This window comes from Carex rostrata, chromosome 6 (assembly GCF_964058835.1).
Source record: "Carex rostrata chromosome 6, lpCarRost1.2, whole genome shotgun sequence".
NCBI lineage: Eukaryota > Viridiplantae > Streptophyta > Magnoliopsida > Poales > Cyperaceae > Carex > Carex rostrata.
Genome location: NC_135923.1, coordinates 12,122,061 through 12,266,239, shown reverse-complemented (window position 1 = coordinate 12,266,239; position 144,179 = coordinate 12,122,061). Strand labels below are relative to the sequence as shown.

General features: G+C 32.6%; 14 protein-coding genes across 21 annotated transcripts in view; 9 read left to right on the top strand and 5 right to left on the bottom strand.

Annotated features, from left to right (window-relative positions):
- Positions 1–8,400: 8,400 nt before the first annotated feature.
- On the bottom strand, positions 8,401–10,024 carry LOC144555884 (ARM repeat superfamily protein). The gene has a single exon (XM_078304320.1). It carries the CDS (start codon positions 9,891–9,893, stop codon positions 8,574–8,576), a length of 1,320 nt encoding a protein of 439 aa, XP_078160446.1. The 5' UTR covers positions 9,894–10,024; the 3' UTR covers positions 8,401–8,573.
- A 9,423-nt stretch (positions 10,025–19,447) lies between these two features.
- Positions 19,448–21,107, bottom strand: LOC144555638 (anthranilate synthase beta subunit 1, chloroplastic-like). The gene is made up of 4 exons (XM_078304036.1): positions 21,074–21,107; positions 20,862–20,961; positions 19,716–19,812; positions 19,448–19,561 (listed from the first exon to the last, which is right to left on the bottom strand). Exons 1-4 carry the CDS (start codon positions 21,105–21,107, stop codon positions 19,448–19,450), a joined length of 345 nt encoding a protein of 114 aa, XP_078160162.1.
- LOC144555876 (anthranilate synthase beta subunit 2, chloroplastic-like) lies at positions 21,092–23,321 on the bottom strand. The gene is made up of 4 exons (XM_078304315.1): positions 23,125–23,321; positions 22,859–23,022; positions 21,412–21,482; positions 21,092–21,305 (listed from the first exon to the last, which is right to left on the bottom strand). The coding sequence occupies exons 1-4, from the start codon at positions 23,207–23,209 to the stop codon at positions 21,236–21,238; spliced, it is 390 nt and encodes a 129-aa protein (XP_078160441.1). The 5' UTR covers positions 23,210–23,321; the 3' UTR covers positions 21,092–21,235.
- A 5,258-nt stretch (positions 23,322–28,579) lies between these two features.
- On the bottom strand, positions 28,580–31,119 carry LOC144555637 (argininosuccinate lyase, chloroplastic-like). Its single transcript, XM_078304035.1, is given in 7 exon segments — positions 28,580–28,836; positions 29,345–29,509; positions 29,829–29,935; positions 29,938–30,119; positions 30,321–30,469; positions 30,571–30,687; positions 31,108–31,119. Coding segments are annotated over 7 exon segments (960 nt in total). The 3' UTR covers positions 28,580–28,608.
- Positions 31,120–37,460: 6,341 nt separating this feature from the next.
- On the top strand, positions 37,461–41,222 carry LOC144555925 (actin-1). 3 transcript variants are annotated; one of them, XM_078304367.1, is made up of 6 exons: positions 37,461–37,565; positions 38,478–38,547; positions 38,949–39,342; positions 39,685–39,974; positions 40,080–40,403; positions 40,852–41,222. In XM_078304367.1, the coding sequence occupies exons 2-6, from the start codon at positions 38,488–38,490 to the stop codon at positions 40,915–40,917; spliced, it is 1,134 nt and encodes a 377-aa protein (XP_078160493.1). In that variant the 5' UTR covers positions 37,461–37,565; positions 38,478–38,487; the 3' UTR covers positions 40,918–41,222. The 3 variants fall into 3 exon arrangements, with proteins under 3 accessions (XP_078160493.1, XP_078160492.1, XP_078160494.1); XM_078304366.1 differs by having other exon boundaries at positions 37,479–37,710; XM_078304368.1 differs by lacking the exon at positions 37,461–37,565 and adding an exon at positions 37,667–37,710 and having other exon boundaries at positions 38,426–38,547.
- A 1,672-nt stretch (positions 41,223–42,894) lies between these two features.
- Positions 42,895–44,699, top strand: LOC144555926 (uncharacterized). Its single transcript, XM_078304369.1, has 3 exons — positions 42,895–43,253; positions 43,754–43,991; positions 44,408–44,699. The coding sequence occupies exons 1-3, from the start codon at positions 42,948–42,950 to the stop codon at positions 44,551–44,553; spliced, it is 690 nt and encodes a 229-aa protein (XP_078160495.1). The 5' UTR covers positions 42,895–42,947; the 3' UTR covers positions 44,554–44,699.
- Positions 44,700–44,931: 232 nt separating this feature from the next.
- On the bottom strand, positions 44,932–50,303 carry LOC144555924 (inactive poly [ADP-ribose] polymerase RCD1-like). 2 transcript variants are annotated; one of them, XM_078304365.1, is made up of 9 exons: positions 49,972–50,303; positions 47,573–48,590; positions 47,278–47,462; positions 47,104–47,186; positions 46,707–46,832; positions 46,514–46,609; positions 45,934–46,165; positions 45,346–45,474; positions 44,932–45,177 (listed from the first exon to the last, which is right to left on the bottom strand). In XM_078304365.1, exons 2-8 carry the CDS (start codon positions 48,475–48,477, stop codon positions 45,362–45,364), a joined length of 1,740 nt encoding a protein of 579 aa, XP_078160491.1. In that variant the 5' UTR covers positions 48,478–48,590; positions 49,972–50,303; the 3' UTR covers positions 44,932–45,177; positions 45,346–45,361. The 2 variants fall into 2 exon arrangements, with proteins under 2 accessions (XP_078160491.1, XP_078160490.1); XM_078304364.1 differs by having other exon boundaries at positions 45,353–45,474.
- Positions 50,304–66,238: 15,935 nt separating this feature from the next.
- On the top strand, positions 66,239–67,670 carry LOC144555441 (putative E3 ubiquitin-protein ligase RHC2A). The gene has a single exon (XM_078303769.1). It carries the CDS (start codon positions 66,385–66,387, stop codon positions 67,351–67,353), a length of 969 nt encoding a protein of 322 aa, XP_078159895.1. The 5' UTR covers positions 66,239–66,384; the 3' UTR covers positions 67,354–67,670.
- Positions 67,671–72,425: 4,755 nt separating this feature from the next.
- SDIR1 (RING/U-box superfamily protein) lies at positions 72,426–74,653 on the top strand. Of its 2 annotated transcripts, none has more exons than XM_078304559.1 (9): positions 72,426–72,586; positions 72,944–73,064; positions 73,170–73,224; positions 73,331–73,383; positions 73,474–73,696; positions 73,802–73,934; positions 74,047–74,098; positions 74,186–74,311; positions 74,421–74,653. In XM_078304559.1, the coding sequence occupies exons 2-9, from the start codon at positions 72,987–72,989 to the stop codon at positions 74,520–74,522; spliced, it is 822 nt and encodes a 273-aa protein (XP_078160685.1). In that variant the 5' UTR covers positions 72,426–72,586; positions 72,944–72,986; the 3' UTR covers positions 74,523–74,653. The 2 variants fall into 2 exon arrangements, with proteins under 2 accessions (XP_078160685.1, XP_078160686.1); XM_078304560.1 differs by having other exon boundaries at positions 72,468–72,586; positions 72,911–73,064.
- A 2,462-nt stretch (positions 74,654–77,115) lies between these two features.
- Positions 77,116–79,302, top strand: LOC144555919 (uncharacterized). The gene is made up of 3 exons (XM_078304359.1): positions 77,116–77,430; positions 78,428–78,936; positions 79,031–79,302. The coding sequence occupies exons 1-3, from the start codon at positions 77,390–77,392 to the stop codon at positions 79,102–79,104; spliced, it is 624 nt and encodes a 207-aa protein (XP_078160485.1). The 5' UTR covers positions 77,116–77,389; the 3' UTR covers positions 79,105–79,302.
- A 22,363-nt stretch (positions 79,303–101,665) lies between these two features.
- LOC144555696 (uncharacterized protein C24B11.05-like) lies at positions 101,666–128,064 on the top strand. Of its 2 annotated transcripts, none has more exons than XM_078304100.1 (9): positions 101,666–101,670; positions 126,136–126,204; positions 126,304–126,369; positions 126,505–126,602; positions 126,719–126,756; positions 126,880–126,967; positions 127,064–127,336; positions 127,425–127,490; positions 127,753–128,064. In XM_078304100.1, the coding sequence occupies exons 2-9, from the start codon at positions 126,144–126,146 to the stop codon at positions 127,909–127,911; spliced, it is 849 nt and encodes a 282-aa protein (XP_078160226.1). In that variant the 5' UTR covers positions 101,666–101,670; positions 126,136–126,143; the 3' UTR covers positions 127,912–128,064. The 2 variants fall into 2 exon arrangements, with proteins under 2 accessions (XP_078160226.1, XP_078160225.1); XM_078304099.1 differs by lacking the exon at positions 101,666–101,670 and adding an exon at positions 125,651–125,807.
- A 2,048-nt stretch (positions 128,065–130,112) lies between these two features.
- Positions 130,113–133,671, top strand: LOC144555073 (ATP-dependent RNA helicase SUV3L, mitochondrial-like). Of its 3 annotated transcripts, none has more exons than XM_078303283.1 (7): positions 130,113–130,155; positions 130,598–131,164; positions 131,504–131,554; positions 131,825–131,889; positions 132,330–132,387; positions 132,974–133,009; positions 133,333–133,671. In XM_078303283.1, the coding sequence occupies exons 2-7, from the start codon at positions 130,622–130,624 to the stop codon at positions 133,354–133,356; spliced, it is 777 nt and encodes a 258-aa protein (XP_078159409.1). In that variant the 5' UTR covers positions 130,113–130,155; positions 130,598–130,621; the 3' UTR covers positions 133,357–133,671. The 3 variants fall into 3 exon arrangements, with proteins under 3 accessions (XP_078159409.1, XP_078159408.1, XP_078159410.1); XM_078303282.1 differs by having other exon boundaries at positions 130,114–130,155; positions 132,971–133,009; XM_078303284.1 differs by lacking the exon at positions 131,504–131,554 and having other exon boundaries at positions 130,117–130,155; positions 132,971–133,009.
- Positions 133,672–137,842: 4,171 nt separating this feature from the next.
- Positions 137,843–140,828, top strand: LOC144555777 (DExH-box ATP-dependent RNA helicase DExH18, mitochondrial-like). Its single transcript, XM_078304207.1, has 5 exons — positions 137,843–138,461; positions 138,793–138,912; positions 139,338–139,388; positions 140,276–140,314; positions 140,619–140,828. The coding sequence occupies exons 1-5, from the start codon at positions 138,099–138,101 to the stop codon at positions 140,688–140,690; spliced, it is 645 nt and encodes a 214-aa protein (XP_078160333.1). The 5' UTR covers positions 137,843–138,098; the 3' UTR covers positions 140,691–140,828.
- A 2,819-nt stretch (positions 140,829–143,647) lies between these two features.
- The window catches only part of LOC144555695 (uncharacterized), a 3,140-nt gene continuing 2,608 nt past the window's right edge, over positions 143,648–144,179 (top strand). The window contains exon 1 of the mRNA XM_078304097.1: positions 143,648–143,877. The gene's annotated coding sequence lies outside the window, so the exon portion shown is untranslated. The remainder of the gene's footprint in view (positions 143,878–144,179) is intronic.

The window sequence follows — 144,179 nt, the reverse complement described above, 5'->3', positions numbered from 1 at the left end:
GCAAACATGGATGATCAAGCATGCAGGTGCAAAAGATGAAATTAAAGATCTGATAGAAAAGGATATATATCATCCACATTGATATAGATATTATGATTATTTTTTGTTAATTTCATATTTTAATCGGAACTTCAAGAGTTCCTGTTTTTTTATTGGTGATTGTAAACTTAATTTATAAACATTATTCTTTCTGAATGCATATTTGTATAATGCATGTACGTACGTATATGTATTCCGTACAGCTCAATGATGATAAATCAATTAATTATAATCATTGTTAATATGTTGTTGTGTTAATTATTGATGTTGTTGCTGCCGATAGTATTTGTATGTTGCGCAGCTATTAATTAAATATTGTAAGTTCAATTATGATCAAGACAAATCAAACTAATCTCCTGCTTAATCACGACAAGGAGAAACAAAACAACCGGTGCAATAGTAATAAATCAGCATGCAATTAATTAATGCAATTATAAGTGTTAATGTTTGGTTGCTATCTAAATTTAAGAGGATTAAGTTGCTTACTTTATTTTACTTCTCATATTTTATATTTTGTTTGACAACTTAAATTAGGACTTATATAAATTAATCTGTTTGGAGAAGTAAAATGTTGAAAATGAACTTTTATCTATAATAGTGGGACTTACAGATAGAGTAAGCTATGAATAAGTTAATTTATCTGCAGAGATGGAATAACTTATTCCGAATTAACTCACTTCTTATTTCATTTTACTTATTTTATTTTATTCTTCGTTTGACAGCTTATGTGGAGCAAGGGATTTACTCCACAACCAAATGTACACTATATAGGATGGAAGGCTTTAGAGGAAGAGAATTTAAGTCTCGTTCAATTGTTTTCTCACATATGAGTACGGAGGAGATCAAGAAAAGAAAATGTGATATTTCTCTTTCTCCGTATTTTTTCAATTAAACATACATATCATCCACGAATTCGCTAACTACCACCAAGATACTCTTCAAAAAAAAAAAAAAATTTCAAATAGATATTCATTTTGCTGAGTTCCGTTACTAGCTAGATATATATATTTGATGTTTTGCCGGCACAAAAAAAAAATCAAATAATTTGAACTATAGCATCTACATCCCTGAAACTATTAGAGTTTCTAATCTGACGTGGCAGTTTCTAATCCAGTTTCAGGGATGTGGGAGTTTCTTATTTAGAAACTATGGAAGAAAGTTTCTTATTAAGTAATTGTTTATAAACTCTATGTTGGCCAAATGATTGGCTCAAATTGTTTCTCCTTTTTAATTTGTGGCTGACGTGGCTTAATAGAAACTCTAAAATGAGTTTCAGGGATGTGAGAGTTAGAAACTTTAAAGAGTATGGCTAATATAACATCAGTGTCATTTCAGTCTATATAACATCAACTCCAAAACCTATCAAATCGAGTTCAAATGGTGAATCCAAACCGTTCAAACCAATTTACTTTATGAGTGATGCGTTTACATGCAAACTTTTTATATTTTTGAGTTATTTTAGTATCAAATCAAGCGGCAAAAAAAATTAAAAAATGAATGTATTAAAATTAACTTAAAAACTCAAATATTTGACCGCTTGACTTGATACCAAATAAACTCAAAAATTTATAAATTTTACATGTAAACGCACAACTAATGAAGTAGATTGGTTTGAACGGTTTGGATTTACCATTTGAACTCGATTTAATAGGTTTTGGAGTTGTTGTTATATAGACTAAAATGACATTGATGTTATATTAGCCATACTCAACTTATACCATAATTTCTAAAAAATGCGTTTACAGTTATTTAGAAATCCTTTTGAGTTTTAGGGATGTAAATGCTCTAAGAACGAGCCTTTTCTAATGACTAAAGGTAATATCTCTACACGAGAGGTTGCAGATTTTAAATTTAGATTAAAAAATTCTTTATAAATATTTAAAGATAGAATATGCACTCTTCATCACTTGTATCTTAAAAATAATTAATTAATTATGTACAGAAATGCCACAAAGATGGAGGCTGGATTTCTAACAATCCTAAAAAAAAAAAAAATAGACCATCTGAGAGTAGATTGGTACTTGTCACCAATATTAGCGCATTTTTCTAATTGTGTGATTTCATAGATAATTTACTTCAAGTTGCTACCGCTTTTTATCACTGTTTGCTTCTTTCAATATTCCATTGTAACTGAATTTTTGTTCGGTTTTATTTAATTTGTAATTGTTTTGTCTTATAGTTTATAATTGAATTGCGCCTTTCAAATTAGATTTATCAATTAAAACAATCTAGATATGCTGTGAAAAAATCAAATTAAGAACATAACATTCTAGTCAGTTGCAAATGTGTTTACTTTTTGTCAAAAAAAATTATTTCCACGAGAGAGTTAAAATATAAACTGTTCTTTCAAGTTTCAACTGATCTGCAACTGGAATAAAGTGAAATATTTGTTTATGACTCTAATTCTCTATTCTAAAATTATCCTATTCCAGTATCTGCCAAACAAACAGCCGGCCCTAATAAAACTTGATGGAGAATCTGCTGCTCTTTTTCAAAAAGAAAAATAAAATTCATCCAACTGTTCAAATAGTTTCAACAGTTCAGATTTTAAAGTAAATAGAAAAAACACCATATATCTCAACTCTAAATTTGAATTGTTAAAAACGAAGATTAAATAGACTCTATTTACAATTAGACAACTAAGATGCATTAACTCAAAAACTACTCTTTTGAGTTAATATAGACGATGCGGACTCTGTTAATGGTCCATCTCCTAGACCACAGCTGTTCAGCCAACTGTGCCCTCACATATTCAGCATTAATTGCTTGTCATTTTATACCAGGCTGCATGGTGAACATATAATAATCGACTATATTTTATCTTACAAAATTTATGCATTTAGTAGTTTTGATTTATTTAGACAGCTTTAAAATGTTTAAAAAAATGAATTATCAATGCACGTGTTTACGATTAAAATTAATTAGGACTTCATGCATTCAGTTTGCTTTCTATACTTCGAAAAAATAATTGCGTAACGCATAAGTCCAGTATAATATTGTGAACATGTACATGTTTAAAAAGTATGTACGTAGTTGTTAAATATTTAAAAGCAAGAATATTGATGTTAATTAAACATCTGGATAAAAAAATACGAGAATGGTAAAAATAAAATAAAATTTCCAGGATATTTAGAAATAAATAGCAAAAACGTCATTTCTAAAATCTAAAAAGAGGCAACTACCCCCCCCCCCCCCCCCCCCCACACACACACACACACACACTAGGACTGACAAAAAAGCTCGTGGCCTGGTTGGTATTCACCCGTGACTTGATCGGTAACAGCTCGTTCGTTAGTTGATCGAGTTAAAATTAGCTCGTTCGCTACATACTCGAGCAAGAATTAATGAGTTTGAGTTTGGCCTGGCTCGGCACGAGCCAGCTCGGTAGTTAACAAGCTATTTAATATACATAGTTTAATAGTTTAATCGGATCCGTTCACTTCAGATTGGGGATATTATGGTCTATGAATGTTATAGCCAGTGTTATGGTAATTGCACTTTGGACTGTGTTTAAGTTGATTGGTAATTTTGTACGGAATATGTGTGAATTAATTATAAGCAATTAAGTTAATTTGTATGAATTTGTTTGATTTGGTATGCATGAATTTATTATGTTAACATATTTGTATGAATTTAGAATTTTGATATATTTGTATGTATGAATTTACCTGTAAACTTAATTTATAGTAGTTGATTTGCTTAATTATAATTGAATTAAGAGTATTTCTCAGTAATTAGTTATATAAATATTATTTTATTTTAGCCATAATTGATAAAATGTGTTATGAAAATTTAAGATATAGCAGGAAAATAAATATACAAATTTATAAATCTGCCAAGCTAGTAACAAGTTAGCTCGGCTCGCTCAGACAAGTCACGAGTCAGTCTTGAGCAATAGTTTTAGCTCATGACCTAAAATCCATACTCGCTCGCTCAGCTTGATACACCAACAAGCTGAGTACGAGTGTGGCCTAGCTCGCTCTTTAACAGCTCGTTGCCACCTCTACCCCACACACACACGAGATTCAACTCATCTCCAATCCTGTAGAGGATAGGCCTTTACGGTTTGAGATTAAATATCATCGCTTTGAGATTTGGGCTAGCGCAGGGCAGCATTATTGGATTTTGAGATTCGTGCCAAGTTAAAAAGAACGGTCCAGATCTATTAATTATAAAAGATTGCCTTGTGCAGTATTGGAGAGGATGTGAATTGCCCACCCCCACTCCGAACTCGGATCCTGCTGGTACTAGATAAGAGAATCTTTTAGAATTAGTAGATCGATATTGTTCTTTTAACTTTGTATAAATCTTAAAGGTGACCATCTACGGTCAAAGAAGCGCCGAATTGAGTTAGCCTCAGCTGAGAGTTAATCTGAACCCCATTGTCAATCTCAAGTAGAAGTTAGCGAAAGTTAACTTTAACTGTAAACTTGTAGATCTCATTGTCTAATACTTAAGAACTAAATACTGTTTTTTTTGGATCTAAATAAAACAGGTGACAAAATAACGCGGACTGTGGTTTACCATAAGAAATGGTTGGCAAATTGACAAGTAAAAACTAAATTATCATAAATATGGAATTTGTGCCGAAACATTTTGCTTGTGCTGTCTGTCTCAGATAGTGAAGTTTGTTTTGTTAATATGAATGGTACGGCAGAAATTTCAATAGTAAAAGTACTGAATTTGAATATAATTTTTTCCGGTCTAATTTCATATATGGAGTATGAAATTCAATACATTTGCATTTCGGCCCCGCTATAATATTTTATAGCAATATAATTGGACTCTGGAGCTAAGCTAGCGCAGTGGATAACCATGTCATCTGCTATAATTAATAACAGTAAAATAACGACGACGACGATAATAATAATAATAATAATAATAATAATAATAATAATAATAATAATAATAATAATAATAATAATAATAATAATAATAAAAATCAATAAATAAAAAATAAATAATTATTGTTGTTGTTGGTACTATTAACTATCGGTCATCATGTTTTTTTTTAATGTTTTATCTGTCCATATTTTAGATTAATATACCGTTTGGTCCGCTTCCTTGAAATGAAATAAGACCATAACTAGCATAAATATTATAAAAAGAAAAAGAAAAAAGAGAGTTGTGCTTTACATTTTGGCATATTTGCATCAGCCCATAACTTTTCTGATTCGCTTTTTATCTAACCAGAGGGAGGATCTGTTCGGCCACTTCCCATGTCTTTTCTGACTTGTAAAGCAAGTTCCTTTTAACCCAAACAGAATTATACATCATTCTCCACGTGCCCATAACGCCATAACATGTAAAATTCACGAACCCAAAAAGGTAAAATAGATTTTGGTTGAAATTCATTCGTACAAATTGACCCAAGTTTTTCATTCGTCGTTGACTTGGCTAGAGGCTGGTCGTATGTTTCGAGGAAAGGAGATATCCAGTACTTATAAAATGGAGAGGATAAGATCTCAGTAGTCTTTGCATGCGACCAAGTCTAATTCTAAGGTCGTCACCGCCTGACTGGAGACCCGTCTTTGTTCATATTTATTACTTAATTTGGCCTTTGAACGTAGGAGAGAAGATTAATCAAAGTTACATACTTTTACGCTGACCTGGCCTTGTACCTGTTATTTTCATTCAGCTTTTCCTCTTTGAAAAAAGAAGACCCGGTATTGTAGCCTCAATCAATTCCATGTGGCACAGGTACAGACACGCCAGAATCTGTGAACAACAAGAAATTTGAATTCTATAGAAATCACGATAAATCGTTTATTTGAAAACTCATGCGCCAGACAGTTATATATATGGAAAATCTGTCAGAAAAAAACACAAGCAATGGTCTTATATTTTACTGATTCAAAAGAAGAAATTTTACTGAGTCTCTAAATATCACAAAAGATTAAGATGTCCTTGTCTTTTGTATATGCAGATTATTTCGTACGTTGATGTTCAGTAACATCTCACGCAAGTTGATGCAATAATGATGGAAAGTAGTGTATAATTTCTAATGAACTAAAAATTATTCTTTATACTTCTGGTGGCTAATGTAAATATCTTTTATTTGGAAGGTTGATTTACAGATTTTTTTTTATAAATATATAAAGTTGAAAAGTTTAATCTTATATATTTTGTTTCAGAAACAAATAACTAATGAACATTTTCTGATATATTTTTATTATTTTAAATAGAGAAGTATCACACTCTTCGATCGGTATGACTCAAATTCCTAAATCTAAACTCTTTTATTATCATTAATTTATCTAAACTACTATCATCATCTAATCATACTTATTTACATTCTTAAACACTCTAATACATCATTCTCTAACCTTCTCCGCGATTGAATTTGTTTTCGTTCTATAGCCGCCACACTCCAACGGTCCGATCTACTCACCGTCACGCTTTGACACTCACCACTGCACTCCGACGGTTCGATCTACTCACCGCGGCACTTCGACGGCCGGATCTACTCACCGTCGCTCTCCGATGATCAAATCTACTCACTGCCGCACTCTAACGGCCGGATCTACTCACTCCGGCACTCCGACAGTCGAATCTACTCACCCCGACACTCTAACGGTCGGATCTACTCACTGCGATGCTTCGATAATCGGATCAACTTACCGCCTCGCTTTGATAGAAATGAGTAAAGACTATACACTCCAAGCTCCGACGATAACGCACTCTCGGCTCCGGTTGGCTCCACTTGGCTCGGCTCTCTTCCCTCTCTCTTATTCTCTTCTCCACTCAAGGAGATAGAGATGGGAGAAGAGAGTATACTAGTGTATTGGATTGAGATCTAGAAGAAATTAATAGAAATGAAATAGAGTAGAAAAATGAGGCGGCTAGGTTAAATCTCCTTTTTTTTCTTCCTTTTTTGCAATGAAATGGAGTATCAAGTAGTGACAAAGTTCCAGCCAATACTCTTAAACTTGTTGCAAAACTCCTATTCCAAAGAAAAGACGAGATGAGATCTATTGCCAACTATGTTGAGTGCGTATCCTCTGAGATATCTCACATTTTGCGTGACCGACGTGTCCTGGTGCCTATTGGGGATAGCGCAGGGGGACAGTACTATTTGAGCTTTGAAATTTCGTACAACGTATTTGAACGGTCCAAAAAAGTCACGCAAACTATGAGATATCTGATCAGAGGATGCTAATTCAACTATGTTAGGTTAATTACTTGAATTTTTTTTCTAGTTAATCATATAATCACTACTAGAGAAAAATACTTCACTATCGGTTGAATTGTATTTTGTCATCGGGTTTCGAACCATTGCTTATCACCCCGATGGAAAATGTACACACATATACCATTGGCTCAAACCGATGGCGTTCAGTTCCAACGCAATCAGTTGAAAATTAGAGACCGATGGGAGTAATAATTTTCGGTTGTTAAATAAGCCGGATAATGTAGAAACATCATCAGATCTACTTTGGTAATGAACCAATAACGATCCTACATACGGTGTTTGATATTTGACACCATTGATCCTTTGATGCCATCTCCTGTGTTGTTCAACTGATGGTAGAAGTCACTTGCACCATCTATTTTATGCATTGGCATTTGATAGATCTCTTGATTATTTTAATTATGTCATCTATTGCTAATTAATTTTGAGCCGTTGAATTTGTCTTTCTTTTCTTGTCAATTTCTTTACCAATTTGGTGTCAGTCTCGAACAATTCGTTTTCTTTCAAAGTTGGAATTAAGGTAATTTTCTAACTGACAAAAGAAATATAATATTTTTGAAGTCAAACATATATGTCTAGTAGGTCTTGTTGTTAAAATGTGGATCTTATGATCTTCATGCATGAATAATGTAGCTACGCTCCAATTAAGTAAATTACAATCAATATTGTTCTGTGAAGTAAAATGAAAATTTTGAAGTATCTAATGGATCTATTTAACAAGAACGAAAAAAAGTATACTTGCATTTATGAAACATCTATATAATATTTTTAAAAATATTAATCGTACTAGCAAAAAGAATTAAGATTGTAAATGCCTTCTTAATCTTTTAGATATGATGTGCATTAAATTAATATCGTATCCTCATACATTAACTCAGAATTTTAGTTAAGATCTGAATTGTCCGATCTAAATCTGCACTAATATTAAAGATTTCCTTGCGTTAGGCGTGAACCGGATTGGACCGAATTCTAATCGGACAGTCGGCAAATTAACTCAAATGGTACGTTAATGTACAGGATATGGATTCCATCAAATTTCAGTCAATTTGAATTCAACCCATCGTTAATTCACAAAGTAATTAAAAATTTACCTTTAAAAATTCTAAATTATTTAATACAATGCTGAACGAATTTTAAATTAGTCCAAAAATAATAATAGAGAAAACTCCTATGATATAATTTTTTATTTGAAAAAAAAAATTGAAGTATCGAATGGATATACTAAGTAATTTGTTAAATTAACACTAAAACTACCCTTTAATTTACTTTGTACAAACTTAGTTCAACACATTGATCCAAAAAAGAAATTCAAAATTTTAAATTTTCTGTATAATTCTCTCCACTAATCAAAAGATCTCTTCAACCCCTTAAAATCTACCGTTTCAATGCACTCAGCGCTTCCTCTTGACCCATTTAACATCTTGAGCAACTCGCTTGCTCTCTCCTTTGTAACTCCATTGCAGCCGACTTGCAACAAAAGCAGCAATTTCTGGAATGCACCTACTTGAACTGCCTCTATGATGCAATTCATCATCTTGCATCCTTTGCAAATCCTCCAAAGAGCCGAGACCGAGAACTCAGTCGCCATGTCAGATATTCTCAGCATCTTTTTCACAAGCACCGGCACCGTAAGAGCATGCTCGCATCCCCTCTCACTTCCCTTCTCGCATTGAAATAACCCCTCTAGCACTGCTAATGCCTTCTCGCACACACTTCTGTCACAATCGACTAAGGTGTCAAGTAACAATGAAACCAGACCCAAACTGACAAACCGTGATGCGGCCCGTTCATTTGACAAAATGAGGTAAAAGATTGTGACAAGGGAAGCTTTTGTTGCCAGAGGAGAGAGAGGCTTCTCCACAAGCATTGTTAGAGCCTCGGCTAACCCATTTGTTTTTGACATAGATTCTAGGTTTGCACTATCCAAAGTAGATGCAACTTCTCTCAACACTAGAATTGTACTGAGCCTCCCCGATAAATCGCCATATTTTAAAATCAACACCATCGATTTTAAGGAACCAGTAGATATTAGCCACCTTTTGGCTTCAATGTTTAGAGGGAAGAAAACAACCAGTGAAGATAAAATCTTCTCCAAATCTCCCAATGCGTTTGAGCTCTCAGAAGATTCACCTGCCAATTGGCTAAACGCCCCCGATAGCGTACACGCTGCACCAGCAGCTGCTAAACATCTCCTGTCGCGCTCACTCTCTTTTCCAATTTCCTTCAGCTTCATCGCCAAATTGCCGCACCTGTAGCTGTCGCCTCTTCGGCTAGCCAAAGAAACCTGTGACAAGATCTCTGAGACTTCTAATGGGGAAATTGGGATACGAGGAGTCGAGATTCTCTCTACTCCTAGAGAACGGTTCTCGACGCACCACAGTTGGATCAGTTTCCTTGTTGAGTGGTTGGGTATGAGTTCATGGATGTCGATTGGCTGACCGGTTACTGGACAGTTGAGATTCCCTCGCTCGAGCCATGCCTCGATGCTCTTTCTATCATAGGTGATGCCTGTTGAGGCCGTCACTGGGTCGTGCATTAAATCAAGCGAAATTGGACACCGGAAATGATCCGGTACCAACGGTTCTACACCAGGGTCCTCGAGTTGGATTCTCTTGATTGCCGGAATCGGACCGGGTCTCTTGCCTCTAGATAGAGATGCCATCTTGTAAGCGTTTAAATGTTTAGTTTAACTAATGCTTTTCTTGTTCTATTTGCAGGAATATTGGAGTTTCTGTTGGGGATGTGATGAGAGGAAGTGAGAGGTAAATTGATTTATATAGATTGTGGTGTTTAGAAAAAGAGAGTAAGAGAGAGGAATGGTGTGTTGAATGGGGCGGTGGGGAGCAAAGCGTTTGTAGGCGGGGGAGAAGAGTGGTTCAGAGGGAAGACTTGGGAGATTTGAATGTTGACCGTTGAAAGTTTGAATGTTAAGCCGCGGAAGTAAACCGGTATTAGGTTTTAAGGTATTTAATCTTGACTTGACATGTTCAGCGTTTTGACCCTCTAGTATATGTTATATCTGTACGTAGCAGAGTTACCTACGAAATATTTTAATATAATATTAGGTGCATGGTCTTTGACAACAATTAAAAAGTGCTGTTATTGTGATATTAAAAATATACTGGCTGCATTTTTTTTTAAATTGATTTTTATGATAATTATGAACTGACATTAAATAAATAATTAATGTAGTATCTCAATTCAGACACACAGATATATATATGAGGAGGGATTAAGTTACAACAATTTTTGAGTTATAACAAATTTCTATAACTATTTTCTACATTTTCAAAATTTAAATTTTCGATCCAAACCGTTCAACATGATCTCCACAATAAAATGTGCTTCCAAATCAAATTTTACATTTTTTGGAATTTTTTTACTATTTATTAAGATGGGTACAAAATTCAATGGTCTGAATTTGACTAGTTTTTGTACCCATCTTAATAAATAGTAAAAAAATTTCAAAAAATGTAAAATTTGGTCTCCAAGCACATTTTATTGTAGAGATCACATCTAACGGTTTAGATCGACGATTTGGAGTTTGAAAATATAGAAAATGATTGTGGTATATATATATATATATAGAGTATGGCTAAATTGCTACTAGTAGCACTTTGACCTAAGTGCTTACGAGATCAAATTTTAGTATTTGATGCTCAAACAACAAATCCAAACCGTTAGATGTTCAATCTATATTAAAATGTGCTTGGAGACCAAATTTTACATTTTTTAGAATTTCTTTACTATTTATTAAGTTGGTTTGAAAACCGTTGTTTTTATTAAATTTCTAAAGCATTGAAAAACAACGGTTTTCAAACAAACTTAATAAATAGTAAAAAAAAATTTAAAAATGTAAAATTTGGTCTCCAAGCAAATTTTAATATAGATTGAAATCTAACGATTCGAATTTGTTGTTTGAATATCAAATACTAAAATTTGACTCTGTAAGCACTAGAAGTGTTCGTATCCATATTACATCAATTCGTAGTTTGACTAAAACTTAATGTAAGAACTAGAAGTGTTCGTATCCATATTACATCAATTTAGTAATGTCGCTTTACCTCCATATACGGCAACGGTAATCAGTTACAAGAGTATTTGTACGAAATTACAAATTGAAGGGATTTAAATGCAAAGTATTATAATCAGTTATTAACGAACGGGGAGAAAGGATCCCCGACCGAACTGGCCGTGCTGACGACTTTTTAGTTCCAAACGCGTCGGTGCGGGTTTCTGATCTTATATTTGACCCTTCTCCAGTTATTAGAGCACTAATTATGTCCATTTCAAAACGTGGAGCGGCGTTTACGTCGAGATGGAAGCGTCAGATAGTTCTGCCGACGCGTCTGCATATTTCTTTACACTGGAGATAAAGAGTCGCCGTTGGATTCAAGTTTGATGCAGGTCCTTCCGTTCTCATGGGATACCTGCGCAACGTCTACAACAAGGCAGTTCCATGTTTTATTATAAAAATAATAATAATAAATTAGTAGGCGACAAAATAAGATCTGATTAAGGCTACGGTGCTACGGTTCAATATTCGAATTTTTAAAATTCTAATAATCGATCCGAACTGTTCATCTTATTCTCCATATTAATATGTGTTTGGATACCAAATTTTACTTTTTTTTTAGATAGGTAGAAAATCACTTGATCTAAAAAATTATGTACCATTCAAATATTTAATTTTCTACCTATCTAAAAAAGTAGTAAAAAAATTTCAAAAAATATAAAATTTGGTCTCCAAACACATATTAATATGGAGAACAAGATGAACGGTTCGGATCGACCGTTAGAATTTTGAAAACTCGAATATTGAACCGTAGCACCGTAGCTCTCTATATAACCCATAGCACCGTAGCCTTACTCATAACATCTAGTTTTGTCAATTTTGAGCGAATGACAGGAACGTTATATAATTATATATTGCCGTCTCAAGAAAAATATTTGACTTCAAGCGAGAATATATATAATATGAACATGTTGAAGCTAGAGCAATAAATATTGGTAAAGAACGTACGGGAACATTGCTAAAATATATATATATATATATATATTCCTAAAGAAGTGAACATTGCTCTTCAAGTAGCTAGCACCATATCTTAATTCTTTTGATTAACGTGGAATGTTGATTAGATTATAATAGTTTGATCATTTTTGAGTTGCTAAATTTATTCCATGCATTTCCAAATTCAAACGATTTGACAAGTAATTTTGAAAAGTAGATATAGAGAATTATTCTGTTAGGACTGTTGATTTTTCTCCTTGAAGTTTTTTTTTTTATTGATTCCAATCAGGTGAGTAAAAGTGGAGATTTATTTTTAATTTTTGGATACAGATACGGACCAGATATCAGCCGGATACGAATACAGATACAAATCAAATTAAATATTTATTAAAATAATATAAAAAAAATATTGAAGTTCATAATATTTATCTAATTACACTGGTAAATAACATATTTTTTTCATAATATATATTAATATACACACACATATACATATACATATACATATACATATACATATACATATACATATACATATACATATACATACATATACCTACATACATATATGTATATGTATATACAAACATCTATGTATATACAAATATGTATATGCATATACAAGCATCTATGTATATACATATGTGTGTGTGTGTTTATATATAGAGGAAGGCTACGGTGTCATTCAGATATTTGTTTTTCTACCTATCTAAAATATAGTAAAAAAATTCTAAAAAATATAAAATTTGGTTTGCAAGTACATATTCATATGGAGATCATGTTGAACGGTTCGGATCGACCGTTAGGATTTTGAAAACTCGAATATTGAGCCGTTGCATAGAGGCCCTCTATGCAACCCATAGCACCGTAGCCTTACTCTTATATATATATATATATATATATATATATATATATATATATATATAGAGAGAGAGAGAGAGAGAGAGAGAGAGAGAGAGAGAGAGTAAGGCTCTGATCGGAACAATAATGAATAAAAATTGAGTTCAATTCAAAAGAAATGAGATGAAAAGAGAAGATTATGAATTGAAGTTTCGTGATCGAAAACTTTAAAGTGAAGAAGAGAATTCAGTGTTGATCTTCTTAAAACTAACCTTCAAATTCATCTAATTTACTGATTATGCCATTATACAGTAAAAATTAGGGCTGGAAAAAAAAGAACGGAGAAAGAAGAAATCAACACTTCTATTGAATAAACTCAACTCTCGCTAAGAAAACGAAGAAGAAGATAACTTGATCGGCACTTTGATTGATCGTTGAATTTGTTGGGTCACTGTCTCGACATCTGACGGCAACACAAAGGGAAGAAAGGGGCAGAGAGGAGCTTTCACCAGCGACAATCTATTTCTCGCCAAATCTCTTGCTTTGGGGTCGGATTTCAGCTTGCGATTTCAACCCTCTCAAATCGCGTAGAATGAACTCAACTCTCATTCATTGCCCTCTTCCGATCAGCGAATTTCTTTCAAATCCGATTCCGAATCGCGTTTCGTGAAAGAATAGAGGTTTCCGATCAGAGGGTAAGGCTACCATACATTGCAATGCGTAGACATTTTTGTAAATTGGACTATAAATCATCGGATTCAAAGCCCAAATAACCGATACAAACCATTCATCTTGTTCTTCATATTAATATGTGTTTGGAGACCAAATTTTATATTTTTTGGAAAGTTTTTACTATATTTTTATATTTATTGAAAATCGCTGTTTTTTATGGTCCAGATTTGTCTGAAAAACATTGATTTTCAATAAATCAAAAAATAGTAAAAAAATTCCAAAAAAATGTAAAATTTGGTCTCCAAACACATATTAATATGGAGAACAAGATGAATGGTTTGGATCAATTATTTGGACTTTGAATTTGATGATTTATAGTCCAATGTACAAAAATGTCTATGCATTGCAATGTATGGTAGCCTTACTCGACATACACATGTATGACATATAATGTATGACATATAATGTATATGTATATGTATATGTATATGTATATGTATATGTATATGTATATGTATATGTATATGTATATGTATATGTATATGTATATGTATATGTATATGTATATGTATATGTATATGTATATGTATATGTATATGTATATGTATATGTATATGTATATGTATATGTATATGTATATGTATATGTATATGTATATGTATATGTATATGTATATGTATATGTATATGTATATGTATATGTATATGTATATGTATATGTATATGTATATGTATATGTATATGTATATGTATATGTATATGTATATGTATATGTATATGTATATGTATATGTATATGTATATGTATATGTATATGTATATGTATATGTATATGTATATGTATATGTATATGTATATGTATATGTATATGTATATGTATATGTATATGTATATGTATATGTATATGTATATGTATATGTATATGTATATGTATATGTATATGTATATGTATATGTATATGTATATGTATATGTATATGTATATGTATATGTATATGTATATGTATATGTATATGTATATGTATATGTATATGTATATGTATATGTATATGTATATGTATATGTATATGTATATGTATATGTATATGTATATGTATATGTATATGTATATGTATATGTATATGTATATGTATATGTATATGTATATGTATATGTATATGTATATGTATATGTATATGTATATGTATATGTATATGTATATGTATATGTATATGTATATGTATATGCATATGCATATGCATATGGATGTATATGGAGTAAGGCTACCATACATTGCAATGTATGGGCATCTTTGTGCATTGGATTATAAATCACCGAATTCAAAGTTCAAACAGCCAATCCAAGCCGTTCAACTTGTTCTCCATATTAATATGTGCTTGGAGACCAAATTTTATATTTTTTTGGAATTTTTTACTATTTATTAAGCCACTTTGAAAATTGTTGATCCAACTGTAACAGTAAAATCAAAAGGCACCGTTGGATCAGCGATTTTCAAAGTGGCTTAATAAATAGTAAAAAAAATTAAAAAAAATGTAAAATTTGGTCTCCAAGCACATATTAATATGGAGAACAAGATGAATGGTTTGAATCGGTTATTTGAACTTTGAATCCGATGATTTATAGTCCAATTTACAAAAATACCTATGCATTACAATGTATGGTAGCTTTACTCCATGTGTATGTATCTGTGTGTGTGTGTGCGCGCGCGTGCGCGTGTGTATACATACATACATACATACATACATACACACCTTATCAAATACGATACGGGTCAATTAAACAGTTACAATGGTATCATTGACACCTCTAATGTGGACCCTCAGCCTCTTATCTCGTTAGGACGAACCTGGTTTAAACTACTATGATTGTCGAGATCAGAAAATATATTATGGAAATGCTAATCATTGTCGATTTTGCCTAAAGTTTCACTAATGTTGACAAAGACGTTTACAAATGTATTATGTACAAATTTAAAATTATTGTAAAGTTACTGTGTGCTATGCTCACTAAGAGGTGTATGAATTTAAAATTAGTGTAAAGCTAGTGTGTGAAACTCACAGGGTGGGTTGGTGAGCACTACTTTAAAATCTATTATATTGACTTCAAATGACGAATTCAAACTGTTGAATTGATCTACTTCATGAATAATGTGTTATATGCATATGGATATGTATATGTAAGCATATGTATGTATCTTCATATGTGTATGTATGTATATGCATATGTGTATGTGTATGCATATGTGTATGTGTATGTGTATGTGTATGTATGTGTATGTGTGTGTAGTATGGTTAAATTGCTACCGGTAGCACTTCGACCTAAGTGCTTACAGGGTCATATTTTTGTATTTGATGTTCAAACAACAAATTTAAACCGTTAGATGTTCAATCTATATTAAAATGTGCTTGGAGACCAAATTTTACATTTTTTTAAATTTTTTTATTATTAAGATGGTTTGAAAATCACTGTTTTTATTAAAATTCTGCACCATTAAAAAACAGCGATTCAAACCATCTTAATAAATAGTAAAAAAAATTCCAAAAATTATAAAATTTGGTCTCCAAGCACATTTTAATATAGATTGAACATCTAACGGTTTGGATTTGTTGTTTGAACATCAAATACAAAGATATGACCCCGTAAGCACTTAGATCGAAGTGCTACCGGTAGCAATTTAGCCATACTTTATGTACATGTACATATACATGTACATGTACATGTACATATACATGTACATGTATATGTATATATGTATATATATGTAATTATGTATACATGTTTATTTGGATACGAATAATTGAAACGTAAAACAAGATCAGTATCCATATCCAACAGATATTTAAGTATCGGATATTCACATCTTATTTTTCGAATATTATCCATACCGTTTTCACCCCTTGGTCATTGCGTTGTCTTTTTAATTATATATCAAAAAAAATAATAATGCGGTACGTATTGAATATTAGTATCACATTTAATCAAAACAGATTTTCTTGAAAACAAGAAAAAAAATCTACGTGGATAATATTTTCGTCATTAAGAGCTAATTCTTAGAAGAAGAAAAAGGCAATAAAAAGTGACATACGAAGATAAAATTATAAATCCGCCGATTTTACAATCAATTTTCCTCTTTTTTCAGAAAATTAGGGTCAAGAATTTGATTCATTGATGCAGTTGCAATGAGTTTTTGTAACATGGGATTAATCATTTTTTATTTATTTTCCAATTAGGGAGAAAACAAATATATACAAATATGTTAGCGATGAATTTAATAGGGCTAAAGCTGGTGAGAGGGTTTAGAGAAACTCAACTTATATATTATGTACGGAGTAAATATAAAAATGAGTGAGACAATATGTATATTATGGATCAATCTGTACAATAAATTTATATTTTTATTTACAAAGTTTAAACAGTCGATCCAATTGTACGTTAAACATTATTTATATGTGAAAACGTAATTGAAGATCAAATTTTATTTTATTTTAAGATCTTTTTACTATTTTTTAAATGAGTAGAAAATCACTGTGATTTTCAAATCAAGTGATTTTCTACCTATTTAAAAAATAGTAATTTTTTTAAAATATAAAACGTTTATGCAAATACATTTTCATAAGAGATCATGTTAAAAAGTATACATCGATTATTTAGATTTTTAAAATAAATATATAAATTCATAACACATGCTGCTTTATAATATACATGTTATCATAGCCTCAATTTATAAAAATTATAATATTTGAAAAGTTGGCATAGTTTGTCTTCATGTTGGAAGAAAGAAAGGAATAACCTAACTGCGTGTCTTGGTGTACCAACCGATGCATGGGATCTCATATAAAATTCTCTGGATTTGTCAAGCAACTCCGAATATACTCCCTCATTTTAATATTTTTAATCCAACGATACCTACGAGGCTACGATACCATAGTTTCGAACAGGTATGGTGACATTTTATTTTTAAAATCGTATGCACTACCCGTTCCTTTTTACAATTAAAAATCCTATGGAAAATCCATTGCATTACCTAACAATTTCAAGCTTATATTTGAACTAGGATAACTCCTTAGACTTTACACCTAAGTAAATAATATTTATTTTAAAATAAATTAATTTTTATAATAATATTGTTTATAATAAAATTACACAGTCAAATATATTTAAAATACTTAATCTATAAAATAAAAAATAATATAATTAGCCGCATGGAAGCTACTACAGAAAAATACAAATATATGTTGAGAATGTGGCCCAAAAGTTTTGAAATTTTATTATCTTTTTTTTAAGTATATGATTTGTTGCAATTGAAATCATTTGATTTGAAATGTTGTACATGCATAATAATATGTCCAACAAAATATTTACTATTTGTTGTTTCTTTTAAATAAAAATAAGGCATCTTTAAACTTAAATATCTATTAAAAATATTTCAATAAAATTTTAAGCATACAACTTATCAGAGACATTGCCTAAAATAAATAAAAAAATGGCTCTCTATTTTTATTTTTTATTTTTAGTTACTATTAAATTTAGAAACATATTCAGAGCATTTTGGAAGCCACTCAATCCGAACTCCTACACTAGGAACCATTGAAGGTTTTTTCACCATGATGATAGGTTATCAGATAATAAAACCGTGCTTGAAGTCAGAATATCGATTATGGTCCTCGGTGTTGTAGAGAAGGACCCATAACAGACATGAGAGAGGGGGAGAGGGACCAACACAGATGCTACTGTATTTTATTACAAGGGGTAGTTGATAGTTAGTTACAAAGCTTCAGCGTTTAAATTTTGTTTTTTGGTTTTGCTTTTAGAATACTTGATTGAGACTCTGTCCTTGCAGGATGTAAGGTTGTAATTATTTTTTCTTATATTAATACAAATTGTTGGTGAGCAATTGCTCACTGACCCTCAAAAAAAAGAGGTCAGACTATCGATACAACCAATCAAAGGATGAACTGTTCCTTTCTTGTGCCAAGACCCCTTCCCGACTCAACTGTTCCGATGGCCTCTAGCGCCACTGTTCCACCACCATACCCTCCTCTCACGACTGCTACCGCCACCTCTGACAACAGCCCCGCCTCCTCTTACGGTCCCCGTTTAGCCTATTGCGCACATTAATTTGAATATGGAGAGGTTCTTTAATTCTTCAAATCGGGCTGGGCAAGGTGCAGACCAGGAATGCCCATTAGCTGATTTTAATTTCTTGCAAGGCCTTAATGTTATAGCCCAAAACCCCCATAACTCGTCCCAGCCCAATACTAATACCCTTGCTGAAAACCACCACCGGGGAAAAGGAGGGGGGGGGGGGGGGGGGGGGGCGGGTTTGGTTTTGAGATTCAAATTGTTAGTCCGGCTAAGTCCTAAAGCCGAAGATGGCCCAGTACCAATCTCACAAGACATGGATTTGGTTGTGGATCAGCCCGGTACAACCAAGAAATAAAGAATAGCTCAATAGTACAAAAAGAAAAGGATTAGTTCATATGGTTTCTCTAAATTCAAGCAAGTTCTAATTAAAAAGGTAACACTTTCAATTAATTCTGTCTTTTTTTAAACAAAAAAGAGAAAGAAACCCAGACCTATAAAAAATCACCAACACCCAGATAAGAAAAAAAAAAAAACATATGTTAAGAAAGGTAACTTTTCTGGACCCCCAAAGACTTGAGCTGTTCAACTACCTCTGACCCCCAAGGCAAAACTTAATTTTCATTTTCCGGAGGTTTCAACTGGAGCTGTTTCACAAAATTCATGAAATTAAGAACAATCTTCTTGCCTTCTTCTGTGATAATGCTCTCTGGGTGGAACTGAACTCCCTGAACCAATTGAGTTTATAAACATTACTATTACGTTTCAAAAACAAAACAAAAAAAATCAAGAGCGTCCCAGCAATGTTCTAATGGATCATAAACAAAAGTTCTACATGCATATCAGGATATGTTTGTATTTCCGGTGCTGTGCCGCCATTACCAGTCCATCTTCACTCCATGCTGTTATCTCCAGAGCATCATGAGGAAAAGTCTCATATTCTATTACAAGGCTGTGATATCTCCCAGCTTTGAAAGGACTACACAAAACCAAATTAGTATGTCAATTTTAGTGTAATTGGCAACCAAGTTTTATTCCATGGTTCCAATACCAATTGATCTTGTCTGATACTAAATCAGTACTGGGCCTCAATCAATAGTATGGATAATCTGTATATACATTTTTTTTTCATTGGTTGGATTAGGATTATTCAGAGATCTTGTGGATCATTGGAGCTTAACTAATAGTCTACAATTACCATAGGATAGCTTACATAATTGCACCAGAACATGTAGCATGAATCAGCCAGTACTGCAATCCAAGGTTAACACTTAGAAATAACCAAGGAAAAAACACTTTCTAATATTTCAGATAATCTTCAACGGATATATAGCAATTTAAAAATTTATAACATAAATAATACTTCAACTTGATACTAATGTCAGTTGACCGGTCCAAAGAAAAATCTGCTTATCCAGTCAATTAAATGTGAGTTGACCAAAAAGTCAATTTAGATACCGAAATTATTATTATATTTTTAAATATATTCCAAATTGGAAGTAGCCAGTGCTATCTGTACTTTTAAAATTGGTAAGGATGTCAATATTGCGAACGTCCCAGTTCCTTCAGTGCCAGGCCTCTCCAATAGCAACATTCCTTTTACTCTTTTTATGATTATTTTGGGTAACGAGATATAACACATGCAATACTATAAACTAAATGAATATATTATTTCCTATTAGTTTCATTAGCACAGGACAAACAATAAATTAGGTTAGGTTGACAAAAATATAAAAGTAAATACATGTGGCTCTAAGGGCTACTATAAAAACAAAAAATAAATGCATGCAGTCTCTCATTTCAGTTCTGTTTCTGGAATGCTTTCATTTAAAAAACATTCAAAAGGTTTGGAGGAAGGGCTGGGACGTATCTTCGGGATCTGATGCGGTTAAATACTGGGACCCTCATGGTGTTGACAGCATAACCCATTTTCTAAACTTCAGACACCTATTGGTTACTCTTAAAAATCAGAAATTTGAATTATCTCAAAGGGAGCTTAAGAGTAATATCAGAAAGCTATTGGCTCACTTTGTTAACCCTTGAAACAAGCTATGTTCCATCTTCTCGTCATAAGTTACAAGTGAACCTTTACCATGTACCACTCCAGTAGGAGCACGCACAATTTTTCCTGTAATTCACAAAGAAGGCAATGCCATACATAATATAAACTTTTCCTTATGGAAACAATACAAGCCTGACGGTACTCATGTTATAGTATATTCTAAGAAAGAAACAATTACCTCCAAAGGCTTCTCCTATACACTGCAAACCCATGCAAACCCCAAATATGGGTATTGTGGGCCCAAGTTCCAAAATTGTCTGGAGTGAAATACCTGAATCTCTAGGTGACCTGAATTTTAAAAGAGTACTAATAACTACAAACCTACCATATATAATTATATTCAATGATCAACATCGCTGGAAGAACATTTACCAGGCCCGGGTGAGATCAGTATCCCCATGGGCTCCATTCTAAAATTGATTGTTAAAAAAAAAAAAATTGAGGTCAGATTTTCCATACAGCAAATCAATATTTTTTGGAAATTTTACATGTGAAAATTAGGTCATATCATTATACCTTCTTATATCTTCCACGGTCAATTCGTCGTTTCGGTAAACCTCAAAATTTGTTCCTAACTCTCCCATGTACTTTGGACATGCCAAAAGATATCATGAATAAAAATAATACTCAGATTTAATTAATGCTGAGGTACTACCCAGTACCTGATGCTGGGTGCAGTAAGGGAAAAGGCTCGTGTGTGAACTTGTATTTCTAAGCCTGATAATTAAATACTTTACTTGCTTGCATTTAACTAAAATAACTCAATTAAGGTAGAGCAGTTACTAATTCTGTATGGGTATACACAAAAAGTTACCATATCAGTAAAACGTAGAAACTACCACACTAAAACGAGCTATATTCATGAGTTCCAAAGTTTTGGGCCTTTTGATCTTTCTGATCGGACGGACAAAATTCCAATACCTCGAATCGGTCAGTAGCTGAGGTAGCAACAGGTCACCAAAAATTTGCAAAGGGTAGTTTTGTCCTTTTACATTTAAAATATCATTCCGAATCGTGGACATTTTGAAATAGATTCAGTCTCCTTCCGCGCGCTCAAATATAGAAGGGGTTGTGTTTCTAACATGGTCAAGTGGTCATATCTGGTGCGCCTCGAGACATCGCATCTCTTTTCTTTGTTCTAACCTTTTGAAACAAAGCTCTAAACTGATTCAGTCAAAGGTCTTCAGTCACAATTACACAATTGCAGCTTCCTTTCGGCGGCAGCAGAGACTTAAGTATCATTTTCCCACCATCAAAACTCTAACCGCAATCACCTGCGATGTAGCTATGGACGAGCGAGTAGAGGGTATTTCAGGTGAATGCAAGGAGAGATGAAAAACTGGAGCTAAATTTAATTATGGATTTCACGGTGCTCGTTTAATTTTTTTTGTTGAGCATGAGATGAGAGTCAAAGCACTCCAACTCATCCCCAGTGTGAGCAGTGGATTTTTAACCCGCAACCTCTCATACTTAGGGCAATGTAAATGTTTAATTAGTTAATTTATTTCTTAATTTTTTTTTCCTTTGTTTTAGTTTATTTTTATTTGATATTTTGTTTTGTCAAGATGAGAGAGGGAATGACAAAAATGAAACTATTCCTATTAATTATTCAACCTCCTCTTATTCTAAGAATCTGCAAAGAGAAAAAAATGATGCCATGCATGTTAATTGAGAGTTTGAGACCGTGTTCCAATATCTTCTACAAAAGTCCGACTGGCTGGCAGTAAGATGGAGTTCTAATTGTACCCTTTAATTTAAAAAACATAATAGACATGAGATCTCAAGCAAGCGTTTATCTACCAAAACAACTTTCTTCAGATGTAAATATATTAGCATAAGCATATGTCATATGCTGACATGCTGACATGCACAGAATTATCAAATCAATCATCCAAAAACTTGAGCATATCAACAGTACAAACCAGTCAGCGGGCTATAATTAGACCTAGACTAATAAATGTACCTGGCACAGATTGTAGGTGAAGCTATCATAGTTATCAATAACAATTATGGGCTTCTCATCGTTTTTGACCTCTGTCCGCACTCTTCCATTTGGAAGAGCGGTTGACAGAGAAGCTGTCACATGATGGATTCGCTGAATAGCAACAATTCGACTCTTCAAAGATCCTTAATCGACGCAAAAATTCAAATATAAATAAACAAATTAAGAAACAAAAATAAACAAGAAATTCCATCAAAAAACAAGGAACCGAATAATAAGATTCTTACTCGAATTAGGAAAAGGCGAGGTGGTGGTGACAGAGAGAGCACTGGCTTTGAGTTGCGACGCAGCATAGGAGAGAGAGGCCGCCATTTCTGAGCTTGATGGAGATTCTTCTGGGCCCTAGTGCTCCAGTGAATTTATACAACGAGGGCCAAGGTGGTTTACGCTATGATTTTCTAAATTATTTTAGATTTATCTGAATTATGTATTGAAACTTGAAATCTTGTGTAACGGGTCAAGTCGTGATAGTAGATAGCCCGCTAGACGGAATTTTGTATTTAAAATTTAATAGCAGTTCATGATCAGGACAGAAATGCAACCATCAAGAATCCGAATTCATCAGAATTCACTACACTCTATTTCCACCTTAAACCGGATTAATCTAAATTCTGATTTAATGGTCTGGATCTAAACAGAAATATTCTGTCACCTTAGAGAATATGGACTCCCAGATAGAGAAAGAAATACATGACACATCATAATTTGATCATGTGACGTGATTAATATTTTTTCACATGACGTGACATGACATGATCAAAATAATGACGAATAGTCACATCACGCGAATGATCACGCCGTGATGACACGTTACGTGCATGATATGACTTGGATGTAAATTAGTCACGTGATTTTTCTTTTATATATTTTAATTGAAATCGTTGAAAATTTTAAAAAATATATCAAAAAATTATAAAAATGGTAAAATAAGTAAATAATGTTGCAATTTTTTTTAAGAAAGGTTATTAGATATTTGACATTACTTTAAAAAATTCAAATTACAAATATTTATTAGACTAAACTAGAGAAAATAAAAAGAAGCATTACATGAGTACCGGTATCACTAAACCTACATAAAAAAGAAACATGAATACTCTCTGTGTATCAAAAGAAGTTGAAAATTAATTAGAAAAAACTGAATACTCTATGTTTTATATCATGACATGACTGGTTTGCGTAACCTGACATAACGTGTAATATTCGCTCGAATGCAGTCACATCACGCGAATCACGTTACGTAATCGATACACATGACGTGATGTGACGTGATGTGACGTAGCGTGACATAACTGATCACGCGCAAATTTCCTTCTCTACTCTCAAGCATCACGAGTAAGTTCTCATGATTGAGTCGGATGTTGTTTGTTTGAACTAATTTCCTATTTAATATCTACTTTTTTTTATTTTCTTTCTTATTAACCTACAGGATTAATTATATATATATATTTAACGAGTCATTTTATTCCCTTATTATTTATAGCGGTAGTACTCTGCCCTAGCAATAGGCTAGCTGCTAGCATGCCTCGAGGACTTTCTCCTGGGCCAGTAGAGCGGATTTTTTTCATAAATCATAATTAATAAAACGTTTTTTACGGAACTAATATGATTGATTTTTTTTTTTTATTTAAATATATTTATTTTCCAGACCGTGGGGTTCCCACGGTATCATTTTTTTTTTTTTATAAAACATAATTTTTTTTAATTTTTTGTATTAAAATATTAGAAATGTTGAATATATTTCTTTGAAAATAGATGAAATATAATATAATTTGATTTATTAGAAAGACTACAATAAATAACCCGGATCGATATTTTTCAGGTCGGATTTTTCGCGGCTGTAAGAAAAATTAATATATTTGTTTATGTGTTATTAGAAAAAAATAAAAATGCTTAGATTCTGAGTCATTGATACCGGTTCAAAAGTCACTTCTAGGTAATCCAGAAAATATTGTGATCCTTCTAGGATATTTAATTTATAAAAAGTTATATCTATTTTGAGAATTCTTTTTTAATAACAATCATTAAATAACTTAAAAGTTTTTGTTTTTTTCAAAAATAGATACAACTTTTCATAAATTAAATGTACTAGAAGGATCACAATATTTTCTGAATTACCTAGAAGTGACTTTTGAACCGGGATCAATAACTCAGAATCTAAGCATTTTTATTTTTTTCTAATAACACATAAACAAATATATTAATTTTTTTTACAGCCGCGAAAAATCCGACCTGAAAAATATTGATCCGGGTTATTTATTGCAGTCTTTCTAATAAATCAAATTATATTATATTTCATCTATTTTCAAAGAAATATATTCAACATTTCTAATATTTTAATACAAAAAATTAAAAAAAATTCTGTTTTATAAAAAAAAAAAAATGAGACCGTGGAACCCCACGGTCTGGAAAAAAAATATATTTAAAAAAAAATAAAAAAATAAAAAGTTGGTTCTTATAGTTTTTAAAAAAAAAAAATTAATCATATTGGTTCCTAAAAAACGTTTTATTAATTATGATTTATGAAAAAAAAACCCAGTAGAGCTCAGCTAACGTCGGACTGATGAGCCTAATTAATGCCCATCAGTTGCACCTAGTCAACGTCACCTGATGAGTCTGACTCACATTTAAACTAAATATTTAATGAGTCATTTTTTTCCCTTATTATTTATAGCGGTAGCACTCTGCCCCTAGCAATAGACTAGCATGCCTCGAGGAATTTCTCCCGAGCCAGTAGAGCTCAGCTAACGTCGGACTGATGAGCCTAATTAACGCCCATCAGTTGCACCTAGTCAACGTCAACCTGATGAGTCTGACTCACATTTAAACTAAATATTTTGAGGTGCTAGGTGATATAGATAGAGCGAAAAAAAATAAAGAAGACGGAGAAGAAAATAAGAGTATTATTGAGAATAATAAATTTAAATTATACATTCACTACGGATAACTATTTTTCTTGTAGGCAAATGAGAAAAAAAAAAAAGATTAGATATAATAAAGAATAAAAGTGTAAATAAGAAATTAAAAAGTTCTTAGATACATGAAAATTTTATTTTATTTGCTTAGGCCAGAATCGTTCCAACTTCCAACTACCTGAATCTATTGGATTTTGAATCATTGGACAGCTAATAATACATGCAATCAGCAAATGGACATTTATGAGCGTCAGGATTAATGCATGAGGGAGCTACTGACTTTCTTTAAAATGGGTAACGAGGCAATGTTTTGTAGTCAACAAAATAAAAACGAGGCATTATTTCCATCTTTGTTGTGAATTACTAATAATTATTCAAGGGCAATTGTCAAAAATCGCTCAAGCGCTCACGTAAAATTTTGATGTCTCACATACACAAATTTGTACATAATTTTTCGTTACCTATGGATTTTTCTCAAAAAAAAAAAATATCACTAAAATTTTATTAATAGTTAATTCTTTACAGCACAATAAAAATCATGTGCACAAATTTTACAGAGTACGTCAAACATGAAAGGTACGATTATAATTAGGAGTGTTTATCGAATCCAGTTTAATTAGTTTTAATCCCCTTCTGCCGAAAAGAGAATGCATCATTCTTGAAATTAACGATGTTGCTGCTAGGTTTTCCCTTCTTCACAGATCCAAAAAAAATGTTTTAAACTAAATTGAGAGAGTTTAATTAGATCAAAAGATTTGGTTTTTTTTTGTTAATAGATTGGTTTTGTTCATTTTTATAACTGAATTAATTAATTGTTTGATTCAGTTTAAAAACTTTAAAATCGATTAGACCAAACCGAAACAAAAAGAGGAGCATATTTTTTTTTAAAACCTAACTAATTATGAACATATTCTTTCTTCTTGAGTATGAAAATCACTAATTCTAAATTCAATTTTATAAATAATCTTTGAGCCTATAAAATATTCAAAAATTAACAAAAATTGTTTAATCTTTTTATTAATTTTCTTATTTCGATTCAACCGAACGTATCGAAATTTAGTTCAGTTTTATTTCGGTTGTTAAATTTATTTCTATCAGTTCGGTTGTATTTTTAAAAAACGGATAAAATTTTGATTTGCATATTTTATTTCGGTTGGAACCGAATCAATGAACACCTCTAATTTAATTATACACTGGTAATTACTACTGAGCGCAGCGCAGAAAACGCAAATTGCAGAGATAGAAAAGTAAAGATAACCCTGATTTAGGGCCTGTTCGGCTGCACCGTGAAAATCACTGTTCATGTGGAAAAATGAAAATTCACTCAGATTGAATTTTTTTTTCCCACGTGAACAGTAATTTTCAGTTCAAAATTTTTCATTCCCGTACTCATTCCTATTCCCACTGGTGCAACTGAACAGGCCTTAATATCTATAAATCAGGGTTATAAAATATATATAGGTTGTGTTGTTTGTTAGTGATGATAGCGTTGTCTATTCGCTACTTTTTTCTTCTGGTGCCTCTCCTCTCCTCTATTCTGTGATTCTTGTCTTTTCCTCCCTCACTAACTCCTCTCTCCTATCCTCTAATGCTCCCTCTGCTTATCTCCCCAATATGCTCCCTATCTTCCCCTCCCTTAACCATTTTCTTTACTACCACCTTTGCTTACTGCTATTTCTAATCACTCAACCCTTCTCCTTTGCTTACTGCTATTTTTAATCACTCAGCCCCTCTCCCTCTAATGTCTCCCACCTAGCTACCACACTTCTCCCAACAAGGACAGACCTAACTCCCCTGTGGTAAAACCAGTGTTCTAAATAGTTAACTATAGCAGTTGTGAACCTATAAAGCTAAGCTACGAGGTAAAATTGCGCTAATCGAGCTACAGCCGTTATAGCGCGTAGCGGCAATAGCGGTCCGCTATGCTACATGGGCTTATGATTTTGCAATTTTAATGAGCCTTAATATCCAGATGAGCTTTTTTTACTTTATCAAGCTATATCAATATAATGGAACATGTACGGGCTATACCACTATATCAATTAAATTTTGTATTATGCATTATTGTTGGGTTTTTTAAAAATGAAAAATTAAAACAATGCTTAGATTCGTTTCGTCTTCTTGTTTTTGAGCTGTTGGCTAGAAAAAATAGCGTAAAAAACATTAGAGGTAAGACCGGCATTGTGAGTTTCTGTCTTGTCCGTGAGAAATTAAACTTCAATATGAATATTATAACTTCTTAATTAATTTGGTTTTTTTTCGATGAGACATGTTTACTATTAGTAGAAATATAAAATATAAATTTTAAAATAAAAAACACTATTTATAATAGCTTTTGCTATAGCTGCGCTATTCACTAAAGCTTTTTTTTTTGTCTCTCCACTACGTTGCTATAAACGCTATTTAGAACCTTGGGTAAAACCAGAGCTACCTAAACAAGATCCAGACCGGTATCAAACGGTATTAGGTTACAGAGGAGACAATATAATAAAAGATAGACTGAGAAGCCAGGATATTTTCGCACAATAGATGTATAAGAATTCCCCCTTTAGGGGCATATATTAGCACAAAATTGTTATATCTTCTTCAATTGTCACACACAAAATATTGTGCGAGCGTTCAATATTCGCCTTCAGTAAAATCTGTCTTTTTCTGTGATGGCAAGACATGAAGTATAATCCCAGTGCACGACCCAGAGACGAGAAACATATCTTTGCTCATTCCCTTTCCAAAGCCAAATTTTACACACAAAGGAAAATAGAGATAAAAATATTCTTTGGAAACCGGTTTATGACTTACTCAAGAGTTGGTGATTTCCAACTTGGAGCACCAAAACTGGAGCTGCTTCTACACCTCAGCTGAACCAGTAGAGCCATAAGAAGTGAACTTATTTACGGCATTTTCTACTTCTAAGAAATCATAAACATCCTTCTCAAAAATTGAATTAATGCCCCATAAATCATCAAGCGACAAATCTGAGAGCTGGCATTTCTTTGCTACCTCATGAGAAGTCCTAAACGGCATTCCCTGGCAAAATGAAAATTGCAAGAAAAAATGTTCAGAGCAAAAGAAAATCAATTAAAACATGCAATGGAAGTAGAAAAGACAGCACTGAATTGCCTTTCAAATATCAGACATTATTAGTCGGTTAAAAAGGAATTTTTGCGCAGGAGAGCAGCATGTTATTGAATTTATAAACACCAAGCATTCCTCACCTTCGCAACCATCATCCAAATACTTTCAAATTACTTGAAAATAATATGCAAAACTATATAAGCTTAGTGGAAAGATTCAACAGCTTAAAATTGGCAACTCCGTGGCTAACCTTGTAAGTGTCGTTTAAACTAAATTAAGGTCAGTATGAACAAATTTAGTTGACTTCACAAGAGTAGTTAAAAAGCTTAGATTTTTCCCTTTTTTATTATAAATTGTTACTTGTGAATATGTCTAGTGGGCACAATTAGCAAGATCATAATTAATTACAGCTGTGCACTAAACTACAAAATGAATCATAAAAAAAAGGCAAGAGATTTACTTTCTTTACAAGATAATCGGCAAGTGTAGTTGCATCCAGATAACCAGCCGGTAGAGAAGAGCGAATTCTCTCATGGTTAAAAGTAATATTAGCAGCAAACACACTTGTCACCTCAAGCATTCTTATTATTGCCTTAACACTGTCGAATAACGGCTCCTTATCTTCCTGTAGAGAAAATAAAAAAAATTATACAGATAAAGGAACAGCAAACCAAACAAACTCGGGGCACTTGATCTCTTTCTTTGAGCACAAAAACTGGCCCATTAGCTTCCAATTCAGTTCATTTAGTGTTACATTAGCTCCATAAATAATGGTCCGAACTTAGACGTAAGAGCTTGACGAGATTGTATCAAAACACTACTGCTGACTTGTCTCCATCCAATGGGGTCAACATTATTTCCCTTCCTACTAGATAAAACATAAAGTTTAAGAGTCACTAGAATTATCACATTGCTCTTTAACAACTCTTATGACAGAGAATTACCTGAAGATCGCGATTATAGGCACTAGGAAGCCCTTTGCAGAGAACCAAAAGGCTAACAAGGTCACCTATAGCCCTAGCTGATTTGCCTCTAACAAGCTCCATTGGTCTGGGTTTTTCTTCTGGGGCATTATACTACTACCAGTTGAAACCGAGTCACTAGGTGCTATAAAACTGAATTCCTCTGATGCCCACAAAACCCACTCTTCACCAAGACGGGACAGATGGACAGCTGTGATAGAATTGGCTGATAGAAGCTCCAAGATAAAATCACGATCGGAAACTGCATCAATACTACAATGCAAATAGATTTCCAAATTAAGCTTCAATTCTAAGAACATTATTTTAAGCTGGAATTTTACTCAGAAGGCAAACTTAACATTTCTAAAATTTTGGTAAACCTAACATAATGCCCCTGAAATAAGATCATTATGGTGGCTTCATATGAAATTGACTACATTCAAAAGAGGTACAATTATAGAGAAATGTGTGTACCTGTTTTTGAGAGGAGCGGTGAAGGCTAACTCTTGGGACGTCATAAGACGGTCAATAGGAAGGCCAGTCCCACCCAAAGCACAAGCACCCAAAGGACAAAAATTTAGCGTCTCCTTGCAATCGATTAACCTCCCAGCATCCCGTTGTAGCTACAAACATGAGTTTGCAATTTCTCAATTCAAGTGTTATTTTGCAAACTTTTTGAAAGAAAAAACATGAAATATAAGGGAAAATATGAAAAATTATTAACCTGTTCAACATAGGATAGGAGAAGATATTGCAAGAGAATGGGCTGAGCTCTTTGCAAATGTGTATAGCCCGGAATAATTAATCCATCATTTCTCAGAGCCAATAACACCAATTGTACCTATTAAAAATCATTGAAACCTTGTCAGAACAAAATTCAGGATAAACAAATTGTTGAAGATTTTCAAAATAAATAGGTGTATTTTGTTTTTGAAATCAATATTAGTGATGAGCATTTGAGACTTGTGTGGCTGTCACAAACATAGCACATGAATGATTGCAAAGTTTTGTATAAATATTATGTCACATTTGACTTAGCTTGGTTATCCTTGATTTGTGACATAAATGGAGAAGAGAAACTTTTAACAAGTAATGGAACTCTCCATTTGCATTTCAAATGGAGATGAGAATTAAGCTGTTAATGAGCAAAATCGGCTGTCAGTATGGCAAAGATAAGCAGGTAAGTGGCATTGGCTCATTTGTTCCTTGGATTGCAAGGATGATTACCGGCCTATTAATGGCGGTATAAAAGGCTACTAACATGCAGCCTCATGGTCCGTAATACACGCAATTCATTCAGGATTTCGTAGTTTCTTAAATCAAACTATACAAGTCTCTCTTGTTTCTTGTTAATTTTCTACCATATCCACTTGTTACAAGTTGCTGCAGAAATTTGTGCAGCAAGTATCTAAAATTTGTGCAGAAATTTGTGCACCAAGAACTTTCATTTTAAATTATTTTTTAATACAATTTACTGTTTTTGAAAACTCTTCAGGAGTTCTAATGATATTTGGATCATCATCATAAACTGCAATAATAACAAATTGATTTTCATATCTTTTTCTGAAAAATATATATACAAATTGTATCATTTTTACATTCATGTTTGAAAAAATATTCACTGGAATTTGGCCCAACTTTGCACCTCTGGTTAACATATCAAAACACCTTCAAAAATCATGAAAATTTACCGACATGCATTCTTGACTTCATAGAACAAGACTGTGAAGTTTCATATAAAATCTCAAAACAGATCGTGAGATATCTGCTCTCAACAATTGCCCGAACTGCTGAAGGAGTGCTTCTGAGCCCAACTTTGCACCTCTGATTAACATATCAAAGCACCTTCAAAAATCATAAAAATTTACCGACATGCATTTTTTACTTCATAAAACAAGACTGTGAAGTTTCATACAAAATCTCAAAGTAGATCGTGAAATATCTCAGAGGTGTAAAGTTGGGCTCAGAAGCACTCCTTCAGCAGTTCGGACAATTGTTGAGAGCCGATATCTCACGATCTGTTCTGAGATTTTGTATGAAACTTCACAGTCTTATTCTATAAAGTCAAGAATGCATGTCGGTAAAATTTCATGATTTTTGAAGGTTTTTTGATATGTTAATCAGAGGTGCAAAGTTGGGCTCAGAAACACTCCTTCAGCAGTTCGGGCAATTGTTGAGAGCCGATATCTCACGATCTGTTTTGAGATTTTGTATGAAACTTCACAGTCTTGTTCTATGAAGTTGCATGTCGGTAAATTTTTATGATTTTTGAAGGTGTTTTGATATGTTAATCAGAGGTGCAAAGTTGGGCTCAGAAGCACTCCTTCAGCAGTTCGGGCAATTGTTGAGAGCAGATATCTCACGATCTGTTTTGAGATTTTATATGAAACTTCACAGTCTTGTTCTATGAAGTCAAGAATGCATGTCGGTAAATTTTCATGATTTTTGAAGGTGTTTTGATATGTTAACCAGAGGTGCAAAGTTGGGCCAAAAAAACGATATTTTATTTCTCCAAACTCTAAAAAAATAAAAAAAATCCGAGCCGCGGAAAATATCCGCGCCCGGAATAAAAAATTCTTTTGGAGCGCGAATTTTTTCCGCGGCCTGGAATAAAAATTCTGGGTCGCGGAAAAAATCCACAATTTGAGTATTTTTAAAATTTCATTTCAAATCTGGTTATTTTTATTAAATTAATTTTTTTAATGGGTATTTTAAAAAAAATCGGCCAGAAAGGCAGGAACAAAAACTTTGGAGTTTAGATTGGTAATTTTCTTCCCGATCAAACTTTGGCCGATTTTTTTATAAATATTCAAAGAAATAATTAAATTTTAAAAAATAACCAAAGTTGGGCAGGATTTCGAAATCTATCCAAACCGGAAAAAAAATTCCTGTAATTCAGTCTAAAACCAGAAAAAAATTTCCAGTAGAATTCCAAAACTATCGACTTAAAAAAAAAGAAACCGTAAAAAAAATTTCCGGTTTCAATATTTTTTTTCTTTTTTCAGATTTTTTTTATTTAAATAGAAATATTTATAATTTATTTATTTTTTGTATTGAAATATTAGAAATATTTAATATATTTCTTTGAAAATAGATGTAATACTATATAATTTGATTTATTAGAAAGAATGCTACAAATAACCCAGATCAACATTTTTCATGTCAAATATTTTGCGGCTGTAAGAAAAATTAATATATTTATTTATGTGTTATTGGAAAAAAAATTGTTTGGATTCTCAGTTATTCATCCCGGTTCAAAAGTCATTGTTGATCCGGGTTATTTGTAGCAGTCTTTCTAATAAATCAAATTATATAGTATTCCATCTATTTTCAAAGAAATATATTAAATATTTCTAATATTTTAATACAAAAAATAAATAAATTATAAATATTTCTATTTAAATAAAAATATCTGAAAAAAGAAAGAAAAATATTGAAACCGGAAGAAAAATTTACGGTTTTTTTTCTTTTTAGAAACTGGTTTTGAAATTCTAAAACTAGAAAATAAATTTCCGGTTTTAGACTGAATTACCGGAAAAAAAAATTCCGGTTTGAATAGATTTCGAAAACATGCTCAACTTTGGTTATTTTTTAAAATTTAATTATTTTTTTATATTTATAAAAAAAAAATCATGTTTCATATGATTCATGCCGGATCTCCTAGAATTTATTAGGTTTATCCATAAAAAAAAACTATTAATGCTCGATAATTAAATATGTCGAATCGCATTGAAAGGTCGACCACATTAAAATTGATCCAAAATTAATTGATACATGCATAATTTAACTATGAAGAATGCATCTACATATTTTTAATTTTTACTTGCACAATATAATCAAAGATATGATTGGGTGTATCTTTTAATGCAAAATTAGATTTCTCTCAAAGAAAAACGGACAAAAAAGGAATGTCAAATTAGATTTTACGTTTCTGAACATATGTAACATTTGAATTCTTATTCGAATCAAAATTGTCTGGTTGGTGATGCTCGACAAAAGATATTCTAAATTGAAAAGAGCAAAATACTTACCAGCTGATGAAGCTATACGCACGGGTTTTGGTACCATTTTGGCTATCTTCTAACGAAACCCGAGTATCGATATGACTAGAAATATGATTCCCTCGATGGCATGTGTACAAAGGAACGAAACCGCATGATTTTTGTGCAAGGACGGAGTATATTTTTTTTTTTTTAAGTAAAGGTCAGAGGTTAAACTATTTAATATATTTGTAATATAATAACAAATTTTTTTATCTGAGTTTCAAATCCATGATTTTTCATATAGATATTATATGTCTTTATCACTAAACCAAAAACTAATTCTTAAAGACAGCATTTCCACTCTAAGATATAAGATAGCATATCTCAAAGTACAAAGAAACGGAACTGCATTTATTTAATTAGGACAGTTTAAGATAAAAGAACATTTTTTTCATTATTTAACTTAATTAATTAATAGCGCGAATTTATTTGAGAAATTTTTATTCGATAAAAAAATCAAAGACAATGAAATATTAATTAATACATATTTAATTAATGTTTTAACAGAAAAATATTTAAATGAAGAAGTTTTGATGAGTATATATGTAATTAAAACTAATTAGTTAGCAAAACATCATAAATAAAGTTTCGATGAAGGATAAAAAAAAACTATTTACAGCTCGGTGCTGAAATTACTGCCCCTTTCTGCTAGCTTGAAGTATTTACTGACCGGTGACCGGTTCACAGCTATGTTTAACTGGAGTAGAACTAGGGTGTTCTTGAGCTCACCAAAGTGTTTGGTGAGCTTGACTCCAAAACCCGTCAAATCGGTTTCAAATGACGAATCCGAACTGTTGGAACCCACCTATTTTATGTGTGATGCGTCTACATGTGAAATTTTTAAACTTTCGAATTAGTTTAGTATAAAGTCAAGCGGTCAAAAAATGTTCAAAAAATGAATGCACTAAAATTAATTTATTAACCTTCTAATTTTGACCAATTGACTTTATACTAAACTAATTCCAAAGTTTAAAAATTTCACATGTAGATGCATCACACGTAAAATAGGCGGGTTTCAACGATTTTGATTCGTCATTTGAAACCAATTTGATAGATTTTGGAGTCAAGCTCACCAAACACTTTGGTGAGCTTAAGAACACCCTAGTTCTACTCCTAGTTCTACTCGTTTAACTGACCCAGCCGGCTATGTGACCTCTCTTCCCTTCTCCGTCTCAACCTCCATTGATGGATGTCTCCCTCTGTTTCTCTTTTCTTTCTAAAAAGAAGGAAAACAGAGAGAAATAGTATAGGGAGAGACACAGAGATTCTGAGGGGGTGAGGTCTTATTTGGGATGTTAGTGAGGAATTTGATATGATTTGATTAAAATATTCATAATGTTTGTGTCGGTTTGAACATTACCGATCAAAATATTTTTTTTTCCGATCTGAATTAAGATCGGTGAATTTCATATCATTCCAAACTTTTTTATTTTTAAGATCAGTAGAATTTCTTATCGATCTTTCCACTAATCATAATTCTAATATACTTTTTTCTGTTTCTCTCTCTCTCTTTTTTTTTTAAATTTCTAAAGAATTTTTTTCCCAAATCAGCAGTTTCACAAGTTGGTAAACCTGCGTAAAAAACGCTTGGAGTTATAGCGGCCATTTTTTTTAATACCCAAAAAAAAAAGAAAAATATTAAAAATAACCTCTGTTTTGGATTTTTTTCGTATATGCCCTGACCGCCTGGAAACGGGGCGGGCCAAAATTTTAGCAAACCGCCCATTATACGGGCGCTTCATGCCATTACCAAACCGCCCATATATTGGGCGGTCCACTTTTTTTTATTTTTTTTTTAAGTTTTGTTTTTTTTTAAACAGAATTTTTTTTATTTTTTGTATTGAAATATTAGAAATATTGAATATATTTCTTTAAAAATAGATGAAATACAATATAATTTAATTTATTAGAAAGACTACAACAAATAACTCGGATCAATATTTTTCAGGTCGGATTTTTCGCGGCTGTAAGAAAAATTAATATATTTCTTTATGTGTTATTGGACAAAAATAAAAATGCTTAGATTCCGAGTAATTGATCCCGGTTCAAAAGTTACTTCTATGTAATCTAGAAAATATTATAATCCTTCTAGGACATTTAATTTATAAAAAGTTGTATCTATTTCTGAAAAAAAATAAAAACTTTAAGTTATTTAATAATTGTTATTCAAAAAAAAATTCTCAAAATAGATACAACTTTTTATAAATTAAATGTACTAGAAGGATTATAATATTTTTTAGATTACATAGAAGTGACTTTTGAACCGGGATCAATAACTCGGAATCTAAGCATTTTTATTTTTGTCCAATAACACATAAAGAAATATATTAATTTTTCTTACAGCCGCGAAAAATTCGGCCTGAAAAATATTGATCCGGGTTATTTGTTGCAGTCTTTCTAATAAATCAAATTATATTGTATTTCATCTATTTTTAAAAAAATATATTCAACATTTCTAATATTTCAATACAAAAAATAAAAAAAATAAAAAAATTTCTGTTTAAAAAAAAACTTTCAAAAAAAAAAAAATGAACCGCCCAATGCTTGGGCGGTTTGGGTTCTAATTTTTTTTTTTTTAAGTTTTTTTTTTAAACAGAAATTTCTTTATTTTTTATTTTTGGTATTGAAATATTAGAAATGTTGAATTTATTTCTTTAAAAATAGATGAAATACAATATAATTTGATTTATTAGAAAGACTGCAACAAATAACCCGGATCAATATTTTTCAGGTCGGATTTTTCGCGGTTGTAAGAAAAATTAATATATTTCTTTATGTGTTATTGGACAAAAATAAAAATGCTTAGATTCCGAGTTATTGATCCCGGTTCAAAAGTCACTTCTATGTAATCTAAAAAATATTATAATCCTTCTAGTACATTTAATTTATAAAAAGTTGTATCTATTTTGAGAATTTTTTTTGAATAACAATTATTAAATAACTTAAAGTTTTTATTTTTTTTTCAAAAATAGATACAACTTTTTATAAATTAAATGTCCTAGAAGGATTATAATATTTTCTAGATTACATAGAAGTAACTTTTGAACCGGGATCAATTACTCGGAATCTAAGCATTTTTATTTTTGTCCAATAACACATAAAAAATATATTAATTTTTCTTACAGCCGCAAAAAATCCGGCCTGAAAAATATTGATCCGGGTTATTTGTTGTAGTCTTTCTAATAAATTAAATTATATTGTATTTCATCTATTTTTAAAGAAATATATTCAATATTTCTAATATTTCAATACAAAAAAAAAAAAAAAAAATTTCTGTTTAAAAAAAAAACAAAACTAAAAAAAAAAAAAAAAAAAAAAAGAAAAAAAAGTGGACCGCCCAATATATGGGCGGTTTGGTAATGGCATGAAGCGCCCGTATAATGGACGGTTTGCTAAAATTTTGGCCCGCCCCGTTTCCAGGCGGTCAGGGCATATATGAAAAAAATCTAAAATAGAGGTTATTTTTAATATTTTTCTTTTTTTTTGGGGTATTAAAAAAAATGGCCGGAGTTATAGCATCGGTAGAGAAAACTGAGAAACGGAGCATTTTACATTTTTTACTAAAGTTATCAAAATGAAAAAAAGACCATTTTACTAATATTGGCTGCGCGCTGTACACGGGCCTCCACTCATCTCACCACACTCTCCCTTCACTATTGCGATCTCGATACAAAAGGTGCGTTATAAATACAAACCTATGATAGTTTGTTTTTATTTACAGATCATTTCTCTAGTTTGTTTCTCTTCTCTAATCTCTCCCTCTTTCTTTCTCTGTCGCTCTCCCTCCCCGGCGTCCCCTCCGCGCTCTCGATTTTGCTTTGGTAAAACACTTCATCAGTCATCATGTTTCTGCAAATATTTTGATTTTAGATCGATTTGTTTCTTTATACATGTATAGATCTGGTTAAATTTGCGTGTAGACATTTGCATTGCCCTTTTTTTACATAATGTGGCATTGTTGTGATGTAAGAAGTTCCTGTTATTGTTTTTGGGAACTTATGTGATTCTACTGTGTAGAAAACTATCAACAAATCTTAGCTGAAGTTTCTAAAACCTTCACATTTTATTTGTTATAGTTAACGCATGATTTTCACTTAGACTAATTTCGAATGCAGATCATTTGAACTGCCATCTTTTATTATCTCTTTTACATGTTAAAAATGCATGGTTTATAATTGGTAGAACTTATGATCCTAGAATCTAGAGATTCGGTACACAGATATGGTGACAATTCCAGCCTTTTGTTTCACATAACATCTTTTCTGTTATTTCTATACTAATAAAAAATTAACTTCGGCTCAATTTTACTTTTCTCTACGAGTTCCTTTATGTACTGATTTTTTTTTTTTTTGCCAAAAGGTTCTTAAAAGGCAGTTCATTTGTATCAATATGCCTGTTAGTTGCTTTATCTGTATTCAAAAGCACATCAATTAAATTTACTTGGAAATTCTCTTCGTGACTGGATGCAAAGCATTTATCTTTTTTATTTTGAAATTTGTAAATCTTAATTTTCTAAGACTAGTCCCTTATCCTCAGCCTGAAACTTCATTCTTTAAATAAAGTGTAACATCTTTATTTCTTCCATTAGAGGATTTAAAATGGCCGACGCTGAGGATATCCAGCCTCTCGTGTGTGACAATGGTACTGGCATGGTTAAGGTAATTTTACATATAATATGCTCCTATTACATGTGCTGGTTTTTCTCTGGGGATAATTTCAATTTTACACTTTTGCAAAACCTCGATATGTCATGGAAATTGACAAAAAGGAAATATCATGCAAACACCCGAAAACAACGAGGAACAGTGGGGAAGGTCCAGTTTGGGAATATTTTTTGTATATTTGGAAGGAATTGTATACCCAATCTTATTGTTTTGTGGTTTTATGCTTGAACATTTACCGCAAAGCATTCTCAAATCGGAGTTCCTTAAATGCCTTTGAATTGCTAAGGTGAGAACCCATGAGCCCAAACATTGGATATTGGACTTGTGACCCCTCCCCATCCTAAATATATATAAACAAATAAAATTCTAACAATATAGTCCTACTCTATTTGTAGGCTGGATTTGCTGGTGACGATGCCCCGCGTGCCGTGTTCCCCAGCATTGTGGGCCGCCCCCGTCACACTGGTGTCATGGTTGGTATGGGCCAAAAGGACGCATATGTGGGTGATGAGGCCCAGTCGAAAAGAGGTATCCTGACCCTTAAGTACCCAATTGAGCACGGCATAGTCAGCAATTGGGATGACATGGAGAAGATCTGGCATCATACCTTTTACAATGAGCTCCGTGTTGCACCTGAGGAGCACCCCATCCTCTTGACTGAGGCGCCTCTTAACCCCAAAGCTAACCGTGAGAAGATGACCCAGATAATGTTTGAAACATTCAATACCCCTGCCATGTATGTAGCTATCCAGGCCGTGCTGTCTCTCTATGCTAGCGGTCGTACCACTGGTATGTCTTATAGTCTGTTAAAATATAGCAAGCATGATGTGCAGTTCCCTTGATAATTTTTATTGTTTTAAGTTGAGCACTAAGTATTCCCCATTGTGATTAAGGGACTTGATTTTACTACAACTACAAGTCAGTATTCCCTGCATTTAGATGTCAGGACTGGCAAGTTTTGGAGTGTCCATTTCTAGTGTATACCTTTCAAAGTTGTTAGCAGCTTACTCTGTGTGTGAACATTCATGATAGGATTTAACTAAACAGTTCACTATTTTATTCTTACTAAAATTTGGGAGAACGAAATTTGCAAATATGATGGCTGCTGATGCATGTGGTTTCCTCTATCAGGTATTGTGCTCGACTCTGGTGATGGTGTCAGCCACACTGTGCCCATCTATGAAGGTTACGCACTGCCCCATGCTATCCTTCGCCTGGATCTTGCCGGTCGTGACCTCACTGACCACCTCATGAAGATCCTGACAGAGCGCGGCTACTCCTTCACCACCACAGCTGAGCGTGAAATTGTCCGTGACATCAAGGAGAAGTTGGCCTACATTGCTCTTGACTATGAGCAGGAGCTTGAGACTGCCCGCACCGGCTCCTCTGTTGAGAAGAACTACGAGCTGCCAGATGGGCAGGTGTGATTACTATTTAAGTAGAACAATTAATCACATTTTTCATCTGACATTGACTTCTTGCTTAAACAATAGAACTCAGAAAACAAACAAAATATGAAATGACAGGTGATCACCATCGGTGCTGAGAGGTTCCGTTGCCCAGAGGTGCTCTTCCAGCCATCCTTCATTGGGATGGAAGCTGCCGGCATACACGAGACTACTTACAACTCAATAATGAAGTGTGATGTTGACATCAGGAAGGACTTGTATGGTAACATCGTGCTAAGTGGTGGCACGACCATGTTTGGTGGCATTGCTGACAGGATGAGCAAGGAGATCACCGCCCTTGCTCCAAGCAGCATGAAGATCAAGGTTGTTGCACCACCTGAGAGGAAGTACAGTGTCTGGATCGGTGGTTCTATCCTGGCTTCTCTCAGCACCTTCCAGCAGGTAAATTAGAAAGAAGATATGTGTGGTTTATGTATTACATCTTACCTGTCTTTTTTCCTTTTCCTTTTTTAATTTGGTCTAGTGGTGATATGTCAATCTACGAGGCTGGTAGTAAAAGGAGCTTTTTTGAGTTGTAGGCTCTGACAGTAACCTGAACACATTTCTGCCAGTAAGTTCTAGCTAGGGAACTAGAGCTGGTCATGAAAAACCCCAGCAAACATTATCTAGAAAAAAAATGGGGCTCAAAAGAAAGGCCTTGAATAAAATTAAAAAAGAAATAAGATCTTTGCTGCTATTGGGTTGGGTTTACCGGACCATTACTTGGTAACTGTACCTACAAAGAAATTCAATTACCACAAAATCAATTAAATATCTCATGCATATTAACATGGTTTTGTAGTAGCGCATTGATTAACACTGGTTGTTTTCTTTTTGGGCTATTTTGTAGATGTGGATTGCGAAGGCCGAGTACGATGAGTCGGGTCCATCAATTGTTCACCGGAAATGCTTCTAAGTTGTCTTCTAAAGAAAGGCTAGTATTGAGGACGCAGCTAGGCTCTTTCTATATGTTTTGAGACCAATTGGGGATTTTCCAAGAGAGAGCACCTGGCTTCGTTGCAGAAAATAATATAAAATTTACCTGAGTTGCTGTTGTTTTGTTCTTTCTATACTTTTTGTTCTTTTGGTACTAATTGTCTACTAAAAAAGTAAACGTGAGATTCTTTCTTTTTTCATGTATGAATATACCGGTTCAGTTTTTTGCTGATAATTTCTGAATATAATAGTTTCCTCGCACAACATTTTCATGTTGGGGTTGTTGACTGTTGAGTGCTTTTGATATAATATTTTGTATGATAGCAAACCATTGCAATATTGCATGCACATCTTACCCAAAAAGAAGCATTCCAAGTTTCTATAGCGTATTAATTTTTGAAGTTTAGAGTATGTGCATTATGTGAAGCAACACTACCTTTCACTGAAAATAGGAAGTCAACTGAAGAAAAAATATATTTTTCAGCATCAGATGCAAGACTACCTTCTGGATAGAAAATGAGTTTGTTGGCAAATGATTAGTCCCAAGTTACCCTCTGACAGGAAAGGATGAATCACCGTTAGTTCTGACTTCTAATATTGATATCGGTCAATTATTTGGACAAGCTGAATTGTAATTGTAAGTTTGTAACTATGATGCAATCCCAGAATACAGATCCCTAAAGTAACTCAAAGTTTGAGTTTGGATCTGGACCGTCCGATCTGCACTGACACGATTTTTAAAACTCCCGTATGTTCCACCTTGGACAGTGGATTGATCAGAATTATGATTGAATGGTCAAGATTCAAACTCAAAATTTGAGTTACTTTGAGAGGATCCGAACCCGCAATACCCTTGTGGTTTCAATTAAAAGCAAAAAAAATAGCAATTCATCAAGCCCTCAATAATAATTAACTAAGTCGAAATCATTTCAAAATCTGACATCGAGCACTAATATATTCATCAACCCCTAAATATGTAATGCACATAGTTCTTTTAAAATTCGTACTAATATATAAAGCATGAGTGGCTCGTCAAGTAATTAGCTGAGGACATCGTTGCTAAAATTCTACTAGTCTGTTTCCTAATTTACAGAGATTGTAATTTGTATTCTAATTGCGTCTTAATTATAAGATTTACTAGTCGTTGCTAATATTCAGCTAGATATCTAATTAGTCTGACAGATATACATTTGAATATTATATTATTTGTTGTCTAAGTTGTATAAGTGATATCTAAGACAAATATCTTTATTCTTCAATAAAAGAACAATCAGATTCAAACTTTTGATGATATGAATTTAAGAGCATCAAGTCTATATTTCGCCACCGTACAAGTTCAGCAATTAAACTGCACGAATGTTAGATGATCAGTAGAAAGAGTAAAAGTTGGGTGTGATGTGCTCACTAAGAGAGTTTGGTGAGCACAACTTCAAAAATATGTTGAATCCACACCGTTGAAATCCATGTACTTCATGAGTGATGCATGTACATGCAAAATTTTAAAAGTTTCAATTTTATTTACTGCAAGCCGTGCAAGGTCAAACGATCAAATAAATGATAAAAATTGAATATATAAAACAACTTATAAATTAACTTATAAAAGATTCATTTCTTTAACCGCTTGACCTTGTAGCAAATAAATTCGAAACCTTCAAAATTTTGCATGTACATGATGCATGACGTACATGAATTTTAACAGTTTGAATTCGATGTTTGAATCGATTCGATATACTTTTGGAGTTGTGCTCACTAAACCCTCTGAGTGAGCACATCACACCCTAGCTTTACTCTCAGTAGAAATATGACACTTGTCAACAAATAATAGAGATCACAACACAAGCAGAATCACAAATAATGGAGATCACAACACATAAGCAGAATCTTTGCCTATAATTAATTACCTGAAAGCAACAGCTATCTCCTTTTCAAAGAAGTCTTCATTCCCATCGATATATACCCACTATTCCTCCCGCTCAGAGAGAGAGACAAAAGAGAGATCATCTGAAATAGATGGCAGAGCGGGGCGATGAAACTGAGGGATCCAACGGCGTCGCTTCACCGGAGGATCTCAACCGTCCGATCGAAGTCGAGAGCATCATGTCGGAGGGTCATACTCTCCCAACCGTCGTACGGGGCTTCGTCGACGGGGTTCTCTCCTCCGATGGCCCGTCTCCGCCGCCTCCATTTCTCCGGCGTGTGCGCACGGCCGCTACTGACGCAGCACCGAAGCTTCGAGAAGCTTCTAGGAATTCGGCGCGTGATCTGGTCGTCTGGACCAAGCAGGGAAGCTCTCTTCGCGCTCTTCTTGTCATCACTGTGAGTTACATCAGGCGAATTAAATTCTCTCTTTCTTTTTGTTGTTTTCAGTCTATATCCTGGAATCAAATGGCCTTCTTTTGTATTGTAGCTGAATAATTATCCATAAGTGTTGTGTCTTTGCATTCTTCTGGAGGACATATACATCAATTTACTTGTCTTGTTGTCACCTGAATAATTAAACAAAAATCGAGGCAATTGCAAATAAATATTGTACCGAGGAAATATAATTTACTTGCTTTTGCTATAAAGCAAATGATTAGGTGCTGTTTAGGCAGTTGATCTGATGATCTCATCTTGTAATAAAATCAATGTAATTTGTTGTGGTCTTGACTAGTGGTAATTTATTCAACTCCATATTTAACAATAGCTTCATAATTCTGGTTTCGTAACCAATGGAATCAAATATTTAAAACACAATACTTCATCCAAGTCACTATTCTTCAACTAACAATAATAACAGCCATACAAAACATACTAAGTTCTTTTGAACCTAACAGGTGGGATCAATTACTCTCTTGTCAGTAACTGCTGTGACAGTGTTGATGTTCCTCCTACTTGCTGCAACCACAAATGCTGTTGTCATATCCTTTTTTGTGTCCTTCGCTGCTGCTGGAGGTTTCTTGGCCTTTTTCTTTGCTTGTTTGACAGCGATTTATGTTGGGGTGTTAGCTGTTGCCTTCTTTGTTATTTCCACGGTGACAGTTTCTGCAAGTATTGCTATCTTCATAGCTACTGGTATGAAATCCTGATGCTTTTATCCAAGATTGATATTCTTTTTTTCTTTCTTAAAGGAATTAATATTTTGCCTGTTTAAGCAAAATCCTGGCAAATATATCTTTTTATCTGCTGAATCTACTTTATTCTCAGGGCATATCTTTCTTTTGAGATATTTGCATCAACTTGAATTGATTTAAAACTTATTTTGATTTGGTTAGCCTTGGTATACATGGGTGCTTATTTTGCCATTGTTATCAACCCTAAGTTCCCATTTCTTTATTTGACATCTGACATTCTGAGTTTTTATTTAGTATTGCTTGTGCCTGATTTAACTCAGAAGTAAATATAAACAATAAAAAAAATAAAAGAGGTGTATGTTATCATTACCTTGTCTATATTGTAACATCGAATTTGAATTTTCATTCCCATTCCAGGTTGGATTGGTTTCTTTTTGTTAGTTTGGTATGCCGCTAGAAAAACCTTGGAGCTCACAAAGAAGTTGGTGACAATTGCAACCTCAACTGTTTCAGCATATTCAGCTGCTCGTCAAGCTAAGAACAATGAAAAGGGTTATACTTAATTTATTTTTTCTTAAATTTTAAGCTCGTTGCTGTGAATAATGCTAGCATTATTTTTTATGAATTAGGTTGTCTTCTTTCTTCCCTTTTGGGTTTGTGTATAGAAAGATCTGCAATGCCACTATATTTATTCTACTTGTTTTGTGCTTGAATGTTGCAACATTGATTTGTGTGTAAAATCACATATGATGAAAAATTCCATATTATCTTCATTTATGGGACAACCATTCTTAAAGTTCTTTGGCTATTTCCATATCAGTAGCACTGTTTGCCTGCCTCAACTGTGGAAAAATTACCAGAACGAACAATTTTCATAACAGGATCATACTGCCTCATTTGAGCAATACTGCAAATCATGCGATCAACTTAGGCAAAAAATATTCAATTCGCAAAGTTACCTAAAACCACAACAGATTTTACCATGTCTCAAATTCCAAAAGCTACAAATGTTCAGATCATTATTAATATTATCAAATATTCGGCAACGCTAAATTTGCTAGCTTACACAACAAAAGGAACACATTAACATTTACTAGATACTATTCAGTTAATAACGCCCCAAAGAGAAACCATTCAGAGTCGACGGATACAAGTTTGAATCTCCACCACATGCCAATCCAACAGACCTAATGAAAAATACAATGATAAGAATAAAATGCAGCACCAAAGAATTTGAAGGATGCAATTAAACGACATTCACATTAGGAATTCAGAACAAAATGTATAATTATGGTAATTTCATAGATGTATATGGATATACAGTCAGATAATTAGATGTTTTTTTCTTGTCTTACTCTGTACCTCTTATGGTCATGGTTCGAGCTTAGCAGCTCGAAGAATTGAATCAATGGCGGCATTATTGAGCTTCATTCCTTGCTCAATGCTCAGGTAGCACATATTAACTCCTGAATCACCATCAGTACCTATCATTGCATGAGCATAAACGTAGGTAAGTTTACATGCTAAGCAAAACACACCCTACTCTGATCATCAAAACAAAATTTTAGTAAAACATAAACACAAAGGTTTAAAGCATCAATTACAGAAATATTAGTAGCAGCAAGCTTACATATTCAAACTAATCCATCAATGGCAAATACTTCTAAATGCAAAACAGCATATAGAATGCAACTAGAGCACTTGCAAAGTAAAGAAGGTATAAACCAAATTGCAACCAAAAATTAATTAGCACATACACTTGCTCAAAAATATATTTAGGAAACAAGGTACATCAGACAAAATATCGCAATCCTTCATTAGTTCATAATAATAAAAACACATGGAATGACTAGCATATAAACAGTCCTCACCAGAAGCACAAACTACAATTTAGTCAATGCGTCTCACAAAGAGTAGGAAAAATAAAAAAGTAATTAACTAACCATGATGAGATGTTGCAGGAAGGGTTGAGTCATGAACAACGCGCTTTGGAGGTGCATGAGAGGCACCTTTGGGTTGGGACTCACGACTGGTACCTATCGCTACAGAGAGAGAAGTGTCGACTGGTGAGTCACAAAGAGCACTGATGGGAGGACCAGACACCAGCTCTGACGCAGCCTCCATAGCGTCCATTTGATTTGCATTTGCAACCGGGTTGCCATTCCATGCCGACGGCTGGAACAGATTAGGTCATTAAGTGTCAAAATGTACAAAAAAAAAATGTAAGTTACAACTGCCAGAGTCAAGAGCAATACTGGTACCAACTAATCCATTGTATAGCTGTACCAGTACCAACTTTTAACTGTACACAGGCCCGTCCTAACTCCTTTGCTTTTTGTTTGTTCTCACAACATGTTCTAGTTTTCAATTAGTTGGGATTTGACTGGGTGATTGCGAAAGTCTGAGCATTCCAAAACTTCAATTAATAATTCCAGTCTCGCACACTTAACAGTAATTCAAAACTGGATTCTGCCAAAAAAGTAGAAAAAAAGAGAGGCATCCATAAAAGTTGAGTAGACATACAGTATGCTGCAATTTGGTCAAAGTGGACCTGAGCAACTCGTCGCCCACAATAGTTCTGATCTTCTTCACTAGCTCTTCCCTTGTTATAATCTTCTTCTGAAAGCAAATAAAATTTAAACAGGGTTCATGACTACACAAACAACAAAAGAACCAAAGTGGTATAAAATTTTAAATTCATTCTCCCGAGTGTCACCTTCAACTCATCATGATGTAAGGCGAGAAGCTCCCTCGCAATTGGGCAAATCTCATCTTGAATTTCAGCAAACAGTCCTGTAAAAGACATCCATGGCGATGTTGGCCCTGCTTCATTGTTCATAATCTGCACAAAGAGATTAAAACTAGTTGGAAACATGACTTGTTCAGCACGAGAACATGAAAAGGACATGTTCTAAATTAATTTTCTTTATTCTTTTTGTGAAGTTAAAAAGGCTAATCTAACATTAACCAACTGCTGCTCAAGGCAATAGTTTAACCAACATTTTTTCATGGCCATGAAGTAGGTAACAACTGGCACAGTACCATGATGACTAGTATGTGCAGGTACAAAACTATATAGTAACTCTTTGATAAAGTAAAAATTTGATGCTTACATGGCGACGAGTAGGCAAATCCCGTACAAATGTAGTAACTCTTTGCTCAGAAATTCGCACGAAATTCAATCCCACCATATACTCTGAAAGATGAAGAACATATGCAAAATCAGATTAGCACCTAAAGAAAATTACCAATATATTAAATTAAATCACAACTATGATATCTCTTACCTCGAACTACTGGAGAGAGTTTGAAAGTCACAACATACTCCGGATAGATGCAAGTGTCTGCATCAACTGAAGGCACAAAATAGTACTTCGGCTTCAAGCCATTACTTTCCTTTGGAAAACTTGGTATCACACGGCATAACAGCATGTACTGCACGCCCTTTTCGTCAACATCACAAAAATTCACGCTATACAATAAAGAATAAATAACCAAGGAAAAAAAAATCACACCAAAGCTCGGTATACTGTTGTCAATTATGTCAGAAATAATAATACACATTTTGGTTGTTTCAAGTACCAGGCGAAGGATCGGTCTTCGGGCATGATGTACAAGTCTGTACCACTAGTGCCTTCATTAGGCTTCACTGCCTTGCTAAACCCATAAATCAGTACCTTAGCCATCTCAATCTTGCCACATCCAAACCAACCAGACGTCACATCGACACCTTTTCCTCCCTCCTTTCCTGCCAGGTCAATGCCCATCCTCCTCTCAAACTCCACAAGCCGAGACTGCGCCGCACTGTCATTGCCATCTGGATAGTGGCGGTAAATCTGCAGTACAATATCAGGTGCAGCAAAAGGGCCCATACCAGAAAGGAACAGGTCCTGAATCGAGATAAACTGTTGGCTGTCCTTCTCAACAGGCACAATCTTCTTGCGCAACATGTCAGCTGGTGAAAGCCTCGACGACTGAGACTGACGCAGGGCCCGCTCAGCTCTTACAGGTTGTGCCTCATGCAACTCCTTAGAGAACTCCTGATCAATAAAGAGTGGTGGAAAGAAGCACTCACCAGCTTCATCAATCCATGCAATGGACCTCTGCTTCTTGGTTCTCAAATTAACAGCTATCATCGATAGAAAGTCAACCAGTATGGTTTCACCGTCAGAAAACACAATGGTACTCGATTTATCTTCTTTAAAACCCTTGATCAGTACACGCAAGGCAGGCTCAGGAAACATGCACCACTGGTTTTGGCTGTAAAACATGACCCGTGCTGGCATCCCGCTTTTTAGGTAGCTGAGACAGCTCTCAGCCAGAGTAGGCTGCATTGGTACCAGGCAGCAGCAGTTCCTCTTCTGTAAATATGATCTGGAAGGGAGAAGGTTTTGTGACATGGTACGCGCTACTTTTGTTTCTGAAGTGGAGCATGCGCAAGCATCAGGTAGCTTGCGCTTCAAACCAGATGGTTCACTGGAGGACATGGCGGTGTATTGATTGGTCAACAGAAATGGAAATCTGAAAAGTACTGGTAGTATGTACACAATTTACAAGTCAACACACATTTTCTTTATCCTCCGAGCAGCAGAATTAATTCCTGGAAAATGGAAGCAGCAGATAAATTCTCACAGTTCATTAAAAAAAAAAAAAGGGCAAGGTCACAGTGATATTCAGAGATGCAATCCCAGTTTCTACTCTCCTATTTACTAATAAATACCAGATTACAAGGAATTAATACCAAGAATTAATTTCTTTCGGACAACTTTACGCACCTTAAATAAGGCAAACTTACTCTCATAAACAATTCTCTAAAACTATTTAAGACAAGTATATCCAGACAACTTAAATCCCAATAGATATATAACATTAAAAATAAGCTTATCACTCTATGAGATTGCTAATAAATTACCAAGTGACAAAAAAGCGATTGACCAAGAGTACATTATATATGGTCTGTTTTCATGAAACATATCTAAATTTGCTCAGCTTTTAAACTACCTAAATAGAGCAGTACAAAAGCCACTACCACGAGAGAGTACACGTTTCATGATGGGGCCAAGTTGACACTTCACTTATACACCATTAAAAAAATACTTGCACAGATTGTCTGCAGTATTGTATGTCTAGATTCTCATGAATTGTTTTTATGCTCTAAAATGACAGTACCATTAAACATGGCCCGTCCAATTGACAGTTGAAGTTGACAGGAAAAAACACAAACATAATCCCCGGTGATGGAAACATTGCTTTTATATTTAATTAGTTTACTTTATTTGTTCTTCTAACTACTTGACCAAAAATGGGTAGAATTATGGGTGCGTAGTAGGAATTGACAGAAGCATAATTAAATAACAACAAAATACAAGTAATATTTCGCAATAAAGAAATGCGACAGACGTACTAGTAAAGTGTGATCTACAAGTGAGATGTGTCACCCCAGGTTTTTATCTATAAAATAACAGTATTTCAGACTTAACCAAGATTGAACCTTGATGCATAGTAGGAATTGAACAGAAGCATAATTAAACAACAACGAAGTACAGGTAATATTTCGCAATAAAGAAATGCGACAGACATACTAGTAAAGTGTGATCTACAAGTGAGATGCGTCACCAGTCACCCAAGGTTTTTATCTTTAAATCAACAGTATTTCAGACTAAACCAAGATTTAACCTAACTATTAGTAAAAAAAACACAAACTGTATATGCATACCATGACTATTGAAAAGTAGGTCAATTGGGATTTGATTCTTCTCATTCTTTTGATTTGCTTCAAACAAAACTAAAAAACGAGCAAAGAAGATATATATATTTTTATCATGATGACATGCAAACAGACCTGAGCCCTAAAATTTACCAAAAATCACCTAAAGAATAACTGTAGCATCTCCCCTAATTTTTCAATTTCCAGCGCGAAATACCGCTAATCACCCACTAGAATGTCAAAATAAGAACAAAAATAAAAGATCAAAATTTACCTCTTTAAAGCTTGTTTCCCCGAAAACAGAAAGAAAGACTCGCACAATCAGGCCTAATTCCTCAAGACTCCTCGCTTTCTCTGCCACGATCGACTGCTGCTCGGAGATAGGGTTTTATAGAGGGGATAGATAAGATCGAAGAGGAACAAGCAAAGGTGGAAGAGATAGAAGGGGAAGCAAAGGTGCTTCCGTTACTGTTGAGGGGAAAATCGGAAATACGCTAGGGGTTAATTGAGTGGCAAGTGGCACAAAACACCGCCTGCTGGCAATTCCTCCTCGCTGGCTTGACCATCAAGTTTTATCTCGCCGTTGTCTTTCGTTTCCGACCTTTCGCCGAGAGAAGGCGGTTGCCTAATCTAGTTGGGCCTGCATACTCACCGACTTGGGCCCATTTAGTGAAGATTTATTTATATCGGGCCGGAACACCCCTTGCTAAGGATTTATATTAACAAGCGGCGAAAGCTGAAAGGAGTAAGACGATTGTGTGGAGAAGGCGGAGAACGTGAGCGGAGGGAAGGAGAGAAAAACCGAGGGTCCGGATTTCAAGCCGCTCTATAAGGTGCCATAAACTGGATTGTATCGGGCCTTTTATGTCCGCTGAAAATACTAGGTCGTTCGGCCCATGTTTGCTATACAATTTTAGACATGTTTAGCGCAGATGTATTGTAATTGGGCTAACAGACATGTTTTATACTGCGAATTTATTGTAGATGAAGCAGATCGCGGCCGATATTTTATTGGATGTCAGACCCGCTTTTCGTTGTTTTTGCTTCTTGAGGTGCGTTTGGATGGAGCAAATATAGCACTATTTTTTTGAGTTATTTGATGTGTGAATGGAAAAAGAATAACACTAATTTACTATTTTTTGTTTTTCTTATATGAATTAGCTCACTATTTTACTAACTCAACAAAATATTGAATTAGTTACTATTTTTAAATTTAAAATTAGCTATATTCTTTGTTTCATCCAAACGTACCAATGAAATCGGGTGTTTGCTCTTCATTGGGCTTGTCAAAGTATATAACCACTTTTATGAAAAGAGATTATAAGTGAATGACAGCATGAGTAGAGCTGTTTAAAGCTATTAAGCTGACTTTATTTGAGCGGGTTTATATATATTATTTTTAAAGTATTTTTGAAAAGTAAAATTCTACTTTTTTAAATCGGATTGTACGATTAAAATAAAATCTTACTTCTTTTTTTTCAAATGAAAAAAGATAGTGGATACTGGATACAGATTCAGTTTGAGCAACCTGTTTGGTTGGTGTGACTTAAAATTCAAACTCTGTTCTAATTGGATCAGTTCGGATCAAACCTAGCCGGATATGGAGTGGGACATGCAGGATGATTTGAGTAATACAATATCTTATCTGAGGATAATCAAATTGTGTTAGCACTCAAATATCTTATCTGAGGATAATCAAATTGTGTTAGCACTCAAATATCTTATCTGAGGATAATCAGGTTACCGAATAGAAAGTTCAATTATATTCGGTAAAGAGTTCAACGTTAATTTTTTATACTTTGTTTACGAAATAATTTTATGGATTTACATACTGTTTGGTTTCACAACCCCACTTCAACGTTAGTATTTTTGAAAATATAATTCCTTTTTTTTAGGTTAAATACAGGCTGCTGTACATGTAATGCTGATGACGACTAAAACATATTAATTTCCCCAAAAAAAAAAACAAGAGAAGCATAATGTGGCAAAATTAATTTCAGCATTAAATCACGTTTTTAAAAGCGCCTAAGAGAAATAGCAAAATGTGGCAATTAATTTAGATATCCTTCTAGAAGAGTTAAATTAAAGCCCTGATTTGGTACACTGATTTGCACATCATTATCGCCGAACTTGGTGAACAACCAACCCAGGATACGAATCAATCTGTTGCTATTCTTCTAAGAATAGCAGCTTGTGCTTTTCCTTTATGTGTCTATCTCTCTCTTCAAAAGAGAAGGAGAGAAAGTGGAGAGAAAAGGTAGAGAGATAAATAAAAGAGTATGAGAAGAATATGGAAAGAATAGCAGCGGATCTCGTTCCACCAATTCATGTAGCTGTCACCAGTCATCACCTCTCTTTCATTTCTCAGTTATCACATTTATTAATTATATCATGTCTTATACTTTATAAGTTGAATACTCACAATATTGTTTATCTTCATAATATTAATCCTCTTATATTTTATAATACAATAGCAGAATTAGACTTTCAAACTATATGAATCAAATACAAATAAATGTCAATTATATTAAATTTGTTTATAGAAAATGAAAATCAATATAAGTACATGACATTTTACTCTAAATTATATAAAAACTTATACATAACTATAAAAAAATGAAAAAATGATAGTAATTAAGTTTTTTGCATAACTTATACATGACATTTTTTGCATTACCTTATCAAAGTAAGTTTGTCAGATTGGTATAAGCTACGTACGAAACAAACTTCTGATATGATAGTCTTGACACATAAATAATATGTCCACCATACATTATGATTTTTATGTATGTTATTTTTTAACTTATACTTGAGCTAAATTTTAACCATTTTTTTCTTTTACTCGCAAAAAAAAAATCTATTTTCGTCCCTTTACTTAATTATGAGATGAAAGGTTTTATTTTATAATCGGAGATTGAAAACTTTAGGCTAATTATTAATATAAGAAAATGTGGTATAATTTTTGTACATATAATTACTACTCAATTTATTAGTATTATTGAAAAGAAAAAAAGATCTCATGGCTGAAATACCACTTTATGAAATCATTAACTTTTTATGTTCAGCATTGACAATGTCAACCATTTTATGGACACATGCACTTTACATATGTCTTAGTCAGATATTATTTCTTTTTTAGGGTTTTTTTAATTGATAGTAATTAATAGAAAAGAAGAAAGAGAAACAAAAAGAGTACAGGTGTTTTTTTATTAGTAGTAAGATCGGTACGAATTGTACCGATTTTAAAAATGTCAAATTTTGAATTGGTATTATATGTACCGATCCTAACTCAGGTTTTTTTATTATTTCACAGAGAATCAGTGTAATATTTACTGTTCTAATTAATTTGAATTTTAGAATCAGTACACATAGTACCGATGTTACTATCACTATGAAAATATTAATACTCTTACTGTTTCTCTCTCTCTTTTTCTATGTTTACTACCAATAAAAAATCCTCCTTTTTAAACTGAGGCGGAAGAATGTATAGTCAAAAGGGTGCTAAGCACCCCCTATTAATTGAAATTTGTTATTTTATTCTTTGAAAAAAATTAATTTCTACAAAAAGTTATAGTATTAGCTCCTCTCATAAATTGAAATTACATAACACCTATTTATCTAGCGTCCTCTTTTTCAATTTTCTAGTTCCGCCCCTGTTTTTAAATGAGTCTTTGTCAGATATTACTTATTGGCGAAGAATACCTTCATGCAGCGTTCTGACAAAGAACGGCTTGCAATAAAAAAATAATATTCAATTAGTTTGTGGTAGTTTTTAAATCTAAGTATCTGGTACTTTGCGCACCGAAACGATATCTGTTGCCATCAACTCAGACGCAAGCATAAATTAATTAATGCGGTGAGGTCATTTTGTAATAATTGAAAATGATCCTTTCTCGTTCACTGCTCAGATGAAGTCGTTGATCTTCATTAATTGTTTGATTAATTGGTTGTGCGTTAGGGGTGCAAACAAATCGGATATTATCAATCCGTATCCGGGTCTGTATTAGAAAACTCGATATAAATATCTGATATTCAAATATTCATGCGGATACGGTTACATATATGATTTTAAATTTTAGTTATTTGTATTTAAATAATATATACAGTAAGGCTACCATGCTTTGCAAATTAAAATGTATGTTTTAATTTGCGCTCATATTTCTAGTTTCAAAATTCAAAATGTCTATTTGAATGTTCAAGTTGATATCCATATTAAATTGTGCTTTGGAAACCAAACTTTATATTTTTTTAGAATTTTTTCAAAATCAGTGTTTTTCAGAAAATTCTGGACGATCAAAAACAGTGATTTTGAAAAATTCTAAAAAAAATAGTAAAAATCTCCAAAAAAATATAAAATTTGGCCTCCAAGCACAATTTAATATGGATATCAACTTGAACAGTTCAAATTGACGTTTTGAACTTTGAAACTAGAGATATGAGCGCAAATTAAAGCACCCACTTTAATTTGCAAAGCATGCTAGCCTTTCTCTCTCTCTATATATATATACACACACACTATACAATTTATTACATATTATGAAAATATTTGTGTTATTTATCATTATAAAAAAATAGATTTCTGATATCCATGTAATACTTAATCTGCATCCGTCTAATATTCAATCCATATTCATATTTAAAAAATTAAAAAAAGATACGGATCTGATTTTACCATTGTCCAATCCGTTTGCAACCGTAGCTGTATCTTTTATTTCTTTAAAATGTTTGCTTGTAGAGTGGGGAGTAGAGGTGCTATCGGGTCGGGTCGGGTCCGGGTACTATTATATTTGGATCCGGACCCTAAAAGTGTTCGGGTCCAAATTTCGATCCATATACTTATTTGTTTCAAATCGGGTTGGGTCCGGATCCGGATACCTATCTACCCGTAGATATTTCGGGTCCAGTCTTTCGGTTCCGGGTAGATAGATACCCGTAACTTGTTTGTGGATTATCGGGTCCGGTTCGGATACGGGGCGGTTCCGGATCCAGAGCGGGTATAGGTCACAACTTCAAAGTATTCAAGAAATTATTTATATTTAAATATAATTATAATTTCTTAAACATCTCATATAATAAATCATTACAATATAAATTAAAAACTACTGCAAAATAAAAATTATACTATTAATCATGTTTATAAATAATAAAATATATCATGCTATATAGCAAAATAAAAATAATAACTCTAAATTATTAGTTGGTTGTTGGTTGTTGGTTATTTGGAGTACTCATGGTGTAACAAAAAATATTGAATTCAGTTTTTTGTTAATAGCTTTTGAATTCAGGAGGATGGAGGAGATATAATTTTTAGAAAGTAAAATATTAGAGATGATGATTTCATTTTCTATAATTCAAAATAATCTATGAATTGAATGTAATAGAAGAAAAAAGGTATAAAATAAGCTGGTTATGGAAGAATAAATTTGACAATCATGTGTCATGTGTCGCATGTGTATAATATAGAACAAAAATTAAAGGGCATAATTAAAGGGCTAGTTAAGGATGTAATTAAAGGGCAGTGTAAAACAGTAGCATAAATTTGGTTAAGATTTATCAAATTATAGCTCAGCTGAAATATATTATCTAACACAAAAACTTGATGCAGAGTTATTAATATATATTTTATCGGGTATTTATACGGGTATCGGGTCGGGTCCGGTTATGGGTCGGATAATTAAATGATACCCATATCCTATCCATTACAGTATCGGTTCCGGTTCGGATCCGGATCGGATATTAAATTATTAATTTTGTACCCATACCCATAATTTAATCGGTTATATTTTTTAAACCATACCCTATCCAAATTAATCGGATCCGGGTCGGTTCCGGGTCGGATCCGGTTCGGTTCCGGATCGGATCCGGGTAATCGGGTAAAAGTAGCACCTCTAGTGGGGAGCTTATTTCTGTTGTGATTACAATTGTTTCTGAAACCATTCAAAAAAAATATTAATTAATTAGCTGTCGCTTAATTCTAAAAGTTTGGAACTAGATGCCTTGTACATAAAGTTTATGAACAAAAATGTGCATTACCCCGTAAATCATGTTACATGTATTTGAATATTTAAAAAAAAAAATGGTCTCAAACTCCCAATTTGTTATTATAATTATGATGATTAAATTAAAAAATGTCATTACATGTAATGAAAATATGTAAATAGTATCAAAGTATATTGTTAATAATGAAGTAATGGTATTATGGAATGGTGAGATAATTTTTAATTTAATTTAAAACAATTAAAACGACTAAGTTTTCAATACATGCCATTGAAGATTTTGTTGTTGAATTGTGTTGTATATTGTTTACGTATCAAATAAAATATCACTGTTAAGTTGTCAATAAGCTCAGCTAGCTTATATCATTGCCTTTTCAGATTAAACTAATTAGAATTGTCTTCTCAATTTTATCGTCCTTCTCATTAAAATAACCATTATCCACTAATTACACTTTAATACTTATATTTTCTATTTGTCATTAGAGCGGAACTAAATTTTCGAATTATAGAAATCAAACACATAATAAAAATTAATTATATAAAATTTTCATATAAAAAATGAGAGTCAATGTACAATATCCATAAAATTTTACTATAAATTATATAAAAAATTATACATAATACAAAAAAAATCAAAAGCAATAATGAGGTCAATGGACTCCATTCATATACGAGGAGGGATCCACTTACACCTTATTTTTGTGACACTGGATTACATCATACATTTTTAAAGTTCAAACAGTCAATTCAAACCGTTCAACATGATGAATATATTAAAATGTGCTTGGAGATCGAATTTTACATTTTTTTTAATTTTTTTACTAATTAAGATGGGTACAAAAATTCAATGGTATGAAAACAACGATTTTGTAATATACTTAATAAATAGTAAAAAAAATTCAGAAAAAATATATAATTTGATATGCAAGCACATTTTAATATATTCATCACTTTGAAGGTTTAAATCGGTTGTCTGAACTTGAAAAACTTGAAAAATGTAGAGTGTAATTCAGTGTCACCAAAAAATTTGATGCAAGTGGATCCCTTCATTTCATATACTCTACATCCGCCATTACTAGTCAATATTACTTCGTTTTTCTACTTATTTAAACAGTGAGAAATATAGAAACTACGGGAACATACTCGGCAAAAATTGAAAAAGAAAGTTACTTTTCAAGAAACTCTCAGCTCAGGTACAATTATAATATGGGCTTTAATATATCAGGCAGCAAAAGTAATAATTCAATTACTAATTTTAAAATTTAAGTATAGGTTTTATGAAATTGTAAACTTTCATACACCCGCCCTTTCATTAAATCAAATACACTGTAATGACAAATTGCACAGTAGTAGCCTCTGCCAAGTTTAAAAGAAAAAGAAAAAAGAAAAAAAGAAAAAGAAAAATGAGGCACAATTAGACAGTTGGGAAGCATCTTGTCACATGGCCGGGCCATATTCTCACGTGCAGTCAATCCTCTTTTGTCCTGAGCGGCAGAGCCCCTGAAATGGAACCTCAAAAAGTCTCGTACCTCTGGCCTCTGCCAAGAAAATAATAATAATAAACAAAATCTCATGCATTTTAGAAAGTGGTATAAAAAGATTGAAAAAGAAAGGCAGACAGATAAATATACAATAAAGAAAAAGTAATAAAGCCAGGAAACAAAGTTACAAAGGAGTGGAGAACGGAAAACCCGCACCAGCATGGGACCAAATCTTTGAAAGAAGCATATTTTACAGAGGAGGGTTCAAATGCCTCCATGTTTTTGTGTCTCCATCATGCCTCTATCTCTTTCCATCATTTTCAAAGTTCAAACAGTCGATCCGAATCGCTCAACCTAACCTTCATAATAAAATATATTTGGAGACCAAATTTTATATTTTTAGGAATTTTTTTACTATTTTTTTAGATAGGTACAAAAATACTGTTTTTAGATGGTTCAGATTTACTGATTTTGAACCTATCTAAAAAAATAGTAAAAAAATTCCTAAAAGTATAAAATTTGGTCTCCAGACATATTTTAGTATGGAGGTTAGGTTGAACGGTTCGGATCAACTGTTTGAACTTTGAAAATGATAGAGAGAGATGGAGGCATGATGGAGGCATTTGAACCCCCTCTATTTTATATATATAATTATTTTGGTTTTTTCAGTAATAATTAATGGATTTGTCTTGGACATCGCTGGTGGTAGATATGCGGTTGAAAATAAAACATTATGATTTTTATATTGTTGGTAGATTATGAAATGAAAAATTATGAAACTGTACAGCTTTCTGATGTGTACCGCAAGATTATTACTGGATAAATGGTCAAATGTTTAATATAACTTAAGGTTTATTATCACAATTTTTATAATTTTATTATGCGTAGAATATTGCTTTATTAATGAAATTTCGAATCTTTTGCCGTCGGCATAAAATATTAACACGACAAAAACGGCTGAAAAATAGAGGGATAGATATTGCTGAATACTACCTAAATTATGCGAAACAGTTGTTTACTATATTATATAGGGAGTTTATATATGTTTAGTTCAATATTACATTTACAGATCAATCCTGTTATTTCCAACAGAATGTTTCGCTTATTATTTTCTCAAAAAGATTTTTTTTTTTTTTTTTTTTTTTTTTTTTTAATGTCACTAAACTTCATATCACAAACTGGATATTAAGAATTGGTTTGTACACTCTTAAACTAAAACATTGATTCACGTCGCTATATTACAGTCTTCAAAATACTAACTAAGAATATATATGCTTGGTTGTTACGAATTTACACATAAACTGATGAATATAGGTATGCAATATATGGCGGAAGGTAATGTCGAGAGGTGGTTAAGCCACCTCCAACATTTTCAGAAATTTTGTATCAAGTACATAACAATTGAATTGAAATTTGTATTTTATGTATATTAGTCCCCCTATGTTAATACAAAAATTTAAATGATACGAATGAAAGATGGCATGTCTTTCTATAGGTCTAAATTTTTAAAAAAGATTAATATGAATATAAATATGTTATTTTTTTATTTTGATAAACATGTCATTTTATTAGTGTTAATTCTTAATTGTGTTTTTTCATGAAATTAAATAGTAAATATTTTGTGTTATATAGATTTTTATTTTTATTAAAATATTTTTTAAATATGATGTTTATTCGGTTAGCCACCTCTATACTAAGTCGACTTCCACCGCTATTATATATAGGTATATATGAGAATGAATATGTGAATGTGTTGAAGATTGTAACGGAGATTGATTGTGAGAAATATTATCTTTGTTTCTAAAATACTTAATATTATATAATTATTCTTATTAATAAAATATTTTTATAAATAAATAAAGTAAATTACAAATAGCAATACTTATCAATTATTATATCATAGAAAAACAAATATTTATATTTTAAAATGAAATTAAAAAAATGAGATGGTTGACTTGAGTTAAATGCACTAGTGAGAGAAGAAAATGTGTAAAATCGTGAGCAAATATGGTTAGTCTCACAATGATGAGTTAAATTTACCAGAGACTCTTATATATACTTAATTAGAAGTCATTGATTTTTGCAGCTCAAATGAGAAAGAATGGAGCGAAAATAATGAGACAGCGAGAGGAAGGAGATAGATCGACACTTGTGTGTGTGTGTGTATATATAGAGAGAGACACACACACACACACACACACACACACATGACACATGAGTAGAACTAGGGTAGTGTTCTTAAGTTCACTAAGCTCCTTGGTGAACTCAAGTCTAAAACCTGTCAAATCGACTTTAAATGACGAATTCGAATCTTTGAAACCCGCATAACCTTACGATTAATGCCTCTATATGTGAAAATTTTAAACATTTGAATTAATTTAGTATAAAGTCAAACATTAAAAAAACTTTGAAAAAATGAATGTATTAAAATTAATTTATTAACCTTCTAATTTTGACCGATTGACTTTATACTAAATTAATTTGAATGTTTAAAAATTTCACGTGTAGACACATTACTTGTAAGGTAGACGGGTTTTAACTGTTTGAATTCATCATTTGAAGCCGATTTGATGGGTTTTATACTTGAGTTCACCAAGGGACTTGATGAACTTAAGAACACTCTAGTTCTACTCCACACACACACACACACACACATATATATATATGAGTTGGCGACGGTGCTACGCGTAGTATAGAGGACCTCCATGCAACAACTCAATATTTAAGTTTTCAAAATCCTAACGGTCGATCCGAACTGTTCAACATAACCTCTATATGAATGTGTATTTGCATGCAAACCAAATTTTACATTTTTTATAATTCTTTTACTATTTTTTTAGATAGGTTGAAAAATATGTTTGTTTTTGTACTTTCTTATGTTGTGGCCTTAGTTGTGGGCACGTTATGTTGTCTTTGGTTTTTCTCCTTTTTTTTCTTCTGTTTTTTGTTTGAAACAGTTGTACAGATTTGTCGTATTTGTTTTGGTACCAATTTTAAGTACCAAGTCAGATACGCAATGGTTTTTTGATTTCAAATGAAATCGGTGGTAAATACCACTATTTTTCAAAAAAACTAAGTCAAACCGAAATACAACGATCGATTTGTGACACAGATGAAATTTACGCGTCCTTGCAAGAACTTCCCCACAAGTTATTTTGAGGAAGAAATGAGAAAAGGTTGTAATTTTTCTTGTGGACGGGGAGAGAAAGGGAATAACTTTTAACAATTAGTAAAAAATAAAAAATAAAAGGCGACCTCAGAACTTGACAAAGCGATGCTACTTCAAAGTTCAAATCCCAAAAGACTCGCAAAGAGACAAACAGCTTTTATTATGGAGCAACTTCCACCCATCATCCATGCATTGATGCACGATGCATCCCACTTTCCCTTATACCTCTCCTTTAGTCTTGTTTTAATTTGATTTTAATATTATGAAAAAGAGATTATTTTTTTTTTTTCTTTCAAGAGAAAGAGAAATTACCTTCCTTCATCTATGCTTATAGTTAACATTGTGGCGTATAGCATGCCTGTCCTGTGTAGCGGGTTGCCTACCCTGGCCTCTATATATGGCTTCAGTTAATTTCGTATGACCCATTCCCATTTCCCATCACTCACAATGCGTATAATACTGCATTCTATGTTCAGACTAAATGACTAATATTCGAATAAGTATTATTTTACATACAGAAAAATCTATGTTTTTTAAGAAACATGTAATATTGTTCATGTTCCTACTTTGAAGAGTGATAAAAACAGTGCGAAAGACTAGTTAAAAATTTTAAACTATATATTAATAAAACTAGACACACGTAATTCATTAAAATATATACTCCCGGATCAATGAGCATCCATATATAGACCTCACAATTTCGTAAAAGAAAATCTGTCCCAGCTAAAACTTCTCCGATGGTTCTAAGCTTTGCATACCATGGTAATTGGCTTAGGATTTGGGAATAAGAGTGAGGTTATGGTACATTGCAATGTGCGGATGAGTTTGTGTATTGAATTTACATCTCTGCTTTAAAACTCAAATAATCAATCTGAACTGTCTATCATTATTATCATAAGAAAATATATAAGAAAATATATCTAGAGAATAAATTATATATTTTTTAGAATTTTTTTACTATTTTTTTAGGTAGGTAAAAAATTACTACTCTCGTATGGTCCAGAATTTTTAGATCAAGTGAATTGTCTAAAAAAAATAAAATATAGTAAAATATTCCAAAAAAAAATATTAGATCTCCAAATATATTTTCATACGATAATAATGTTGAACAGTTCAAATTGATTATTTGAATTTTGAAAACAGATATATAAATTCAATGCACCAATCAATTCACGTATTGCAATGTACCGTAGCCTCACTCTCGGATAATATCCTCAATAAGTTAAAAACAAAAGTCAACTGAATAAAAAAACAGAACTAAAAAAAAAAAAAAATTTAAATGTATGATACATGATCTTAATTTGAACTCAAGTGTCCACGGTAACATATTAAAATTCTAACCAATATACAATAAGCACACATATTGATAATTTATAAAAAAAGACTGAACTATATAAAAACTTATAAAAAATATATATATATAATTAAATATTAATATACATCATTATAAATTTTGAAATTGTGCGAGTGATTAATGGACGATGTTATTAACAGCCAGATTGTTTCATTCTAACACAGCTATTTTAAAAAATATAATTTTGTAGACATTTTCGCCCTTCGATACATATACCTTTCAACTGTCAATTTTGTCCTTTAAAGATAATGCAATCTTCTAACACAAAGACTATCTATTAATTACTTTATATTTTTCATTGTTAAATCGCTATCTAATTTAAAGTAACAACAACAAATGAAAAAGTAACCAATATAACTTGGATTTACATCAATGATTTTATGTTTTGTTAAGTTTGCATTTTGGTCCTCTTTTGTTTGAATATATAAAAAATTATTTCCTATATTATTATTTTGTTTAATAAATTCAACATGATTAGTTTATTCTTACAATGTTCTTAAAAAATAGACAAATTCAAAATAACATCAACTAAAAAAAACCTGTAATAAAAGCCTGAGAATATCATTGCAATGGAGTTTTTTTTCAAAATAATAGAGAAGTCTTGTAAACATAAAGATAAACAATTATAGATAAAAGAAGTTGTAGAAGAAAACAATTAAGGAGTGGCCAACTTATATACGGATTATCAATCAATAAAGGTACGTGTCTATTTCTTCATATTAATGACTTAATTTGTTATTTATATTATTTTATAACTGAAATTTTTATCTAATACATTTTCTTTTCAAAGAATAAAAATTAAAAATCCATTATTTGAAAAAACATTTTATCAAACAACTCTTTTACCTTATAATATTTTATTTCAGTACAAATTTATCTTCAATTAATAGAGTTTTTAGTGTTTTTTTATTGAACTATGAAAAATTGTTTTGAATGTAGTTTGTAGTTTGTATTTTTTTTTTTCCCAAAACACAACAATACAATTTTTTTACGAAACATCTAATGCACATAAGTAACAGTAAAAAAATGACATATGATGTGAGGAATGGCACTTTCAATGTTGCAAATCTAACTAAGTTGACTAAAATTACAAAAAAAACAGATAACCTTTCCTCAAAAAATGATTGCTTGGTAAATTCATTTAGATATACTTTTCAAACTTGAAAAAAAAATGAAACATTTTCAATAAGTTCTTGAAGATTTAATTAAGCGTTTTAATTATGGAAATAAAATAATTAAGCAAGTTAATACCATTGATATAAATAAAATCTTAACAAAGATAGGGCATTTCCTTAGTAGTTAAGCAATGACAAATTTGTTCATGCAAGTGAAATATTTGAGTTTGTTGTGTTAATAGAAACATTAATTGTGTTAGTATCATCACGTGTGACTAAATCACCCGAGTCATACGTAAATCTGCCCCTAGCTAATGCATCACTACAAAAGTTACTAAATCTACAATTATCTGCGAAGAAAAAATGAGTAAGCCAACATAAATTACTATTTCTAAAAAAATTGCTATTATCGATGAAAATATCTGCAACAATACCAACAAGGGGATGAGCATCCGCTGCTTTTCTACCAAGAAAAGCAGCTCCGTGCTCTTCTGTTACTCTCTATGTCTCTCTACAAAAAAAGAGAAGAGAATAAGAGGAGAGAGATAGAGAGAAGAGCACCGGAATAACACGGGAAGAAAAACACCGGATCTCATTCCCCAACACGGTTATGTACTTTTGCCCTCTGCAAAAAGAAAATCTCACACCAGCTCACATGATTGTATTCATCTATTTAATAAACTACCCATAATCTTTATTTTACCTCATCAACTTGATTTCAAGTAACAAATTATTTTAATTTATTTGAATAGAATTGATGCAGTTATCTATCAAATTTATAAAAAAAAAATTAGCTCATTTGCTTTATAGAAGTCCAGCTGTAAAAAATATATACATACCTAAAACTTTGTTTTTAATACGTTTATTTTGCATCATTTTTTTATTTTATTTTAGCTTATAAAAGCATAATTCGTGAAACATACCAGTTTAGGAATGTTAATGTGTATGGTATGAGTCAGATGGAAATACTTGCATATCCCTATTTGTACTGTATTTTTACTCGTTATGGTTAATAAGTAATGGATGAATAACAAAATAATACCAAATGTTTAATTACTTATATAATACAATTAAAAAATATAACAACTAAATGAATATATTACTTTAAAAACATTGTGTGTATGATATACAAAATATATAAAAATATATACAATTATTGGTTTCAATTTTTATTAAGTGAACATAAATAATCAATTAAATAAAATTATAAATAATACTGTATTTAAATCAATCTCATCATATTAATTATATCATGTCGTTAAATGTTCACATACAAAATCAACATATATCATTTTGTATTTTTTTTTTAATTTCTTAGAACGTGTTTGACAGTCATAGAATAGTCCACAAGCTAATAAAAAATCCTTATTCGTACCGACATTAGATAATTATCAGTTTGAAACCGACATTAGATGCATAGATAAACCAACATTTTAGATCCGTTTGAAATTTTATTTTAAAATAAAAGAAATTTCGGGCTTAAGTACAATTCTTTTGGGAAATTCAGGTTTTGTTAAAGGGACCGAATCGTCTGCCCCCAGAGTCACTGCGGGTGGGTCCAAATTTAAAAACAGTAACAGTAATTAAACCCTTTAACAATAACTGGTCCCACCCCGCAGTGACTCTGGGGGCAAGAGATTTGGTTCCTTTGTTAAACGTGCAGCGTGCATAACACGAAAGGATGTACGATGAATGATTTCTTAGTATTGTTAAACTTTATGTTCGCGTTACGGGTGGCAACGAGCTATTAAAGAGCGAGTTAGGTCACACTTGTATTCGGCTTGTTGATATATCAAGTTGAGCGAGCGAGTTTGGATTTTAGGTCCCGAGCTAAAATTATTGCTCAAGATTGACTCGTGGCTTGTCTGAGCGAACCGAGCTAGCTCGTTACTAGCTTGGTAGATTTATAAATTTGTATATCTTTTTTCCTGCTATATCTTAAATTTTCATAACACATCTTATCAATTATGGCTAAAACAAAATAATATTTATATGACTAATTACTGAGGAATACTCTTAATTCAATTGTAATTAAGCAAATCAACTACTATAAATTAACTTTACAGCTAAATTCATACATACAAATATATCAAAATCCTAAATTCATACAAATATATTCACAAAATAAATTCATGCATACCAAACCAAACAAATTCATACAAATTAACTTAATTGTTTATAATTAATTCACACATTTTCCATACAAAATTACCAATCAACTTAAACACAATCCAAAGCGCAATTGTCATAACACTGGTTATAACATTCATAGACCATAATATCCCTAATCTGAAGTGAACAGATTTGATTAAACTATTAAACTATGTATATTAAATAGCTCGTTAATGACCGAGCTGGCTCGTGCCGAGCTAGGCCAAACTCAAACTCATTAATAATGGCTCGAGTATGTAGCGAGTGAGCTAATTTTAACTCAATCCACTAACAAACGAGCTGTTACCGATCGAGTCACGGACGAATACGGGCCATGAGCCACGAGTCTTTTTGCCAGTCCTAGTTGGCGTCGAAGAAAAACAGAAAAAGTGTTTTTTTTTTTTATCTCTCTTATTTATTTTAAAAAAATTATAAGTTTAAATATAAGGTAAATAATGCTTCATACGGATACCAGCTGGTATTTGAGAAGAGCAGATTTCCATCAACGGTAAATTCATTTTGAATTTAACGTGTAGTTCTGATTTTGACCGTTCGGCGCTTGAGCAGTCTTCTCTCGGACGACTACATAGGACTGGAGATATCCAAATTCCAAGCACATAAATTGGAGGAATATTCGCGTCAAACTGTCAAGCACTGTACGCTCTATAGCGGAAGCAAATTGAGAAGACGGGACAAACGGCCGCCCCGGCGCCTTGTATGTCCAAAGTCACATCCCATTTATCTGAAGTCAAGCGATATCTCATATCTGATATCTTGACCAACAATTAACGAAAAAGAGAGAGAGAGACATCTCACACAGGTGTTTCCCTTATCGCAGCTCCACTTGGCCTTCATCAAGTACTACCACGTACGTGTAAAAAGTCGTACACCCCTCATTAAATATCTGCTTGTTAAATCGGTCATGAGGGAAACGCCGTCAGACATCCGTGGCCATCCATCCACGTTTCCATCGTCTACCAAATTAACGCCGTCTGATTAATCCGTATTTGAGTCTGAGGCGATTGAACGAGCGAATATAAACCAAAGAGGCGTTCAAAGCACGCTACACAGTACACTCGAGATAGTTTCATCCCCCGGATTTCCTACACGGCACTTTACTCTTCTCTGTCTTAACTCCTCTCTTCGGCCACATAATCAATTAGTAGAAAACCGTGAAGAATTGATGTGGATATAACTAAAAATAAAAAATAAAAAAAATTAAGCACGCGTTTATCGTTCTGGAATAAATGCTCCCACTTCTTCTTTCGAGTTCAACCCTCTCCCCTCTCCCCTCTTCCTTTTCAGACCTTTCGTCTCTTTCACCAGAGCGAAAGGAACCAAATTAAAAAGAGGGGAAAAAAACGAAAGCGAAAAGGAATTTCATTTGTGGCCAGTATTTTCTCCGTTTTTCACCTGATCGCATGGAATCAACGCCTTCTCCGGCGATGGGCACATCAACGCCGTCATACTGGTGCTACCGATGTAGCCGCCTTGTTAGGGTCCCACTCCACGATTCCATCTCCTGTCCTGACTGCGAAGGTGGGTTCTTGGAGGAGGTGGATCCGCCTTCCTCCCGCCTCCGCCGCAGCCGTCGACTTGGAAGTGGTCGATCCGCCTTCAACCCAGTGATCGTACTTCGGGGTCCCACCGATCGTCCTGCCGCTACTGCTTCACCTAACGGATTCGAGCTGTACTACGATGATGGTGCTGGGTCAGGCCTCAGACCCTTGCCGGAGACAATATCTGATTTTTTGATGGGATCTGGGTTCGAAAGGCTCCTGGATCAGCTGACCCAGATTGAGATTAACGCGGGCAGAGGTTTGGAACACACTCCACCTGCTTCTAAAGCAGCCATCGAGTCGATGCCAACGGTGGAAATTGAATCTCTGCATGTGGAGTCGGAATCAGGATGTGCAATTTGTCAGGAGAAGTTTGAGTTGGGCGGGGAAGCAAGGGAGATGCCGTGCAAACACATCTACCACCAGGATTGCATCTTGCCATGGCTGAGTGTCAGAAACTCCTGTCCAATCTGCCGGCACGAGTTGCCCACAGATGTATCTAACCGGGCTCCACCAGAACCAGAGGGCGATGAGACAGTGGGTCTGACTATTTGGAGATTACCGGGTGGAGGGTTTGCAGTTGGGCGGTTTTCGGGCGGAAGGCGCCCGGGAGAGAGGGAGTTGCCTGTAGTGTATACAGAGGTCGATGGGGGTTTTAACGGGGTCGGTGCACCAAGACGAGTTTCGTGGGTTTCGAGAGGAAACAGGACGAATGGGAGAGGTGGAATTGGGAGGGTGTTCAGGCACCTATTCTCTTGCTTTGGCCGCCCTAATTCAGCTGCTGCTTCTTCTTCCGGAACGACGAGATGGCTAGGAGATCATGTAGGCTAATGTTCCAATTTGAGTAATTATTTGCTATTTGCTAGAATACTTCTGCTTGGGCAAAAGTAATAATAGAAAAGGGCCAGTAATGTTATAGTAATTGATCTTCTCTGCTCGTTGACTTATGATTGCATTAGGCATTTCTTACAATTGGTTTAATTTTTATGGTGTAAATAGAATGGAATCAATTCCATGAAACAGGCCAGTTTCCTTCATTTTTATCTTCTTCTGTCTGGTTGGGTACTTGCCTATTTGGGTATAAGCCTCAGCTAGTTAGTAAAAACTTTTGAAGTAATGCTAGTTTTGAGCGAGTAATTTGATCCTAATTCTTATCATTTATCTTATACGTTACTTCCTCATGGTGTATGGTAATGAGGAATTTCAAGTCTATAATTATAATTAGTTGGTTTATGAGCAAGCTTGCTCATCTTAGTTTCAACCTATGTTTACACATTATTATACTTCTCGCTAACACGTTTACCTGCATTTGTTAATTTCATAAGCGTTCTTTGTTTCGCATGCATTGGGCAATTAGTAAATAGTAATGGTCTTGTCACTTTGCCAGCTGTCATGCTTCTAATTGCATGTGACAAATTATAGTTGTCAATTTTATAATCTTGTTTTGTTCCCTTTTTGTCAGACGAGACAGAGTTTATATGCTTGGTAATTTGGTATATTGTATTGAAAAAAAGGCTCTGTTTAATTACTTAAAATTATATGTTGGATATCTTTTAGATCATTTTGTCCCTACGTTTTAGTTTAGGTTATCTGTTTTTGCTGCTATTCAGCTATTTCTTATCTGGACCATCTGATATAAGGCGGTTGGCATCAGACAGTCAATTTCCATTTCAGGGGTGTAGTATTGGTTGAAAATCAATCTATAAACTTTTTATCAACATTAAATCAGATGGTCCGGATTTAGATGGCATGTCTGGCTATCTAAGTATCTATGCTGGTAGGGAAAGCAGCAGAATAAAAATCCGGTTTTAAAAAGTTAAAAACTATGCATATTACCCAAAATACACGAACAGAAATGTGCCAGGAACAGCGTCCCCCTTGGGCTAATTTCTCTCTCTTTTACTTTTTTATTTATATAAAATCCAATTGATTATACATTTTGTTATAATCAAAGTAGGTATAGGGTTAGTGTTAAAGTTAGGAAAAATATTAAAAGATCAAATAGATGTGGGGAATATTGCATATCCTGGGTCCATGTTGCGGCCATGTTGTACTCCACAATGCCTGGTGGTTGAACTACAATGCCTTCTTTCTTTAATCATCAATTCATCATTATTCATCAATCTCCATTCCTTGACTTTTCCTTGTTTCTCTTCTCTTGCCCTGTTTCATGTCAACAGTAGATACGTTGCAAGTTGTCACGTGTAAGTTGTTAGATTTGGCAGTTAAAAGGGGCTTAGCTAAAATTATCATAAGCTGTGGTTAAATGGCCAGTTAAAGGGCCACATGAAAATTGTTTCTTTAGAGTTGCATTTTAGATACAATTATGAACGCACTTGGTAATTGTCCGATCCGACCGGGACGTCCGTTAAATAATTAGTAATCTCCTAAGCATTTTCGGTTTTTCACGCTCGCACCATGCTCCAATTTTTTTTTACAAGGATCTAAATCTGTTGGTGGAACTCTCATCGAGAAGATAATAATACAATTTTGTTCTTTTTAAACTATCACAGAAGTTGCGCGAAGTTGTGAGAGAAATTTAATTCTTGACTTTTGAGTAATTAATAATTCTAGAACTTTTCTCTAGCCAACCGTGCTACTTTTCCTTTCTCAATAATATGAACTCTTACAAATACTTTTTTTTCCCTTCTAAAATTGTCAACAAAATATAGTTCACATTGACATATTTTAATCTTTATTTTTCCTTCCCCTCACTCGTGCATATTTTAACATTTTAAAATTTTAATTTTCAATTTTTACAATAAAAAAAATTATCTTTAACATTTTATATTTTAACTAAAATTCTGCTTCATATATAAGGATATTATTTATGAAGTATTATATTTAAATAAATTACAATAGTAAATGGTTAATGTTTCAAAAACTTCAAGAACAACTTCCAGGAAAATATATTAAATCTGCACGTCTCAAGATTTTTAATACATTTTACATTCCTTCGAGCTTCAAATTTGTTGCCATGTTTATATTATTTTTTAAGTTTTTCAAATATTCAGTTATGTTACATTTCATAAATAAAATATTATTTTCCCAATTCAACAACTCAAAATATAATTTCTAAAATTATGAATTTCATTATTTTTATATTATTAAATTCTAATTTTCAAAATTTAATTATAATATTTTTTATTTTCTAATTGTCTATTTTCACAAAATAGCAACACAATTTGACATTTAAGACATGAAACTTTATGCAGTTACAAAATATTCGAAATTTGGGTGGTGTAAATTAAATATGTTTTGGAGGCATCATCCATTTGACACTATATGTTGGTTAAATATAATGCTTTGCAAATAATATTCTAAATATGAAACCAAATTTTTTGATGAAATGTTGAAAATTATAAAAGTATTTATCAAGAAAATTGAAAATAATGTACTAGTGTGGGGGAAGGAAAAGAGAAGGTGAGGGAATGATAAATATTAAAATTATCGAACACACATGGATATTTTGTTGAAAAACTCAGATGTAAATGTATTTATCAAATTTTTAAATAAAATTATATTTTAAAATAAAAATTATAACAATTGCATCTTCGTCTCTGCATGCCGTGCAGGATAATATTACCGGCCCATTCTTAGTAGTAGTACATAACGGGCCTATTATTCAGGCCCATTAACCGCCGAGCATTGCATCTCTTGTTTGGTAGGCATCCTCGACTAAAGACACATTCACAAGCAGCTGTGACCAAAACTTTAGATGAATTATTTGCGTATTATTCGCGAATTTTATGAATTTTACGCATTAAACGTGTTTTATACCGAAAGAAATGCCGCTTGTTTTGACATGGCAGTGAGAAAAAGTGAGACGCATTCTTAACTTTTGCCTCCTCCTTTTAAAAAAAAGCAAGCTACAAGTCAAATAAGCTATGTGATCCGACTGCTAGCAAGCCAAGATAGACATAGCTCGTGCCTCACTCTTTTTCAAAACGAGCGAATCATGAGCAAGTTAACATTAGAGTTCAAGCTAAAAAAGATGATTCATTATGTCTCCTTAAAAAATCAGGACCCTCTCTTGCTGGACCTATATCATCAGGTTTAAATATTTAGGCCCAATCCATGCCAATATCAACTAAACTTGGCCCATCGTATTGTGGATATTTTTTTTTGAAAATAAAATCAATTTTAATTATTATGATAGAACAAGCATCATTGAGTTGATTTTTATAAAAAATATGTCCATCAATTCTAGGAATCGGTGGAGGAAGGAATAAGTATAAATGATCCATGCAGATTCTTTGAAACAAAATTTAAATTTTCCCACTACCAATTCTTAGGATAGGTGGAGCTGCTTTTTATAAAAATCAAATCAATGGTACTATGTAATTTAAACAAAGAATGTATATTTATCCGTGAATTATATACTGTTCAATTTGAAAGTTTTTATTTTTGTATTATGTAATTTAAACAGAAAATGTAGTAGAACTATGGCTTGTATGCATTGCATGATAAAAAACAGTTTAGCGGTGCTGTGCTTGGGAGTGTTCATTGGATCCGGTTTAATCGGTTTTGAATTGAACCGAATTAGTTTGAATTAAATGGTTCGGTTTTTTCAGTTTAATGGTTCGGTTCAACCAAACTGAACCGATGAACACCCTAGATGTGCTTGGACTCACTGGTCCATGGTCCGATTTTGTGCACATTTTGCTTTCCAGTTGTTTCTAGCGCATACCAGTCAGTACATGTGCAGTTGCATTTTAAAACACTGGTGCTTACAAACTACTATAGAGTATTTTTGAATAGGTATGTATAATCACATAAGGTATATTTTAAATTGTTCATCATTACAATATCTAAATAATTTGAGAATTAGTTGATATGGCATTCAATATATAAAAAGAAAATAAATTTACAATAATTTAATAACAGTATTTAATTATTATATCAACTAGGACTATTTTCAGATTTTGTCTCAAAAATAAAATATTTAATAAAAGGGTGAATTTTAAATTTAGACAATTTCTATGAAGAAAAGTTTGTATGCACACTAAAACTCTGTATAATTTTTTTTTTTAATAATTTCAGTCAAGTAATACGAAAGAATTATATCATTTTAAAGGTTTCACATCTTAAATACATTAAACATATTTTTTTAATTAAAAAGGAAAATTAGAACTATATGAGCCTTTGTATAAAGTAAAGATAAATAAGAAGAAAGAAGTAAATCAAACGATGTGGCGCAATTACAAAAAAAAAAAAAAAAAAAAAATTGAATCTCAACCAGTATAGATTAGAACCGGACTGCTAAATATCCCCTTAATTCCAGACTTATCTAATTTTGGAATGAAATTCGCCTTGATTAGTTAAACTCAGAGGTCATGTTTGGTTGTGGAGTAAAGTTAAACCGGATTAAATTTCTTACTCCAAGTTAAACCGGAGTAAGTTAATCATATTTGGTGGAGTAAGCTAAATCACCTTTCTAAGTGGTGTAAATTATTCCGGTTTAGCTCAAATCTTACTCTATCTTAAACCACCTATGTTACTCCTTGTTTGACTCCTTAAGCGTAAAATAAGAAGTTTACTCCACCTTTTACTCCACAAGCAAACATGGCCAGAATCTCTAACCGGGATAGACTGGAAGGCCGGGAGCCATTGAGCATTTGAGCCGGGAGCGGGCGTGGACCTGTACTTGTATATATATATATTTTTAGGAAAAGCCAATAGACCTGTAGTTATAATTTATATGCCAGCTCTTCGACTCCGGACCCCACATATCGGTGTCCACAATCCACATGTCATGCCTAGCTAGGTCCATGACACGATCATAGTCCAAGACCAAATTAGAATGGCGCTCACTTGTGGAACTACTCTTTTCTATCGGGACCCCACAAGCGTGTCATTACTCGATTACTCGTTAATCGTTATTAACACTTAATTTTAACTCCCCTCTTTTCTTCTTTCTCGCTTTGCTTCTCTCTCTTTTTCTCCCTCTAGAAAAGCAAATAATTATGTTTTCTTCTTTATGCCTTTTAGCTCATTTTATTCCTCAATTCTCCAGCTTATAGTTGCCAATTTTCTGGATAAAGTATCCCTTGCATAACAGCAGGTATTTTTTTTCCTCCTCTCTATTTTATGATTCGACCATTCAATTTGGGTGCTTTAACCCACTGAATTTGTTCTTCTCCCCATCTTTTTTGTCGTAAATTCTGGGTTTTGGTCGGCTTGTAACGCTTCATTTGATAAGTAATTTCAACGAGTTTCCTTTGTTAGTCTGGAAGTATCTGGAATTTGGGTTAGGGTTTTAGTTGGTAAATCACGTTCTCAGCTGAAATCTCATTTAATACCTCCAGCAGGCTCCAGCTACACCTCTTTTGTCACAGCAATAACGCACTTCCATACTCAATTTACAAATTTACCTTTGGATTGACAGGCAATTTCTTTCTTCTTTTCCTCTGGTTTCTAGTTCTGAAAGAGGACACTTTGAGCTGATCACACAATTTGGTGCTATGAGTTTTGTTTTTAGAGGAAGTAGAGCTGACATTGGGGGTGGATTTCCTGATCTCATCCCAGATAGAAGGCCTATGGTATGTTCTTCATTTCTATTATAGCTCTGATTTTATCTATTTGGTCTATTTTATTCTTTTGCAATAAGAGTTTTCTCATATTTTCGATTGGTATCCACTGTACAGAGAATACATGCAGGTCGAACGGTTAACTCAAATTCGATGGCTTTTCTCGTGACAGGTAATAAAATCACCCCAAATGATAAATGAAGTGAATTAAATTTTTTTTATGTCAAAGTTATTGTTTGTATCCTTACCATGATGATATAGACATAATCCGTTCACAGTTTTCCTGCTATTCATGATACTGAACTCGCACCAGATGTCTCCGAATTTCCTGGTACGCACCGCCAAGATATACTTTTCTTGTCTATAAAAGTTTTGTTCTTTTCTTCTGTGAGAAGTTTATGATTTTTTTTCCTCTTTGTAGCTGTGGTTGGTATTAGGGGTCTTTTTGATAGCAACTGCATTGAGGATGTATGCCACTTGTCAGCAACTGCAAGCACATGCGAATGCAGTTGCTGCAAGTGGACTCCTGAGACATACAGAATTGCAGTTGCATGTACCTCCATCCATTGCAATAGCTAGCAGGGGACATATGCAGGGCCTTAGGCTTCAACTTGCACTTTTTGATCGAGATTTTGATGATTTAGGTACTTCACTTGTTTAATTTTATATATGACGGTCACGAAAATATTGTTGTCTGTTCACTGCCATGAATGTAAATCTGACACAGCTCTTTCATTCGCGTTTAATAGATTATGATACACTAAGAGCGTTAGACTCGGAAGACATTCCACACGCTGTTTCAATGAGCGAAGAGGAGATAAATGCTCTACCTGTTCACAAGTATAAAAAACATTCTGACAAGGGGCCCACCTCTAATCAAAGGCAATATAATCATTTTGCTCTTTTCTGTTTTAAACTTAAACACCGCAAAAAGATCTATTTATCAAGGGAGCTCTGGTGGAGTCTAATTGGTTAATTGTTGTTGTTAGTACAGTGATGGGTCTAATCTTCCACAGAGGGGGTCAACATCTGGATCAACAAATGAGGTACGTATGTATTTTATAATGCTGGTATCCTGTTATCCCTTAATTTCTGGTCCTACAGTTTAAACTGATACCAAGAATTGTTAGCAGATAGGAAAAGAGAATTTGAAATCCGAAGAAAGTGGGAAATCATCAGAAGATGAACTGACATGCAGTGTGTGCTTGGAGCAAGTCAATGAAGGGGATCTACTTAGAAGTTTACCTTGCTTGCATCAGGTTTTCTGTTTTCCTTATTCTTTTCATTGGATCTTGGTTTCTAAAGATCAGACAAAATCGGCTCAATAAGGTTTGATTTCTGAAATTCTTTCTTTGAATAACTGTGTAGTTCCATGCCAGTTGCATAGACCCGTGGTTGAGACAGCAAGGGACGTGCCCAGTGTGTAAGTATCGGGTCAATGGCGAGACTGATGCTTCTTTCATGGTCTGAACTCTGAAGGTGGTGGGTGTACCTTTCCATATGTGCTCCCTACTGAGCTAGTTACTGACTCTTGCTGTTTTGCATTGTAAATTGTATTGATGAAGATAAGTAATTGTTTTGAAATTGTACTGTTGTGTATTTGCATAGTAAATCAGTGTTTTGACGAAGCGAAACAGAAGTCGACGACATCTATTTTCCATGGCCAAGAAAGACAGGTCTAAGCATAATCTTCACGTGAAAATGTACATGTAGATTAAATTTTATATTTTTTAGAATTTGTATATATAGGAGAAAAATAATTGATTTGTAAATTCTGGATCATCAAAGCATTAATTTTTACCTATTAAAAATAAAAAATCTAAATAATGTAAATTTTTCTCTCTAAATATATTTTTATACGAAGACTATATTTAACAATTCGGAACCTTATGCATGTTATCATAGCCTCAATCTTAAACTATTAGCAGCGGTATTTTTTTGAATTAAATATAAGAGTGTACGCTTAATCCGATCAAATAGTCAGTTCCGCTTCTGTTACGCTCCCATGTTTAGAAAATAAAATATATATAAAACGATGTTATGTTAAAATAAGAGCCAAACCTTTTTTTTTTTAAGGGTCAGTGGAAAATATCCACTAAGATATATATTGATAATAAAAGAGTATTTACAACAGTACCACGTTAACTAAGAAATATATTGATAATAAAAGAGTATTTGCAACAGTACCAAGTTAACTCAGTAGTTATCGTCGTATCCAGTGTTTTAAAATGCGATCGTATATGCTTATGCAGTCGGCGGTTGTGCTCAGATGGGCTATGCGGTCTTTCCATACAATTTTGAGCATGCGGTTGCATATGCGGTCCGAATATGCAGACATGCAGACTGAAAATGCGCATATGCAATCCGAATATGCAGACCGAAAATGCGCATATGCGGTCCGAATATGCAGACCGAAAATGCGCATATGCGGTCCGAATATGCAGACCGAAAATGCGCATATGCGGTCCGAATATGCAGACATGCAAATTGAAAATGTGCATATGCGGACTGAAAAAGCCACAACCATCAAAATAGATAAAAATTGAACACGTCGGCCATATACGTCAATCATGCCTTCCTCTCCGAGTGCGTGTCCTCTGAGATATCTCAACTTTTGTGTGACCGACGTGTCCGGTGCCTATTCGGGGGTGATGTAGGGGGTCAGTGTCATGTGGGCTTTGAGATTCGTGCAAAACGTCTTTAAACGGTTAGGATTTTCCATAAAGTCACGGAAAGTTTGAGATATCTCAGAGGATACGAATTCTTCCTCTCCCCCACTCATCCTCCGTGCTCCCACAAGGCCACAACCATCAAACACAGTGTAACCACCACTCTAATTTGGCCACCTCCTTTTGTACTGGACCCATGTCATTCAATAAATTACCTTGCATAAGGTTGCGGCCCGCCTATTCTTCCTTTCTTGCCTATTAAGTACGGACTGTACGGTTCTTTTTCTTTCTTCGGGAATTTCACACGCCCCTCAAAAACCTCGAAATTACATATTTAACCTCTAAAATTCATACCCCCCTCAATTCAATAAAAAAAATTAGAGTGAGTCTATGGTACTATGCATATCACGGGTTGTTACCGTGCTACGGCTCTATATTCGAGTTTTCAAATCCTAACGGTCGATCCGAACCGTTCATCTTGTTCTCCATATTAATGTGTTTGGAGACCAAATTTTATATTTTTTGAAAATTTTTTACTATTTTTTTAGATATTTAGAAAATCACTTGATCTGAAAATTCTGGACCATCCAAAAACAGTGATTTTCAATAAATTTCAAAAAATAGTAAAAAAATTTCAAAAAATGTAAAATTTGGTTTCCAAACACATATTAATATGGAGAACAAGATGAACGGTTCGGATCGACCGTTAGGATTTGAAAACTCGAATATAGAGCCGTGGTACGGTAACAAATCATAATATGCATAGTACCATAGACTCACTCAAAAAATTATCCAGTTTATGAATTTTTTATTAAAAATTATTTTAAATTTATATAATATTCATTTTATACATTCTTAGAAAAAAATATGTAGCATATTTAACAGAAATATTCAGTCTTCTAATTTATCCTTTGTTAGAATAAATGAGTCATTTTCTTACTTGTGATATGCACATAAATAAATACTTAAATACCATTATGTATGCATCATAACTAGAGAATCATTTATCGTCATAAACCAACTAATTAGAAGACGGAATATTATATTCTTATATATGCTATATATTAGAGGGCAAAATGAGAACTTTATAAACTTATATTGCGTTTTAATAGAAAAATAATAAATTAAGTAAATTTTTTAGTTTTAAATTTAGAGGGGTTAATATGATATTAAGAATTTTAGAGAGTGAATTAGTAATTTTGAGGTTTTTGAGGGGTACATATGAAATTTCCCTCTTCCTTCTTATAAAGATTCGGTGCAAATAAAATAAATACTGTAGTGCGGGGTCGTATGATATCAAATAGCTTTTTTTTTTTTTTTGAAAACTTGGTAGTTGATATCAAATAGTTAGATATCCATCACTGCGATTAATTATCTGTAATGAAGTGCTATTGATCTTTCTAAGATTCGCGCGCGCACCCTGTCTCCTCTTGCAAGTCCCAAAGTCGTAAGGGTTTGATCCGTAAATTTAATAAATAATTTCAGAAAAGGGTTTGATCCGTACAAAAGAAGCATGGGACTATGGGAGGGAGGCTGGAACTTAACTTGTTCTCTATCTTCACTAGGATCGAAGTCGAATCGATCCTCCATGGAGCAACATGGGAGTGAGGCTGGAACTTATGGCTTTTGCTTCCATCTTTACTAGGATCGTAGTCGAATCGATCATCCATGGAGCAACATATGGATCGCCAACATCTTTCCAGCCACAGGTTTGTTTACGATTTTCTGCCTTTTATCATTTCTTTTTCCTCTCTATATCGCTCAGTTTTGTAATTTTCCGTCTATATATTTACAAAAGGAATACCTTTTTACCGATGAAATTGCCAATTGGGAATCTGGGATTGATTGCATTAATCTCAAAATAATTTCCTGATTGCGAGGCAACATATTATCGAGTTATTAGTTTGCACTTTACACGGGGTAATCCCCGCTTGCAAGGGACCTGATATTGCAATGCTCTTCTATTTGAAGCTGATCCAACAAGCAAATTAGCATTGGATTGTAAATTTGGAACGTAGCTGGCGCCAGTTGCAGTGTGTTTGTAATTTTTTTTATTTTATCGAGTACAAGCCTGTAGGCCATACACACCCCTCCAAATTAAGCTCCAACTCAATCCTTGCTGGAATTTGATCTTGGATCTTTACTGCAGGAGACTATGTCACTACCATTGGGTAATTAGTACTGCTGGTGTAAGTTATTCAGGAGTAGTTTTTTTTTTTTTTTATATTATTTTTATGAGTAGCTATTGTTAGGTTATTGGTGTATATCCTCTGTGTTCTGTTCTGGCCTTTTAGGTAATAGTGCAATACAAGCACCACCAGGGAAAATAATAATGGTCTTCATGTCTGGTATTATACCCTTCATGAATTGGCATTAGATTTGAACAGCCTTCGTGTTATTTTCTTTCGATATAGAAGCAACAAGGAGGATAACTTGATTTTAATTAGCTATTGAACTCTTTTGCATGATGTTGAGCCTTTAGAATGGTCCTTGATTGATTGGATAAAGAACATATGAGATAATTTTTTTAGATTTAACAAATAAATGAATAATGTCTGGTAAAAGTATAGCAATCTTTCAAGGGTTCACCGCATGACCTTTGGTCAGTTTCTTATTGATTGATCTAATTACCTTTTTATATGAATCTCAAACTAAGTTTGGTTCAAACATAAATTAACAGGATTAACCGATAACTATATATTGCAGCTCCTCTCTCATAAGGGAAGTTTCTGATCATAGCACTGAACTAAACAAGAAGAGAAAATTACTGTGTGAGCATACTGATTCAGGGTCACCGATATCAAAGCAGAAGCTAGAAAACCAACATGTAACGGAATCAGCAGAGTCGTCAGAGAATAGCATCAATTCCCCTTTCCATAACAATGTTCACATTGCGTCCCATCCATCTATGGTGCCAGATTGGTCTTACATATCCTCTAGCTGCTGCAGCAACGAGGCTACGTCAAGTAGCACCTTTAGTTCTTCAGCTGAGTTCGACAGCACTGACAACATTGGCTCAGGAGGCATCGGATTTAATGGCAAGAAGGATTTGTTTAAGGAGCTTGAAGCTTTGCATGACCCCGTCATAACTGAACTCGTGAAGAGTAACATGGTGGGTGGTGAAGATGCAGATCCAAACACTTTGGATTCCATGTTGTATAATAACGGGTCAGATGGGTTTGTAACCCAATCCACATTGAGCGGAATCATGCAAGGTAGCCCCTAACTTCAACATTCCTTCATTGTTCCTTCCCATTATCAAATTCAGCCTCCCTCAAATTATACTAAGCATTTTGTCAATCTGTGCAGATGGTAGAGCAGGTTCGAGACAGTTAACAATTGATCAAGAATTTGAGCAGTACTTTTCGAAGCTCATGCTTTGATTTGCCTTTCTGTTATATATTTGTGCTGTAGATTTCATCCCTATTAGCACTAATATTTAGTTTTTGAGTGAAAACTTCTCTACTTGTAATGCATTTGGTTTCTTAGGCGGCTCATGAGCCTAGAATGTCTTTGCTGTGTGTAATGTTGCACATTTGTATTATTTTTTCTAAAAATATCTGTAATAATTTTTTTTTTCATCCGTTATACTTCAAATTGAGAAGGAAATCAATTATATTAATTACAATGATACAAGGTTGAACGTTTCATCTCCTATACCCTTCATCTCCGACATAATTTTGTCAACCAAACACAATTTGATAGAAAATTTTCTTTTCTTTTTATTCCCTCCCTTCCTCTACTCTCCATCCATACAAAATATGAAGTCTTGCTGTTCTTTGGGTGATTCTAACTCGCTGTTTGCTATTTTCTTTGAGAGTTCAATTCTTTACTAGTTTGGTACCAAGTTTTTATGTACTGGAGAGCTACTGACGTCAATGTCTGTTATAAGAATTTGACATGGACGTGTGTTGCCAGATGAATTACTGGCAGAGAAAAATCAAAATCAAATAGAACGAAACCATAAATAAAAGTGGCAATGAAAACATGACATGACCAATTGTACAGATTGCCATCTATGTTTATCAGCCAGGAATCTTCTACTGTTCAAAACGGTCCCACCAAATTCAATTTTATTTTGCATAATTATATAACAAAAACAAATTTGTAAACATACGGGGTTAAAAAGCTTTTTTTTTTTTTTTCACTGCTTTAGATTAGTCGAAGTCAGATTTTAACATGGTATAACCCAACCTCTCTAGCAGTTCAGGCCAATAAGCCCAGCAAGTTTCAGCTGTGGAATTTGGGAACTAAACTTAGAGCAAATTACAGCAAACGAAGTCATTTGTTAAACAAATAATTCAAAATCAATATGTTGAATCTGCAAGAACTCTGCAAAACGCTCTTCCAGTTGTACGAAATTCATTGTATAATTCAACTTGTGGTTTAAAATTTGGCAAAAAGAGAAATTATTTTGGTATTTGATAATTAATTTTGCCAATTTGTATCCTTTCTTAATTTGTATATATATATTCTGTTATTGACTTATTGACAGAAGCATGGGAATTCCCATTCTAATTTGACCTGCCATGGTAATAGAATAAAAAAAAAATTAATTTTTTTTAAACAATATTTTGGGAATTGTGCAAAATTCTGTATGGTTCCCGTGATAGGGTAATTTTGGTAATGTTCAATTATTGAAAAATTATTTAATCGTCACAATTTTAATAATTTATGATTGCTATTATAAGGAAATCGGATCAAGTAAGATATCTGACGGGATTAAGTTAGATCTGAATGGTTTAAGTTAGGTTTGTATGGATTTCAGAGCATTTCTTTTTTATATTTTTAAACACGTACTAAATATTTTTCACTTGACTTTGACTAATCTGACGCACTTAGAACCGATTTTTTTATTTATATCCAAAAAATAAATAAAATTTAAAAAAATATTCCAATCCCGACTGAAATTCGAAATTTACCCAAACCGGTTATCCAATAACCGGATTTGGGACAAATGTCCGGTTAGTGGATTCCCGAACTCAAGAAATAAAACCGGTTAACCACTAACCGGAAAGTTGTGTTTTGTTTATTTATTTATTTTTTTTGTTTTTACCGGTTAATCACTAACCGGAAATTTTTTTTTTAAAAAAAAAACAGAAATTTCTATTTTTTTTATTTTTTGTATTAAAATATTAGAAATGTTGAATATATTTCTTTGAAAATAGATGGAATACAATATGATTTGATTTATTATAAAGACTGCAACAAATAACCCGGATCAATATTTTTCAGGCCGGATTTTTCGCGGCTGTAAGAAAAATTAATATATTTCTTTGTGTTATTGGAAAAAAGTAAAAATGTTTAGATTCTGAGTTATTGATCCCGGTTCAAAAGTCACTTCTAGGTAATCTAGAAAATATTGTGATCTTTCTAGGACATTTAATTTATGAAAAGTTGTATCTATTTTTGAAAAAAAACAAAAAATTTAATTTATTTAATGATTGTTTTTCAAAAAGAATTCTCAAAATAGATACAACTTTTTATAAATTAAATGTACTAGAAAGATCACAATATTTTCTAGATTACCTAGAAGTGACTTTTGAACCGGGATCAATAACTCAGAATCTAAACATTTTTAATTTTTTCCAATAACACATAAAGAAATATATTAATTTTTCTTACAGCCGCGAAAAATCCGGCCTGAAAAATATTGATCCGGGTTATTTGTTGCAGTCTTTATAATAAATCAAATCATATTGTATTCCATCTATTTTCAAAGAAATATATTCAACATTTCTAATATTTTAATACAAAAAATAAAAAAAATAAAAAATTTCTGTTAAAAAAAAAAAAATGCACAAATGTACAAATCCGGTTAACCAATAACCAGACTCAAATCAAATTTCCGGTTAATGGTTAACCGGACTATTTCAACGGGTCCGGGAAATGGTTAACCGGAAATTTGATTTGAGTCCGGTTACTAGTTAACCGGTTTGGATAGTTTTGCAATTTTAATAGCTAGTTGGTTATTTTTTAAAATTTTATTTATTTTTTGGATATATATAAAAAAATCGGCACTTAGATACTACAAAGAATATTAATAGCACTATAGCAGTGATGTATTGAGATATTGACATACTGTATTATTTGCTTCTAAATTATAGCTTATCCACAATTAAGTTGCACGGCTGCGGCACAAACAAAAAACAAACATTGGAAAACTAAAAGTTTCAAGAACCAGCATTTAAGTCTAATAACAAGCACACATAATTTTTATGTGAAAAATTATAAATTTGAAATTCGGATAGAGAAATTATTTGTTATAATGACAATGATATGGAATTTTAAGGCTAAAAGTTTATTTATTAAATTATTAAAATTGTGTCTTTATGGTTGAATGGTATATTATAGGTTAATGCGAGTTAATCTATCGTCTATTCTCAAACCAAAAAAGAGTGTTCCGGAAGATGAAGTCAGAGTTTGGAACTATGAGAATCAAATACATATGAAGGTCAATCATATAATTTTTTTTTTTATATAAAAGATAGAAGCTAATTTTTCAATACCATGTTATTTTACTCTAAATTATATAAAAAATTATACAAAATATTAAAATTTAATAAAAATAATAATGATCAATTTACCCCTTCCCTCTTTCCTCCGCCCCTGTTCCAATAAGTTTCATATAAAATTCGGTTTCGTATTCTATAGCTATTGTTGTTTAAATTAACATCAAGGAATGCAACTTTAGCAAGAAAAATAATATATAACTTTATTACTCTGCTCAATCCAAATATACTCGCTACCAAATTTAAAACACGCCTTAAAAATCCAATTCATCTTTACCAAAATAACGGACATAAGTCACAACACATTATATACACATGAGATTCATATACGATTTAGTGTAAAAGCGTAATTATTCGATATCGGCCTAAAATTTAAACTGTTAGTTGTAACATGTAGCTTTTTCTTTCTTTTGCTTTTAATTACGACAAACATACTCTGAAGCTTCTAATTTGACAAAACTCGCAAATATAACTCAAATATAACTTTTATGTTCTAGTTCTCTCCACCTTCTCTTGCTCTTAAATATAACACAAAAGAGTTAAGAGTTTCTTATAAGGAAATGGGTTTTAATGAGTATCAGATTAAATTTGATTTGATGTTTGGCTTAAATTATCTGATTTATCCTCATTAATTCTTGCAAACATTTTAAATTTGCGGGACAATATAAATTTGTAGAAATCTAAAGCATGCACAAACACTACCTTGGGTTAAACGGTTATTATCAAACATCAGATTAAGATTTGACCTGATCTCTATCATAAACCTCGCTCTCAGTTCTCATGACGCTTTAACCATTTCAATTAACATATTAAAAAGAATAACAGAGGCAATACAAAAGAGCCGGTAATTAAAATTTAAACAAGTTAACTAATTAAGGGGGGGGGGGGTTAAGTTTTTTAAAATTATACACAATGTTTCATATATTTTAGAGTAAAATGTCATAGTACTATAAAATTGACTCCCATTCACAGTATGAAAAATTTATATCCTTGTCGAGATGGTCATAGGATTGCATGCCAATTAATACTTTAATCCTATTTGCATTGAATCGCCTCCAGTTTTCAAGCAGAACTAGAAATTTTTTGATATGCAATACTAAAAATTAAAATTTATGATACATGATGCTCAAGTTTTCATAGTAACAATTGAAAGTCTAAACACTAGACTACAAACGCATGCAAATATGATAATTTATGAGTAGGGTTCAATTATATAAAACATTAAAAAAAAAAAAATTAATTTAATTTAAGTATTCATCATTATTTTATTTTTCTAAATTATGAGATGACTGAGCACTTCCGAATTATACAAACATCTGCCCCTATTCTCCTTACCTCAAACATTAGTCACTTACAAAAATGCTAATGACTCATGAATTTAAACGTTCTTTGGTATGATGCCATCATAACAAATTAACAACTAGACTAAGAAATGATTAATATTACGGATTCAAATTTTGCGTCCACAACAACTAGACTAAGAAAATTTTATTGACAATTACATTCTCAAAACTACTAATCATTGTCATGAAACCACCACAGCAATTAATTAACATATATCTTTTAATTTTGTATACAAAATAAAAATACTATCGGATATTTATATTATAATAATCAAAGCATCTAGGATTATGACTTTTAATTTGTAAAATAAGTTAGATTTTTTTACATAATGAGGGCTGATCCTGAAGATTTTGGGGCCTGAGGCGGAAGAAAATTTTGGGCCCTTTATATATATTAGAGTTGTAAAAAATGATTTTAACGACCAATAATATGCATGTTTAATCGTTAACGGCGGTCAAACCGTTATGAATTCACTTATTAGAGGTCTATTAGTGATTTTTTCCGATTAATTGGCCGATTATTCTCGATTATTTTCAATTATTCTGTTTATTCTCATTTGATCGTCCATTTATTTATGTTTATTCCAGTGATTATTTATTTTTACATTGTTTTTTTTCAGTGACTGTGTTATAATAATTTTCATAAATCATATATTGCAGTTTTATTTGTGCTTGGCTATACATTCAATTTTTTTATATATGTTTTTTCTTCTGACTTATTTTGAATTAATTGATTAATTCTTCTATTATTTATATACCATATATTTTTCTTACTTAATAATGTAATTTTTTTCAATTAGTACAACAATTTTTTTTAATTAAGTTGTTATTACAAACTAAATTTAGTGATTTTATGTTGGAATGTTTCATGTCTTTCAAATAATATATTATTAATATTTAAAAATGCTTGATTCTCAAATTTATTGCTTCATTAAATAAATGTGTTACTTACACATGTAAAGTGTGTGTATTGTTAAGCGTAGTGTCATGGTATAATAATAGAACTAAGTTAAATTAAGTTTATTTGATAAGTTTGATGAGTTAAATAAATTATGAATATATACATATAATTTTAATAAAAATACAAAATTGTCCTCATAATTCTGATTAATCAGCCGCATATCGCTTGACGGTATTCCGTCGTTCGACAAGCGCATATCGTTATTTACAATACTGATATATACAATTTTTTTTATTGATATGACAATAGATCATACCTATTTATAAAAAAGTTTTGATCCTTTATATATTCAAAGTTTGAGCTCTAATATTTTAATTTTTAAATATATATAGATTAATTTTTTTTAATATATGCAAAAATAATTTTTTTCTTTTGGAGCCCCTTGAATCTTGGGGTCCGGGCCGGTCGCCCTGACTGCCCAGCACCAGGGCCGGCCCTATACATAATACAGGCATTCGGATTACACAATTTTCCTTATCATTTTCCATTTTTCATATTATTCATAAGCAATCAAATTATATATCTCCACTATATCTTTTATAATAAATTTGATTGCTTATAAATTTTCTATTTTTCATATTATATAGTTCATAAGCAATCAAATTTATATCTCCTCTATATTATGCATGTTAATTTATATTGACTGTCCTTAAACTGCAACGGCTGGGATTGATTGATTTAAATTCAGATTGAATCTGAACCCTCCAAACAAATAATCTACCTTCTTTTTGATTAAATACACCATTTCTATGTGTAGAAGTCTAAATTTAGTGAAAATTATATCCGCCACCGGATGCCAATAAAAGTCTGTAGTTTGTGATTCGATTGACTTCAATTCGATTAAAAATTCGTAATTAATTTATTCGGTGGAAGTTTCTTTAGAAACAAATTAAACTAGTTCAGTTCAAATCTTATTCAAACTCAAGAGTAGAACTAGGTGTTCTTAAGCTCACCAAGGTGTTTGGTGAACTTAACTCCAAAACCTATTAAATTAGCTTCAAATAATAAATCCAAACTGTTGAAACCGATTTACTTCACGAGTGATGAATTTACATGTAAAGTTTTTAAAATTTCGAAATAATTTTCTATAAAGTTAAGTGATCAAAAGTGTTAAAAAAATGAATGCACTAAAATTAATTTATAAATTTTCTAATTTTGACCGCTTGACTTTATACTAAATAATTCAAAACCTTAAAATTTTTGCATGTAAATTCATTAATGGTGAAGTAGATGAATTTCAACGGTTTGTCATTTGAAATCAATATAATAGATTTTGGAGATAAGCTCATCAAACACCTTGGTAGGCTTAAGAACGCCCTAGTTTTACTCCAAACTCAAACTACAGTAAATTTGATTTGGTTCGATTTATTTGCAGCTCTAGACCGGTCTGTGAGTAACAAGTAACAACTAACAAGTAAAACTTTTTTTTTATTATTATAGCAATAACAATTAAAACTGAGCAGTGAGCAGAAGCAATAAAGTTGGGCCGGGCCCCACAGCACGTGTTCAAACAGTCGGGCGATCTGCTTCTAGATTCCCGCCGTACAAATCCGACGTGGATTCTCCACGTGGACCACTCATATGCCGCCTTAAGGACAGGAGGAGGACCCACCATGTTCCCGGCGACGTGACCTTTGACCAATTGTTGCCGGAGCTCCCAGTGAGTGCGCTACTCGGTCCGATAACGTCTAGCGGGTGGCGGGTCCCACCCGCTATTCAAACCGGGCCTGAGGCGGTCATTTTAGTAATGATGGATCCGGGTCCGATTACGACTTGATAATGATAGGTTAAAGTCATAGACCTCATAGGTGTGCGCCTGTGGGAGCTTTTAACAATTTTGGACCCACCGCACTCACGTGCGGTCTCATTACCACGTCAGCATTCAACTATTCAACTATTCTTTTTCATACCAATAGTTCCACGCTATTCTTTTATTAAATTTGGAATTGGGAATTGGAATCCAGCTCCAGCTCAGAGAGTCGGTGACCAGCAGAGGAAAACCGGAGACAAGATCACATGGGAGTCTCCTGCACCGTGCGATCGACTAAGAATTTCAATCGCGGCCGTCCGACCTCTCACGAGAAAATTGTCAGTCCCACTGCTCCTCTGCATGCACCCGCACGAATCACGATGACATTCAACGGGTCTGAATAACAATTTAAGAAATGCGGAGATGTGAAAGCGAACCTCCAAGTTGAAGCAGACTTGGTTGCTAAATTAAATGCTCCCAACTCGTGTTCCATTTTTCTTCTTTTTTGTTTATTTTTTTATATTTGGAAATCATATCAAAACTAAATAAATGTGTTATTTGAAAATCAAACTGATTGATTGGAGTTGGAACAAATAGAAATTTTGCAAAGGTTTGACTGGATCTGGCAGATGGGGAAGATGAATGAACCACGTGTTGCCATTGTGTTTAGGGTTACCGTAATGATCAATTAATCATGCATGATTTGCATGAATCTGTTGTGCTTTAGCCTTTTTATTTCCCCTTGCCACCTAATAGACCTTTTAACCGTCAATAGCAAACAGCTTCGCTGCTAGTACAAATCAAAATAAGAGGTGCAAAATCTTTGTAGTGCAAAATAATGCATATGTGTGGGCCAAACCGTAAAATGACAACATACCCATAGAGGAAAAAAACGGCTGTTGGCACACAAGAAAAAAGTAAGGAAGGACAGAAATAAAGGATAGCAATATGCTAAATTAGCGAGCAGAACATTACACGCAATGACGCAACAGTAGTTTCTGCAATTATTACAGTGGTTCATGATATATGAATATATACTTCACGTAATAAAAAATGTGGTATCTCCACTTTTTAAAAAAAACAGAAAAGAAAAAAAAAAAGAATATATACTTCAATTTAGAGAGCTATCTTTTTTCTTTTTTCTTTTTGGAAAAAAGCTATCTCAACTTTGTAGCTCGTTAGATTTGAATAGTTCAATTAGATATTTGAAAATAATTAAGTCGACTCGCTTGAGCTTTGATTTGAATATTTAATCGATATCTATTTGTATTATTCAAGTCATTAATATATTACAAAAACTTATTTGAAATCGTAATGTAAATTTTTTTCCCAAACCTTTTATTATAAAATCAAACTTTACGTGTGGTAAGTGAAATATAATGTTTGATTACTTTAAAACACTGATGTTTGATTGCAGTGAAGTAAAATGATGAAGTACTATCAAAGAGAAAAGTAAAATTGTCTCTAATTCTTTATTCATCATTATGTTCCTAGGCGAGTAGGGATAAAAAATGTTAGAAGTTAAGAAATTTGATAATTTTAACTTTTTCTACCTAGGAATTTGCTTTAACTTTACTTCTCCATAGAAGTATTTAAATTATCATTATTTTACTTGCCAAATACCTCCTGGAGTGATATTGATAATTAATTAATTTTCACATAAAAATAAGTATTAGTTATTTGAGAAAATATTTTCATTCACAGATTCATGTCCACGTTTTGTCCACATATCTTATTCACTCTCCATTTAACTTATTTTAACAACCTCCAGTCCCCACCTTCTAATGAATCTCATCCCCGCCTATTTACTTTCCTCATTCGGAATCTCTTTCTCCCTTTACCAAAACACAAATTTCTCGTCTCTTTTCTGTAACACCAGTCACCCCTCCTCATCTACTCACCTCTCACCCCTTCGCCACCGCAGCATCCTCCGTCGAAGATCGCAATGACCGTATTAGAGGTTTGGGAGGTAACGCGCTCATGAAGGATCTGAGAATGACGCTACTATGGTCCGATCTCCAATCTTGATCAGAGAAATTAGAAAGTGAAAATCAATTCAGATCTCTAAACTTGAAGGAGAAGAAAATCAATGGGGATTTTATGTGCCTCCACAGTTTAGACTCATTGTCGTTTGTAAATAAAATTGTTAGATTGTCCATCAATGACGAAAAACAAAGTGGAATAATGGAAATGATGAGATGAGACGAGATCCGGATCTGATGGCTATGATGAGATGAGACGAGATCACAATCAACTCCGAGTACAGTGTTCATCTTGTGGTAATTTGGACGAGAGAGATGAGAGAGAGACAATATGGAGGAGATATGAGGAGACGATCTGAGATAGGCGATATGGACGAGAGATGAAAGCTATGCGATATAGAGTATTGATCATGTCATTTTACAGTATTCACCTTGTTAATTTTATAGTATTCATCTTGTGAAAATCTGAAGGAAAGAGATGATAGAGATGCGATATGAGAAAGATAAGAGGAGATAATCTGGAGAAGAGAGATGACATAGAGGCGATATGGAGTAATAATCTTGTTGTTTTAAGTATTCGCCGGACCTTACCACTTCCCTCTCCTCCGCACCACCTCTCTAACGCTACTATGGCGCTCGATCAGATTATGTAAGTTGTTTCCTTCTATTTATATATGTTTAGATCGTTCTTTTACATCTATTTGTTTCCTTCTATTTATATTTATTTAGATCATTCTTTTACATGTTATATGACTTAAATCGAGGATCGTATCTGCTGTGATCTTAATTAATTTTTATTATGCAATAGTTTACAAGATCCATGCAATAGTTTTTAAATCTTTATTTTACATATCTAGATCAATTCACGCATCTTGTTGAGTTAGTATTTTAGCTGATGTTGTTGGTTTATAGGATTCTTGTAATTGTTTGATAAGATTCTTGCAATAGTTGTACATGATTCTTGAAATAGTTTTACAAAATATTTGCAATTGTTTCTAATACTGATTTAAATTTCTAGTATTTTTCTAATAGATTTACATGATCTATACAATAATTTAAGGATATATGAATCAAGTTTAAACATTATGTAGAGTATTTTTACCAGATCTAGTTCATAGTTTTACATGATATATGCATCATTTTACAATATCTATTATTATTGATATTTAAAGGTTTACAATATATAGTTCACAATTTTACAAAATTTAGTTTGCAGTTTTACATGATATGTGGAGTGTTTTATAGTTTTTAGTTCACAATTTTATAATCTTATTTGTTTTGTTTTTTTTTGCATGATGATATTTCTAAAGAACGCATTATTCTAGTGCTCAAGCTTCTAACTCATCCAAATAATACTAAACAAATGGTTTTGAAGTAAAAGTATGTTGAATAGTATGCTTTATGTGGAATGTATGAATTTGTATTTGAAATGTTATTGTTTTTTTTTGCTACTGTTGAACAGTGATGTTTTCAATATTGACAGTTTATGCTTGCAGTTACTAATGTTTAACAATGTGATTGTGAATAGTTGGTGTATTGATATTTTATAGTTTATATCTGTTAGTTTTACTGTTTATAACTTTTAAATTTATAGTATTGAAGTTTGCAGTGTATTTATCTCAGTTTTTTAGTGTTTTAGGTTTCAGATTTACAATTTTATAGTTTGCATAACTTTACTCTTTCTCTCTCTCTCTCTCTATATATATATATATATATTAATAATTGAACAAATAAATTAAAACTAATTTTAATTTCATGAAAAAAAATTGATTCAATTTTTTTTTATTCAAGAAATTAATTTTGATGCAAAAAAAAATTAATTTTGCATAATTTCTAGGATTATATTGAGAAAACTGTAAGTTTGAAAAGTGATTCGGTTTTAAAATGTTATAGAAGATTTTAAAACTATTATTAACAGTAAGTTAGAGAAGTACATTAAGTGGTCCCACAGCAAGTATTAGTTTGACAAGTTATGCAAATTGAAAGTATACAAAGTGGTTCCGCTGGATGTTAGAATTTTGATGTGCATTTTGTATATGATTCGCTATATAAGATTACAGTATAGAATTGAAATTTTATAAGATTCAAACAAATCAAATATCAGTTATTTTGTGGACAAAACGTGAACAAGTCACTGTAGATAATTAGACGCTTCCTAGTTATTTTATCTGTTTTTTTTAAAATAATTTAGAGGAGGGCCCATTCCCCGTTTAGCAAAAGAGACACGGTTTCTCTCTGTTACACGTCGCTCTCTGCCATGTGGGGCTAATTACTCTGCGCCATGTTTCATTCCTACTGTAAATTGTCAGACACCACTGGAGAAACTGGAAGGAGAGCATTTTTTGGGCAGAACCCGTTATAAAACTTGCAAAATATCTATGCAATCTTTAATTAAATGCTATACAATTAATATAGAGTGAGTCTATGTTACTATGCATATCACGGGTTGTTACTGTGCTACGGCTCTATATTTGAGTTTTTAAATTCTAACGGTCGATCCGAACCGTTCATCTTATTCTCCATATTAATATGTGTTTGGAGACCAAATTTTACATTTTTTGAAACTTTTTTACTATTTTTTTAGATATTTAGAAAATCACTTGATCTGAAAATTCTGGACCATCCAAAAACAGTGATTTTCAATAAATCTAAAAAAATAGTAAAAAAATTTCAAAAAATATAAAATTTGGTCTCCAAACACATATTAATATGGAGAACAAGATGAACGGTTCGGATCGACCGTTAGGATTTGAAAACTCGAATATAAAGCCGTAGCACAGTAACAAATCGTAATATGCATAGTACCATAGACTCATAAGTCAACTTGGTCAATTAAACCCATTTCACCACGAAGCGCATGAAAAGAAATAACCAAGTAATTTTCATGCCTCCTCTCCTCAGCTGTAACTTATAAGCAATCAATTTAATTATGCAAGTGCGTGTGTGCTGGTGCTACTGTTGCAGCACAGTAGTGCCGTTGTCAAATGAAAAATGTTCGATCCGATCCAATCTCATTCAAATCATTTGATAAAATATTGCGGTGGTCTTCTTTATCATCAAATCTCAACTATGTAAGCAGTTTTAATTGAACCGTTTAGGTTCAAATAGTGACGCGATCCGCCTGCCTAATATGCCTTAATTCATTTTATCCTTTTCCTTTTAAACAGCATAAAAGCTTCAGTATAAAAATAACATTTTTCTTCAAGTACTATTTAAGGAGTAGAACTAGGGTGTTCTTAACCTCACCAAAGTGTTTGGTGAGCTTAAATCCAAAATTCATCAAATCGGTTTCAAATGACCAATCTAAATCGTTGAAATCCGTCTACCTGATGAGTAATGCGTCTACATGAGAGAATTTTAAACATTCAAATTAATTTAGTATAAAGTCAAGCGGTCAAAAAAAGTTCAAAAAATTAATGCACTAAAATTAATTTATTAACCTTCTAATTTTGACCCATTGACTTTATACTAAATTAATTCGAATGTTTAAAATTTTCACATGCAAATGCATCACTCGTAAGGTAGGCAGGTTCCAACGGTTCAGATTCCAACAGTTTGAATTCGTCATTTGAAACTGATTTGATGAGTTTTGGAGTTAAGCTCACCAAACACTTTAGTGAGCTTAAGAACACCCTAGTTCTACTCCTATTTAAGATATATAAAAGATTCGTACAATTAAATTCTCTTCTGATAAGTTAAATACATATCATTAAATTAAAATTATTCGATAAACAATAAAAAATATATCAAAATATCATGATAATTTTATATTCATGATATATTACCATATATGGTATATTTGTAAAATAAAATTTTAATTAAGATTTATTGTTGATAATTGTCAACAATAACACGTTTCAATTTTGTTGATGAACATTACACTTTTTGAAATTCCTTTGGATGTTGTACCTTAGAGCATCTCTATCTCTGCAACTAAAATGAGTTTCTAAATAACTACTAACCATTTTTTAGAAACTAAAGTCCCTAAAGTTTCTAAACTTTAACATCTCTGAAATTAGTTTTAGAGTTTCTATTAAGAGTAAGGCTTGGATGCTATAGATAGCATAAGGTCATCCATGCTACGGTCTCAAAAATCTATTGTATAAATTTCAAACTTCAATTTAAATAGTTCAATAAATTGGTTATATAATAAGCTTGTAAGTTACTAATTTTTACTATTTTTTGAATTTTTTTACTATTTTTATGGTTTATGAAAGATGGTCAAAAATAGCCTAAAAATAAAAGAAATTGTCAATATTTTAGACCATTTTTTTGCCATTTTTCATAAATCATAAAAATAGTAAAAAATTAGGATTCTACAAGTTTATTATATACCCAATTTATTGAGTTATTTAAATCAACGTTTGAAGTTTATACCATAAGTTTTTGAGACCGTAGCACGGATGACCTTATGCGATCCATAGCACTCAAGCCTTATTCTTCTATTAAATCACATCAGTAATAAATTTAAATGGATAAATAATTTGAACCAGTCATTTGGTCAGCGTGGAGTTTATAAACAATCTCTTAATAAGAAAATTTCTTTTATAAATAAAAAAACTCTTCCACTGTCCCACATCTCTGAAATTGAAATAAAAACTGTTATATCAGATTAGAAACTCTAATAATACCAGAGATGGAGATAGTTTTATAGAAACAACAAAATAGACGAAATTTCTTAAACAAGGAGATGCCTATATTGATTATTATTAACGAGGCAATTTGGAATGTTTAAAAGTGGTTAGCATGTTGTTGATTTTATAAAAATAGAAGTATTACTCTAACTTTTGGATTTAAATATTCTTTTTTTTTTATTCTACGTCTTGTTCACCATATTTTATTTATTGAAAGTTGCCGTTAGTAACTTAAAAAATATTTTAAAAAATTACAATTAAAATGCATGTAAAAGAGCATGTTGAATTGAATGCATGAAAATTGTAGTGACCTGGCTGAGAATAACCTTGCTATCCAAATACATTTGTATCTTCAAATATAATAGGGTTGTGTACTTGTTTTAAGTTATTTTACAAATCTAGCATTTCTAGATGTAATATATCTCTGTTAATTTATTTTAAATTCTACAATCTAAGTGACATATATATTATTCTAAATAATATAAAATTCACACTCTTTTTAATTATTAAAATTAACACTTATATTTCTTTGAAATGAAGACTTCTGAACTTCTTTGTTCAACGAGAGAAAACAAGCACTGTGGAAAGTGTGAGAGTCTGAGGCCTCTTGTTTCTCGATCAGATAACCGCATTATTTTTCATTTAACAGTGATGGGAAACGAACACAGTTCATGTGAAAATGACTCAAAATAAACAAAAGGCAAATAGAAACAGAAACAGAAATGGAAATTAAAATAGAAATGAGAAAACAATAATGGCAGTTGTCAGTCGTCACGCCGTCCCTGGCTCCCTGCCCCCTTCCACGATCCACACTTACCTCATTTCATTTCATTTCATTTCATTTCATTTCAGACAAAACACACCCACTAAATATCTCCCATCGTGCTTCACTGTTATACTTTAATTTTTACATCTCTCGCACAGTCAGATCCATCTATTGATCGATCTAGTCATTCCTCACTTATTTCTTTTCTAAAATTGTTAACAATTACAGACCCAATTCCTCTCAATTTCTGTTACAATTTCCTAACAGAAATTGAAACAGATAAGGCATTGTAAGATGATTAATTTGTATCTGGAGTTGGAGTTTGTTTTGTCTCAGATTTTTCTTCAATTTTAGTTTTGCATACACAAGGAAAACAATTTAATTAATATTCAGAGAAGAAAGTTGGGCCTTTGTAAAGAGAAATGCAAAGTATTCTTAACCCAGCAAAATTAGAAAAAATCTATAATATGTGCAATTAACTAATTATATACAAAAGCAAATTAAAATAACACGCTAAAAGTTGTACATTTTTATATAATTAACACCTCAATTTGTTTGTAGCCTCCTCTACATTAGAGACTCAAAAGCAAAATTTCTTCTGAACAACAACAAAAAGAAAAGAAATAATAGAGAGATATTAGAGAGGATAAAGGAAAAAGAACTATGTACACAGAGAAATAATTAAAAAACCTAGCTAACAACAAAAAGTAAAATGGAGAAGGGAGAAAGACGGGGAACACGATCGTCAAGCGTAATCTTTCCAACAGACGAGCATGGAAACACAGCGGCGCATTATGTAGAAACGAGCTCTCTGTTCCTTGACCAGATTAGCGCATCTGCTCGACAAAGATCGAGCGCTCGATCTGGCGCCCGTACCGCTGCTCCTCGCCTCTCTTGCGCTCTCTGATCTCTTAAAGAAGGCGGTACCAGCTGCACCAGAAGTGCTGCTGCTCGCATCTCCAGTAGTGCATACTCTCCGGCTGCCGTTGTTTCTGCTACCTTTCTTCGACAGCTTCCATTTCTCATCCATGTACAGCTGCTCCATTTCTTTTCTTTATTTAGTTGAGATGAGTGAGGTGAGGTGAGATAAGAAGAAACCAGAGGGAGAGGGAGAGAGAGAAATATGGGAGAGATGTGGTGGTCTCAGATTTGGGAGTATTTATAATTAGTATATAAAAAATAGAAAAGGAGGACGCGAGAAGAGAGAGAGGTGGGTGGGATGAGGTAAGATGGTCCAAGGGACCAGTCAGACAGGGTTTATTTAATTTCTGGCAAACAGACATGGTTAATTTAATGTTGTACATACATACATATTAGATACCTACATATGCATCCGCACTGCATACGCGGTGCCTGTATCTCTTCAGTTCCGACTTCCGATCCATCTGTAGCCCATTCACACCTGAGGTCTGAGGGAGTTGGGTTCGGGGCTTCTAGCCGCCTTCTAGTCGGCCACTGATCTTTGAAATATAATTCTTTCTTTTGAGTAGAACTAGGGTGCTCTTAAGCTCACCAAAATGTTTGGTGAGCTTGACTCTAAAACTCATTAAATCAATTTCAAATGACGAATCTGAACCGTTAGAACCCGCCTACTTTACGTGTGATGCGTCTACATGTGAAATTTTTAAACATTCGAATTAGTTTAGTATAAAGTCGATCGGTCAAAATTAGAAGGTTAATAAATTAATTTTAGTGCATTCATTTTTTAAACATTTTTTGACCGCTTGACTTTATAATAAATTAATTCGAATGTTTAAAAATTTCATATGTAGACGCATCACACGTAAGGTAGGCGGGTTTCAACGGTTCAGATTCGTCATTTGAAATTGATTTGATGGGTTTTAGAGTCAAGCTCACCAAATACTTTGGTGAGCTTAAGAGCACCCTAGTTCTACTCCTTTCTTTTTTCTTTTTAATATTCAGGGGCATACTTGAAAATTATAAAATAAATCGTACATCAAACCCACGAGGCCCCGACGCTAAGGTAGGATTCAAAATTGTAAAATTAGCAAGATTTTATAATATTAACTGTATTTTAAAATATATGATGAAATTTAAAAAAACAGCCATACTATCAAATATCGGCTAGGAAGATTAAAACTATCTAGACCTGTCACATGATCAAGGATCCACCGCCAGATATTTGAATTTATCGGGCCGGGCTCGAAATAAGGATATTGGATCCAAAATGTAAATAAATCTGAATATTAATATTTTTACATTCAGATTCTAATGAATTTTACTCTTTTTCATCAATTAAGGAAAAAATGACAGCATTAACAATAACTTAAATCAAACAGTGGAAGTTCAAATTAAATTTAAAAGGCTCCAAGTCAATCTAAATTTATTCTTATGAAAAGTAAATTAGGTATATAGATATAAGCAAGACCAAGTGAACGACTGACACCCAAATAGCACGACATAAATCAGGGTTAGTTTTTCAAAAAAAAGAAAAATCAGTATGAATTTTTTTTTTTTTGGAAAACTAACTCTCATTTATGTCGTGGTATTTGGTCTCAGTAGATCTATGATCATTGAAAAAAAAAAATTAGTATGATTTTTTTTTTTTTTAGGAAAACTAACTCTCATTTATGTCGTGGTAATTGGTCTCAGTAGATCTATGATCATTTCAGCGGATTTAGATAAGAGAAAATTATCAATCCATGGCAAGATTTTGATTGTTGGTTAGCTAATTGCGTGCTCTACATAGCCGGCCCTTAGCGACCGTCCTAGACCTCAAGATCCAAAGAGCCAAAAAAAAATTGTATATATATAAAAAAGTTAATTTGTATATATTAAAAATAAATAAAATATTAGGGCTCAAATTTTTTATATATAAATGGCTCAAATTTTTCTATAAATAGGTATGATTTATTGGCATATCAATAAAAAATCAGACCAGCTAATCGGTTCCATAAGAATTTCAACAATATATGCTTACAGGTCGTTTTTGCGTTTTAAAAGTCCAAATAGTCAATCCAAAATATCCATATTAAAATGTGTTTGGTGACCAAATTTTACATTGTTTTGAATTTTTTTTTACTATTTTTTATGGTAGGTAGAAAATCATTGTCTTTTATGATTCAGAATATTTTGAATCAACGGATTTTCTACCTATCCTAAAAAATAGTTAAAAAAAAATTTAAAAAAAATGTAAAATTTGGTCTCCAAGCACGTTTTAATATGAATATCATATTAAACGGCTCAGATCAACTGTTTGGACTTTGAAAAATATACGAGGATATAATATAATTACATTGTAACCGATTATTTTAATCTAATACGCGTTTATAAATTTTGCATCACTCTAAAAAAAAGAAGCTAAAATTATGCGTGCGTTTGGCAACCCTGTCCTCTCCGGCACTATTATTAGCAGCCATTTAATGTGAGAATTTTCAACAAATACAATGATGTTATTAATTCAAAAGAGCGTTGGAAGAACAGTTTTCTCGCTACTTTAAGCAAAATACATCTGTTATCCTATTATTTTCGTTGCCAAACGCAGAATGAGTGAATGACCATACTTTTATAGCAACTTCACTATAAATTATTTGCATTAAATGTGTTCCAACTTCCAAGTACATTCATATTGTAAATGCCAACCATAATTTGATAACAGTTAATTGTAACAGGGAAGAGCATAACCTGATGTTAGCTCATAGGTTAGCTAAGCAAGGGAAATTATATGGTTGGGACAGAAGAGGATCTAGTGAACCAGTGTTTAACTTGGAGGAAATTTTGTAGGACTACGGGCCATGTAAGAACCAAAAAAAAAAAAAATAATAATAATATTGTAAATGCCAGCTTTAATTAAGCTGGATCAACATAATAAATTAAAATCAGACAAGTGAATTTTGCATCTAAGATGAGTAGATGACTAAATAAATATGTATTTTTAGGATCAGGCGGTCCTTAATTCAGTCTGCTAACAATTGCTTGCACTTGACACCGCTCATGTATTGTCAATACGGATGTGCGCGCGTGCACAAATTTTGATTCAAGCACATAAAAATTGTATATAATGTGCACTTCATATAAAAAATTACAAACGATTTTAAACTAAATCAACGTAAATCATATTCAAATCTTTATATACAGGTGTCAATCTCATAGAAATTCAAATTTATATATTGTTCATATTAAACAAAAGGAAGATACAGACAGACTTTATACAAAGCCTGTTAATTTATACATAATCACATTTGTCAGCACCGGCACATCAAGTTTTTGCACATTAAATTCAGACTCAGTGGAGATTCCAGTCTTAAGTTAAACGTGGATCGTATTATTTTAGCAATAATTTGCTATTTTAATCCGATTTACATTAACGAGCTGGATATGATCAACTGTAGTTTACTAGGAATTTCTGCTATTCTTACAATTCAGCCCCTGAAAAAGCAGACGAAATAAATTCAGTCATGCGGAGAGGGAGAGGAAAGTGAGAGGAAAGTGACTGGTATTTGTTTGTGATGATAAGCTTTGAAAGTGTGTTATTTATTTTCACAAAGTCACAAAACACGAAGGATATTACAAAAATCTGCTATATTTTGTGTTCCTGCGCCCAGTGTTGTAAAATGCGGTTTTGTTCATACATGCGGAAAACTATTACATACCGCATATGCATCATGCTGTTCTATATGCGGATCTGTATGCTGAAGTACATATGTGGTTTTATTATGCTTTGTTAAAGAAATATAGATAAAATAAAACTAATTTATATTTAAAGACTTGTTTAACCTAGCTAGTAGTTTGTGTTATTTATCATATTATAAAAGTTATAGATTCTAATCTTCTCCACTACAAAATAATTTTTAGGTTTTTTTTAAGTCTGCATGGACTGTATATGTACTCGTATCAAGCTGCATGAGATTTTATACACGGAAGACCACTGCATAAGCATATGCTGATCATGCTGCCACATTTTACAACACTACTTGCGCCCACCTCTCTTGTAGATTTTAACCTCCTGGTACAACATGAACCGAATTTTTCATTTTGACCATTTTTGACAAAAACATAGATCCTTCGGTGATTTTTTTTTTTTGGTAATTTTCATATTTATTGTGTCCGCAGGTTATTGCTGCACCACTAACCGGCTGGTTGCGTAGCTATAATCTGTGCATTCAAAATAGAGTTATTATTCGTGATTCATATGATTGTGCAGATATAAAAATCTGCAAACCTGATAATTTTGAATTTTTTTCCTAAAATAATGACTATTTTTTTAAAGATAATAAAAAATAAATTCAGCAACATGAAGGGTATTATCAATAGAATCTTCGTACAAATTCTCAAATAAACAATACTGTTTATCATTATTAAAATTATTTTCTAAATCACATAACATTTGATCAAAATTATCACATCTATCTACCACCATATTATAATTTTCTTCGGTATGGTATTCCTGATACTCAGTACGAGTACCTATGTCGTTTTCCAATCCCCGTAGATCATTCCCGTCATTTCCATCGTTATAATATTCTTGATGCTCAGAACCAGTACCTATGTCAGTTGACAAGCTCTTACCATGCCATATCCAACACTTATATCCTTGCTTGAATCCACGGCGGATTAAATGGTTCCCACTTGGTTCGGGTTGAAATTTTTTTTACCATTGTTACAATCACGACATCAGTAAACTCCCCTTATTCGCCATATCTTCCATAGCAACTGTGATAAATTCCTCGACACCTGTCATATATTCATCAGATAGACGTGATGTTTTGTACATCCAACTGTGGTCCATATGCAATTATAATAAAACACAATTAATTAAGAACAAGATTGGGGTACTCAATTCTGTTCACAATAGGGCTTACATGACTAACATGTGGCCACATCCTAAATGAGACAAAGTATTCAAAGAGCAGTCCCAAAATGGGGACTATTCAAAATTAATCCATTATTTTTGATGCCGGATCGAGTGAGATGAACATCGTTGCACCAAATCTCTCAATAATAGCCAATCTACAAAATTAAATCATCAATTGGAACCTAATTAAGAGATGTGTGTGTGTGTGTGTGTGTGTGTGTGTGTGTGTGTGTATAACATGCTATCCTAGAACTTGAAATAAAAAAAAACTCAATAATAGCTCATATATAGCATATATATAGCAAACTCAAAAGCGTGTGCATGCAAATCTTGAAATAAAAAGAGGTATTCAAACTTATAAAGAAAATCTCCACATATAAATAATAACTCATATATAGCTCATATATAGCATATATATGCATGTGCATCCAAATCTCCACATATAAAGAAAAAATTGAAATGAGAAGAGGTATTCAAACTTAAAAGCGTGTGGAATCAATAAAAAGGATGAATTAAGGCCTATATTTAGATTTTGAGCGGGGATCATGACTCACTTATTGTATATAATCTAGGGTTTAGGGTTTTGAGCCGAATCAGAGCCTATAAATGGTGCTCCATTAATAGCAAACTTGAGAAAAAAGATGATCAATTAATGTATATGAGAAAAGAGAGCTGAGAGAGCTGAGATAGTTGAATTAATGTAGGGCGAGATAGCTGCTGCGCTAATTAAGATAAGCGAGACCTAGGAAGAGAGACACGCAAAGATTCTGACAAGAATCAGACTGAATTAACTTTTAATATGCACTATCAGGATCGGTTGTTCTAAAAAACCGATCATAATTAACATAAATTAGAATCGGTTTTTGTAAAACACCGATCCCAATAGTATCAGAATCGGTTGTTATAAACAACCGATTTTAATAGTTCATAAATTAGGATCGGTTGACCATAAAACCCAATCTTAATAGTTATTAGAATCAGTGTTTTTAAGAAAACCGATTCAAATAGGTATTAGGATCAGTTGTTTCATATAGCCCATCCAGATAGGCCGATCCTAATTCTAGTTTTTCCACTAGTGTAACCGTTTGTTATGTAATATTTTGAATCCCTCATGTAAGGTTGAGAGCAGTTAGAAATTCTAATTGGATTGAGTTTGATCTTAATTGAATTTGATATCTTTAAAAGTAACCGACACATGTACTATACCGTTCTATTTCGTAACTGAGCCAGTTCAACACACTTTCTTCCAATCTCTTTCTTTTCGCCACCTAATCAAACTCGAGCACACCCTGGAGTGAGCGACTTATTACGACAGAGACGTATCAAACTGCTGTTACTGTCAGGCATGATCACACGTGTTAACCTGATGGAAATCAAGAGCTGTTAAAAGGTACGTGATTAGGAAGGGTCGCAATCGGACGGTGCATCATTAGCCAGCAAGGAAAGGGACGCATCGATCAGGGTTTATTTTACATGCGTGTTTAGCGCTGATTAATGGTACCTATAGTCGAGACATTAATACCTGTTTTGTTTAGGACTTCTCTATACATGGGTGTTGATGGTTCCTTTTCGCCTCTTGATTTATTTTTTCAATTTTGTTTATGTATGACTGTTCAAACTAGTGTATGTTTGGTCCCTTTCAATGACCAGTTGCTGCTAGAAACTGTCATGTATTAATTTCTCATATGCGTTTAATTTTTGTTAAAGCGAATATTTCAAATGTTGATAAAATTACAAAAAAACGTCTACTTGTCAAACTACAATAAATGTTGACTGGTAAATATCTACATTACATTCGTTTTATATAATTTTAGAAAATCTTGATAACATAACATAATCATCTGATTCAATTAATGTGAGCCGTCCATAAAAAAATTAGTATATTTAAACAAATTTTTTAATGTTTATTTGTCCTGCAAAGGTATCATAACTAACATATATATTTTTTGAGAAATGTTCTGGTACCCTGAGCTATCATACCCAAGCACGTCCCTCAAATAGTTTAACAGAAAAAACTTCCAATATTATCTAACTTTCATTTCCAACGCTAATATCAAAACATTTAAAACTATGTTTATAACATTTTACAATGCTACTCGTAAGCATGTAAACATCTGTCTGAAAGCATTAAAATTCTAAATCTGCATAGTTTGCATAGTTTTAATTTCTAACTATTTTTGTTTTCAAGCCAAAAACGGAAAGATTCATTTCATCCACTCTTTTTTATTTTTTTCTCTGATCATTATAATTTATTTTCCCGATGATCCGTGATGAATTTTACGAATATAAAAATACGAACGTTTTCTATACGATTTTATCTTTCAAATAAGATCCATGAAGAAATACTTTTGAGTAATTTTAAAGTCATTTGTTATTTTTAAAGTAAAACTCATGAGCACTTTAAATTTTCAAGTTTTTAAATCTCAGTTTACAACTATTAAAATTTTCAAGGCTTTGTACATGAGGTTTATATGATTTGAAATGTTATTTTTGAGGTTTTAATTCTTTGTACATGAGGTTTATATGTTTTATTCTAGAGATTTAAAGTGTTATTAATGAAGTTTATATGTTTTAAATTATTTTGAAGCAAAATTAAAAAAAAAACTGAAAGTCACCAAGATTTAAAGTGCTAAAAAAAATCAAGACACAAATATAATTCGAAATTATTCTTCATGGATCACATTTGAAAGAGAAAATCGGATAAAAAACGTTCATATTTTTAGATTCGCAAAATTCATCACGAATCGTCGAGAAAATGGATGAGAATGATTAGAAATTTTTTAAAAAAAAAAAAGTGGGTCAAATGAATCTTTCCATTTTTGGCTTGAAAATAAAAGTAGTTAGGAGTTAAAACTATACAAATTTAGAATTTTAATGCTTGCGAGTAGCATTGTAAAATGTTATAAACAGAGCTTTAAATGTTTGGATATTAGCGCTGAAAATGAAAGTTAAATAACATTGAAAGTTTTTTTTGTTAAACTACTTGGGGGACACGCTCGGAGATTTTGTTTGAGGTACAATTATCAGGCTCCTATCTTTTTTCCTTTTAATTAAATAAGTTTTATAATTGCGACAACAATTGTCTTGGATTTTGGATTATCTGGATTAGATTTAGGCCTATTTGACTTTTTAAAATTATCAAGTAAGATTTGAATTTGAATCGGAGTGAGCATGGTGAATTGGTGATAAAGCTCGGCTGATTTTATCACTATATATAAAGATGATAATGAACGAATCGCGTAACTTCGGATTATTAACTATACTTTTTGAAATAATCAAGATGGATAGAATTTGGATCCAAATCAAATCGAACGAATTATTAAGATCAAATTAGATTTTTGCCAAGTCGAGCACTAGAAAACATGCTTATGCTTGAAACTCAATTAGCTTTTCTTCATTTAACCTGAGGGCCTCAGAAGGAAAAATAAAGGAAAAACTGAGCCAAAAAGGAAAAGATAGGAAAGTTTTTCTTTTACATCCTCGGGGGATATTGGTCCTGTTTTTCGGATAAAAAAAATTCACTGGTCAATATGGATTTGGAAAATAAGAACTCTTTATGTTCTTCAAAATTACTTTGAATCTCACAATATTCTTATAGTCGTAAATATAGTAACACGGTTCTGAATAATATACGTATTGTACTAAATTATTCTTTTTTTTAACACCTCTCCGAATACTTTTCGAATTTGATGAATTATACCAACTTCAACGCGCAACTTTTAATTATAGAATCTCGGTTTATAAAATTCTCCGCATTTTTAAAAGAAATATATATTTTAGAATAAATTAAATTTCAAAAATAATAATTTTATAAAAATCTTGCAGTTAAGCATTTTTTGGTCATTTTTATTAAAACTCTAAAAAAAAGTTTTTACAAAAGTGCCCCCCAGTTCAATTTTTTTAAAAAAAAAAAAAAAATGCCCCAACCGACCGGGGCAGGGCAGTCCATAATCCTAGCTGACCGCCCGGGGCAGGGGCGGTCCACTAGGGACCTCACTGTTTGGGGGTCGGACAGTCCTCTATTTTTTTTTTATAGAGATCTTAATATTGTTATTTAAATAATTTTGTGAATTTTTAGTTTTCTTGTTTAGAGTGTATGTCAGAAAATAAGACATTTGATATATTTATAAAGTGATGTTGTAACTCTTTATAACTTTGATTTGATTTAAGAACTAGCATTTGGTCTAGTGGCAAAGGCACGTGGTCTCTATATGAGAGGTCATGGATTCGAAAACAAGATGGAGGAAATCCTTTGTTGTATCACAAAAATATTAAATAGTTTGGTGGGTTGACCTCCAACTTTTACTCAAAAAAAACTTTGATTTGATTTGTCAGTTGGATATCACAAGTCTAAAGATAACACTAATTAAGGACTTGGCCTTGATTCAAAAAAATTCAAGCTGGTATGTTACCAAGTCCAAACTCAACAGCCACGCACTAAGCAAAGGCCATCGGTATAATGCAATGCACTAAAAACATCAAATTTGATATCTGCTAGTAAATCAGCAAGTCTGGACTGATACAGGAATCAAACTATAAAAGTGATTATACCAGCATGTAGAGCATTCAAAAATACAAAGAATTGACACAAATTTCAATTTATTTGGATTTTTTTGATAATTAGTTATGAATTTTCAAAGTTCAGTTTTTGAAAAAACTTTAAACAGCCATAACTTTGACTAGGAAAGTCGGATTTGCGCGTATGACCACTTTTTGGAGGGGGGGGGGGGGGACGAGACAGATCTGAATTTTGTTCGGGGGAACCCCAAGCATTAGAAGCATCAAAATTACAAAAAACGTTGTTTAGTGCCTCAAAAATTCAGTTTAAGTTTTCAATCAACAGTAGACATGCAACGATCGGTATTTTATTTAGTCAAAAGCCTAAGAGATTATTCAAGAATTATCCATATAATTATTTTAAAATGCATTTACTATTTTGCTTATTCAAGCAAATGGTATATGTTGACAATAATCAAATAATTCAATTATTCTCTCTCTCGCTCTCCAATTATTCTCTAGAAAATAAATCATTGAGGCAATCTAACTATATTTCCTTGTGTATATTTGAATAAAATAAATTATTAAGAATCAAGGTCAAGTCCTTAATTAGTGTTATCTTTAGACTTATGATATCCAACTAACAAATCAAATCAAAGTTATAAAGAGTTACGACATTACTTCATAAATATATCAAATGTCTTATTTTTTGACATATCCTAAACGAGAAAACTAAAACTTCACAAAATTATTTAAATGAAAATATTAAGATCTCTAACAAAAAAATAGAGGACCGCTCGGCCTCTAGGCGGCCAGGTCCCTAGTGGACCGTCCCTGCCTTGGACGATCAGCTAGGATTGTGGACTGCCCCTGCTAGGGGTGTAAACGGATCGGATAATATCCGATTTTGTCCGAATCTGAATCCGAAAAAGTACTTAAATTATCCGATCCGTATCCGTATCCGAGACTATCCGTATCTAAAAAATTATAACGGATACGGATATGGTAAGGCATTTTACTATCCGTATCCGACCGTTTATACTTTAAACCACAACAAATGTGATATATGTTTTTAAATTGATTTATTAAATTGCATATTGTACGAATAATTTATTAAATTGCATATAGATATATATTTTGATGAATAATATAACACTATGACATAATTAGTGACTAATATTTTAATAATATAATAGATGTTTTGTAACTAACAAGCTAATTATGAAAAATATCTGTATCCGTCCGATATCCGATCCGTATCCGTAACATTTAATATCCGATCTGTATCCGTATCCGAGACTATCCGTATCCGTATCCAAAAAATTATAACGGATACGGATACGATAAGACCACTATCCGATCCGTATCCGACCGTTTACACCCCTAGCCCCTGCTTCGGACGATTGGAGCAATTTAAAAAAAACTGAACTGGAGGCACTTTTATAAAAACCTTTTTTTAGGGTTTTAATAAAAATGGCTGAATATTTTTTTCTTTCGAAAGAAGATATAGTACAGTTAGTTAATAAAAAGTCTTAGGACGGTTGGTTATTTAAAAATCAAGAGTTCGATTTTTCTCACCACTCCGCAGGCTCTTTGAAGGTTTTAAATTTTTTATTTTCAAAACTCTAAAAATCTATATAATAAGAAATAACACAATTAACTTTATGAAATTATTACATAGAAATATGAACTCTCTTAAAGGAGTTTTGAGTATAAAATATAGGTTATCCGATCATAATAACAAAAAAAAATATATATAAGAGGTGGGTTCAAGTACCTCCATTTTTTGTGTCTTCATTATGCCTCGATTTTTAAAAACTTGAATAACTCAAAATTTAAATTTTAAAATTCAAAATAAAATCGTTGGATATGAACTACATTTTATCTATGCACATGTAAAAACTTATGGCATTTCAACTTTGTTTTGGTTGTTATCTCGAGCTTGTAAAAATGTATACTAATGTGGATAATTTCTAGACGTTAGTTTTTTAATTTATTGATTCACATAAAAACAAAATCAAAATGTGATAATTTTTTATGGGCACATAGAGAAAATAACATAGATCGCATCTAACGGTTTTATTTTGACGTTTAAGTTTTAAACTTTGAGTTATTTAAATTTTTAAAAATAAAAATATGATTGAGATACACAAAATGGAGACATTTGGAACTCTCCTCATTTTTTAATTTCCACAAGGAGCCCATGTAAAATCACAGCAGGTAAGATAACAAAAAATAGCGTCCCCAGCAAAGACAAATTTTACAATTTATACTTTAATGATCCCTCTGTGAATATGTAGTAATGAATAATGATGATCAACAGAAGTGCATAATGCATAATTAACAGGCTATTAAACCACTTTCCTGTTAATTAAAATTTAATGGGAACCCAAGCATACCTTCAGCAGAACAGAGCAGAACAGAACAGAACAGAACAGTTGTAATTAAAGTGGGCCTGGAAGCCCGTTAATGGTGTACGCGTCAGAGACATTTGGGCCTGTGCCACTCTGCAGAGCATCAGGGATTGTTGCCTCTGGAATCTGGATCGCTATTAAACCATTCTCCTTCTAATTAAGATACACAACCACCATTTATAATTACCTCTCCGGGAGGCCTGTGGGCCCAATCTCCTCTCCGTCGCCTCCGGACCCTGCGGCGAGGAATTCGTATCCTCTGAGATATCTCAAACTTTGCGTGACTTTATGTAATATCCCAACCGTTTAACTACGTTCTGCACGAATCTCAAAGCACACATAATACTGACCCCTACATCACCCGGAATAGGCACCGGACACGTCGGTCACGCAAAAGTTGAGATATCTCAGAGGATACGCACTCTGCGGCAAGGGCGTGCCCCTTTTCCTCGTTTCATTGATCAAGGCGAGATCTCCAACCCCTAAATAAATTAATTAGTATAGACGATTCATAATAGTTTACAACTCTTAAGAACTTTTGTAGTTTTCAAAATTTTGGGTTCTCAAAATATACTCAAGCAAAAGATACCTTTTCAAAGATAGTCAGTGGTTAAATAATAGTCAATATCCGTACAATGGAGCTTATATTCAATCAGAACTTTAGCAAAGATAACAAGTTACAACTTACAACAGTCCTTTTTGTTTCAGCAATTGTGCATTAATGGATTTGCAGAGATTCGGGGATTTTTTCGGATGCTACAACTTTAGTGTACCCTGTACAGGTACAATGTTTTGTATTCGTCAATCTTTCTACTTTCCTTTTTCTATACATATTTGATATTACAAATTACTAGTATTGTGTCCGTGCGTTGCAACGAGATCATATTATAAGAGAATTAAAAATTTCGTACAAAACAACATATTTTCATAAAAAAGATATTACCAGACACTTTATATTACAAAAATGAACTTTTATCTTAATGAAGATGGCCTGTTCTTCCTCTCAAACACTCACGTCTTGATATTACCTGTTGAAGGAGATTGCACGGGAAAAAAAATCAGCCCGAGTTCTCCCTCGTGTGTGTGCCTCCCTTCGGAGAAACCGAGAAAATTTGAAGGTGAAGCTATTGAGCTTGAATTTCTTGTACTATTGGGAGGTTCTCCTCTCTCAGCCTCAGGCTATTCCTCATCTTTATTTCTTTAGGTTTTGTGATTTTTATTTTGATTAGTGTAAACAAAGGTTTGGATCATACAAATTATCAAAAAGTAATGTCACTGTAGAGGATTAGGCCCAGTACTGTTTTTTTTTCCTACCACCATCAAAAATCAGAATTAAATGAATACCACCCGAATAATCAGATTTCAGATTCCGCCACGTTCGCACCGTGGATCTGTGGACGGATCGCCAACCCGTTCGGGAAATGGATCTGCGGACTGACCCGCTCGTGTGACCCGTTCACACCGTGAATCTGCGCACCGACCCGTGGATCTGTGCACTGACACGCTCGCGTCATGACCCGCTTGAGTGACCCGTTCACACTGTGGATCTGCGCACCGACCCGTTCGCACCGTGGATCTGCGGACGGGTCAACCCGTTCGCAGATCCACGGTGCGAACGTGGCGGAATCTGAATTCCGATTTTTCAGATGGTATTCATTTAATTCTAATTTTTTAGGGTGGTAGGAAAAAAAAAAACGGGGCCCAGTATCGCCCACTGAAAAGAGCAAAACACCGGACTGGTGCATGTTTTTTACACTACAGATTGGGTGTTAGGTAAATTTTATTTTAAATAATCTCAGTTTATAATATGGAACTGGTCCGGCTACTTGTATAAGAATTTTTTTGCCTAATTAATCTGTGTTGGAATATGGCCTTCAATTGAGCCCACCGTTTCCAATTTACCCCGCTGGTGAAAAAATGCTTGGAGATTTACAGGTGCTGTTATTACCTCGACAGCTCTAAGCCTCTAACATTTATCTGGACCCTTCCTTGTACCATTCATAAGTTGCTTCAGGTTATTTACCAGTCATTTCTTGTTTTCTCCATTGAATTCATTAGTACCAGAAAAAAGTTTGCCCAATTAATTAACACCAGCCTATGAAATGTTTACCCAAATTTTATTATTTCGCAGTAGACCTAACCAGAGAGGAGAAACAAGGCACAAGCGATACCTGAAAGGTACTTTCTTGAACATAAAGAAGGAAGATGAATATACAAGAAAATATTATCCCCATTAAAAACTAAAGAGTATATTGGTCCATATGGATTTGCTTTTGATTAATAGCAATTAGTTGCTCTACTGTACCCCTAAATACTAAAAGATTTTCTCGTGTAAGTATTGGGAGAAAGAAGAAGACAGGTACATGACAACTCTATTTAGAAGTAGAGGGTATAATGGTCAATATTTTTTTAAAAAATATTTAAAATTAAATTAAATGATAGAATGGGGATAGAAGAAAGAAAATTACTTTTGTGTGGCGATATTGGATATTATAGTGATTCTACGGGGATATTGGCTATTTCAAAATTTTAAATGGGCATACAGGAAATTCTCCCTTCTTTTTTAAAGGTTGTCGACAATTGTCGGCAACAAATATATTAAAAGAGAGTATTTACAAGTCACTCTAACTAGCTAAAAAGTAACCTATTTAGTAAATAGTGCTACAAGGAGTACACAGTACGCCCCCGCCTGATCTAACATATTTAGTAAATAGCGCTGCAAGGGAATTTACTTTAAGTATTTTTTAAGAGTAACTACTAGAATAGAGAATATAATATAAGGTGTCACATGAAGTTTCCTTTTATTTATGTAATTTCATATTGATAAAATAGGTTGAAAATACTGATGACATGTGTGGGAATGCCTTTTCTTACAAGTGCCTATTTAATACTGATCTGGTGATAGACAAATTTAAGTAACTAGAATCAATGATATATCAAGGGTAAAAACCTGGAGCTAGGTAACTAAAATTGTAAATTCCCTTACTTTAATGTTGTTCACACAAAACTATTATTTTTTAATGACGATGGTTATATGCATGTGGAAATTGAGGAATGCAATAGCTATCTGAATCTATCTACTTGTTTTGTGATGTTTGGTTCCTTAAGGAAGCAACAAAACGCCGCCACATTCACGTCAGAGGTGATACCAGAAGTCCTGCTGGCATAGATGGTGTAGAGCAGTAGAGCTATCTTCAATGAGCTGCTTCGCATACTACTAAGTACTAAGACTGTTTTCTACTGGTACTGTACCAGCATCTGTACCAGTACTGGTACAGGTGGATGTGGATTTCACAACAGAGGGTGATCGATGAAATGCTCTTAGGCTGCGTTGCTGCTGAAATTAGGGACAGTTTTGGGCTTGCTACAGGACGACACGGGTGATTGTACATTTGGGGCTTTTTTAGCATTTTTTGCATTTTTTGGGCAGCTCTAACCTGCCTTGTCAGGTTGCCAGGCAGCTGATTCAAGGATCAGGTTAGTGATATATATGAAATACGAGGCTGTGTGATATGCTCATTTAATTGTAACAGAGTAAGAACATTATTTTGCTATAAAAAAATTTGTAAACATTATTTTGTTTTCTGCTATAAAATTCTTGGCAGTTACTGCCAAGTTCTAAAAAAATAAAAATAAATACGGAGAGCATATTTTATGAGGGTATTGCCAGCGCACAGGAGAGAGAGCCACCTGGATCCGTTGTTTTACAAATTGACGTCATATTTTTAAATATTATGAAATGCTAATTGATCCTCAAGCATATTTGGAATGTTACTATAAATAATTTATATTTTGCTCACTTCAGATAGGTACCTATAAGAATGTAATTCTACGAATTACTTAAATTTAAAGCTTTGATCATTTTTGCTACTGATATTTTTTTTGAGTGAAACAGAGGTCTAGCCTCTATTTGATTGAAGAATGAGATGTTACAAGACTCAACATGAGTAGTGTTACATAGTTCAATGAGTAGTGTTACATAGCTCATTGCTAAAAATATAAATTGCAAAAGTGGTAAATGAAGGTACATATACATAGCTCAGGCTGACAGAGAGCTCATCTTCCGTATGATTTTAAATAGATTGAAAAAAAAAAAAAATCCTAAGGTGTCTTATAGACCATTTATTGGGCTTCACATGACCACCCCACCGCTTGTGCTATGCTATATCTCCATTGTTCTTTGATCTGTTCCATCAGTTCATCCACTTCATGTTCTACATCTCTGAAGGTTCGTGCGCACCTTTCCCTCCATATGATGAAATTTGCAATGAGAAATAGTGATCTCTCCTTTTTGGCACTTTTGGTACTGATATAGATCAATTAAAAGTTTAAAACACATTAAAAATCAACAAAGCAAGGAATGCGCTTAAAGAGATCTCACATGATTCACATTAAACAAAACGCATACATAATATGTTGTTGCATTTATGGTGCTAGATATAGAAAACGATACCCACCGTCCTTAGTACGAATTTTAAAGATAGATATACAAATTAAGTGTGGGTTTAAGTAGTCGCGTAACACGTTATGCCAAGCGTTTCACGTGCCTCGCATTTAATTAGTCTTGTTAGTAAAATAAAAAAAATGAGTTAGGAATAAAAAAGAACCGGATGCAATGTACACTAGTTCAAACCTTGGGATCCGTTTTATAACAAAGTGTTAATTCAAATTAAAGTATTAAGAATTGAGTTGTTTCCATCTTATTATTTTTATCTCTATTAATTGGGCGACACATCAAATAAAAAAGAATCCGTTTTCAAATTTAGAATTTTAATTCTCATGTAATATATTTAGTTGTTTCCTTTTGTGTTTTATGTATATTGAAAATATAAGATGGAAAAAGTTGAATGACAAATTGAGTATAATGAGATAAAAATTTCTCTCAAACTCTAGATATTCAAAATCGTGCTCTCAAAATAATATCGCCCAAAATCAATGTGTTGGTTCTTTCTTGTCTAGATAATATTTTTTTTTTTATAAACAAGCAGTATGTACTCGTGTAATTAGAAATCAAGCTGAATACAAGTCCCTTTTTCATTGAATTTGTCTTATTATTTCTCTCTCTATTTCTATTTATTCCAAAATCCTAACGAATCAGTATCAGAAGTTTAGAACTAAGGTTGTTGTAACAATTAAATTAGTCTCAGAGCTAGGATTGTTGTAACAACATATATTTTCCCTTCATGATTTAAAATATAAATTATATCTTGAGTGCTAAAATAAATATCAAGTGTTTAGTACATTGTACATAAAATTTGCATTGGAAAATTATGAGCAAAAATAAATAATTTATGGGAAACAAAAAACAAATGACTGAATTTTGTTTATTTTTACTTGGAGGTTGAACTTATATAAACGTTGTTGCTCAACAATAAAATTAAGTGAATTTTAAGTGTTAAGAACAATACCTGAATAGGTTGAACTTATATAACTAAGACTGAATTTTAAGTGTCACGTCACGCGAAAAATATAATCACGATACGACACGTGGTCACCTGAATCACTTGTAATTAGGACCGTTAAATCTTCAACCAAATAATAAATCTTGAATAAACTAACCTAAATTATAATTAAGTTGTTACGCGAGTTACACGAGTCACGTTTGGTCACAGCACATTTAGGCATGGCGTAACTCATGTGGCGTGACCATTCGCGTGCCATAACCATCCCTTAACATTTTGATTACGTGAAAAATTAATTTGATCATGGCACGACATAACACATGACCAAAGTCACGATACCAGTACGATACGGCACATTTTTTTCCACTTTAGTAACGTATTGAACTTCAGAGAAAAATGTGGAGGAATGCAGTTCTTGCAAAGTGATATATAGCAAACTGCTAATTTGTTGTGAATTGTGGTTATAGTTTTTTTAGATAAAAAGATGGAAATTTAATTTTTTTTAATTTTATTTTAATATTTATAATAATATATTTATTTGAATTTCAAACTTACAACTTTTCACAACTTCTCACGAAGATAAAATTTAGTTTTTTTTACTCTTAAATTAAATGTTGATTCTTGTAACTTCAGTTGTTAGCTGACATGTGCAATAGTTTTTTTTTTTTTCTTTTTGAAAAAAAAGGGATCAAACCCCTAACTAATTTATATTCTTTTATAAAAATGAAAACAAAGCTTTTTGAACTGAAAAGTTAAAGATAAGCTGAAAATAAGGCGCAACAAAATAGAAGAAAAAAGTTTCAACAAAAAAAAAATGATAGAAGAAAAATAGCAAAATAAGTGGGAAAAAAACCCACTAGACTATAACGTATTCACGTGTAATAATTATATATATTTTTTTCAATTTTTTTTCCAGTGTAATGTTTATTATAAGGAACAAGATTAAGATACTACAACTGACTATTTAAAAAATTATTTAATTTTTTTTGAGGAATTAGTAGTCTTGAACAATCTAATTATAAAACGGTCTAGATTTTTGAATTATCCATTAGAGTTCACACGAGTGTCTATCCAAGGTATGAGTAGTAGGGTGTAAACGAGCTGGGCCTTGGCTCGGCTCGTTTATTTTGGCCCGAGCCTGGACCGAGCGAGCTGGACTTAGGTCATCCGAGCCAAAAACCCCTGGCTCGCTAGGCTTTATTGGGCTGCTATTATACAAATTCAAAAATATAAAAATAAGAAATCTCATTCAAAAAATTTAAGAAATCATTCAGTGGGCACATCTTCAAGCAACTGAAGCCCATATTTTTTTTCTCACACCAAAAATACATCAATTTTGCATATTATGTCTTTGAAAATGAGACTGGACTTAAAATTATACGGGGCTAAACCCTAAATCCACTGTAGCTTAACGAGCCGAGCTGGCCCGGTCCGAGCTGACCCCTGGCTCAGCTCGTTTATTTTGACCCGAGCCTGAGCTGAGCTGGCTCGTTAACAGCTCGGTCCACTACCGAGCGAGCTAGAGGCGAGCCACGAGCGAGCCGCGAGCTTTTTTGACAGCCCTAGGTATGACCACCCCATTGTTCATCTCTGAACATTTTTTTATTGTTGCTAATTATATGTTAATATCTTTTTTTTTTTGTTAAATGTTAAGAACAAGTAACTAATTGTAAATTGGACCATTACATTTAGTAATCATACAGTGTTTAAAATTTGTTAAAAATATATGCAATTGGAAGAGATTATTTACTCCTGAACATTTGTGATGAGAAAACTCATATTTTCTACATGTCAAATCTATCAGAGGTAACTTTTTTTTTTTTTTTTTTAAATATACTAACAAGTAACAAATATGGCGTTTTGACTGACAACTATCTTTGATTAACAAATATACATTTCCTCTAATAATATAGTTATTTATTATTAACAACGCAATTTTCTGTACTTGTACATACAATTTTACAATTATGTTTTTACGCTACTATATTAATAACGCATCCGTAGGTTCATTTAGCAATTAATTAACCTTAATATATAATTAAATATGACTACAACTGGAGACAGGGTGCCTATGCTCTACTCTGATTCCAAAATCCAAAGCATACAGAGCACTCCAATTATTGGCCATGCCGGATATTTTTAATTAGGATAAACCATTATCACAAAGTATTTTGTTTGTTAAAAGTTGCGTCCATCATAAAGGAAATTTTTTATTCACAGAAATTAAGAAAAAGATAGAGAGAGAAACAGAAAGAATACATAGTTTGTAATATTGATAGAAATATCAGTATAAATTTTATCGATTTTAACAATCAAAATAATTAGGATAGGTAGAATTTGCACCATTTCTAACTCCAGAGATATGTTTTGATCGGTAGAATGTTTACCCATACAAACTATAGAAATATTTTAATATAACAAATGTTTAGATAGGTAGAAATCTTACCTATCCTAACTCACGAATTCCTGTTGTTGCGGATAGTTGGGGAAAAAGGTTAGGAACGGTGCAAATTCTACCTATTCTAATTGTTTTGATTGTTAAAATTGGTAAAATTGATAAAATCTGTACCGAACTTTCTATCAATATTACAAACTATGTACTCTTTTTGTTTCTCTTTCTTCCTTTTCCTTAATTTCTATGAATAAAAAATTTCCTATCATAAATAGTGGGAAATAATGGAGAAAATGATGTAACACATTAAATAAAATTATAAACAAATAATTCCATTACGTCTTATCCAAGAATAAGATGATAATATCCCAAAATATATATATATATATATTGCTAGTTAAATTTTTGTAGCGAAGCCTAAACTTCACCATTTTATATGACTACGTCTTCATACTCGCTGGACCAACAATTTTATTTCAATCAAGATTAGATTCAACGACCTAATTCGTTTGGATTTACAAATCATAAGATTAATTAGATTATTTCATTATTGTCACACCCCGCGGTCACGGGACGCGGCAGTCTCCCGCCGTAAGCATACAACGCCGTGTATGCTTACAAGGCTATTCAATTTATACTTAACAATTCAAATCATAATAATATAAACCAAGTTTATATATACACAAATCAGAGTACACAGTCTGGTCAGAATTTCATACAACAAAAAGTATCTCATCCGGATACCAACCACGAGGCCTACCCTACTACTATACAACAAAATGTACTAAGGTCATGAGATGGTAAGCTACTATGGCCTACTACTCGCGTGCCTCTCCAGGATCAGTCGCACCAGTACCTGTAAATTACCCGGGAGGGTGGGGGTGAGAATAAATTCCCAGTGCGAATTTGCCACATACGAATTATTGGACTTGCAATCAAACTCTATATTCAACAATGAAACCCAAACAATAACAATGCAAACCGATATATACGAAAACATAAATAACATAATGCCACTACTCGACAACAGTTAATCAACCTGAAACACAGTTTACGGAGTTTTCAATATGGATTTCAAAACACAACATATATTTTGGCTTAACTCGATTCCTAACTCAGTTCGTTAGGGCTGGTAGCAATTACAGATGTTCTTTCGAGCTGAACCGTTATCAAACCCACATCTGTAGGGTTACAAGCGCCTACAGATGGCCAACCAAGCTGGACCCTTTATCAGACACCCATCTGCAATTGCTGTTTGGCTTAACCATTTTCTAAGATCCGGTTACAAGTCACCAATACAGGTCAACTTGACAAATGCAATCACATGGAATCAAAGTTAACTATACAGGTCAACTTTGCTAAATCTCAAGCAAATATATATATATCAAAGCCACACATACAGGTCAGTCTCGCAAAATCATAACAGGTCAACGCATAAGTCAGCAGCGTCACCTCATCCAGCCACCTAAACAGGTCGGTCTGGCAAATTCTAACAGGTCAAACGCATAAGTCAGCAGCGTCACCCTATCCAGCCACCTAAACAGGTCGGCCTGGCAAATTCATAAACACCGGTCAACGGATAGGTCACCGTTACCTTAACCAGCCACCTAAACAGGTCGGCCTGGCAGATTCATTCACAACAAGCACAATTAATAGAACTAAACAACTAATAACCATACCAACATGCCAGTTAAACTTAACCTATCAATTCAATCATTCTCATTTATGCAAGAATCAATATGCAGCATGAATTCCAAAATATGCAACAATTAATCATTCAACATGACAAACGAATAAACAGTTTAATTCCTGAAAATAAAGTATCAAACAAGTCCAAGAATCCCGCACCTTAGTAAGACGAGCGTACCGCTTAGCTACGGATCGGGCGTCTCGAATTGCCTCGTTAAGTTTTGCTCGACCGAGCCTACACCTATATTATACGTATACTTGGTTTAATTCGGGTTCAGTGGTCTATACATTTACTTAGGGTATGTACAGTCCCAAATCAATTCTTTTCGGTTCCTTCTTTCTTATTAAAAATCTCATATAACGGTGCACAAATGCATCTAGGCCCTCTAGCCATATACCATTTCACTTTGGTAATAATCAATCACCGTTTCACTACTTTGGTTCTCGGATCAATTCAATTTACCGATTGGTTAAACCCTAATTTGGTCAAAACCTCAAATTAACCGTTAAATGTTCTAAAAATTCACGATCAGGAGGCAACCCTACCGATTACAAGTCTAATTGGTCGGGTTAAACAAATCAAATCACGATTATGCCAACTTTCAATTTTGGCACGAAACCCTAGAAATCAGATTTCACAAATCGGAAGAAATCGGGAAAAAGATTGACAAATAAACAAGCAATGAGTGTAGAGGAACTAGTCCTCGAGCAATTCGAACACAAATCTCGAGTTTAAAACGAAAATATGAGAAATCGAGAAATCTGAGTTTTTCGAGAGAAATAGAAAGAGAAAGAAATACCAAATAGGAGAGTTAGGAGAGATCCACGGGCGTTTACTCGGTTCTGGTTTCGATTTCTCGCAACAATCAGGGGTTTGAGAGGAACGGGAAACTCTCTCGCTCTTTTTCTTCTCTCTTGGCAGAAATTTCACTTAAAATGGTAAAGGAATGAAGTGGGAGAGAGAGAGAGAGCAGGAATTATGCAAATAAGCCCTTGGAATCACCCAGTGCGGATCACTCACCCGCACTGGATCTGAGTGCGGACGCACTCGGCAGTTTGTAGGTCCTTCCAGCACTTTCCAGTGCAAAAATCGGTGTCGGTGCGGGTCCTCCACCCGCAGTGCGGGTCACTTCACCCGCACTCAGCACTTAGTAGATTTTTGACAGAATTTCAGAAAAAGTTCGAGCCCAGTGCGGACGCACTGACCCGCAGTGCGGGTGGCCTCACTCGCACTCAGTACTTAGCCAATTTCAGTTCAACACAGAAAATCATGAGTGCGGCCGCACCCACCCGCAGTGCAGGTGGCCTCACCCGCACTCACAGAAATTTCAAAGGCAATTTAAGGAAAACAGAAGTCAGTGCGGGTCAGTCACCCGCAGTCACCTACCAGTGCGGACGCAGTGAGCCTGTAAAGTCTCAAATTCTCGAAATTTCGACGCGGTTTCGATTCACACTTAACTTACTTAATTAGAGGAACCTAAATTAAGGTTTTAACTTTCATTTTGTTAGCACAATTAACTTGATTCTTGCTTTTAATTCATTTGAATTTAATTGTAAAAATTTCGTAACGTAACAATTATATCAAGAAAGCAAATATTTGGATAACATTTTCTTCATAAAAAAAAAATTTCGGATAATAGAAATGCTATCCATTTAGTGAGAACTTATTTTATTGTGAAACTAGAACGACTGCCACGACCCACAAGAACATATTTTTTTTGTGATGAATTTCTGGATACTTCTAATTAGAATTTAAATAAAACAAATAATAGATCCACTCTTAATCAGATAGAATTTGTATTAAAATTTTGATAATTTGAAATTACCTTAAATTTTATTATCGAACAATTTTAAAATTTTAGTGGTTAATAGCTTTTTGATGGATAATAAAGCAATTTAAACTATCTTAAATTTAGCACACATCCTATTAAAATATGAAGAATATATCTAGAATTTAAATTCGCGGATTGAACAAACATTTTACAATACCAATAAAATGTACAATAAAAGTTTGATGAGCACTAAAATCCTAAAAAAATTTCAATGTTTTTGTTTCTTGTGACTTGTAAGTTATCATAAAATAAAAGGAAACTGATATGAGTACCTGCGCTACTGTACCTGCACAGTACCCGCACCTAAATTGCCATAACTGTTTGTGAGGACCAAACTGCTATAACTGCACTTAAAATCTGTAACTTTTTTTTTAATATTAATAGTCAAATCTTGAAGTATGTAGTTCAAAGAACACAAGTATTTATATCTATATAGTAAACAATGTAAATAATAAATTAATTATTTTTAAATAATCGTACCCGCACTTTTTTTTGAAATTTCTAATGTCGTACCCGCACCTAAACTGCCATAATTGCTTGTGAGGACAGCAACTGTTCCAGATATGTAACTTTATTTTAAAATATTAATAGTCAAATCTTGAAGTAAATAGTTCAAAGAACACAAATATTTATATCTATATAGTAAATAATGTAAATGATAAATTAATTATTTTTAAATAATCGTACCCGTACTTTTTTTTTGAAATTTTTGATGTCGTACCCGCATCTAAATTGCCATAATTGCTTGTGGGGACCGCAACCGTTCCAGATCCATAACTTTTTTTTTAATATTAATAGTCAAATCTTGAAGTATATAGTTCAAAGAACACAAGTATTTATATCTATATAGTAAACAATGTTGTAATTTTTACATAACTGCTTGTGGAGACCTAAACTGCCATAATGTTGTAATTGGATCTCTTTTCTTTTTATATATGACACTGAAAGTATTAATATCTAAGTATTGAAAGTATTTATATCTATGGACTGAAGTATTTATTTTTATGAGGTCAACTATTTTTGTTAGAGAAATGTTGACGCGAAATTAGTGCCGAGGCTTTGAAAGGGTGCTGCTGGAATTTTAGAATAATAATTAGTTGAGACTATATAATATCTTTTTAGAATAATAATTAGTGGACACAATATAATTAGTTGGGACCATAATACATTATTCCTCTAAATGCAGTTACTGTAGCGCGGGTACTGTAGTGCGGGTACAGAAATAATTATTCAAAATAAAACAGCTGTCTGAAGCCCACAAAATAGCAATTTCATACATAATTGCTATTTTCTCCCTACTTAATGCTAAAAGTGCCTGACTAATTCTGTTCTTTTCAAATTAAAATGCCATTGTAACTTGCACAAACAAACACAATCACATCATAATCAATGTAATAATCAATAATTATAGATTTGGAAGAATGCCATCGCCTGATTAGTTATATTAAGAAACTGATCTTATCTCTTCAATCATTCATACCTCCCAACCACCACCCAAATACTGCGCTAAAAAAAAAAAAAACAATTATCCAATCAAAAACCATGTTATGTATGCCTCTCATTTCATCATATATTTTCATCATGCTTGATTTAGCAGGATGTTAGAAATAGTAGGCTATGTTTGGCAGACTATATTAAGGAGGAAAAATTAGTATTTTAGTATAGGGTATTTTAGAATATGTCATTTATAGTATCTCTTTTTAGAGATTTATGTTGTTATAAATTATGTCATTTGTACTCTATGTAAGAATGAAGTTCAAGAAATACAATTAAGCTTCCTCATAATATTGTTTCTCTTATTTCTTGCCTCTCCTTCGTCGAAACCCTAACAAACCAATTTTCAAACTAGAACAACATAAACCGATTATTATTTAGGTACCATTTGCATACATGTAAAATTATTTGGCTACATATGTGACCCTTTTTTGTGTGTATATATAACAAGAACTGAGCTGCATATGTTAGTAACCAGAGCACTGTTAGTTCCTTTTTTGTCCATCGTGTTTTTTTTTCTTCTTATATATACAGAAGGAATCATGGTTACTTTGTTTTTGAAAGGAAGTCAAGAAATACTGGTTTATGAAAGATAAGATTTTAAAAGAAAGATTTTATTTTTATGTCTGAAAGGAAGTCGATAACAGCACTAATCGGACCGGTAGAGAAGATGCAACCTTATTGGAACAATATAATATAATGTAATATAATAGCTTAATATAATATGAGAAGAGATTCACTTACAATATTATATAGTTATAATATCTTATAATATAATTTTTTGAAGTTTAAACAGTTAATCTATACCGTTCAATATGATCTCTATATTAAAATATGTCTCGAGATGAACTTTTATAGTTTTTGAATTATTTTTTTACTATTTCATAAGTATTTTATAAAACTGTTGTTTTCAAATCAATTAATTGTGTATCAATCTTAATAAATAGTAAATAAATTCAAAAAAAATATAAAATTTGATCTTCAAGCACATTTTAATATATGAGTGAGTCTATGGTACTATGCATATCACGGGTTGTTACCGAGCTACGGCTCTATATTCGAGTTTCCAAATCCTAACGGTCGATCCGAACCGTTCATCTTATTCTCCATATTAATATGTGTTTGGAGACCAAATTTTACAGTTTTTGAAAAAAAATTACTATTTTTTTAGATATTTAGAAAATCACTTGATCTGAAAATTCTGGACCATCCAAAAACAGTGATTTTCAATAAATCTAAAAAAAATAGTAAAAAAATTTCAAAAAATGTAAAATTTGGTTTCCAAACACAAATTAATATGGAGAACAAGATGAACGGTTCGGATCGACCGTTAGGATTTGAAAACTCGAATATAGAGCCGTAACACAGTAACAAATCGTAATATGCATAGTACCATAGACTCACTCTTAATATATTGATCATGTTGAACAATTTAAATTGGTTGTTTGGAGTTCAGAAAATTATATTGTAAGATGTTGTAATTGTAAAAAATTGTAAGTGGATCTTCTCATATAATATAATATAATATAATAATACAATAATAAGTGCGTTGAACGTGCGACAAAACTGAATTGAATTTGAAAATATAGTTTGAATTAACTTCTATTTTACGCTTGGTCCATATTGAGAGTGAGACGGCACATCAGAAACTGACGGGATCAAATATAATAATCCACCTCAACAAAAATTATGATGAAAGGATAACTTAATTTTTTTATATTTTAAAGGGACTAATTTGATTTCTTTTGAAAAGTTCAAGTACTAGTTGTGCTAATAAAAGTTCAAGAATCAACTTAATTATTTAAAATAATGAGGATTAAAACGTTAATTTTTAAACCTTCCTTTTTCTTTTCCTTTTTTTATTTTTTTACTCTGTTTACTATCTTTCCAGTTTTCTTTTTATAAGGTGAGATTGAGGTACTAAAAAAATCAAAATTATAACTTCTATTAAGGTACTCTGTTTACTAGGGAAAGTATCCTCTGCAGAGTTTTTGCGTGCAGAGCTGTGCGGAGCTTTTAATCTGGTCCGTTCGTTTCGAATCGGACGGACCAGATCAGATTTTGCCCGAATTTTAAAAAAACTCAAAATTTGGTGAACCCTTAATCCAGTCTGTCCGATCCGAAATGAATGGACCAGATTAAAAGCTCCGCACAGAAAAACTCCACAGAGGATAGCGTTTTCTGTTTACTAAGCACAGTGAGATTGAGTGAAGTTACAAACAGCAAGACATTCACTCAATCTCACTATATATATATTTTAGATTATAATAGAGATCGCACCTTTCAACTTTAAATATCTAAAAGTGATATTTAATCAAATTTAAATTTACAACTTCTCATGAAATAATTATTTTAATCACGGGATTAAAAATTAATTCTCAAATTTCAACTTCTCGTAAAATAATTATTTCAATCACTAGATTAAAAACTAATTCTCAAATTTCATCATTTCTTTATATACATGATACATGAATAATACGAATAATGGCTAAGATATATATATGTATATTTTTAGGTTGATTTGAGGAATATTTCCAAATTGTTCAACTTTTTTTAAAACAAAAACACATATACTAAAAATTATCCATCTCTATGTGATCGCAATTGAAGGTCAAATACATTATAGAAATGAAAATTCAAACACACCTTTTTTGTATGCATCAGCTTTTTCTGCACATAAAAGGATCATCTAACAAATGATCCAAGTTAAAACATGTTTCATCTTATAAGATCAAGCGGAACTGCATCAACACAACAGGTGGTCATGGGATCAACAAGAATGAGATATTTTTCCCAAGGATAAAAAAGTGGTTTTTTGCAACGAACTACTCTCATTGTTCAGTTTTTTTTTTTGCAACGGACTACCGTCATAAATATATTTTTTTTTCCTCACAAAAAGTGTCTACTTTGTGGTAGCAGATATGGGTGATTTAAATTTGGTATTGTAATCAACTAGTGGTTTAGAGACCTATTGAGGGATGGGTGGTTCTGATAAATCTAAAGATTTCAGCCGACCGTGACAATTATTTCATGAGGCGATATATACTTGGATATATCTCAAACTATATATTGTGTGGATATATATCTCTGTCAAATGCCATCTGCAAAGGCTAATTTCAGATTTGTAGTAATTAACATGGCGATAAGAATTAATACATACATGAACAAAGAGGTGGCACCTCCATGCACCAATTATTTTCATGGACACGCGTCATTTGATTCTTTCTTTCTAATCCAACAACGGACCACAAATATTTCTCAATTTTCATTTCATATTATTCCCTCATTTTCAATGTAGAATTTGCTACCTTCAAAACAATAACAAAGCTTTTAACTAACTCAGTACGGTTAGTTAGTTTAACTACAACTACTATTAGGAGAAAAAAAAAATAGCAATAAATATTGAGTGAGTCTATGGTACTATGCATATCACGGGTTGTTACTGTATTACGGCTCTATATTCGAGTTTTCAAATCCTAACGGTCGATCCGAACCGTTCATCTTGTTCTCCATATTAATATGTGTTTGGAGACCAAATTTTTCATTTTTTTGAAAAATTTTTACTATTTTTTTTAGATATTTAGAAAATCACTTGATCTGAAAATTCTGGACCATCCAAAAACAGTGATTTTCAATAAATCTAAAAAAATAGTAAACAAATTTTAAAAAATATAAAATTTGGTCTCCAAATACATATTAATATGGAGAACAAGATGAACAGTTCGGATCGATCGTTAGAATTTGAAAAATCAAATATAGAGCTATAGCACGGTAACAAATCGTAATATGCATAGTACCATAGACTCACTCATAAATATTTCTAGCAGCAAACAAGTACATGGATAAGGCGCCTCCAGAAAAAACTCGGAATGATCCATTAATTGGATATTCTAGATTTGTTCTCTCAGGTCAGTAAGAATGCCAGCCAATCATTTTATTAGGATCAACAGATCGAAATTACACGATTGGTCCTTGGTAATCACAATTTTGCTTGCTTTGCCTAATTAGTATTTTTTTTTAAATATTTTACTTAAACCTCGTAGCCTGTCTAAGTTGGTATTATCAATTGAAATAGACATGATAACAAGTACAAAAATGAAAAAAACAAAAACAAAAATACCCACCGACATTTAAGCAATGCAACATCAGCAAAATAAAAACAAAAGAGACCGCAATTTTTTTTGGACAAAGTTGGAAGTGTAGACCGGTAGATTAATTTATTACGTTGTATCAATTATATAGAGAACTAACATATCGATATTTTAATTAATATTATTAACATTATTATTGTTGGTGCTCATCTTAATAATATTTTTTTTTTTAAGTTTGAATAAAGCTATAGTGTGCTATTTGTAACATAGTGACATGCGATGCTATCTCTGAAAAATTTATTATCATTAATTCAACGATGAATTCAAACAGTTGAAATCGATCTATTCCTCGAGTGATGCATTTACAAGTAATGATTATAATTTTTTTGAATTTATTTAGTACAAAATCAATGATCAAAAAATAAGATTTATAAGTTAAATTTAGTGCATTCATTATTATTTTTACTGCTTGACTTTATATTAAATGGAAAAATTTATAAACTTTTTATATAAATACATCACTCGTGAAGTAGATCAGTTTTAGCGGTTTGAATTCGTCGTTTGAAGTCTACTCGATAATATTTTTACACCGCATGTAAGTATGCTACAGGTAGCACGCGCTAGCCTTTCCCATTTAGTTTAATAGAACTAGATTTAGTGTTGAATTGAAAATAATAATAGTGAAAAAATTAAATAAAAACTTATTAGCGAGGGAATCTTTCCGAATCAATAATTTAATCTACAAAATTATCATTTAATTAATTTTAAATTATTTATTGTAATCAGATTCAGGTAAATAACAATTATAATAATAACAATAAAAATAACGCCTCAACAATTCTCCTGTATATTTTCGCATCCGCAGAGGCATGCATTTCTGCACATTTTGCATCTTGGCCTATAAATATTAAAAACTGAAAATAATATTAAAGCGATATTAGCAGCTGGCACATTTTTCACTAATGAGAACAAGTGTAAACATAAGTGTCAACGCCAAAAATTTGAATTATTTTTTTTATAATAATAATTGGGAAACCGCGTTAGTTGGTAACTTTGGACCCAGATTCGAGAAGTTGCTAATATTATTTTCTAGAAAACAAAATATTGCTATTATGACCCTATATTTTTTAACAGCTCGTACATTGTTTTGCAATAGTGCAATGTCCTTCCCTTCCATAGTTCCATACAGTGTTTTAAAATGCGGCCGCATGAGCCGCATATGCGTATGCGGTCAGCAGCCGTGCTTAGAATGCTCATGCCGTTTTTCCATGTCGTTTTTCCATGCAGCCGCATATGCGGTCATGCGGATTAAAAATGCGGTCATAAGGTCCGAATATGCGGCCATGCAGTCTTTCCATGCGGTTTTGATAATTTGATTGTATTTTAATTAAAATTTATATTAAAAAAATCAAAAAATTATTGTTGATTATGTTATTATGTGAAAATAAATTCAAATATATGAATATGAATATATATATATATATATATACGTGAATTTATATTTTAAAATCTGCATATATAAATCAGCATGAAAATCCGCATATGCAGTGGCCTTCCGCATGCATGAACAAAACCGCATTTTAAAACACTGGTTCCATATTTGGAATCCGCATCCATTCTGGTTACCTAAGGGGATCCAAATCTGCTCTCTTTTATTCTTCTATCTGAACCGTTCAAAATCAATCACACGGCTTCAATTATATCTGATTCATTTTAATAGATTATATTAATATAAAAAAAAATTGAAGCCATGTGATTAATTTTAAACAGTTCGGATGGAAGAACACGAGGGTGCTCATTTTCTTAAGAAAAGGAGCATATTTGAATCCTTAAACTGTGATTTAATCAGGCATGAATATCAAAGCGAACCTTTTAAATCTAAAAGAATTTGTATTCCCTCATATACTTGGAGGATATAATTGAAAAAAAAAAATCTGGATTTAATCTCAGTCAAATTAAAAGAATTCGGTACCTATTTTGATATAAGGATCCGTTTTAAGATTTGTGTCAGAACTTAAGAACGGTTTAGATTTAATAATTGTATCTTCAGATAACATAAGTGTTACATAATTCATTTCTAATAGACACTGAATTTTTTTTTTTTACTTGGCTGAATTCAATGGATTGAATCCAGACCGTTCTTAATTTATATATTTTAGGATGCAATACGTGAGGGAATATGCTTCCCCATATTTCGTCATTGCTTTCTGAAGAATTGAAAATTTTGAAACTAGACAGATTTTCAAAGGGTAATTAACTAAAACTGTACAACAAGATTTTCAAAGGGTAAATATGAAAAAGTGGAAGTGCCATTAATAATTAAGTGGGACCGGAATCTGGGCTATTTAATGCCAAGTCTCCCAACCTCTCCTCTTCCCCTTCTCCTTCGATTCTTTCCTCCTTCCACACAAGCAAAAGAGATCAACAACAAAAGTACCATATACTATTCCATTTTCAACAAAGCTTTGCAACTGTATACATTAATTGCCTGAGAGAAGTACTTTTGGTTTCAGTAAGTCTCCTTATATTAAATCCTTGCAATGTATTAGCGTTAATGATTTTGTATCGAAATTACAGGAGCTGGTTTTGAAAAAAAAAAAAAAAAAAAATCTTAGGTAAAGTTTAAAAACAAAAAAAGGAAAGTAATTGGTGAAAGTCCAGCTGATAATGTATGCTGGTCTTGTGCATTAGTTAATTTTTTTAAAATCCTTTCGTGCAATTAAGTTGTACGAGAAAAAAAAAAAAAAAGGAAGAAGAGGGAAATAGGTATCCTTTTAAAAGGAAACGATTGCAAATTTTATGTTAAAATTTTGAACTCTCTGTTTGTTTCAATTTGTCAGGATTCAGAATGGAATTCCAGGACAGGTGCAATCAGCCCAAAAGGCCGAAATTTGATTGCCTCCTCTTTGGTAAATTTTACATTTTCTCCTCCATATCTGATTCTTCTTCAACTGTTCTTGTTCAGAGAGTAATTTTTTTCAATTCTTGTTTTTTTCCCTCTTTTGTAGACCTAGACGATACTCTCTATCCTCTGAGCTCCGGCATTGCGGCCGAGTGCCGTAAGAATATTGGTGGTATATATACATTTTGCTTCCATTTTGAGCCATGTTATTGTACATTTTAATTTTTGTAAGGGATTTGAAGATACATTCAAGCACAAAATTAAGCTATCTTCTGAATGCACTATTTGTTACTTAATTTTGTTTCAGAATATATGGCGGAAAAACTCGGTGTTCCACTGAGCAAAATCGATAGCTTATGCACATTACTTTACAAGCATTACGGGACAACAATGGCAGGACTAAGGGTAAACTAATTTATGAAACAATATTAATTGTATAATATTTTGCGTACCAAATACATTTCAAATTAATCTTAAAGGAAATAACTTCTCTTAATTCATTTCATTAACCATTTTTATAGGCAATTGGATACAATTTTGATAACGACGACTACCATGGGTTGGTTCACTCTCTCTCTCAGCTGTTTTCCATTATCACAAAATTAACAGTAATTACTTTAAATTGAATTTCAGAATTTATAAATGAAGTATTGATAAAAAGTTTTATCATTGATCTTGACAGCTTTGTTCATGGAAGATTGCCATATGATAATATCAAACCAGACCCTTCACTGAGGCACCTCCTCTTGAACTTACCGATCCGCAAAATGGTAAGCAATTCAATATTGTTGCAATTTCAAATGCACTTTACCAGTCACCAATTCTTTTAACTTACCTTTATTTTTACAATGTATTCTATATCCAAGATTTTCACGAACGGCGACAAGGCGCACGCGGCTAAGGTTCTTAAGAGGCTTGGAATTGAAGATTGCTTTGAGGGAATAATTTGTTTTGAAACCCTTAATCCCGATTCAGTTGCATTTGCAACTGACAATACAAGTAAAATATTTGACATAGAAGATTATTTTACAAAAATCAAGCCCACTGAAGAACTCCCCAAGACTCCGATCTTATGCAAACCCAATATCGATGCAATGGAGCATGCACTCAAAATTTCTAATATCAATCCTCAAAGAATGGTAAATGCAGCTGATTGCTTTAATGAAAAAAAAAAATCTTACTTTATCTGAAGAGATTATATAATTATTTAATTCTATTTTGTTACAGATTTTCTTTGATGACAGTATCCGCAACCTACAATCAGGGAAGCGCATTGGCCTTCACACTGTACTGGTAATTTTCCTCTTTTTAAAAACCATAAATTAAAACTATTTAATTAAACAAAGTTGCTGTCATAAATCTTCCTCTGGTGTTTCCGGTTATTCATGTGTTTCACATTCCTCTCTTGCTTTCAATTTTTTATTCTTGAGATCTGTCCCTTTCTATTAAATTAAAGTGTGGCTGCCAATTAATATTTTCATGTGTAACATGCCAGTTGTTAGTTATACTTTTTGCACTAATTCCTGATCAATCAAGGCAAAAATTAATGGTGCAGGTTGGCACATCACAAAGAACAAAAGGCGCAGATTATGCGATTGAAAGCATGCACAACATAAAGGAGGCATTGCGAAAACTGTGGGATGAAGATACTGAGAAATCAGACGATGTAATTTGCTCAGCCAAAGTCGCAATCGAGACCTCGGTCACTGCTTAATTAGCTCAATCAGTACATTTATACTTTTCATATGTAGCCTTTCACAATCTGACTTGTTAGATCAGAGGAGGGTGCAAAGAGAAGTCACATGCCTTCCTTTTGTTTCACTCTGTAATTGTTTGTTTCAGAAATAAAATTTATGTCCTGCTGCTCCTTTTTATCATTAAATTTTTTTATTATGTAAGCATCTATTTCAATGAAATTAAAAATAAAATTATATACAGCTGTAACAGAAATATAGAAATTAACTTAAAGCATCTTCATTTCTAAAATTAATTAAACATTGCGACGCTGAATTAGAAGTTCAATATAGAATTAGCAATCAACAATCAGCAAATGAGAATATTCCATCATATTTCTAACATAAGTAGCGTTTGGTATGAAGACGAGGGATTTTTAGATCAACTGAAATTGTCATGACCTGAAGTTTGTGTAATTCAGATATACGAATTTCGAGTCAAGTTTGTTTTCCTTGCGGTTGGTGCAAACAATTTTATTCTATAGTCAATGGCGGTTACGATCCTTCCATATTTTTGTGCGCCTCTTTGAAAAATGATTCAAGCAAATATTCAGTTTTCTATCAGGAGGGAAGAATATTTATATTCTAGATGCTTGAACCTAGGATGTTTAAACGGTTCAGTTTCTTTGGTTTTCAATCGAGGAAAATTCCCGTTGAAATGGTTCTGTTGATCGGTTTAAATAGATCGGTTCGGTTGAATTTCAAATTATTTTAGTTTAGACTTTTCAAAATATGTTAAACTGAACCGATCGAATTATAAGAGTTCAGGTATAGCTTATATTTTATTAGTTCAATCAAAGTTTCCTTACTTTTGATTTTGATTTAGATATTTTAGAACATTTGTATATTTTTTATAAAATTAAATAATGTGTGATATTATCTCGATGTTTCTTTTTATGAACTTACTAATTTATTAATTTATGGCATATGTATTGAATTTGGAATTTTTTTTAAATTTAATTTCTCTTATTCGTTTCGATCCAACAAACCAAAATTTAATTCAATTTAAATGATTCAGTTTTTATTCCATTGATTTTGTTTGATTTTTAAAATAACAAAAAAATTGGTTTGTCGATCTTTTATTTCAGTTTCAACCGAACCGACTATTTGAACACTCCAATTTGAACCATTCAGTGTAGCATCCAAAACTTTTTAGAATAATTATAATTTTCCCCACATATCCATCCCCCATTTCATTTCTCAACTAACTAATATTTTATTTAAACTATAACTACTATTTCTAACAACCTTTATTTATTTATTTATTTATTTTCCTTTCTATTCCACCTCCATCTTCTTCTCCCAAAAGTATAATAATACTTGTGCAACAGACAACTCAAAAGTATATCATCATGTATCTCATTTGAAAGATAAAATTGTGTATAAAATGTTCGTGGTTTTAAATCTGCAAAATTCATCACAGATCATTAGAAATATTGGTTAGATGGAATGGAGAAAAAAAATACATCTCTAAAAATGTGTAAAATATGGATGAGTTATGTGTCCAGCTTTTTTATTTACGCTTGCATGATGCGGATGAATACTTTCTCAATGATGTATGAATACTTGTGCAACGGACAATTCGAAAGTATGTCATCATGGATCTAATTTGAAAGATAAAATTGTGTAGAAGACGTTCGTGGTTTTAGATTTGCAAAATTTATCACATATCATGAGAAATATTTGTTAGATTGAACGGAGAAAAAAAAAAACCCACATCTAAAAACATGTAAAAGATGGATGAGTCATGTGTCCAGTTTTTTTATTTACACTTGCACGATGTGGATGAATACTTTTTCGATGATGTATGAATACTTGCATGACGAGAATAGATACTTGTGCAACGGACAACTTGAAGTATGTCATCATAGATCTCATTTGAAAGAAAAAATTGTGTAGAAAACGTTCGTGGTTTTAAATTTACAAAATTCCTCACAGATCATTAAAAATATTAATTTAATGATTAGAGAATGAAATAGGAGATTATTACATGGAGATAGCTAAGTTCCCTTTTAAAATTCCACCCTTTTATTTTCTATTTTCTATTTTTTTATTTCCTATAAATAAAATTTCGGCATATCATACACATACACATACCATTCCATATTCTTTTCTATTTATAATTTTTTTTTCCTGTTTACCATATATACAAATTTCGGTGCTCGCAAGTTATTTTCTTGTGTTTTTCACTTTTTCTCCTCCCTTCTCTCATTCTCGCGCTCTCTCTCTTTCTAACACCTTGTTTGGATGGAGAGCAGAGGAAGGAATGCGAGGTAAAGAATAGAAGGGAATGAAAGAAAATAGAAAGAAAAATTAACATATTTAACTTCTTTGTGTTTAGATGATTAATGAGAGAAAATAAATTTAATTTTTTTTTCCGTCTTATTTTTTGTTTGGTTAATTAAAATTTAGGAGGTTAATGAAAAATTCGGTGACTGTTGTATGTTTGAGGAAAAAATCTTATACGAAAATTATATATGTAAAATATAGAGTTAAACATTTGTGTCATTTTTTCTAAAAATATTTGTAATAAAATCTATTTCCATCCGTTACACTTCAATTTGAGAGTAAAATCGATTATATTAATTATCACGATACAAAATTAAAATTTTCACTTTCTATATTCTTTACCTCCAACGTAATTTTATCAACCAAATACAATTCAACGTATAAAGAGAAGGTTCCTTGCCCATGGCATCACTCCTCTTCTCTCTCCTCCACCGCCCATCCCCTCGCCTTTCTCTCTCTGTCGATGTTCTCTCCCGCCTCTCTCCCCTTCCCTTCCGTCCCCTTGTGACCTCCCACCACTTCTCCACCTCTTCACATGTGCCTTACCCCCCTCTCAACACGGAACTTGTCTGGGCCGATCCCTTCTCCCCTCCCGCCCAACTGAAACTCTCCAAATCCCAATGGAATGACCTCACCGCTCTCTTTCGCTCCTTCTCCAAGTCACCATGGGCCGTCCACCAAGCCCTCTCTCTCGACCTTCCCTCCGACGCCTTCCCCTCCGCCGTCGGCGAATTTCGCTTTGATTTCCTCTCCAAGTGCTCTACCCTAACCGCTAAGAATTTGTTGGAAATGGCCGAGTGGGAGTCTGAATCAGCCGTGCACAGGTTCCTTTTCGCCAATTTCGCTGTGTTCTGTTTGAACGAGTTGCACTTTGATCTGAAGATGTATAAGAAATTGATGGAGACTGCCGATGAGCACCCGTATGAACGTGCCAGGAAGAGAAAGGTTCGGACTTTGGCCTCTTGGGATCAGTTAGGGGTGCACCGGTACATACCAACCTGTGCAGGATGGTATGTCAGTATAATACCTATACTGTTGTCCTTGATGGCACTGGAAATTTTTCTATATTTGAAAAGTTTAGCATCCCAATTTTTAACCTTTTTAGCCCCTTGGAGAAAGAATTCACCTTGCATTCCTAAATTTACTTTTTGGACAGAGAATTGCAATTTATTATCATTCCATTAGATTGATGTAAATGCCCTTAAAGCCTGTCCTAGCCTCAAGATTTTAACTTTCTCATTTTTATGTTGATTTATGAGTAAATAATTTGTTATGTTGTCCTAGCCTGTAAGCCGTGCACCCCTTGATGACTTGCGTAGTGAAGAAGACCAGAAGGTAGTATTACTTTTTTGGAGTAAATGATACTAATCCATTTTGACCTTTGCAAACTGTATTGCTGAAATTTGGATTAGTTTTTAAATAAATACTAGTAGATAATGATACTACTGATAAATACTAGTAAACTCCATTGGCTAATGATGCTACTTGTAAATAAATACTAGTAGATTTAATTTTTATCCTAGCTTTAGGCTTTTAGCATGTAGCTTTACACTAGATTTCTAAAGTTGTTCTTTAATTTCATCTTGATCTGTAAAACTGATGAAGAACATAACTAATGGGAGCACTAAGCACGAAAAGGAAGGCACGGAGCAGTCTTTACGTGAGCTGAGGTTAGGTTCAATTGTTTTTCTCCATTTTTAAATTTCATGCCGCTCCCATTCAAGTAATTTTCAGGAACTCACAAGCCTGCAAAATTGGAAGTGCTTGTATGTTATCAAAAAATAAAAAGGAAAAAATATAACTTGTACCGTATGAAGACATGAAATATCCCGTGTATGTTCTGAAAACGCAAAAGGAAAAGGCCCTCTCTTCAACTCAAAATATGCCCTAAGCTACATACAATCCTACAAATTTACACTAATGAAGGACTGAAGTGGAACTAATAATTGATGTGTATATATTTTGTGTATACAACTTGAATTGTTTCTTAATTTTATTGTAATTTGATTTTTAACAATTTCTAACTTTGTCTGACATTACATTTGGGAATTCTATATAATCTTCTTGAATTTGACATCTACTAATTGATTATCTTGTACTTTTGATGCAGCTTTCTGACACCTAGTGTAATATCAGACGATCTGAGTTGGGATTGGATTCCGGACGAGGTAAATTTTACCAAAGGGACCATTTTCCTTGCATAATCTCGTAATTCCTAAAATTTTATCCTATTGCAAACGATCCCAATCAAACCCCTCCATTTGACACCAACTCTCTCCATTATCAACAAAAAATGGATGTGTTGTTTTGGATTCTTTGATTTTTTTTTCTTTTTTGAAAACCTGGCAGCGGCTGATTCTTTGAAAAATTAATTTGATTATATTTTGCAAAACACTATCTAGGTCAAAGCTTGATGATATCCATCATTTAGAAGGGCAAATTGGTTATATTTTCTTTTTTGTAGCAGATAGCTGAAATAATAAAGAAGGATTTGTGGCTTAACGCTTTGAAGTACTATAACAATGTTTTATTTATTTTTATATTTGTTTTGAAACCTTGTGCCAAGTGATACTTTAACAATGTTTGTGTTGCATTTCTTCTCTCTTTTTTTTGAAAACTTGGTAGAGGCTACTGCATTTCTTCTCTCTCTCTCTCCATTTAATTTATCTCCTTTCCAAATATTGTTTGGTTGTCCTTCTCTACCAAATTCTGTGTTTCTATTGTTTATTGCAATTTAATTGTTTTTGTCAGGAGGCTGATGAAGAACTTGAAGGATACAATGGTGAAGAGGTAATTTATTTTTCCTTGTCATATGTCGCTTCAGTATTTGTAATTAGTTTTACTCTTTGACTAATTAATCAGGGAAACCTGAGATAAGGAATGACAGTTGATCATTACTTAATTGGATTATATCTTATGAGATTTGCAATCTTTTGTAGTAGCTTATATATTGCATTCAATAGTTTACCTTTTCTGTTGGTGTACTGCCTTACTGGACAACAACTACTCTGGTACTAGTTTTATTAGTCGTGTGTGTGTGATATTAGCTGGTACGCTTTTTATTTATTTTGTTTTGGTGAAACCTAATTTTTTTTTCAATTTACTTTATGAAGGAATCTGAAGGAGAATGGAGTTGAAGAAGAGGAAGAATAATATAGTACTCATTCTCTAATTAGGAGTTTATTCCTCATTTAAGGAGTAAACGAATAAACTATGATAGAGTAATTTGGAATAAAGAAATCTTAAGAAGTTAACCCATCTTTAACTTATTACATGTTTATTCCTCATTATCTTTGTTGTATTCTAAATTATGGAATGCTACTTTTTTTTTAATTCTAAAAATCTTAGTTTACTTTTTCAATTAGATAGTGCTACTTTGTAATTTTATTTCTAAATTATGTAATATTTTTTTTAAAAACACTCCGTTGTAATTTTATTTCTAAATTATGCTACTTGCGTTTAAAGTTTTGTTCTGAGTATGAACTTAGTTTCTGTCACCTCTCTATTTCACAACACCTTATTTTTCCTTTGCAAAGTTCCTTCATTAATGGGAAGTGCTATATTGAGGGGAAATAAATATGCAATGATGGTATATTTCATTAATGGGAAGTGCTCATGTATAATTTGATCAGGAAACTGTAATTACTTGTTCCAACGATTTTTAAATTTGCAATCTTTAAATTTGCAGCACCAGATTTATTTGTGTTGCATAATAGAGTCAATTAGGTTGCAATATCTTCTACTAAAAAAATATTTGGTAGATAACTTACGACTTTTAAATCTGCAATACTTAAATTTGCAGCACCAGATTTATTTATGTTGCATAATAGAGTCGTTGCAATATCTAATTATTTGGTAGAGAATTTATCTTTGGTGTTAATATCATATATTCTCTGGAATTGCTAATTGTAACGCATAATTTGAGTTATTGAGAGCAAAGAAAAATCTTTTTTTAAATACCCTTTTTTTAAATCTTTAGTGTTAATATCATATACCCTTTTTGTCCTTCTCAGAATGTTTCATATCTGGTTTGTTCTCCAGGTAACGAGTCTAATAGCAAAACTGGCAGCAACTGCAGTTGCAGAAAAAAAGACTTCCATTTGACGAAGGCATAGAAGAGAGGTTGCATGCTTATGCTTGAGCCGTCTCTCACTTCCCTATTGCTGTAAAAGAGGTCACAATTTTCACACCATTTTTGAAGTTATTTACACTACCAGAAGCTTTCTCTATGTTGCCTTGTAGAAGGAAAATGTGCCATATAACCCTGCAAATGTAAGCAGCTAAGGCTAAGCGTTACTATTTCTAACAGCTAAGCTTTACTATTTCTAACACCTTTTTCAAATTTCATGCCTGCTGAAACTATTTCTTTGCTGAGTTTGTCTCTTTAACTTGAGAGTTAAATAATGGTATTCTAGATTTTTCTGTGGAAAGACAAGGAGAGTTTGAGTATAGGGGTGAAATGGAGTTTCTTGTTTGTTTTTCATGCAGATGGGGCCAAAGAGGAGCCAAATTGGTTTATGCTACCTCGCTAAACTGTATGAGCAACCTACATACATATTTCTTTTTATTTTTTTGGATCAAACTGCATGAGCAATTCCTTTCCATTTAATGAGAAGACCCAAAACCTTTATATCAATAATGTGATAATTTCATATTTTTCTATCCAATTGTGTTTATTAAAAACTCTTTCTTTGAAATGTTTAGAACTCTAAACCTGATCATATTGGTTAACAAAAATATGTTGATAAGATGTGTTTTATTTATCATGATAAATATTGCTTGTATGAGAATTTTTTTTTGTTATCTTATAATATGTCTCGTTGTAATGCACGGACACGATACTATTCTGATAATTTAGTTTCACTCTAATACTTATTGGTAATTTTAGCAGTTGTATATTGTTTTAATTTTTTGTTAAAAAGGCTATTGCCCGTTTCATTAAAGAAACTCGAAACATTACACAACCAACATTAATATCCATAAAAGCAAAATACCCAATACTATGGTCTTTTACCCCCCCCCCCTAATTCTATCTATCAGGTGTATCACCTGACTGCCAAAAACATCACAGACAAAACAACACAAACTATGCAAGTCAGCCTATGTAATCTAAATACTCGAGACAAAGTAAGTGTCAGGGTCACTGTTCAGTAAACTGTCCAGGTTCCTCCTCTGGTGGCTGGTACAAGACCAGTTGCGTGTCTTCTGGGTTCCAGATGCGGAGGGGAATCTCTTCAATGATCTTTGGCAGCCAACATGGAATCATCTCCCTTGCTTGCCGTTTCACCAAATCTGTCCAATAATTAGTGAGAGCAACAATCATCAGAATAATGGATCTAAATGTTTTATTTGTATGTTTTTGAAAGTAAAGTTCATTCCTTAATTTCCATATTGTCCAACTAAGTGCACTAAAGACTAACAAAAAGGCCATTTGTAAATGATGTGGTAAAGTGCATGCAAACTTGACGATGTCTGTGACAGTATGCCAGTTTTTATAGTACTGTTGACTTAAACCCATCCAGAACCATATTTGTTGAGTAAAAGGGCACAATAAAAATAAATGGTTGGTAGATTCTAAGTGTTGGCAAAACTGACATTGAACTGGTCCTTTCCATCCTCTCTTTCTAAGATTCGTTTTAGTCAAAATTTTGTTTTTGGTCATTAACCACATGAACACTTTGATTTTGTGAGGTACAGGTATGTGCCACCATAATAAAGCATGTGCAATTTTCACACCACCAAAGTTTAAAAACTTATATAAAGATTTGACAGAAAAGATCCCGGATACTTCCCATTTCCAAGCTAGTTTGTCAGAATCATGAGTAAATGATATGGTACTGATAGAGTGAAGTTCATCACACCATTCCTTATGCAAGAGTGCATCAAATTGTCTCTTAAATGAAACATTTGCCCCCTGTTTCTGGATAACCTCTTTTAATAGAACATTAGGGTTAGTACAAATATCAAACAATTCAGGATATTGGATAGCTAGTGTACTTTTGTTCTGCCAACTGTCAGTCCAAAATTTCAGGTCCGATTGCCTACCTGGAGTATATTCTATGCTACTATGGCCCAAAGATTCCAATTTCAATATTTCCTTCCAGAACTGAGAAGGTGGAATATGGTGATGGGAATGGTACTGATAAGTAATAACTTGTTTCCAGAGATGATGGTATGAGTGATCATGGTATTTCCACCACCACTTCATTAACAAGGCAGTGTTCAATATATTGTTTTAATTGTAGCTCTTTAATTATGTATAAGAACCTTTTGATTAATGAAGCAATGCCTACATCAAAAAAAAAAAAAAGTGCAACACTTTGGTATGGAGTACTGAACCAGTGACGTGGTCCTTCGGCCGAAGGATAAATTTGAAAAACAAAATGTATATCAAAAGATTCTTATTGACTTTACTCACAGTGTTGATTGAATAAACTATTTGCAATTTCAAGCATGTTCTTCTAAAAAAAGTAGAGTTCTGCATGAAAAAAGATTTGATATTTATTTGTATATTCTATTTAGTTCCTTTTTTATATACTATAATTATCAATTACGAAGAATATTGAAGTGCTCAATTATGATTCAAACCGTTCAATATGATATCCATGTTAAAATATAATTGGGATCAAGTTTTACAGTTTTTTTTTTAAAAAAAATTTACTATTTTTTCAGATAGATATAAAATTACTATTTGGACCATCTAAATATAATGACTTTGTATCTATTTTAATATATTTTTTTAAAAATAGTAAAAAGTTTGAAAAATATAAAATTTGATCTTTAAGGAAGCGTCTAATTGTCCACAGCTTTTTGTCCACCATTTGTCCACAGCTTTGACTAGCGCGAATACTGTAAAATTACTTCTACATGCTGTATAATTATACAATATATCACATAAAATATATTAGTTAATCACAAAACATCTAGCAACTATTTGAAGTGGTCCCATGATAGTTAGAAAAAGATTGCAACTTGCACAACATGACAAAATAAATGTACTTTCAAACTGTACTTTCGGAAATTACAGTTATAGGAAGTTATTGGCAGTTAGAGTTAGTTATTAGCGGTTATTGGCAGTTAGAGTTAATTATTAGCGTCCGCACTGGGTTGAATCTTGTATACTGTAAAATTGAATCTTGTATACTGTAAAACTGAATCTTGTATACATTAAAATTTTCAATTGAATCTTGTACACTGTAAAATTGAATATTCTACACAGTAAAATTTACAATTGAATCTTGTATACTGTAAAATTGAATCTTGTATACAGTAGAATTTTCAATTGAATCTTGTATACTGTAAAAATTAAATCTTGTATACAGTATAATTTTCAATTGAATCTTGCATACTGTAAAATATATACTGTAAAATTGAATCTCGTATACTGTAAAATTTTTCAAATAATACTGTAAATTTTCAATTGAATCTTGTATACTGTAAAAAGACAGTTAGATGATAGTGAATAAAATTGTGGACAAATGGTGGATAAAACCCAGTGGACAAAAACCTTTTCTCTATAATTAAATCACAAAGGAATGCCTCATTAAAAATAATGAATGAAGGGTATTAATAAAAATTTCGGTATTTGTTGATGGGAAGATACGAAAATCTTGAATCATCGGAAGGTGCTAAACGAAATTTCTCTCCATTCCATCGTTGATCGTTCCCCCACTTTCCCTTGCCATGGCATCCCTCCTGTTCTCTCTCCTCCGCCGCCCCTCCCCTCCCCTTTCTCCCTCTGTCGCTGTTCTCTCCCGCCTCTCTTCCCTTCCCTCCCGTCCCCTCCCTTCCCTCCCACCTCTTCTCAACCTCTTCATCTGTGCCTCGCACTTTCAACCTGGACCAAATCTGGCTCGGCCTCCCCTCCCCTCCCCCCGGCATGAAACTCTCCCAATCCCAATGGGATGACATCACCTCCCTCTTTCGCTCCTTCTCCAAGTCACCAGGGGCCATGCACCGAGCTCTCTCTCTCTACCTTCCGTCCTACGCCTTCCCCTCCGCCGTCGGCCTATTTCGCATTGTTTTCCTCTCCAAGTGCACTACCCTATGCGCTGAGAATTTGTTGAAAATGGCTGAGTTGGAGTCTGAATCAGCCGTGCACAGGTTCCTTTTCCCGAATTTTGCTGTGTTCTGTTTGAACGTGTTGCAGAATGACCTGAAGATTTTTAAGAAATTGATGGAGACTGCCGATTTGACCAAACCGCATACTTGGTACCGGTTTGCACATCCCATGAAGAGAAAGGTTAGGTCTTTCGCCTCTTGGAATCCCTTAGGTGTGTACCGGTACATACCAGTCTGTGCAGGACGGTATAGTACCTACCTGTTGTCCTTGATCGCACTGGAAATATTTCTATATTTGAAAAGTTTAGCACCTGAATTTTTAACCTTTTTAGCCCCATGGAGAAAGAATTCACCTTGCATTCCTAAATTTACCTTTTGGACAGAGAATTGCAAATGATCATGATTCCATTAGTTTGATGTAAATGAATTTAAAGCTTCTCCTAACCTCAAGCTTTTAACTTTCTCCATTTTTTATGTTGATTTATGAGTAAGTAATATGTTTTGTTCTATAGGTTAATGAAGAGGCAAGCGATAAGGAACTGGAGGTGGAGCATAAATATAATGAGATCCGCAGACCCGTTTATGGCAAACAGAATGATGTCTTCAAAACTCGGCACTTTTGGCTTACCACTGTAAGCTCACTTTTCAACGACCTTTGGAATTAACTTTTCATAACTTAATTGTATGTCACGGTAATAGTATTGATTCTAACTTCTATATTACGGCTGACAATACCATTACTAATGCATAGTATCCAAATGTGAGGTCTTTAAAATTCTCATATGCTAGTGATTGCAAGTTGTGGTTCTTTTTTGGAAACAAAACTATGAATCGGCCAACAACACTTTTCAAACTTGGATGTATTTTCCCTTTTCGATCTACCCAAAAATCTCATGTATAGCTGTTCCTGAAAATGGAGAATATTTCATATTTTTATTCCCTTCTAACAAAGAATGTGCCTGGGTTACTGTTTAATCCGATATTAATTTCTGAACTTTTTTAATTTTGATTAATTATATTCAAGAAAAAACCTTTTATGTATATTCCCTTTTTGTAGTCTGTAAGCCGTGCACTCCTTAATGACTTGCTTAGTGAAGAAGACCAGAAGGTAATATTATGTTCTACTCCTATTATTTTGTTGTTTGAGTTGTAATGATTTAAAAATTGAGGTATGGTGCATGCTATAAAATGTAGAACTTCTCAGAGAACCCACACATTGACAACAATATTTTGACATTGTTTCATCAGTGAAACTAATGGGCTTAAGCTCACCAGTGGAGCTTGAGATTAACTTAGAATGCTGTCAACATTGTTGCAGGAGTGAAAACTGTTGGGTGTAAGCTCACCAATGTAATTTGAGATTAATTTAGAATGTTTTTGCTCTACTTGACGAGCCAAACATTTGCATTCAAATTTTTCATTTTTTGGGTTTATTTTCTGTAAATTTCTATAATATCAAGAGGTTAAAACTATCCTAGCATAAGCTCGTAATTCCTGAAATATTATCCTAGTGCAAATGATCCCAATCAACCCCTCCATTTCACACTAACTCTCTCCATTATCAACCAAAGATGGGTGTGTAGTTTTGGATTTTTTGAAAAATTAATTTGATTATATTTTGCAATAACTAAGTCAAAGCTTGATGATATCCACCATTTAGAAGGGAAAATTGGTTATGTTCTCTCTCTCTTTTTCTTTTTTGTAGCACATAGCTGAAATAATAAAGGAGGATTTGTGGCCTAACCTTTTGAAGTATTTTAACAATGTTTTATGTTTTTTTTTTTTTTTTTTAAAAAAACCTTTGAGTGATACTTTAACAATGTTATACTTGGCCGCCACTGCCAAGGTTTCAAAAAAAGATACTTTAACAATGTTTGTTGCATTTCTTCTCTCTCTCTCCATTTAATTTACCTCCTTTCCCAAATATTGGTTGGTTGTCTTTTTCTACCAAATTCTGTGTTTCTGCCGTTTATTGCAATTTAATTGTTTTGTCAGGAGGCTGATGAAGAACTTGAAGGACAGGAGGGTGAAGAGGTAATTTATTTTTTTCTTGTTGTATGTTGCTTCAGTATTAGTAATTAGTTTTACTCTTTGACTAATTAATCCAGGAAACCTGAGAATAAGAAATGACAGTTGACCATTACTTAATTGGATAATATCTTAAGAGATTTGCAATCTTTTGTAGTAGCTTATATACTGCATTAAATTGTTTGCCTTTTATATTAGTGTACCGGACACTGCTCTGGTACTAGTTTTATTACTCGTGTGTGTTAATACCTGGTACGCTTTTATTATTTTGTTTTGGTGTAACCTAATACTGTCAATTTACCTTGTGAAGGGATCAGAAGGAGAAGCTGGAGATGGAGAAGAGAAGAAGAAGAGGAATGATAATTTTGTATATATTTTCTAATACCCCATGTTTGGTTGTGGCCTAAAGCTAAGGAGGCCTAAATTAGTTATTCCAACTTAGGCCGGTTTAAATTATTCATGTTTAGTTGAGGCCTAAAGTTAAATCATAGCTTAAATTATTCCTTGTTTGGTTAGAGTTGGTGGGGGACTAAAGTTTTGAAAGCCTAAATTAGTTAATTATTTATAATAAGATACTAATTATATAATATTAATATATTAATAATAACTGTAATATATTATATATTATTATAAAATTTATTTAATATATTAATAATATAAAATATTTATTATAAATTAATAATAATTATTAATAAAAAGATACTTATTATATAATCTTATTAAAATTATTATCTAATATATTAACAGAATAAAATATTAATTATTAATTATATAATTATAAATTAATAATAATTATTAATAATAAGAGACTAATTATATAATATTAATATATTAATAACAACTATAATATATTGTAATATTATTATAATAATTATTTAATATATGAACAATATAACATATTAATTATATAATTACATATTAATAATAATTTTGAATAAGAAAATATTAATTATATAATATTAATATATTATAATATTATTATAATAATTATTTAATATATTAACAATATAGAATATTAATTATGTGATTATATAATAATAATAATTATTAATAATAAGTTACTAATTATATAATATTAATATATTAATAATAACTATAAAATATTATAATAATTATTTAATATATTAAAAATATAACATATTAATTATATAGTTATATATCATTAATAAGATACTAATTACACAATATTAATATATTAATAATAACTATAATATATTACAATATTGTATAATAATTATTTATTAGGATATTAATTATATAATATTATTATAATAATTATTTAATATATTAACAATATAAGATATTAATTATATAATTATATACTAATAATAATTATTAATAATAATATACTAATTATATACAAATAAAATATTATTATAATCATTTAAGTTATGCCACGAGGTGGAATAAAAATTAAACCACCATGTGAGGTGGTTTAATTTAGGCTGGCCTAAAGATTGGTTTATGCCATCTTAGTTCGGCTCAATTAAGGCATGTTTGATGAAATAACGAGGCCTAAACTCCTTATTCCACCCTTTAGGTCACAACCTAACATGGTGATAAGGAGTTTATTCCTCATTTAAGGAGCCAAACATGAACAAACTATGAGTAAGTTAAGAGTAAGGGATGGCTTAAGAAAGAGTAAGTTAACCCATCAAGAGAGGCGGGGTTAACTTGTATCATTATCTTTGTGGTGTTCTAAAATTATGTAATGTTACTTTTTTTAGTTCTTAAAATCTTCTGTATTGTTAATTTCTAAATTAGGTACCGCCGCTTTGTAGTTTTAATTGACCTGTAACTTTATTTGTAAATTATGTAACATTATACTAGTATGCTTCTTTCGTTAAATTTTTTGGTTATTTATTTATTTATTTTATTTTTTGTAATGTAAGCATGAACGAACTTGTTTTTGCCCATCCAACTAGTTCCAAGGTAAAGTTGTAACATCTTTTTTTTTTTTTTAGTTTTCAATTAGTTTGTAACTAAAAAATATTTTTTTTTTTAGTTTTCAATTAGTTTGTAACTAAAAAACATTTGTAAGCTCAAAAGGTACAACCAACCATTCATATAACATGGTGCTAAGCTGGTGGTGGAGCTGGTGCTAAGCTCAAAACGAATTTTTGCTCTTATGCTTTTATGTGAGTTTTGTATCTTAGGGATATTCTTTTATGTTTTTGTGTTTTGTGGATAGTAGTTCCTAGTGGTTGAGGTTTCACTAGTTGGGTCTATATTCAGTGTTTTGCACTAATTTTGTATGAACTTTGTAGTTTCGTAATGAAACTGGTGGAATATTTCCACTTTTATAAAAAAAAAATGTTTTTGTAAATTAAATTTTACATTTTTTTTATTTTTTAAATATGTAGAAAACCATTGCTTCTGAATGGTTCAAAATTTTTAAATCGAGAGATATTCTATTTATCTAAAACATAATAAAAGAATTCTAAAAAATGTAAAATTTGATTTACAAGTATATTTTCATACAAAGATAATGTTTAACGTTTTGAATTAATTGTTTCGACTTTAAGTAGAGATATGAGTCCATAGCACGGACAGTTGGTAATATGCATATGGTATACCATAGCTTCACTTTTAAATAAATGCATTGCAACTCCTTTCATTTTGATAAGTTCTCAGAAGATCAAATTTGATGCATCATGAATACATTGCAACTCCTCTCATTTTAACATTCTTAATTAGCTAATATCCACCATGTCAGTTTGTTTTTCTCGACGAACATAAAAGAGCTCTTTTCCGAATGTCAAGCAGGGTTCTCGTAGAATATATATTCAATAATTCTAAAATACAAATCATCAATTAAATTTCCAACTAACAAGTAAACATAAACCGTTTCAGTAGATGCTATCCATTAATTAGCACAAGGCTGAAAAATAAATTATCAATCTCTTGCCAGCAATAATTGTGTTGTAAAAAGTTGTTGTAAATTTTCTTATTGAATTTGGATCAGAGAGATACAGGTAAAGGGTATAGATGCTGTACGCCTGTATTAAAGTTGTTGTTGTTAAATTGTATAGGTTAAGTGTTTTTGTATTAACGAGTTAATAAGAAATAATAGTTGTATCTCTAAGTATATTAATTTTTAGATTTGGAGGATATAGCAAAGGTGAATAAATATGTTACTCGATGCAAAAAAAATAAATAAATTTGGATCACAAGTAAAACCAGAAAAATATTTGGATCACAAATTAAAACCCCATAAGGGCCTGTTCAGGTCCAATTTCAATGATATCCATTCAAAGATCGAGGTCCAATGCTATTTTCAGGTCCATTTTGTTTTGCAAAAAGAAACTACAACTAGCTAGCACAAAATTGTTCATTTTTGTTACCAAAAGTTCACAAGTGCTCCAGTGCTCAAGTGTCAAGTCCGATCTCTCTCTCTTTCTCCCTTCGCCTCTCCGCCGTCGCCTGCTCAGCCTCTAACCTAGTCGCCGTCGCCTCTCTACTCAGCCTCGCGATATCGCCTCTAACCTAGTCGCGTTGCCTCTCCGCCGTCGTCTGCTCAGCCTCCCTCCTCCTCCTCCGCTGGTCCGTTGCCTATCTCCTCTCTCCAGGTAATTTTCGTGTCACTGAGTATCAGATCAGATGGGTACCATTGTTGGGTTGTTCAGGTTGTGGTGTACCATTGTTGGGTACCAACTTGAATTTTCGTGTCACTGAGATATCGATTGTGTGATTTATAAATTAAAATGCTTGATGGTGAGATTGACACGGAAAAGTACTGGTAACTCATGTCTAACAATTTTACTTCGCACTTGGAATGACTAAGTCAAAGACAATCTCTCAATAACTATCTATATTCTGTCTTAGCACAATAATCTTAATTTTACGATCATAATCATCGTCTCTGTTAACA

Bases quoted from the DNA above. Each gene is read 5' to 3' on its own strand.
- LOC144555919 (XM_078304359.1), top strand. From the start codon at position 77,390: ATGGAGCAACATATGGATCGCCAACATCTTTCCAGCCACAG. The intron at 77,431-78,427 runs GTTTGTTTACGA...TATATATTGCAG, and splicing joins CAACATCTTTCCAGCCACAG to CTCCTCTCTCATAAGGGAAG. The intron at 78,937-79,030 runs GTAGCCCCTAAC...CAATCTGTGCAG, and splicing joins ATTGAGCGGAATCATGCAAG to ATGGTAGAGCAGGTTCGAGA.
- LOC144555926 (XM_078304369.1), top strand. From the start codon at position 42,948: ATGGCAGAGCGGGGCGATGAAACTGAGGGATCCAACGGCGTCGCTTCA. The intron at 43,254-43,753 runs GTGAGTTACATC...TGAACCTAACAG, and splicing joins GCGCTCTTCTTGTCATCACT to GTGGGATCAATTACTCTCTT. The intron at 43,992-44,407 runs GTATGAAATCCT...TTCCCATTCCAG, and splicing joins TGCTATCTTCATAGCTACTG to GTTGGATTGGTTTCTTTTTG.
- LOC144555441 (XM_078303769.1), top strand. From the start codon at position 66,385: ATGGAATCAACGCCTTCTCCGGCGATGGGCACATCAACGCCGTCATAC.
- LOC144555638 (XM_078304036.1), bottom strand. From the start codon at position 21,107: ATGGGTTTGCAGTGTATAGGAGAAGCCTTTGGAG. The intron at 20,962-21,073 runs GTAATTGTTTCT...TGTGAATTACAG, and splicing joins TATAGGAGAAGCCTTTGGAG to GAAAAATTGTGCGTGCTCCT. The intron at 19,562-19,715 runs GTAATGGCGGCA...CAATTGGTTCAG, and splicing joins CATGGAGTGAAGATGGACTG to GGAGTTCAGTTCCACCCAGA.
- LOC144555884 (XM_078304320.1), bottom strand. From the start codon at position 9,893: ATGGCATCTCTATCTAGAGGCAAGAGACCCGGTCCGATTCCGGCAATC.
- LOC144555876 (XM_078304315.1), bottom strand. From the start codon at position 23,209: ATGGCGGCCTCTCTCTCCTATGCTGCGTCGCAACTCAAAGCCAGTGCT. The intron at 23,023-23,124 runs GTAAGAATCTTA...GCGTCGATTAAG, and splicing joins CTCGCCTTTTCCTAATTCGA to GATCTTTGAAGAGTCGAATT. The intron at 21,483-22,858 runs GTACATTTATTA...GCATGTCCAAAG, and splicing joins TCACCTACAATCTGTGCCAG to TACATGGGAGAGTTAGGAAC.
- LOC144555696 (XM_078304100.1), top strand. From the start codon at position 126,144: ATGGAATTCCAGGACAGGTGCAATCAGCCCAAAAGGCCGAAATTTGAT. The intron at 126,370-126,504 runs GTATATATACAT...ATTTTGTTTCAG, and splicing joins GTGCCGTAAGAATATTGGTG to AATATATGGCGGAAAAACTC. The intron at 126,603-126,718 runs GTAAACTAATTT...CCATTTTTATAG, and splicing joins CAACAATGGCAGGACTAAGG to GCAATTGGATACAATTTTGA.
- LOC144555925 (XM_078304367.1), top strand. From the start codon at position 38,488: ATGGCCGACGCTGAGGATATCCAGCCTCTCGTGTGTGACAATGGTACT. The intron at 39,343-39,684 runs GTATGTCTTATA...TTCCTCTATCAG, and splicing joins TGCTAGCGGTCGTACCACTG to GTATTGTGCTCGACTCTGGT. The intron at 40,404-40,851 runs GTAAATTAGAAA...GCTATTTTGTAG, and splicing joins CTCTCAGCACCTTCCAGCAG to ATGTGGATTGCGAAGGCCGA.
- LOC144555924 (XM_078304365.1), bottom strand. From the start codon at position 48,477: ATGTCCTCCAGTGAACCATCTGGTTTGAAGCGCAAGCTACCTGATGCT. The intron at 47,463-47,572 runs GTACTTGAAACA...TTTATTGTATAG, and splicing joins GAAGACCGATCCTTCGCCTG to CGTGAATTTTTGTGATGTTG. The intron at 46,166-46,513 runs GTATGTCTACTC...AATCTGTTCCAG, and splicing joins TGACCAAATTGCAGCATACT to CCGTCGGCATGGAATGGCAA.
- LOC144555777 (XM_078304207.1), top strand. From the start codon at position 138,099: ATGAAACTCTCCCAATCCCAATGGGATGACATCACCTCCCTCTTTCGC. The intron at 139,389-140,275 runs GTAATATTATGT...TTGTTTTGTCAG, and splicing joins TTAGTGAAGAAGACCAGAAG to GAGGCTGATGAAGAACTTGA. The intron at 140,315-140,618 runs GTAATTTATTTT...TACCTTGTGAAG, and splicing joins AAGGACAGGAGGGTGAAGAG to GGATCAGAAGGAGAAGCTGG.
- LOC144555073 (XM_078303282.1), top strand. From the start codon at position 130,622: ATGGCATCACTCCTCTTCTCTCTCCTCCACCGCCCATCCCCTCGCCTT. The intron at 131,555-131,824 runs GTAGTATTACTT...AAACTGATGAAG, and splicing joins GTAGTGAAGAAGACCAGAAG to AACATAACTAATGGGAGCAC. The intron at 132,388-132,970 runs GTAAATTTTACC...TGTTTTTGTCAG, and splicing joins GGGATTGGATTCCGGACGAG to GAGGCTGATGAAGAACTTGA.
- SDIR1 (XM_078304559.1), top strand. From the start codon at position 72,987: ATGAGTTTTGTTTTTAGAGGAAGTAGAGCTGACATTGGGGGTGGATTT. The intron at 73,065-73,169 runs GTATGTTCTTCA...TCCACTGTACAG, and splicing joins TCCCAGATAGAAGGCCTATG to AGAATACATGCAGGTCGAAC. The intron at 73,225-73,330 runs GTAATAAAATCA...ATCCGTTCACAG, and splicing joins GATGGCTTTTCTCGTGACAG to TTTTCCTGCTATTCATGATA.